The following is a 144179-nucleotide window of genomic DNA, read 5'->3' on the forward strand; positions in this document are numbered from 1 at the left end:
GTGGAGGCAGCCTGTCTGGAATCTTCTTGTCTTGAAGACCACCCCTCATTGAAGCCCCAGACTGCAGCTCATGTATGTTGACTGGAGCTGCTTGCCACCTGGGTGCATTGGCATGGCCACCTCCCCATCCAGCTGCTGGTGGGCAGGGAACAGTACACAGCTGCTCATGCCAAATGCAGCCCACCAGCCAACAGCTAGGGATGGTGTTATACGTTAAAGGTTGTAAAAAAAATAAAAGAAAGAAAAACAAGAACATGCAACAGACTGTATGTGGCCCACAAAGCCTAAAATATTCCTGACTGGCTCTTTACAGAAAAGCTTGCTAAGGGCTACCCTGGATCCTTCACAGCCAGGGGCAGCACTGGCGTTGCTTGGCAGTTTCTTAGAAAGGCAAGATCTCTGATGGATCCCAGAGCTCCTGCATGGGAACATGCATTTTGGCAAGAGCCCCTGCTGATCTGTGAACACAGAGAAGTTTGAGCAACCTCTGCCCAGCTCTTGCGTAGGCCTAGGTGTTTCCTGGGTCAGGCTGTTGAGAGGCAGTCCCTGGGGCTAGACTGCACGGAGTCAAATCCTCATTGCACCACATCCTTGCTGACTGACTGACTGAGGTAGATGTCTCATCTTTATCAAGCCCAGTTTCCTCATTTCTGAAATGGGATAATCAGTTTTCCACCTTAAGCTATTTTCACAGGCTTAACTTAGAGGAACAAGCCGAAGAGTAAAGAGCTCAATAAAAGTTAGATTTTTCTTTCTGCTACATTGTTTCTAATGGCAGCCCTCAGGTTCTCTTTGACTCAGAACAGTGAAACATATTTTGCATAGATTAGCCAGAACTTTTGCACAGATAGACTTGGGTGTTTCCTCAGAATCCCAGCTATGCAAATAGTCTGAGTCAGCAGGTGAGAAGGGCACAGGCAAGCCTCACCTTGTCAGGCTGTTTCTCTGCTACACAGCAGAGGGGAGTGATTGCTTTCTGAATGTGGACAAATTGGTTTGTATTGTGCCAGAGTTCTAGGCTCTTGTTCCCCTGAGAAACAGTCAGTGCCTGGATCAAACTAAAGCAGGGTTAAAATTGAAACAAATGCTGCCCTCCACCCGGAGCTGCTACAAGCAGGCTGCCTGCCTTCCATGTGACTGTCTCCCCTTTACCTTCTTGAGAACATAAAATGGCTATATCACTCTCTGATTTGCATTTAGGATCTGGTTTTCCTGCATAGGGTTCGAGATAAACTGGCTTGGCTGCATCCCAGGTGAGGGCAGGTGGAAGCAGAAGGTAGAGGGGGAAGTGGACAGCTATTTAAATGACAAGGGGCTTAGGGAAGCTGTGTGCTTCTAAGAGAGGGCATTGTTTCAATTTAAATTTGCCAACCGTTATTCCAGATGAGGAGCTAAGACAAAGCAGGAACGCTGTGCTCAGGGAGGCCCTGTGAAGGACAAGTGTTGTTTTACACAGCAACATGGGGCTTGCTTCCTGTTCGACTTCTTTTTGAGGGATGCTTGTTGGGATTAATAAACCCCATCCAGATATTTTCAAGGATACAGTTTCTAGAAAAGGCATTTGTCCCTAAGCACTGTTTACTTTAATAATACAAATGCAGTTCACACCAAGTCACCTCAGCACAAAGCAATTCCCTTACTATGTAGACTTCTCAAGTATGAGCTGGATGATTTTTAACTCAGGACCACTTCCCCATGATGGAAATTTCACATAAATTTTATAGGAGATACAACTTTAAAATATATATGTATATGTAGAGAGTTAGATAGCTAGATAAATACAGTGAAAAAAAATATATATATATATAGTGAAAAGCTAGCACAAAATTAGGCACATAGCCACTGAGCTTTAAGTCCATTTGGCAAACTGTAGGGAGACTTGGCACGGCAGAGCCCTCACTATGAACTTCTAGCACAGGCTCTCCCATTAACTAGAGGCTTGGCTCTACATAATCCCTTTTGTGCGTCCGTGGGCCCCATTCCCTCATCTGTAACAGTAAAATAGTGAGTATCACGTGTGGTGCACTGAGCTCCAAGACCCACTGCCTGAAGGGAGGGCTGCCACAGCATGTGGGTGGGACAGTGGTGAAGGGGTGACGTGTGTGTGTTGGCAAGGGGTGGGGTTTAACCACCATGGCTTCCTTCAGCCAGAACAGCTTCCTTTTTTTCTGTTTCATGCATCAAGCTTTGGGAGTATATATCTGAAGAGAAGGTTGCTCAGGCTAAGTGAAAGCTTGAAAACTACTTTCGATGATCACTAATGTTTGGTGATCATATACAATGTATCATCTGCACCAGGCATTTTGAGATCAGAGAGGAGGTGCTATTAATAATTACAGAGGGGCAAGAGAGTTAAGTGAGAGCATCCCAGGCAAACAGATACATGATCACGTGACCAGTGCATCCTATTCCAGCTCAGAGGGCCTTTGCTTCTCTCCCCTAGAATTCTATGGCTTGATGGCTTTGCTCTTTCTCAGCATCAGGCTCAGCTCTGGAAGCAGCCCCAGGGACAGAAGAGATCAGGGTCAGCCTCAGAGAATGAAGTCATTAGAGGACAGCCTCAGGGACAGCAGCCATCAGAGATAGTTCCAGGGACAGAAGCCTGCTAAAGACAGCACCATGCTTAATTACTGGGGCACGCAGATGGAGGAATGCACAAGGCCACCTGCAAATGGCAGATGACACGGGTTCAGCCTGATTCTTGTTCAGAATCATGTGAGAATCACAGGGTTCATGGGGAAAACATCAGTGAATCAACCAGCAATTACCCAGTAAGCAAGCACCCGCAAAGAATTCAGCCCAGGAGGCGAGTACTGGTGGTGAAAAATTAAGCAAACAGCCTGAATCATGGGGCCTCCATGGAGGAAACAGTCAAGGCAGGAGAAGGTCATAAGGCAGAAAGGAGGTTTCATTGCCCAGGCAGGTTATCAGATGGAGTATTGTGCCAAATTCAGAGAACTCCAGTAGGATTTCTGCAGAGGAAAAAAATGCAAAGGTGTAAAGATCTCTCCCCACACCTCAGCAACACATGCATAGCACAGGGTCCGTGAGGGCACCTGATCCTGCCGGGCTTAGTTTAGGCCTGATTGAGGCCGACTGCCCACTTGCCTCATGAGGTTTCCTGCCCTTCCTCGGCTCCCGCATCCAGCGTTTGCTGCCATGCTGTCCTAGCTAGCTTCTGCACTCGGCAACGTCCCTTGAATCAAAACGACTCTTCTCTCTCTTCTGCTCCCAGTTGCACTGATGGTGAAGTTTATAGCAGAACGGCACAGTTTAGGAGAAGGCTGGTGATGAAATGAGTTATAACAAAGTATATAAAAGGTGATCATTTCCCTTTGACTTTTTTTCTGGTTGCTTCTTAGCTGGCAAATAATGGTTGGTAACTTTGAATAATGGTTAAGATTAGAGCCTGGTTTTACATTCTGATCTAGACTTCCCTATCTGCTAAGCATGTGACATTGGGCAAGAACCTGTCTGCTTCATAGTTTTCTCATCTGTCCAATGGGGATATGCTACTGCTGCCCTGCCTTCCTCCCAGGGCTGAGGACTGTCTCCCAAGGGCGGCCATTGCTCTGCCTTTCCGTCCCATGCCAAGGAGAGCTCTGTGCTTCCTCTGGGATTATGTTTTCAAGGAAACTGTGGCTTCATTTAAACTCTGTCCCCTCACACCTTGTTCCTAGGGTTGCTTTCCTCTTTTGCTTCCAGTTGTGAAACTCCTCTTTTTCCTTAATTTTTGTACAAAACAACTCACTTCATGAATATGTTAATAAGTCAGACCTCACCGACTTTGGGTTGTCAGAAGGGCTTCACATTATAGCACTGCAGACAACTGAAAGTGAAATATTAGACTTCATTTCTGTGAACCACTTTGGCCATTTCTGCCAACTTGGGCATCTGCCTCCTACCATAATTCATGCTTCGTGTCCCCTCCCTCTTCTGGGCTCTTAGCAAAATAGAAAAATTCATCAGGAATCATTTTGCAGAGCAATTCAGTTCTTGCAGCCTCTATCTCCAAAGTAACTCTGGCTTCTCCTGCCTTCTCTAAAGCCTCATTAATATGCATGGCTAAATAATGTGCCACACTCTATGGGTGGTTTGGGATAAGAACAAGTTTCTCTTCTTTTATGTTAAGAATGAAACCTTATCCAGTTTAGGAACTGAGCTGAGATCCATGAGCTGGGAGGGTCCCATGTGCTGATCCCCAGGAGAGCCTCCTGGCCAATGGCAAGTCCCTCAGAGCTACCGGCAAACCGAGAAGGGTCCAGTGCAGGGGGAGAAAGACAGGACGTGAGGGCCAATAAGTCCCTGCTCTGTGCCCTCACGAGACAGGCTGCCGATCCCCAAAGAATAAATTTAAAGCCTCAACTACTGTGAAGCTATAGGACACCTCTTTGTAGGCACCCATTAGAAGCCACATCACCAGTGACACTGAGGCTCTTGCCTTCGGTTCTCCGATAAACTCTTTCCTGACACCAAAGGAGCTGGTAGTGAAGGGTTTTTCCCTCCTTCCACCATCACAACCCAGACCCAGGCCTGTCTGGAGTCTAGTCCAGTGCCCTGCTCTCCAGAAAAACGAGAGGAGCTCTGGATGTGCCGTGAGCAGGGATGTATTTGATGTATTTGATTTTTCACTGGTTTCCCATTGATTCATTATGCCACTGCAAACCCGGTAATGTTGTTTAAAAGCTCTTCAAAAACTGAAAAATGGGATAGAAAGAAAGGTTTAATCAATCATTATCGCTCAGGTGGGCTTGATCCCGGCTTGATGCTAGACTGCAGGAGGGTCCCAGGGAGCTCCTGGCATTCTATCAGGTGTGAAGGGGAGAAATGAAGGCAGTTATTACAGCTTCACTGTAACCAATCAAAATGAGAATACCAGGGCCATGAGGCGCTGTACATTGGTGCTCTAGCTGGAGGTCTTATATAAATGCTAACAAGGCAAGGATGGGATTTCAGCCGGCCAAGGCAGGAGCCGCAGCTCATTTCCTCAGACAGCAGTGAGGTCTCACTTTAATTTGCAGATGTGTTAAACTCTAGATGCGGATTCCTGGAGAGTAGGAGGGAAGCAGGTGCCTCCTAATGGATGTAACAGATTAGAGCTGAATCCACATGGATTCCTCCAGTTTCGGAAATACCATTGGCTGTTTTGTGCCCTCCTACTTGTTTCATTCACTCCTTATTTCTTCAGTCTTTGCTGGGAGAGTTTTTAGGTCAGGAATGACAAAAGACATCTCAGCCAAATGTAGTATATTCAGGGGTTAGTGAGAATGGGCTTCAGAGCCAGACAGATCAGGTTTGAGTCCCCAGCTGTGTTGTATAAATATAGTTAGTTTCTGTGAGCCTCAGTTTCCTCATCTGTAAAATGGGGCTAATGAGCGTGCCAAGGGTATCTTCCGAGATTAACTGAAATACATATGTAAATGTGCAGCTGAGGGCTCGGCATATAAAAGGGGCCCAACAAGTTGTAGCTATTACTATAATCACAACTATTTCTTGGTTATCTATTCACATGGTCACATGAATTAGTGCCCTTATACCAGCACTGAATTACCAGGGAACGTAAGTTATAGTTGGATGCACCATCATATGTTTTACTTTCTTCTCCTAGGAAACAAAGCATCCTTTGAAATAGGAATTGCTTTCATTTCCCATGGGAAGTCATTTCTACAACCCACGAGTAAATGCAGTCTAATGACTAGAATGTGACAGTAGCTATCAAGAATGAAATGTTCCATAAACAGTACTGCCTCCTAAAATCACTCAACCCCAGTGCTCTGTGTGAGTCCTCTGCTCATGCTTCTTTGCTGCTGCTTCTCATTCTCCCACTCACCCCCAAATCCCTAAGGAGTGTAGGGCTGTCCTGGGGTTCAAGATAAAGCTCAAAGGCCTAGTTGCCACTCTGCTTATTCCCAGTGGCCTGAGAGATGGGGAAGAGGGGGGTAGGCTTGATATAGCAAAAGGCGGTTTGCCAACAGGCAAGCAATAGACCATGCCTCATACATTTTCAGGGAGACATCATTTAATCTCAGAACATCTGCAACAGTCTGCAACATATTTTCCCCAGGGTTTTACTCTAAGCTGACAAAAGATACCGGGCACCCCCACAGATTCTGTGACATATCTTGGTATTATTGAGCAAACATCAGTTAGGTTCCCATCTCGGAGCAGTGTCAGTCTCAATAGGAAATATGCCAGCGCTCTTATCATCACTGACAGACTCTGTAACTCACCTGCTGATAGTGGCAGAAACACAGCTCCCTGTCATGGGCTCTTCTCCTGCTTATTTGAAAGCATTGTTCTCAGGCAGGTAAAATAATTAAGGGGCTTTTGGAGTTTATGTTTACTTTTTCAGAATAAGCAAGAATTCCATGATCAATGCCGTGCACCTTGCAGACACACAATAAATGTCAATGAATTCAATACTTTTTGAAAAACACCCAGGGCTTGTTTTTCCATTGTTTAAACTTTCTGCCCCTTTATAATGGGAACTACAATTCTAAAAGAGCATCAGATTTAATGCCTTCATTTTACAGATACAGAGACTAAGATCTGGAGATGGCAAATTATTGTGTTGGAGCCACAGAGACAATTAGTAGCAAAGCAGAACCTAGAGCGCTGAATTTAGGACTTAGGTCACAGCTTTGCCTACCATTTCTCACTTACTAATGACATTTATTTTAGTATTTTCTCTGAAAATGGATCTTATCTGTATTTCTCTGTTTTCTAAATTAGAAACCATATAGAGCATGAGACATCTTTTGTTTGATCCCTGAAATTTAAAAGTATTTTCTGAATTAGTTAACTTTTTCTTAAAAGGGAGATTTCTCTCAAACATATGCATCTCTAGCTCCTCTTAAAATGTGGGCTACCTGATAACACTGGGTTTGCATACTTCAAGGCACATATGGCCCGAGCTGGGTGGCAACTCTCCCATTGTGATGGAACCTGAGCTCTTGCCACAGTCCCCACCACTCCCTGCTGCTCACATCCAGCCTGCTGCACTCCTTAATCTGCCTGGCTGCTATATGTATTTCAACATGACCCTGAAGTGAAAACACGATGAACAGCTTTATAGACATTATTGCTCCAATTTAGATATCAGCTGGGGCCTCGCTGCGTCTCAAGAGTTGCCTGAAATTGCCTTGAATCCCCAATTTCATGTCTGAGAAAGCTAAGACTTTCCCAGTCATTGTGTGAATGCTCATAGATTAATATTCTCATGGTCTGCTTTGCCTCTAGCGCCTACGGTCTTGACTCATGACAACATAAAAGGATCTAGATTCTTCCTTGGTCTCCTCCCATTGCCCCAGGCAGTTCAGGAATATCAGCGGACTGTCATGATGAGTTTTTTTGGGGGGGTGGAGGGTTGTATTATGGAGTAAAGATTTTAATAGCACCCCTCACAGCAGATACAATTTTATAATTCATTTTCCATGGGGATTGTTCTTCATGGAGAGTTCTGTCATTCTGCCTCCTCCCCTAGTCCTCAGTGTCCCCAACCTGGTTTGTATGTTCCCTCTCTCAGCAGCAGAGCAATTCAGCCTTCTCCCAAATGTGCTGTAGCAAACCCATCAAGCTTCTCCCAAAGGCAAGGCCTTTTCCCCGCTGACTGCCATGTCTCTGAAAGAGAAGTCAGGATTCTAGACAGCAAATGTTTTCCAGTTACACTGCTAAGACCGTCCCCAACTGTGCCCTGGTCTCTGAGGAGGTAAATTCCTAGGCTATTATTCCCAGTAGGAATCAGCCTGATTCCCTGACTTTAGACACATATAAAGCATTCAGTCCTAAATACCAAAATCCCAGAGGTTTATCTGTTCGCATGTCTGCCTCCCCTACTGGACTGTAAGCTTTCTTGAAGTCAGGGGCACTGACTTATTTATCTTCAGATTTTCATTACCTGCATGGTAGGGAGGGTAGAGGGCAGGACCAGGGAGCAGGGAACACAGGAGGTATCAATAAATGACAAATGAAGAAAAAAAGGACTGAGAAAAGGAAGGTTGGTTGCCTGATATGGTTGTACCTGTTGTTCACTGCACAAGGGGTACCGACTGAATGGGACTAATGGGTGCTGAAAGCCAAGCCATGCTCCCACCAAGCCAGGGACCCTGTTCCTGGTGGTGGTCTTCCACTTGCCTATCTTGCCCCCATTCACTGCCCTGTTCCAGAAAAGGCACTTGCTCTAGTTCTCACAAAGGTGCCGTATGGGTTGGGGGCTAAATGTTAAAACATTTTATCTAGGATATTGTTTTCATTGTTACCTCAATTTGTTCTGAACCCCAAGAAAGCTCCCAAGACTTTGTCAGTATTTGCCACAGTGGATTCTGCTAACAAAGCCAAGAACCCCCCCAGAAGCTGCCAAATAAGAACTAAGTGGAAAATTTGGGCCTGAAAATGCATACAATCACTGCTCCTCCAGGGTGCATCAGTGGCCCCCTGTCCTGTGACTGCCCCCTCAAGAAGTGCAGGAGCACAACTCCACACCTTCACCGTCCTCGGGCCTGCTGGGGAGAAGCGTGTTCAGCTGGCAGACGCGCAGTCTCGTGCCCCGGGTACCGGCGCTCAGCCTGTCACCTCCCATTACTGGAGCTCCAGTTGGGAAGAGCATCTGGCCAGGAAATGTCTGCTGGCCCAAGGGGTGAATTTAGGTTGTATTTTAAGGGAAAGGCAGGCGCAGTGGCCATGTGTGAAATGAGCGCGCCGCTGAGTCAGGGAACACGGGGTGGTGGAGGTGGCGCATGGGGCTGTTTGCTGAGCCCTTGGCCCACTCGCCTGCCCTGGCTCCGAGGTGCGTGGGGGCATCGTCAGGAGCAACTGAGCACAGGCGGCTGATTGGCCCAGATTAGCCTCTTGGTGAGGTGGCATCATCTCCCACCATGGATGCGACGCAGTTTGAGCTTCTGTTTAAGACTCAAGTGCCTTTCCCTTTTCAGCAAGCTAAGGTCAAGGCAGAGGCCTTCCAGAAAACATTACCACAGGAAAGTGTGGCTCAAAGCTATGCTCTTCCATGGAGTGGTGGAGAACTCAGGACCAGGGCTCAGATGCACCTGGGTTGGAAGGCTGGGTTCACCACATGCTGGCTGGTTACTTCCCCTCTCTGGGCCTCAGTTCCCTCCTGCTGTAAAATGAGAATTATCTTCAGTAATAGCTATTTGGACGGCTCTTTGAAAATTGAAAAGCTCTAAGTGGTCACATGGTAATGGTGATGTATAATGTTGACTCTCAATCAATGACATACCTAATCTCTTTCTCTAAAGACTTAACTACTCAAAGTGTGGTCTGTGGATCAGCAGCACAGGCGTCATTTGGGAGCCTAAGAACAGAACCTTAGGCCTTAATCCAAAATTTCTGAGTCAGAATCTGCATTTTAACAGAACACCCAGGTATTTGTATGCACACTGAATTTTGAGAAGCACTACTCTAGAACATTCCAAGGGCTTCAACCCATTATAATCAACAATCAGCTGGTGTCTGATGAGTCAGAGTGTCACTTCCAGGTGCAGTCAGGCACTGCAGCTCTCCTGGCAATGGCTGTGATGTTTTCTCCCTGCCACCCTTTAGCAGTAAAGCTTTATTCTAGGGCTTTATCTCCTCCCTCTTCCTATGGATGCCCTAAGAAGTAAGTGTGGAGGAGCAGAGAAATGGCCATATGGGGCAGATGCGAGGAAGGAGAAGTGGAGAAGCTAGAAACCTGCATGATGCACAGTGTGGTTATCAGTCTCCCCGAAGCCTCCAGGTACTCCTTCTACCCCTGTGAAATTAATGGGAACCAACAGAGTAGGGCCCAGAGAGCCTGAGACCCAGAACCAACTTGATTTGTTTCTGCATTGCACGGAGACTCAACCTTAGGGATCCTGGACCCTGAACTACTTGACAGGCCCCTCAGGAGTCTCTGAGCCAGGCCCAAGGCTGACATTATTCATGCATTCATTCATTCATTCAACAAATAGTTACTGAAAGTTTACGGTGTACTAGGTACTGTGCTGGGTAAGACCCAGATCCCTGCTCCTTAGCCAACCTATCATTCCAGGGGAAGTGAGGGGTAGCAGGACCTCGGTAAAGGGCCCCTCATTGTCCAGCTGCTGGAAATGTGGCTGAGAGTTCTCAGCTCAGTCCCTCTCTGGGATGCCCTTGGCCAGTGCCACCCCCTACCCTGGGAGTCCCAGCTGATGTTTGTGGGTAGGGAGGGGGCACTTGCCTCAATTCAGAACAATTCTGAAGGGCAGGGTGACCAGTGTGATTGACTGAGCCTACGTTGTGACTGGATGACAGAATGGCATTATAACTCTGCCAAGTCTTGCTTCTGTCGCCCTCACCAGTATTATTCCTGGCTGAGCACACTCCCCATCAAACATGTGACAAAGAAACCTCAGAGTGTCAGAATTCGTTTCCAGTGAATAGACCTACAACAATGATTTATTTCTAAGTACCCTCTGTGCCTAAGAGACTCTGGTTATGGCAACAAACTACAGGTAATCAAATGGCTCAAACTGACATATTTGCATTTTAGGGAAAACATTTTCTCAAAGCCTTTTCAAAACTTCCTAGAGAAGAGAGGTTCTCAGATATGTTTACTTAACAATTTTAATCCATAATATATGAAAACTGTCTCACTTTAAAAGAGGTAAACAATGCAGAAAAATACACAGTGAAAGTTGAAAGACAATTTTGATCTATGTCCTTTCTCCAATCTGGCTCTGTCCCTCAAAACAAACCACCATTGTGAGTATATGCTTCTAGATATACTTCTTTAGCTATGCATATTTGCACACATGTAAATGCACACAGACATACTTATTTTTTCCACATAAGTGAGATCAAATTGTTTAAGGTATTTACAGAAGTTTGAATATCTTTTTTATTACTAAATATAAAATCCACCTAGTACTTTTAATGGCTGTATAGTATTCCACTGTGTGGATATGTCATTTAGCTACTCCCTAGGTCTAAGACTTTTAGGGATTACCCATATCCAGTTCTTTTCTCCTCTGGACATGTGAGAGGATTATATTTCCTGCTCCACTTCAGTGATTTAGAGCCACATGACTAGTTTTAGCCAGTGGGTTGAGTTATAAGTACCCTATGTCACTTCTGGGCTGAAGTATTTAATTGCAGTTGTGAGGTCCTCCAGCACTCTTTCCCCTGTCACAGTGCAGAGGGTGGCCTTCTGCTGAGATGGTGGAACCATGAAATCAAAAGAACCTGGATTGCTGAATTGCAACATGAAAAAAAATTGCCTTTAGAGTTGACTGCATCCAGAGCAAATCTCTGTTTGTTTTTTTAACCAGCACATAGCCTAGTATGCTCTGACTAATGCATTCCCCTATTGCACATTTAGGTTGCTCCCACTTTTTCACTACTAAATAAAATGCTACAGTGAGCATCGTTTATATACATCTCTGAGTACAGGTTGGGTATTTGTATAGAATAGGGGCCCAGAAGAACCAGTGATGGTATCTTAGTCCATTGGGTGTCTATAACAAAAATACCACAGAGAGGGTGGCTTAGAATAATAAATATTCCTTTCTCACAGTTCTAGAGGCTGAAAGTCCAGTATCATGGTGCCAGCAGATCCAGTGTCTGGGGAGAACGCACTTCCCCATAGAAAGCTGTCTTTGCTATAACCATATATGGTAGAAGCTAGATAGCTCTCTGGGATCTTCTTTTATGAGAGCATTAATCCCATTCATGAGGGTTAATCACTTCCTCCTAAAGTTAGGGGTTAACTTTCAACAGCTGAATTTTGGGAACACAACATCAGACTAGAGGAGATTGACAAATGGTATGAACATTCTTGAAAGAAACATCAAATTATCTTCTATAGTCTTCACCAATTTACATATTCATCAATAGCATCTCCCCATTTTTTTCTTTTTCTTGTTTTCCTAATTTGATAGAGAAAAATGGTATTCTATTGTCTTAACCTCCAGATCACTGGAGTTTAAACAAATTTTTATATTCTCATTGGCCATTTGTATTCTACAGGATCTCATTTATCCATATTTTTCCATTTACTTTCTTAAGTTTAAAATTTTTTTTAAAGGTATCTAGAATAGAATGTCTTCAAGAAGGCTTTGAATTCTTTATAATAAATAAAATCTCCCCTCTTGATTTTTTTTAAAGGTATCTAGAATAGAATGTCTTCAAGAAGGCTTTGAATTCTTTATAATAAATAAAATCTCCCCTCTTGATTTCCCAAAGTTGTCCCTGTACTCATTTGTTCTTTCAAAAATATTCATTCATTCTTTCTTTACAAGTATTTATGGAATATTTGTTAGGTGCTAAGCACTGGGGAAGTACTGGTGAGCAAAACAGACAGTTACTATCCTTATGAAGCTTTAGATCTATCAAAGAAGAATAACACTGAACAAGTCCATTTTCTTTGTCTCTGGCCTTATGAACAGACAGTGAGGCAGCAGAAGGCCCCGTGACATGCATGGGATGCTAGCAAGAGGGGTGCTATGAAAATGGGGCATTGCTCCTTCCCTTGATAGGTAGCAGTGGTAACAAACATTTCCTGAGCCCCAGATAGGCTCTTGGAACCATGGAATGAATAAGAGATTGTTGGAATCCCCATTTTAGGGAGGAAGAAACTGAGGCCTACAGAAACAAAGTGACTTGCCCCAAGTCTCCTGACTCCTAAAGGTCTGCCATTGTCTGAAGCTGCCTGTCTATTAGGCCTTTTCAGCTGTCCCAAAAGCTCATAAACCCTTCCAGGCACAGAGTGAGGGAAGGGTAAGTACCTGTCCTGAGAGGTATAAAAAACAGTCTCCACCCTTGAAGGGTTTACAGTCTACTGAACTGCAAATTTCTCTCTAAAATGCTATCTGTATCATTTGGTTAAGAGCCTATTTTCCAAAAGACTAAAGGAAACCAACTTATGCTAGACCTTGATTGAACTTTTCTAAAATTTGAAATTTTCATTAGGGAGATTATTTTCCAAAGGAAGTTGAAGCTCTCCAGACAGGAAGCAGTCAGTAGCCCACCTTACCTTACTTTCTGCCCCCCTCAACCTTCTCCTTGCTTCTCATTTATTTTAAACACTGAATTCATTTTTTAAATTTAGGCTGGCTCATCTGTTCTACTCTGTGAAGAAGCAAAGATTCACAAAATGAACCTTTTTCTCAAGTCTTTGTGTGTAGAAATATAACCCCCCCCCCACCCCTGGTGCTCAGGAAGTCAAGAAGGGAGGAATGGGCAGCTGGCTGGTGGGGGTTCAGAAGACTCAGGTTTATTTCTAGCTCTCTCATGGGCTCATACTGACCTTAATTTCTTTGGGCCAGTTTTCTCCTCTGGATACAGGACAGGTAGGGTTGACAAAGGATACCTGTTCCTGGATGACCTTGTAAGGCCGTTGGCAGAATGAATGAGATTATGTCTGGGAGGCCATTGGAGTTTCTCAGAGAAGGGCATGATTATGTGTCACAGGAACTAGGAGAGCAAAGTTGTTCCGGCTCTCCAGAGCGCATCTCCTGTCCCGTCACGGACACAGCGGAGATGCTTTGATAATGGAGGCAGAGCACTCACTGGTCTGGAGCTGCAGGTCACAGGCACGGGTTCTGTTTGAGGACCTGTGCAAGCTTTAATAACAGCCTGGGGGCAGGGAGAAAAGCAGAAGCCAGAAATCCTTCTCTCAGCTTTAAGGACTCTCTTCTCCAATCCCCAGCCCTCACCACCATCTGCCCCTAGGGGTGGTAATCCTGAACAGGCCATGGCAAGCCTTTACTGAATGCTCACAGTATTGAATGTAAGTGAAATATTGATGAAGTTACCTTCCTCAGAGGATCAGGGGCCATGCTTTTATCGGTGTCAAATATTTACTGGCACTTGAAGTGGTTGTAGATTAAGGGGCATCCCCTAACATATTGGGAAGAGGGAAGGGTGGCAGGTGTGAGGCTTCTTGGTCTATGCTTCTTTGCTGTCACTCCTGAGTGAGGTCGTAGGAGGAGAGGATGGACCATCAAGTGGGTGCAGTGTATGGCGTTGCTGGGAGACGGAATTGTGAAGAGTTGAAGGTGGGAGTGGGTACATCCTTAGAGTAACCTGCTTCTCTAGAGTAACCTGCTTCTCATGAGGGAGAGCAGCTGCGTTGTGGAGGCGTTGCTCACGAGAGGGGCCTGCAGCCAGTGGTTAGAGAATGAATGGATGAGAAGACAAGGATCTCTGGGTGGAGAACTGAGGAAGCTAAGCACTGCCTGATCGGCAGCCTCTTCAGCCCTTCTTTCTTGAAAATGGGCCATTTGACCTCCACCTGCACACAACGCTCCACCCGGGGACCCTCCCCCACAAAACCCTCATATCTTTGGAGTTGAAAAGAATTGGATTTAGATCTCAACTCTGCTTTTTGGATAAATATTTACATTCTCTAAGTCTCCATCTTCATCTGTCAAACGGGGTTAATAATGCCTCCCCTCCAGATCTGGGGAGGACGATGGCTGTCACAGTAAAATTTCCACAAATGAGGATTAACAGCAGTGGTCAGAGGAGAGTGGCAGAAGTTTTTGACATCTGGTCTTACATACAGGGTCACTATGTTATCTGAGGTATCATGTACCTGCCTTGGTAACCTGCCTGGTACTCCACAAAGGCAGCGGTTCCATCTCTGACCCCTACTCCTTGCATGCTTCTCTGTAGAGCCCACTTCTGTGCTTACTGGCATTCACCCATGCCAGTGAATAGTTTACATGCCAGTGGGAGGAGACAGACAATAAATAAAATAGATCTGTAGAGTACATAGTATGGTAGATTGTAATAAGTACTTATGGGGTGAGGAAATGTCAGGGTGGGTTGCAAATGTAGAGAAAATAGCCTGGAAAGGCCTCACCAAGAAGGGATATTTGGGTAGAGACCCTAGCCTAGGGTGACTTTTCTGACACTATGTGCCCCACCCAGGACCTCCTGCTTCCTGGGGTCGCACGTCTGGACACACCTCTCACTCTGGGTTCCCTCCTGCTTGTTCCCTGCTTTGGGGGCACTCCCTCTTCCAATGTCCATATCTCTTACACAGGGTGCATTGATCTCGTCCTAGTCGGGATTGGCGGGGTCCTGTTCCTCAAGGTGGCCTAGGGCCCTCCTTCACCCCGGCCAGGAATATCCTGGCCATCTCCTCCCTCTGCTTCTTGTTCTCTCTCTTCTGAAATTCTCTGTCTTCTTTCCTATTTTTCTCCTGCATTACCCATTTCTCTTTCCTCAGCCTTTCCTCTCTATCCTCCGGAGTTTCCCTAGCATTGAAGACCTTCTCCGCGTGCTGCAGCAGTTCCCTAATAGAGATCTCCCCCAGGTCCTCCCGCTTGTGGAGTTTTCTCTGGATATCGGGGGCTGCCTGGTTGATGAATGAGAGGACTACAGCTGATCTATGTTCCTCTGCTTCTGGGTTTATGGGGGTATACTGCCTGTAAGCGTCAAACAGCCTTTCCAGATATGCGGCTGGGCTTTCCATTTCCCCCTGAACAATAGTTTTTACTTTAGCCAGGTTAGTGGGCTGTCTGGTGGCCGCCTGGAGACCGGTCATCAGAGTCTGGCGGTAGACCCGGAGACGCTCCTTACCTTCTGCAGTCGCGAAGTCCCAATCCGGGTGCGTAAGTGGGAACGCCTCGTCAATGATGGTCTAGAGGGTAGTGGGTCTTCCATTCTCTCTGAGGACATTTCTCCTGGCCTGATTGAGGATACGCTTTTGCTCTTCCATCGTGAAGAGAGTGCGGAGCAATTGCTGGCAGTCGTCCCATGTGGGACGATGGGTAAACATAATGGACTCCACCAGACCTATAAGACACTTGGGGTCCTCTGAGAAGGGAGGGTTCTGAGTCCTCCAATTATAGAGGTCACTAGATGAAAAGGGCCAGTACTGATATTGTTGAGCGATGCCTGTACCGATAGCATGCAGTGGCAGAACTGGCACTGTTCCTTCTGAGGTGGAGGAGGGAGCCTCCCCTTCTTGTTCCCTGGCCTCCCGAGGCCTTAACTGCATTCCTCCTGCTCTACCTGGCGCCCAGCGTGGGGCCAGGGCCGGGGAGTGTGGGGAAGCTCTTTCCGGCCTCCTGCCTTCCTCTGCTGAAGAGTCTGGGGAAGCTGCGGCCGCCTGGTTCCCGCTGGGTTCCCCAGCCTCATTTTCTATCCTCCCGGCAGCTTCACCCCTCTCCTTCGCATACGGGGGTGGCTGCTCAATAGGCAGAAGGGGGTAAAGAGGAGAACTGTCAGGGAGGACAGGCGGCGCACTCGGGTTTTTGGTCCTGCGATTAGGGGACTTTAAATCTTCCTGGGTAACTAGGACAGAGGCTCTTGGTGGGTCGGTGTGAGGTTTCTCCACCAAAAAGGGCTTCAGCCAGGAAGGGGGATTCTTAGCCAAATTTTCCCAAACAAGGATATAGGGAAGTTGGTCAGGGTGGCCCTCAGGGTTTGGCCGGGAGATAATGGCTTTGACCTTGTCAATAAGGTCCATGGAAAGAGACCCCTGGGTCGGCCAGCCTACTCCAAAGGAAGGCCACTCGGCCGAGCAAAAAGCATCGAGCCTACCTTTCTCAACGTTAAAACCCATATTCAGGGCCTGTTTCCTAACCTTCGAAAAGTGGGAAAGGATCAGACCTTTAGGAGTAGTCTGAGTCTGGCCCATAGTGAAAAATATGAGGAAGACAAGGGTAAAAGGTAGAGACGCCACTCTAACAAGATGACTGGTGTATGTGCTTGTGAACGGGTGCCTGTTGCACAGTTTTTCTTCTGCGGGGGACGCGAATTTATCTGAGATTCGCGGCTGTGACCCCCTTATCCTGTCACGGGAGTCTTCTAGCGGCAGGGGCCCTAATGGCTCTTAATTGCCCGACCCGTGCCCGCGGGGAATGATTTAGTGGCAGAGAGGAGGAACGGAAAGAACAGGGAACCTTAGAACAGGGAGACTTAAAATAAAAAGTGCAGAAAGAAATATAAACCAAAACCAAAACACAATAAAACAATCAATGATAACACTAAGCACACACACCACATCTAATCGCACTCGTTCGGACCGGTCCTTCTTTCACTCTGGTGCGCACCACACTCACCACTTTCAGGATCCTCAAAAACTCTCGTGATTCTCCCGAAAGGCGTCCACTCGGACTACTGCAGGGTGATGAGCTCCATCCCTTCCTCCTTGGGCGCCAGGTTCCTGCCAATCGGACTTGCTTTCCTAAGGCCAAGTCACTCGGACCCTAGGGTGAGGATTAGTCACCTGGACTTCACCCAGGCTCACTAACCTGGGGGCTGGTACTACCAACCCGGACTTTCTCACTCGGGGTCACTAACCCGAGACCATACACGGGATGGCGGCTCCCACTTTATATTGGATTTATGCAGACACGAGGGGGCGACCCTCGAATTACACCGCCCCATCCGGACAATTAGACCTTGCCTCCAGCCGTCCTTTGTTCTCAGGGAAGCCGCACGGATCCCGGATGAGCCCCCAAATGTTAGGGTCCAGGACTCTGGGGTTTCCCAGAGAACAAGACACACGGACACGGAGATGAAAATCCAAGCAAAGTCTTTATTCAGCCAGCAAGCTGGGGTCGACAGCACCTCCCCTGACATGCAGGCCGAGTCCGAGCTGCCGACCCCCAAGCAACTTTAGGTATGGTTTATATGGGATTTCTACAGTCATTGCACCAGAGCCTGCACATTACCCTAACTAATGAATTTGAAACACATTCTATACTTTGGCCAATAAAATTGGAACAGGGATACACCAGGTGCCTGACCTTTGCACAAGCATTCCTATGTGACTTATCACGAGTTTTGACCCCAGGGGGGTCGTTTACTTCTAGTTATCTAATTTAGGGTAGGGTCTAGGAATGTTAGCCTCACGTAGTTTCTGGCTTCTAGTTATTTAACTTAGGGCAGGGTCCAGGAATGTTAGCCTCATGTAGTTTCTACGAAAACTGGGTGGCTCTGCCCTATTCCCTGCATTCCTCTACATTAATCTACAGACTTTCTTTTGTTACGGATTTTGTTCTCCTCAGTTATTGTCCCTACTGAAACAAAGAACTGAAAGGCAGAGACACAGGAACAAAGCAGAGCAAAAGTTTTATTTGAGTACATTTCAAGAAAGGAGTAGGTCAGAATCAAGGTAGACAAAAGCCAGGAACTTTTAGGGAAGTGTCTGTTTATCTTGTCCTAGCTTCAGGGGTGGGGTGCCTGTTTAATTGACAGGATTATGTCATTTGATTGGCAGTTCTGGTTATACACCCATTGTGCTTGGTGCATGCATCTTTTCCCAAAATGCACACAGAAAAGCCCTTGGGTGGGGAGGGGAGGGGGACAGGAGCAAAATCCCTTTTATTTTATTCTATTTTTAATTTTTTTGGCAATCCTTTCATCATTTATTACATTCTGCTTACACAGGGATGACCCCAATCCCCAGCCCTATTTTATTTTAATGAAATTATGATGAGGGGTGATTTGGGCAATTCTTAGTTTTGTTCAACTCTGCCAGTGTTGTGATCTGGTTGGGACCGGTTTGGCCTGGTCCTCCCAATAAACAAAGAAGTTATCTCCCTGCAAAGCCTTTGTTGTCTACAAGGGTGACCCCCTAACTGGATGTTTTTCCTTGAACCTTATCTTCTCCTCCACTGGCTGCTCATGTCTATCTTTCTACCTAACATTTTCCCCTCAAGCAGCTGGGACCCAGTTCTTCGGGCACTGCCCTGGCTCCTTCCTGCCAAGGGAGGGGTGGCGCACATGGACTGGGTCCCAGCGCTTGCTCTCTGTCAGCTAGGGTTGGGGTTTGTGACTGGTTGTTTAAGTCCTGTGGGGCTCAGAATCTGGGAGACCATGTCCACGTGGTTGATCCAGAGGTCCTGTATAGATGGAGGGCAAGGGTGTCTGAACTGGCTGTTAGCCATCTTGAATCACCATTTGTAGATGTAGAGCCTGAAGCTTGGAAGAGAGAAATCGAATAAAGAGGTTGAGTAAAGGGGGTCCAAGCAGCAAGGGCTACAACTAGTAAAATTAGGGGAAATGAAATGCAAGGGTAGAAGGAGGGACATCAGTCATGATTTCTGGCATGAGGCTGCCGTGCCCAAAATCTGAATTTTATCTGTGGAGTCTAGGATCTCACAGATGTCTTGGACTGACGATTCACTCAGAACAGCACTCCCCTCTTAAATACATCCAGGGTGCTCCCTCACTCTCAGTGAGGACGTCTGATGCTCTGCAGTTTTGAAGAGCCACCCCAACAAGTGAGTCTACTTGGTTCTGAAGCCCTGTCAAGGCAGCAGCCGCTCACCAGAAATTCTCAGCTGCTTCCTGGGATGATTGGGATTGAATCCCTAGGGAAGTACCTCCAGTGGCTGCCCCCACAGATCCCCGAGAGCCACAAGCCCCACTGCTAGTGGGAGAAGGGGTCCTGCCTGTTTGGTGAACTCTGATTGGTGATACACTGGATAAAGGAAAGACGTATTGGCCATAGCCAAGAACATGGCTGTTAGTGTAAAACCTAGGAGCAGCGTACAATCCACCTGGGAGGGAGCTTATAATAGGCTCTATGTCCACACACCCAGTATAATGCCAAAGAAGGAGACAGGTGGGAGGTGAAAGGTAATAAGCAGGGGAGTTATGGTACTGGCACTTCCCTATCCTTCTGGAAATTTCTGCCCTCCAAGTTGAGTAGTCTGGATGGCTAAATTGTCTGCTACGGGGGGAAGAAACAGTTGGGTAATGGGTATGGTTTGATTAGGTTGGCCCATGGGTCTGGAAAAGAGGGTGAGTCAGGCTGAGTTCCAGAGTATCTGGTGGCCTGCTCATGTGAACAAGATGGAATAGTTAGTGGATGACTGATTTAAGAGTGGACTGACACAACGTGTGGGTGGTGGGCTGGCCTCCCTTTACAAAAATCAGTCTGGTTGGTGGGAACTTAGTACGATCCTTTAGTTCAGTTTTCACAGGGGAGGCTGTAGTGGCTCTTCTGGGGATGCCTTGGGCTCAGATGTTAGGATTGATAGCATTCTCCCAAGTCTCTGGGCTCTCTGCTGGGTTCTTCTTATCAGTCAGCACAAGCATTTGTAAGGGAGTCTGATGGGAGGGCCATTCACCCAGAGTAACTCAAGTTCCCAGTTTTTGTAGAATATCCTAGCCTAACAGTGGGCTGGGACATACAGGTATGACCAGGAAGCGGTAGGAAAAGTTACAGCCTTCCCACAGAGGGCACAAAGGAGAGTAACTGACAGGGAAGTAGACCTACAAGGAAATCCTAAGACACTTCAGGCTCTTGAGGTGAGGGGTGTGGAGAAGGAAGTCAGAACAGAGTAGGTGACTCCAGTATCCATAAGGAAAGTTACTATCCTGCCTGCTATGTGCATTGGTACCCAGTTCAGTGACGGTGATATCCTGTGGTGGGGCCAACAGGAGGGGGCTGTATCAGTCCTGGTTGAGGAGTTGCAGGTCCTGAGCTGACTCAAACCCTAGATCTCTTCGGTTCAAGAGGCAGAGTGCAGCCCAATGCCCTGCTTTTCTGCATTTTAGGCAGGCAGTGACAGGTGGCCTGTCCCTTTGGGGAAATCCTTTGGCCCAATGTCCTGCTTGACAGCAGATATAGCACCTCACAGAACCATCCTTGGGTATGTTTTGGGTACCAATGGGCTGCCCTTGATCCTGTAGGGCCACCATCATTCGGGCATACATAGCCCCTCTTTCCTGTTCTTCCTCCTGGTGCCTCGCCTCCTTCCTTTCCTTCTCCTGAGCCCTGGCCTCCACGACCTGCTCTTGGTTGTAAAAAACCAAGGTTACTGCAGTAAGCATGTCATCTATCATGGCCTCTGAATCCTGGACTACCTTTTGGAGGTTTCTCCTAATGTCTTGTGCTGACTGGGTCAGAAATTTATCTTTCAGGATAACCCTGCCTTCATATGAGTCTAGGTCCGAATTGGTATGTTTAATGAGTGCCTCTTAAGCCTTTCTAGAAAGGTGGCTGGTTTCTCAGAGGGCTGTTGAGTCAAATCCAACTTTCCTATCGCTGATAACCCTCTGTCTGCCAGCCTTAAGCCCAGCCTTTATGCAAATCAAATAATGGTTCTGGAAACCAGCATTGGTCAGACTTATTATAGTTCCATCTGGGATCCAAGGAGGGGATAGCTGTGTCTCCTGTGGGATAATTAGGATCTGTTAGGTGTAGGCCATTTGCAAATTCCTTTGCCTCTCAAGTCACTCTCTAGTTTTGTGTCTATAAGACTCTGAGTCAGAATGACCCAGACATCTCTTCAAGGCAGATCATAGGCAACTGTTGCATGTTGGAAACTCCCTATATAACCATCCAGATTGTCAGTGTAGCTTACCAGGTCTGTTTTAAGTTCAGTTCAGTGAGACAGAAGGGCATATGCACAAGCTGGGGGTTGAATTCCCCTTCTGTCTCCACAAGGGCACAGCCCCTCTGGATTAGGGGGACATATGGGGGCATCAGGAGGACTTGGAAATGAGAAGATTCGGAAGTACCAGGGTGTTTGGAGCTGAAGGCCCCAGGTGGTTGCGGTCTGGTGGATGGGGCCCAGATATGGGGACAGAAGTTTCTTTGAAGGCTTGTTTGAACCCCTGCCCTCTGTAGAAGGCTTAGGTTCCAGGGTGTTGCCCCCCTGCCCCCCGTGGAGGGCACTGGCCTGTTTGAACCTATACCCTAGGTTCTGCAGTGTCTCGTGGGGTATCTCTGGTGTGTCTTTGGAGAATAGATCTCCACTCTCCCAGAGGAGAAAGAAGGCCTGGAAGTAGGGAATCTCCAGCCATTTACCCTGCTGTTTGCAGAATAGATCTAATTGCAGGATGGTGTTATAATTTAGGCTTCCTTCTGGGGGCCAAGTTTCCTCACTGGAGAGTTTGTCTTAGGGCCAGACTGTCATGAAGAAAAATTTGAGCCTTGGTCTCTTCAGGGTCTGGGGATTGGAGCATTCTCAGAGTCAGAGAATGCAACCCAAGGGGCTATTACAGGGTATCAAGTGTTGGTTCCTAGAACGAATGGGAAGGACTAGTGAGTAAAGAGAACCTGACCCTGAGGTGTCACCCAGGTGTCACTACTTGGTGGCCTAGTGTATGGTCTAGCACCAAACAGTGCTCTGGAAGGATGTCTCAGTCCAGTGTGGTCATGACAGCCAGTGATGCTATTGGTCCCCATGTGTCTAGATTCAGCCTGGTGGTGGGTGCCCTAGCACCGGGTTAGAACAAGACCCAGTGATCAAAGATCAAAGAAGTGCCTCTTGGACACCATGGGGATGCAGCTGTTAAAAGAATCTGGCATACCTTTCTCCTTGCAATCTGCTGGAGGGACAGCATCCTCAAGGGGCAACACTCTTGGCTCCAGGATTCCCTAGAGACCTCACACATTAAACAGTAGCATTGCATCGAGTGGGTGTTACCTGTGCTTGTTTGCTCTTGTTGGAAGGGGCAGGGGTGGAGCCATTCCAATCATGTGCAGAGGAAATGGGAGAATAGGATTCTAGGGGAGCAATCCTCAAGGTAACTTTGGTCTCAGTACCTACTGGGTCTCCACTGGTCAAGGTTTGACAGCAGCTACAGGTGTCAGGGTAAAGGAGAAAGGAGAGGAGGGAGGCAGCTCTTAGCTGAGCCCCTAGAGTCAGCAAAAGGTGTAAAAAGAGGGTTCTGGCCAGGTGAGCCTCCCAGAGATCCAAAAGCCTCATCGGGTCTAAGAGGTAGAGCCCTGACTCAAAGTCTGGACCCAGAGAGACTGCCAGATTTGTTGGAAAGGATCATCTTGGGCTAAGGCAGCCATGAAGAAGTTTCCGTGATGGGGAAGAGGTTTTGGCCATGGGCTATGTTGCTCCTGCAGATGCCTGCATAGGCAGGGGAAGTGAGTTCACGATGGGAGGTCGGGGTTAAGTCAGACCTGCAGATCCCATCAAGAGGAACATTGCCATTCCCTACTAAATGGAAAATAGAGCAGACTAGACAATAAAAAGAACTCTGAGTGCAAAAGAGACAACAGGTCACAGAATCAAGGAGAATCAGAAGGCTCTTAGCTCCTGTGGTCAAGAAAAGATTAAAGAGAGAAATCTTGGACTGCTCTGGGCAACATTCCCAAGGACCGTATCATGACCTGCCTCCTAGGGAGGGGTTCCCCACAAGATAAGCCCAAGTGAGTACTACGTCTGGTCATATCTGGTGGACATCTCACAGTCAAGGGGATCATGAGATGAGGGTCTCTGGGGTATCACCCCAGGACAGGTCAAACATGTCATGGAGTCTTAAGTTTGGAAGCCATCCTATGACCGAGCATTTGATAGTGATAATAAGGGTCTGATTAGCTGACCTACAGATAACAGGAAAAGTGAGGAGGAAGAGAAAAGTAGCCAGTAGGAGAAATTCAAGAACACAGAAAAGGAAGTCTCCTGTATGGACATATAAATACTGCTTGGGGATTTGCTGTGGGGTTGGAAGTGGGTGTTTTTACAGTGTACCTCTGTTGCATGGACATTGTCTTGCAGTTGGTGGGGTGCCTAATGCAATCTTCGCTGGATCAGTTAGTTTATCCTGTCACAGGAGTCTTCTTGTGGTGAGCACGCTATGAGCATTTAAGTGCTTGACCCATGCCTGCAGGATACAGTTCTTGGTCCACGAGAGACAGAGAAGGAGGGAAAAGGCCCTGAGAGGATCGGTAAGTAGTGCCTCCAGCCAGGCGGCAAGGCACATGAGGCTTACGGATGTGCGCAGGGGTAGCAAACCAAGTCAGGGCACCAAATATGTTATTGGTTGGTGGATTATAGATTTCCTCAGTTCTTGTCTTCTTGAAAGAAAAAAGTTCAGTCCAGAGACCCAACAGAGAGTTAAAGCTGCAGGGGGTTTTATTTAGCACACCTTAATGGTTGGAGTAGCAATCCAAGTCAGGGCACTAGATATCTTACGGGTAGAGTTTGTTCTTCTCAGTTCTTGCCACAGTGGAAACAAAGAATTGAAAGGCAGAGACGCAACAGCAAAGCAGAGTGAAAGTTTTATTTGAATACACTCCAAAGGAGGAGTGGGCCAGAGTCAAGGCAGAGGAAGGCAGTGAACTTTTAGGGGAGGGTCTATTTATCATGTCCTAGGTGGGGCAGGTGGCACCTGTTTGATTAACCAGGTGAGGTCATTTGATTGGCAGTTTTAGTTATACACCCATTCCCCTTGGGGTGCATGCCTTCTCCCAAAATGCACACAGAAAGCCCACAGGAGGCAGGGGAGAAGAGCAAAACCACCATTTTACTTTAATGAGGGGTGTTTGGGTGGTTCTTAGTTCTGTTGGATGGCACCTCATTGTGATCTGGTTGGACCAGTTTGGCCTGGTCCTCCCAGTAGGCAAGGAAGTTACCTCCCTGCAAAGCCTTTGTTGTCTACAAGTGGGACCTGCTAACTGGTTGTTTTTCCTTGGACTTTTTCTTCCCCCTCCTCAGCTGCTCATCTCTGTCTTTCTACCTAACACTTTCATTACTGTCTTTTCCTTATGAATTACCTGCTGAAGAACCTGGGATGTGTGGCCTGTCAAACCCCCAGTCTAGATTTTGCTGACTTCACACTCATGGTACAGCTCAGCCTCTTCTCTCCTCTGTTTCCTAAAAATTGGTAGCTGGTTTCAGAGACCTGAACAGACTTTCATTCGATCCCTCTGTGGAGACTACAAAAGTAGTATGTCAGATCAGTTTCATTGAAGTACAATATACATACAACAAATTTTACCCTTTAAAAAAGTGTTCAGTTCAATGTATACAGTATACATTACGTTTATATATACAGCACTGCAGCATATATTGTACACAAATATATACATGTACACAGCACCACGATCGAGTTAGAGAACATTTCTATCACCCCAAACCCCCTCGTGCCTCTTTGCAGTTACTAATTCCCTTCCTTTCTCTCCTGGGAAACACTGATCTGCTTTCTGTCACTATTGTTTTCCTCTTGTAGAATTTCATATAAATATCATCATATTCATAGTCTTTTGTGTTCTGGCTTCTTTCACTTAGCAGAATGCTCTGAGATTCAGTCATGTTGTTGTGTGTATCAAGTTTATACATTTTTATTTCCAAGCAGTTTGTCATACAGATATATCACAGTTTATTTTCTATTAATCTGATGATTGACATTTAGACGGTTTACAATGGGAGCCATTAAGAATAGTTACTCTGATGATTTGCATACAAATCTCTCTGTGACATGATGTGCTTTTTCATTTCTTTTGAGTAAATACCTCTGAGAGGAGCGGCTGGGTCCTTTGGTAGGTGTGTGTTTGACTTTATAAGAAAAGGCCCATTTACTTCATGAAGTAGTTGTATTGTTTTGCATTCTGAGCAGCAATGTATGAGAGTTCCCACTGCTCCCCATCCTTGCCAAACTCAGTATTGCTCATCTTTTTAATTTTAGCCATTCTCTGGATGTGCAGTGTCATCGCATTGTGATTTTAAGTTTCACTTCCAAAAAATGAATGATGTTGAGCATTTTTATGTGTTTATTATATATGTATCTTCTCTAGTGAGGTGTCCAAGGTTTGTCCATTTTTAATTGTTTATTGTTGAGTTGTAAGAGTTCTTTATATATTTTAGATACATCCCTTTATCAGATATATATTTTGCAAATAATTTCTCTCAGTCTATGGCTTGCATTTCCATCAGCAAATGTTTTAACTGATTGATTTTTTTCTTTTATGCTTTGCAATTTTTGTCTATTCTATAAGAACTCTGCATGACCTGAGGTGATTTTCTAATTCTATCATTCCATCTGTATTTATTAGTAAGAATGTTTCTAGGAAATAAAATTTTCCCTCATTATCTATTTGTTTATATTAAAATACAGTTTGTATGGGAAAGGCAGTCCCATAGAAATTAGGATTCTTTTATGTCATCAGTGTTCAGTATATTAACTCTGTTTTCAGATCAGTATATTTCGAGTGATCACCATCTTCTACACAAACACAAGGGAACTAAACTGTGAGGAACTACAGTGAAATACTGAAGTTTCTTTCTTTCGATATTGGAATTTTTGAGAGATATTCTTTTTCTCTACTTCCCTGAAGGACATCTGTCGGGCTGTTAACTATAGTTACATGTGGCTGGTGGCACTGTGTCACATTTGCTTCTCTTCCCATTTTTTCTGTGTGTTCTCAACTTTCTACAATAAATCCCATTATTAACAAAATGAGAAAACACATCTATATCATATACAGTACACATCTATCTATCTGCCTGTCTGTCCATCAATCAAGTCTTGGGTACTCCCTGTCATTAAATTACTCCTTTCATAACTAAGAAGTCTATATTATCAGAATGAAGTATTTCCTCTGAACAATTTCACTCTCACAAAGTCGTATTGGTAAATTGTGGCTTTTGTCACCAGAAGTGGGGAGCAAGTCTCTTGTCTGGATGCCTCTGAGATCCCTCTTCTCTGGGCTGCTCCTGAGTTGTAGCATTAGTGTCACTGGGTGGACGGGGTACATACATGTCCAAGTCAGTAACTGCTAATATTAGTTTGCTGGGCTGCATGACAAAGTACCACAGACTGGGTGGCTTCAACAACAGAAATGTATTTTCTCACAGTCCTGGATTTTCTCTAGTTTCCACACCGCGAAGTTGGTGAGAATGTGTCTGTCTTTGCCTGATGATGTCTGCAGCCAGACTGGTGGTTCTGCTGTGCTCTCCCAGGACATCCCTCCAGCCCTTACCCATCGTCAGCCCAGCCTCCTCACCTGGCCCTGATCCTGCGGCCTTCTTTGCACTTCCTCACAGCTGCACTTTACCCGAAGAACCCCCTCAGGTCCTGATTTGCTGGCCTCAGAGCAGCTCTGATACTGTTTTAATGGTCCTTTTCTTTTCTCCCCTGTTTTCTCTCTGTGTCAAGGAAGATGTTCTGTTCACAATGGATTGCTCTCATGGTTACTTTTAAATTCTACTTTCAAATGATGGAGTCATTCCTCTGCCATCCTAGGTTGAATGTGATCCCCTTTTATTGCATGTAAGAAAACCTGAAGCAATTGTGAAAGAAAATAGGCAAATGAGAAAAGGTTTGTTTCCAATTGCCGCATGTCTCAATTTATTTTCCACAAAAGGCCAGCCATAATGCAGTTTTTGCTTTTGTGTGTGGATGGTAATCAATGCACAGTTTCTTACATGGTAATTGAAAGGAAAGGAGTGACACACAACAGCAATTCACCGGAGAGTTCCGCTTTATTAGGGAAAGGTGCTGGGTTATATAGGAAGGGGCATAGGGTGATTGTGGTGTTACTTCTACGTGGCTGGTGGCTGTTGGCTAGGTGCTGGGATTGGGAGGGGGGCGAGAGGTGATTGGGCTTTAGGTGGCGCCGGCGGGAACCGAGGACCCCGAAAAGAAGCCGGAAGTTTGCCATCTTACTGGTGGGGACCCTTCATTCCCCCCTTTCTCCTCTATGGGTTTGTGGACGTTGCTTTCTCTCTGACTGCTTCCTGCTGAACAGGGGCGGAGAAGGGAGTGAGGGTTTGAGGATTGGGAGGAAAGGGTTGATAGGACTCCCCACAGTAAGGATGAGTAGATGTGGACTTCTTCAGGTTGGAAATCAATGAAGGTTCCCTGTAACCATAGGTTGAGCACCTGTTGATTCCAATGGTGCCAAGAGGATATGGGTGTCAGGAGCCAGGCGTCTGCGGCCATTGTTTCCAGGAACAGTTTCCAGCGGAGAGAGGGGTCCATCTCAGCATGTGGTGAGGAGGTCACGTGAGGGTGAGGAGTCTTCTGTGGCCAGAAGCTGGTAGTTCCTGAGTAAAAGCTGGTTGAAAGCTTGATTAGAGATTTTTCCGACTTGGGATTTGATGAACTTTATTATACAGGGTAAGAAGAGACAGACGAGAAGAATGACTATTATGGGGCCTGCAATGGGCCAGAGCCATGTGAGGAGGGGGTTTGTTAGTATTGAAGAGAATGGGTTGGAATTGGAAGCAGAGTGGAGGCTGGAGGCAAGGTCGGTGAGTTTGGTGATGTCAGTTTCTACAATGCCGGATTCGTTGATGTAATAGCAGCACTCTTCCTGGAGGAAGACGCAGGTGCCGCCCTTCTTGGCTGTAAGCAGATCTAGGGCCCGCCGGTTTTGAAGGGTGACTTTAGCTAGCGAAGTGACCTGTCTTTGGAGAGAGGCTAGGGAATCAGCAGTGGATGTCAGGGCTCCCTCAAGTTTGGCGTCGAGATCTCTAACTGCCCATAGAGAGTGACCCAAGGCTCCTCCCGAAAACCCCACCCCAATGGCTGAGGTGATTAAAGAGATACCGACCATGATGGGAAGGAAAGCAGCCCTTTTTGTGCGCGAGTGCAAGGGAGGTTGGAGCTCAAGGAATTCTGCCATGCTGTAAAGTGTAAGCTGTGGGATTAGGATGACGAGAATGCAGGGTGTATCGGAGTTGAGAGGTAGTGAGTTGAAAAGGCTGCCATTACACCAAAAGAAGTGTCCCAGTTGTGTAAAAGTCTTAGAGCCAGAGGTAGGGGTGTAGATAGAGAGGCAGTGAAGTGCACTGGAGGGGGTTGGAGTTGGGCCTACACAGTGGTGGATGGTGAGATTATCTGGGTATTCTGGTTCCCATAGGGGTATGTCTGCCAGGGGACGGAGGGGTTGTCTTTCTGCATGGAAGGAGGAGTTGGAAATATTGAGGGGCATGGCGGCCAGCAGTGGGCGCTGTAGTGATGCGCACAAGAAACAATTGGCGGTGTTGAGGGTGTGGTTGAGAAAGATGGTGGTGTCTTGAATGAGCTGTAACCAAGAGTAGGAGGAATAAGAAGATGAAGAGGTGCCATCAAGAGTTTGGATAATGACTTTCTCGGAATGTCTGATATCTGATGCAACTTGAGAGATCTGGGAGCGAGAGGGAACATACTCTTGAGAGATATGAAGGGTACCGTGGGGGGTTGAGGACCCCTTGTAGTAAACTGAGGCTGTTACTCCAGCAGCCCATCGAGAGTCCCAGGGATCTGGGATTGATAAGGAGAATGAGCTGTTGGGATATTTCATGAAACGGTTGGAGGAGTAATACTGTGGGTACTGGAAGTCACCCATGTAGTGAATGGTGCAAGACCAGTAGGGGCATCCCCCGTAGGTGTCTTGCCATCACCTGCAATAGGCTTGTCTTTGGTCATAGAGGAAGCAGAGGTATGGAGAATAAAGGTAGCTGTAAATGAATACTTCGGTGGAGGGAGGAAAGTGGAGGTACAAAGGCTCAGAGCAGCCTTTCAGAGGGCAGTCTGATGTGGCAATGAGGGCAGTAACTTTTGTTTGATGCTGTGTGTAAGTCTGCTTGACTTTGACTCGCCATACAAAGGAGGGTGGGGCAGCAGGGAAGACAATAGGAATGAGGGAAAAAAGCAAGAGAGCAGTAAAGGAGGAAAAAGTCATGATTCGGGTATGGATGGCAAAGGGGGTGCACGGGAGATGCGGAGCTTCAAGGGATCAGAGGGATGAGGCGTGGTAGAGTAGACAGCGTCTTCGGCTGTATCTGAAGGACTCTGGATTGTGACTGATGGGTCTTGGGTGTCCAGAGAAGGTGGGTCTTGGGTATTTGGTTTCAACCTGGAGATATGAATCTAAGGGGTGACAGAGTTATCAGGCAGTGAGAGCTTGGCGGCCGAGGGGGTGCAGAGAATAACTGGGTGTGGACCTTCCCATTTCGGGGTGAGAGAGGGCTGATCCTCTGGTGGCTTATAAAACACTAGTTGGCCGGGCTGTAAGACAGGAGGATTTTGGGAGGTGGATGGATCAGGAAGGAGCCAATCCTGATATTTCCACAATTCAGTGTGGAGGAGAGAGAGTAGTGGAAGGGCTATATTGGGAGGAATTGATCCTTTGTGGGAAGGGAGCCCCGGGGGTAGAATCAGGCGGCCGTACATGATCTCAAAGGGCGACAAGAAGGAAGGTTTCTTTGGGAGGGCTCGAATGCGGAGTAGAGCTAAGGGAAGTAAGCGAACCCAGTCAAGGTGTAGTTCTAGAGATAGTTTGGTCAGGATGTCTTTTAGAGTCCTATTGGCTCTTTCTACTTTTCCTGAAGCTTGTGGTCGATAAGGACAATGTAAATGCTAGGGGAGCGAGAGCGACTTGGAGAGGTTCTGGATAATTTGGGCAGTGAACTCAGGGCCGTTATCTGATTGGAGGGAAGTGGGCATCCCGAACCTAGGAAAGATCTGGGTGAGGAGGATAGAGGCAACTACGGATGCTCGTTTGTTAGTGGTGGGGAAAGCTTCGACCCATCCTGAAAATGTATCTACTAGCACGAGTAGGTATCTGGTACGTCGTACAGGGGGCATGTTAGTGAAGTCTATTTGCCAATCTGCAGCGGGGACATTACCCCTTGCTTGATGAGCCGGGAAGGGTCGGGCTTTGAGGGGGGTATTAGGGTTAGTGCGTTGGCAGATGGTGCACTTGCAGGTGATTTGGTTAAGTAGGGTTTTGTCTTCAGGAGAGAGAGGAAAAAAAGATTGTAAAAAATGGATCAAGGATTGGGGGCTGGGATGGAACAGGTCATGTAAGAGGCGGAAGAGAGACTCTTTGTCCTGAGAGCAGAGGGCGTCTTGTGAGAAGGCTAAAACTGCAAGGGCAGATGGATTGTTGTCTGGTGCATTTTCTGATAGGGCAACTGACCGGGCTACCCTGTCGGCCTTGTTGTTACCTCTTGCAATGGGGGAGTCATCTTTTTGATGTAATTTGCAGTGGACTATGCCTAGTCGGTGTGGGAGTTGTGAAGCCTCTAGAAGTTTAGTAATTAAGGCTGAATTAGTTATGGAATTCCCTTTTGTGGTGAGGAGGCCTCGTTCTTTCCATACTGCCGCGTGGGACAAGAGAATGTGGAATACGTACTTGGAGTCAGTGTACAATGTGAGAGACGTGTCCCGGGCCTGAGTGCAAGCTCTGGTGGCTGCAATGAGTTCAGCCTGCTGATTGGTTGTACCAGGGGGTAGGGCTCGTGCTTCAATGACATCTTCGAGGGAGACTACTGCATATCCTGAGTAGTGGATGCCCTCATGTTTAAGGAGGACCCATCAGTAAACCAGATGAGGTCGGAGTGTGAGAGGGCTCCTTTGGAGATCGTGGAGTGGCACGGAAGGAAGTTGTGAAGGGCTTCCAGGCAATCATGCGAGGGAGTATGAGGAGAGTAGGGCAGAGGAAGAAGAGTGGCTGGATTCAGGGGCAGGCAGGGGAGGAAAGAAATGTTTGGATTTTGGAGGAAAGAGGACAGTAAGGTCAGGAATCTGGAGGGAGGGAGAGTCTGTAAACTTTTGTAGGTTAAGAGATCTTTTAGGTGATGTGGGGACAGAATGGTAAGGGGCGCTCCGAATGTTAGTTTATGAGCTTCTTTCTACAAGAGCTGTCTAGCGGCTAATGCCCGTAGGCAGGGGGCCCATCCCCGAACTGTGGGGTCTAATTGCTTGGAGAGATAAGCTACCGGGGCAAAGGATGGGCCATAATATTGGCCTAGGACTCCTAGAGCTTGACTGGACCTCTCATGAATGTATAATGAGAAGGGTTTTGACAAATCAGGGAGATAGAGAGCTGGAGCTTCTACAAGGGCTTGACGGAGCTTAATGAAGGAGTGTCGGGGTGAGGATGATAATGGTTCTTCAGGGGGGCCCTTGCTGAGGTTGTATAGGGGTCTTGCCAACAGGGAGAAGTTAGGGATCCACGCTCTAAAATACCCAGCCAAGCCTAGAAAGGAAAGGATTTCTGTCTTGGTTTTGGGAACGGGCAGGTCAGAGAGGAGTCGTTTTCTGTCTAAGGTAATGGACTCTCTTTGTTGAGACAGAAGGAATCTAAGGTAAGTGACAGAAGGGGAAGAGATTTGAGCTTTGACAGGGGATACTCGGTAACCTCTGGAAGCTAGAAGGTTAAGTAGAGACGCAGTGTCAAGTTGAGACTGTTCCCATGAGGGACTGCAGAGCAGAAGATCATCTACATATTGTAATAAAGTGGACTCGGGGTGATCATGGTGAAACTGTTTGAGGTCTTGAGCTAGGACTTGTCCAAAAATATGGGGACTATCTCGGAAGCCTTGTGGTAAAACTCCAAGTAAGTTGTACAGAATGTCTGGTGTATGGGTCCGTCCAGGTGAAGGCAAAAAAATCTTGGGAGGAGGGGTCTAGAGGGATAGAAAAAAATGCGTCCTTGAGATCTAGGACTGAGAAGTGGGATGCGGAAGCAGGGATCTGCGATAAAAGGATTTGGAACTAAGGGATGGATAGGGACAACGGCTATGTTGATGAGGCGAAGGTCTTGGACAAGGCGGAAAGATCCGTTGTTTTTTTTAACAGCTAATATGGGGGTATTAAATGGGGAGTGAGTGGGTCTGAGATAGTTTTTGATTAAGAGATCTTGAATGATGGGTTGGAGGCCTATGAGGGCTGAAGTGGTTAGGGGGTATTGGGCCTGACAGATATACTGAGAGGGGTCACGTAATTTGATAGAGGCAGGGGGACATAGGGCCATGGAGGGGCTTGTAATGTCCCAAACTTTGGGATTTACAGGGTGTATAAGGGCAGAACCGGAGCTTTCATTGGGTAGAGGGGGGTTGTCGGCTATGAGGGCCATCAGAAAGGGAGTACTGGGGGCTGTGGGATTGGATATAGTTATGGAAACGTGGAGGAGAGAAAGGATGTCCCGTCCTAGTAAAGGGATGGGACACTGGGGCATAACTAGGAAGGAGTGGGAGAAAGGTATGGGACTGTCTAGGATTGTGCATAAAAGGGGGGGGTTTTAATGGGAAAATCTGTTTACCTCCTACCCCAACTATAGGAGTAATGGCTGGCGTGGTAGGGCCCCAGTATTCTCACAAGACTGAGAAGGTGGCTCCTGTATCTAGGAGGAAGGAGATGGGGCGACCGTCTACTGTTAAAGTAACCCTGGGCTCCTGTTTGGTGATGGAAATGGTCAGGCGAGAAGCCCCCGGGCCCCATCAATCTTCTTCTGCCAGCCCCACTACGGCGGGCTTAGGATCAGGGTTGTTCATCCAGCCTCCCCTTCGGGTGGTTGGGCAATCAGACCCCCAGTGGCCCTTTTTGTGGCATCTGGGGCATGGGGTGGTAGGAGATCTGGGGGAGGCGCACACCCTTGACCAATGTCCCTCTTTTCCGCACTTGAAACAAGCTCCTGGGGGGTGCTTGTCTGTAGAGGGGCGCCCAGGTTATGGTTTTATCAGCTGGGCCAACATCTGGAAATTGGCCTGATCAGCTTTTTGTTTACGGTGTTCTTTCTCCTCCTCCCGGTTATGGAAGACTTTAAAGGCCACTGTTAGGATCTCAGTCTGTGGGGTAGCGGGGCCCCGTTCTAACTTTTTGAGTTTAGCTTTAATGTCGGGGTAGCTTTGAGCTAGGAAGTATGTCATAAGGACCTGTCTTCCTTCAGGTGTTTCTGGGTCCAGGCTGGTATACTGTAATAGGGCTTGAGTGAGTCTATCTAAGAACTTGGAGGGGGTTTCGTCTCTCTTTTGAATTATGTCTTGGAGCTTTTGAAAATTGACTACTTTACGAGCTGCCTTTTTTAGACCTGCTATTAAGCAGGAGGCAAAAATATCTCGAGAGTGGAGACCCATGGCGGTGTTGTTCGGGGTCTTGTTCGGGGACAGCAGTGGGACCAGGGGGACAGGTGGGGTCAGTCCTGTGGGTTTCAGTAGCATGCGTTTGGGCAAAGTCCCAAGCTCGTCTACGCTCTTCAGGGAGGAGAGTATTGGCCAGGTGCATGAAAATGTCATGATGCATGAGGCTGTAAGACTGGAGGGTCCATTGAAACTCCCTGATGTATGTCGTGGGATAAGTGGAAAAGGAACCTAGGCGTTTCTCTAGTTGGGCTAAATCTCCTAAGGAGAAAGGGACGTCAACGCGCACGATGCCTTTGGATCCTGCTACTTCCTGGAGCGGGGCGATAATTTTGGGAGGCCCTCGGGACCGAGTCTGAGGGGGACTGAAGGGTTCTGGCTCAGTCTGTGTGGGGGAAACAGGTGATGGGAGCAAAGCCGCGATAATTTTGGGAGGCCCTCGGGACCGAATCTGAGGGGGCAAAGACGGACGAGGCTCTTGGAACTTAGTTAGAGGTGGGCTGAAAGGCTCAGGCTCGATTTGCGGGAGGGGGGAAGGTGAGGGGGACGGAGGAAGAGGTGGTGAGGTGCAGGAGGAGATGGTGGAGGAGGGGGAAGGGAGAGGATGTGAGGCTTCTGCGGGGGTGGAGGTGGTGGCGGCGATAGGGGAAGGGGGAGGGGCTGTTGTAGGAGAAGAAGGGGAAGGGAGAGGATGGGAAGCTTCTGCCGGGGGAAAGAGGCAGCGGTGGCGGCGGTAGAGGAAGGGGGAGGGGCTGTTGTAGGAGAAGAAGAGGAAGGGAGAGGACGGGAGGCTTCTGCCGTGGGGAAAGAGGCGGCAGCGGCGGTGGAGGGTGGAGGGGTTGTAGGAGGGGGAGGGGCCGAAGGGGGACGTCTGTATGGCAGAGGCTCGTTGGCCGGGTCAAAGGTAATTGAAGAGGGACTGGGAGTGTGTGGAGGGGAGGGAGACGGCTTGCAGGCTAGGAGAACTTGGGGCGGGGAGCAGGTGGTGCAGAGGCTGGGATTTTGAGCTAGGAGGCAAAAAGCTTCGATATAGGGAATCTCCTTCCATTTTTTCAGGCGCTGGCAGTAGTTAAAGAGATTGTGAGTGATGTTAGGATCAAGAGTTCCCCCTGCGGGCCATTGGTTGTTATTGTCTAGGGGGTATGTTGGCCAATCTTGGGAGCAATATTTACGGAGAAGTTTTGGTTTTATATCAGGCGTCAGGGAGAGGGTAGCCAGATGCTTAAGCAGGCATTCAAGAGGTGAACTTTCAGGAAGGGATGAGGAGGCTCCCATGGCTAAAGGACAGAGAAGGAGACAAACAGGGGAAGACAAACGGAGATCCTCGGACTGGAGGCAGACCACAAGGAGACAAAGGGCGTCCCCGATGATCCTTGGTGGTCTGTGGAAACTCGTATACAAGTCGGAATTTTTTGGGAAGTGTGGGTCGTCACCCAGACTTCCCTAAGAAGGCAGAGTGCCGGAGTCACGAGGTACCTAGCGCTAGGCGTTTTCGGCAGACCGAACAGGTTTCGGCGGACGGAACAGAAGGAGGAGGGGGTGGGAAAGGGAGCATTCTCATCCACAAAGGAGTCACCTCGCTTATGGCTGTTGTGGGGGGGGCTGAGAGTCTGCTGCAGCTGTGAAGGCCTGAGGCGGGGGTTTATGGCTTTTGGAGGAGGGGCCTGAGGGTCCGCTGCAGCCGTGAAGGCCTGAGGCGGGGATTTATGGCTGTCCGGGGAGGGGCCTGAGGGTCCGCCGCAGCCGTGAAGGCCTGAGGTGGGGAGCATTCCCTCCTCATCCCCGAGCGTCAGGGCCTTGCCGGACGATCACGGTCAATGGCACTGCGATAGCTCAGGGAAGAGTGGCCCACCCCGGGGGGGAAAACTTACCTAAAGGCCAGAGAGGAGTGGTGAGTGTGATGAGCCAGCGCCGGAAAAAGAGGATGAGGGCAAGCTGCTGCTGGTGTCGGGGGAAGACGGGGCCCAGTTGGGGTGTCCCGTCTCCCAGGTTTCGGCACCAATGAAAGGAAAGGAGCGACACACAACAGCAATTCACTGGAGAGTTCCGCTTTATTAGGGAAAGGTGCTGGGTTATATAGGAAGGGGCATAGGGTGATTGTGGTGTTACTTCTACGGGGCTGTTGGCTGTTGGCTAGGTGCTGGGGTTGGGAGGGGGGCAAGAGGTGATTGGGCTTCAGGTGGCGCCGGCGGGAACCGAGGACCCCGAAGAGAAGCCGGAAGTTTGCCATCTTACTGGTGGGGACCCTTCAGTAATCAGGAGGAAGGTTACACATTTAGGGTATCTTCTTTAAGAAAGAGATGTCAAAATATATTACTTCTGTGAACTTTACAAAAATGTGTGAGTTTATGCATAAATTCTAGCCACCCCACATGCATAGCCCCTCCAGGATTTAGAAGGGGCCTCTGCAAACCAAAGACTCTGAAGCTTATGTTTCATTAACTTCCTAGTAAATATGCTTCTAATTACAATGAACCACTTAGGAGTTTACTTGTTTATTGTTTTTCTCCCCCAGCTAGGGCTGGAACCACTGTACTGCATGCTCACATGTATCTCACATTCCTAGCACGCTTTTCACTGGAGACCGTCAACAAATGTTTGCTAAATGAGATTGATAGCTGGAAGGTAGGAAAGAAGAATGAATGAATGAATATGTGACAGGCTTAATTACAATTATGCTCTTACTACATAAAGAAAACTAAGCAGGATTGAGACGGTGAACAAATATCCTTGGACATTACATTTCACGAGAACAAAGGTCATCTTGCCCGTGGGACTTGGCTCCTCCCCACCCTCCCTCCCAGGACCTTATTCCTTCTGAGACCCCTCCCTTTACCGAGAGCTGCAGATGGCCTCCAGGGCACCAGGAGTCCTTGGCCCAAGGCCTACAGCTGTAGGAGCATCAGCTAGATCCAGGGTTAAGTGACCTTTGGAAAGAATTTCAAGGCTTATTCTCTCCTGGAAACTTGTCTGCAGAAGCCATGATAACAAGTGATCTTTTCTTGGACACTATGGAGCTGCCACTGGGAGAAAGTCTACAGTATTGTGGAGAAAAACCTAATTTCTATCTGAGCTTAAAAGGCCTCCTGACAGCCCCAACAGAGATGCTTGCAGGCAAGAGCAATGCAGGAATTTCACAGCAGTGATCTCTGCATAAATTCACAGTGAGAACACAGCATTCCATTTCCAAAGAAGGGTCATCAGCAGACCCCATTAGAGAACAGGGTGATGTCTTTGTATGCACCAAACAGCATTTAGTTCTTTGTGGGGGCTCCAAATATATTGCTGGAATGCTAATATTGCGCTTTCATTTCTTTCTCTCTGCCTCGGGCAACTTTGTTTGATGCTTCCAGGATTTGAGCATGTGAGCTAGGGTTAGGACCTTAATCATGACATGATACTAGGCATATTTAGAAAAACCAGAGTTGTATGCAGAAGGAATGCAATAATAGAGATCTGGAGATTAAAACAATTTAAGAGGGAATGCAAAAAAGTAAGAGAAATAAAACTTGACAAGGATATTAATGAAATACTGCAGAGCAAAACTACAAGAATACAAGAAGGAGCTCCTCCACTGACCTGATAGGGCCGGGTTGGAATAACCCAGAGTTTAGAACAGGGCTTTTACAGTCTGAATCTCTGGTTTTGAACCCCATCTCTGGCTCTTACTAGTTGTGCCCTCTTGGGTCAGTTCTTTTCTTATCTGAGCCTTATTTTATATATTTGAAAAGAAGGGACTAATAAGAGTACCCACCTCACAGGGTCAGTGAGGTTTCAATAAGGTAATGCATGCACATTATGTAACAGCTCCTGGTCCTTAGCACTCAGCAAAGAGTAGCAGCTAACCATCACCAGGGAACCACGGCCTACTTAGAAGAATCACTCGGTATTACCCATTGAAAAGCAATGTGCTTTATATAGATGATTCTGATCAGTCTGACTTCAATGTATGCTGCAGGCAGGGGTTAAGTGTGAGTGCCAAGTGCTAAATGTGCTTTTCAGATGCAGAGAAAAAGGCACTAGGTAACTGGTGACTTGAGGAAACAGCAAAGAAACCAGTTGTAGTATGGTTAGTAAGAAGAAAAAGGAAGGAAGGAAGGAAGGAAGGAAGGAAGGAAGGAAGGAAGGAAGGAAGGAAGGAAGGAAGGAAGGGAGGGAGGGAGGGAGGGAGGGAGGGAGGAAGGAAGGGAGGAAGGAAGGAAGGGAGGAAGGAAGGAAGGGAGGGAAAGAAAGAAAGAGGGAGGGAGGGAGGAAGGGAAGGAGGGAGCAGTAAACTTGAAAATACCTGCTTACAGCAGCATGGTAAAACAAGAGTCGACTGCTGGCAAGGGGCATGATGGAGATGAAGAGGAAGGTTCTGAGTGGACTAAGGCTAGAGGGCTCAGCCCCCTCAGTGCCGGGGCCCCTGACTGGCTGTTCGGCCATAAGGCGAGTCCCCCTGGGGCGCGGAGGAGCGACGTCAGTGTGTCCAGCTGGGCACCGCCGTCCTGGTGCCTGTCTGAAACGAACTGTGACTCAAGAGGAGTTGCCGAATTTGGTGACTAAAAATACAGGAAGCTGAGTTAGATTTGAATTTCAGATAAACAGGTAATTTTTTTAGCATAAGTATGTCCTGTGAAATATTACTTACACCAAAAAGTATTAATCATTTCCTTGAAATTCAAGTTTAACTGGCTATCCTGCATATGTTCTGTCACTCTTAATCTCAGGAACTCAATTAATATCACTGAGAGTGTGATGTAAAATCAGTGTGATGCAAAAAGACAGTAAGAATTCCCTCTTCTTAAAGTCAATAGTAAGCAATGTTCTTGAGCTCCTGCTCTAGGCTGGTGTCTCCCATGGCCCCTCTCATTTGATTCTCATGAGACCCCTGGGGGCAGGTGCTATGGTTACCTCAGTGAAAGGGGAGGAGACCTCGGCTCAGAAAGTACTTTGCAAAAGACTAAGAGCTCTGTAATGGCAGAGCAGGGGTCTGGACCAGAGGAGACAGATCCTGGAGTCCATGCCCTCAACAACATTTGGGCTTGCCGTGTCAAGTACACCCAGGTTTCTGAGAGGCCCTCCCCCTTCCTGCTCTGTGGGGCCCTGGACGACAGACTCACTGGCCACCTCAGCCTTGGCCAGAACCACTCAGGCAGCAGACAGCAAGGACACATGTATGGCACAGGTGACTCTTGCCCTCCCCATAGGGATGTCCTGCTTCCCTCTGGGTCTCCTGTCCTGGCGTGTAGGTCTCTCCACTGGCTGGTGGAGGCAGAGGGCTGCATCCATCAAACTCCAGTCCAACTTCTGCTCACTTAGTGCCCTTGGAAGTGAGTTCTCTCCCTTCCCACTGCCATCTTCTCCAGAGGGAAGGCACAATGGCTTTGATGAAGTTTGAGCTGCTCTTGCTATTGAACAGCCTGTCCCACATTATTTCTCTTACGGTACAGCCACCCTCCCCGAAGCTTCCCTCTCACTCTCCTTTGGGACCTCCTACCCCTTTGTCCGGTCCTCTGCTTCTTCCACCTTGCAAATTCTGGTGCTTCTGCCTGCAGCCAGATATTAATGGATGTTTTCTACTGCCTAAACTTCTGCAGGCTCCCCACAGGAGAGCACTAGATTCTAGCACCATGACTGAGGGCAAGTGTGGGTAAAATTGTAACATTTTCAGAATATCTCGCCTAGCTTTAGTCATCTGCATATCAATAGGTGTTCAGTGGTGGAAAGAGGTTTGGCTTTAGTGCATTTGCATCATTCCTCAGGGGTGGAGAGAAGTTCATCCCCATATCAGTGGGTAAATTACCTGAGCAATGGAGGGTTTTTCTGTACCTGAGAGGTGAAGTAGGGGCCAGTTTTGCTTCTGCTGGAGCAGAAAAGAGAGAAGGGCCCGGACTGTAGTTTGTGAGCAATAAGCGGATTTTAAACTTTATTTCTCCCTTTGACTGATTTCAGTTTTTAGAGGTATTTTGCTCCGAGTTATCCTCTCTCTGGACTAACAAGATAGGGATGATCTAATTCCACTCAACTCTACACCCATGAAGGCTGTGGCCCTCATCCCCTTCAGTTCCTTAAGGGCACATATTATTTGTTATAAACAGAGCATAGTTAGATCTCATACAAGGCAAGAATATTACTATCATGGTTTAGGCCCTACTTGTTGAGAGATAGTAACCATGACATTATTTTGCTAAAGCAGCATTTGTCTCCTTTCCACTTCTGCTTCCTTTACAGGGGACACTACACTGTTTATGGCTAGATCCTTCTTGCATGCATCTTAGCTCAACTCTTAAAATCTCGGAAAATCTTTCTCTGGTCATCCAATCTATGATAATATTGGACATCAGCAAGATAGGAGGTCCTGCACTCATATACTCCTTGACAACAATAATTTGATGCATGTGCCTTTGTGGGGGTTTCAGGGTACAGATCAGACCACAGATCCTGAAATAGGCTGTAATTTGGCTGCAGCACCTCCTAACAACAGCCTGGGAACATTCCCACTACCCAGGGACCCACTGGGAGACATGCTCCCCTGTGTCCCTGAGAGCACTCTGAACTCAGTTCAGCTGAAGATCCTGAAATGGCCCAGTAACTCAGCTGCAGCTCTTCTCAGCTGTAGGCTGGGAACACCCTTTCTACCCAAGGACCTGGAGGGAATTCATGCCTGTCTATGTCCATAGAGGCAGGCCTGCTGATCTCAGTCCAATTTTAAATATTAAAACAGCCCTACAACTTGGCTCCAGACCCTCTCAGTCATGGTCCAGGAGTGGTCCTGTCCATCCAGGGATCTGGCAGAAGGCACACCTGTCTGTAGCTCTGGAGGCAGGCCTGCAGACCTCTGACCCAGCTGTGGGCCCTGAAGCAGCCCTGTGATTGATTCTAGCCCCCACAACCATGCTCTGGAGCTGATCCTGCCTGCCCAGGGACCTGCCCAGGAATCTGTTAGGAGCCCTCACAGAGACCCAAAAGGAACCATACCCACTTGTATGGTCTTCTGTCTTCTGTCTGTGGATCCTGAAACTGACCCTTGTCCCAGTGCCAGCCCTACTGACCAGGGTCTTTGAGGCAATCTCATCCACCCAGATGACAGAATCCATACTGAAAGGACAAGCTCCTGGATTCTACCTCAGCCAATCAGGACCCGGGGTCTACCTCAGCCAATCGGGACCCGGATCCTATTTCAGCCAATTGGAGCTTAGTCTCTCTCTCCCTTCCAGTCAGCAAGAAGTACACCCACCACCCCTGGACCCTGCCAACTGACCAGAGCCACAACTCATCACCCCCCAACTACCCCCAGGCCCAGCCAATCAGCCAGGGCCACGGCCATCACTCCCCCAAACCACCCTAGAAACCTATAAAACCTTTGTTCTGGGGAAAATGCGGGCTCTCTCTCTCTAGCATTTGGCCACTGCATTGGCACGGGTGTGAGATTGAGCTCGGGCTAGCTCAAATAAAGGCTCTTTGCTTTTGCATCCGTGTTGGCTCCTTGGTGGTCTCCTTGGGATTCGCGACTTCGGGCACAACACATACCTGCCTGAGACCCTGACAGACTCACCAGCTACAGAGCCCACTGTGGACACAGAAGCAGCCACAGGACCCAGCTCCAATCCTGCTCAACAGCAACCCCAGAGACAATCCCATTAGCCCAGGGATCTCACAGGAGAAGTACTTCACTTGTCTAAAAGACTAAAAGAGGTGTTTGTCCCTTTAAATGCATAGACACCAATGCAAGGCTACATGGATTATGAAGAATCTGGCAAATCTGACACTTTCAAGGGACACTAAGAAAACTATAATCATTGACCCCAAAGGAATGGACATCTATGAGTTGCCTGATAAAGAGTTCAAAATAACCATCTTAAAGAAGTTCAATAAGATGGAAGAGAACACAGAAAGATAACTAAACAAAATAAGGAAAACTATGCAAGAACAAAATAATAAATTTACTTGAAGAAATAGAAACAATAGAAAAGAACCAAACAAATATTTTGGAGTTAAAGACAGAACTGAAAAATTCAATAGAAAGCTTTAAAATCAGACTCAGTCATACAGAAGGACAAACTCAAAGACAGGTCATTTAAAACAATTGCTAGAGGAATACTAGATCTGACTGTCTACATACCCTCCAAATTCATATGTTGAAATCCTAATGCCCAGTGTAATGGTATTATCAGGTGGGGCCTCCCAGAGGTGATTAGTTCATGAGGGTAGAGCCTTCATGAATGGGATTAGAGCACTTAGAGACCCCACAGAACTCCCAGGCACATTCTATCATGTGAGGTCACAAGGAGAAGAGTTCTGTGACCCAGAAGAGGACCCTCATCTGACCATGCTGGCTGGGACCCTGATCTCAGACTTCCAGGCTCCACAACTGTGAGAAAAAAAATTTTTGTTGTGAATAAGCCACCCAATCTTTGCTGTTTTGTTATAGCAGCCTGAGGGGACTAAGACAAAGAACAAAAAGAAAAAAGAATGAATAGAGTTATGGGATACCAACAAGTGAACAAACATACATATTATGTGAGTCAGGAAGGAAAGGAGACAGAAAAGATGCTGAAAGCTTATTTTAAAGGAATAATAGCTGAAAACTTCCCAAATCCTTGGAGGGTTATAGCAAGCCATATACATGAAACTCAAAGGACCCCAAGCAAGATCAACACAAAGACCACACCAAAACACAATATACTCCAGATGTCTAAAATCAAAAACAAAGGGAAAAATTTTGAAAGTAGCAGGTGGAAAGAGACTAGTTGCTTGCAAGAGAATTCCCATAAGATTATCAGAGAATTTCTCAGCAGAAACCTTGCAGGCCAAGAGGGAGTGGCATGGTATAGTCAAAGTGCTGAAAGAAAAAAAAAACTGACAAACAAGAATACTATGTGCAGGAAAGCTGTCCTTCAAAGGTGAAGAATAGACAAAGATATTCCTGGACAAATAAAAGCTGAGGAAGTTCATCACCAGTAGACATGCCTTACAAGATATACTAGAGGGAGTTCTTCAATTTGAAATGAAAGAATACTAAGTAATGACATGAAAATATTTGAGTATAAAACTCACCATTAAAGGTATATGTATAGTTGTGAAATTTAGAATAATACTGTAATAGTGGTGTATAAATCACTATTAAGTCCAGTAGGAAAGCTAAAAGACACAAGTTTTAAAAATAATTATAGCTACAATAATTTGTTAATGAATACACAATAAAAAAGATGTTAAATGTGACATCAATAGCATAAAATGTGGCCAGGGAAAAGTAAAAGTACACAGGGTTTATATGAGATTGCAGTCGAGTTGTTATTAACTTAAAATAGATTAATATAACTATAAGATATTTTATTTAGATCTCATGGTAACCACAAAAAAAGAGACCTCTAGTAGACACAAAAAGATAAACAGAAAGGATCAAAGCATACCACTAAAAAAAAAATCAACAAATCACAAAGGAAGACAACAAAGAGAAAGGAACAAAGGTACTACAAAATGGTAAGAAAACAACAAAATGGTGAAAGTATTTGCCTATCAATACTTTAAATGTAAATGGATTAAATTCTCTAATCAAAAGACATAGAGTAGCTAAATGGATAAAAAAAAATATGATCCAACAATATGCTGCCTACAAGAGACTTGCTATATAACTTTAAGGACCCAAATAGGTTAAAAGTGAGGGGTTGAAAAAGATATTCCATGTAAATGGTAACTAAAAGAAAGTAGGGAGGCTATACTTATTTCAGATAAAATAGATTTGAAGCCAAAATCTGTAACAAGAGACAAGGGTCATTGTACAACGATAGAGGTTCAATTCATCAAGAAGATACAACAATTGTAAATATATATGCACCCAAGATCAGACCACCTAAATGTATAAAGCAAATATTAACAGAACTGAAAAGAGAAAAGAATGGCACTACAATAACAGTAAGCAACTTCAGTACCCCACTTTCAACAATGGATATATCATCCAGAAAAAATAAATGTAGAAAAATTGGATTTGGATAGACCAAAGGAATCTAACAGACATATACAGAACATGCTATCCAACAGTGGCAAGATCCATTCTTCTCAAGCACCCACAGAACATTCTCCATGATAGATCATATATGTTGGGCCATAAAACAAGTCTTTACCAATTTAAGAAGATTGAAATCATATCAAGTATCTCCTTCAGCCATGATAGTATGAAATCAGAAATCAGTAACAGAAGGAAAATGGAAAATTCACAAATATGTAGAAACCAAACAACACATTCCTGAGCTATCAATGGGTCAAAGAAGTCACAAGGAAAATAAAAAAGTATCTTCGGATAAACAAAAATGAAAACACAATATACTAAAACTTAGTATGAAAAGACTAAGGAATTAGTAGAAGTTAAGTTGGGAGACAGGAAAAGTAGTTCTAAGAGTGAAGTTTATAGTGAGAATGCCTACATTAAGAAAAGTGAAGGATCTTAAATAAACTATTTAACTTCATACCTGAAGGAACTAGAAAAAGATGAACAAACTAAGACAAAGTTACGAGAAGGAAGGAAATGATAAAGATTGGAGGACAAATGAATAGAGACTAGAAAGACAATAGAAAAGATCAATGAAATTAGGAGTTACTTTTTTTGAAAAGATAAATCAAAATGAGTAAACCTTTAACTAGACTAAGAAAAAGAGTGAAGACTCCAAATCAGAAACGAAAGGGAAGACATTACAACTGATACCAAAGAAATGCAAAGAATCATAAGAGACTACTATGCACGTGCCAAGAAATCTAGAAGACATATGTGAATTCCTAGAAACATGCAGGCTACCAAGACTGAATTATGAAGAAATAGCAGATCTGAAAAGACCAATAATGAATAAGATGATTGAATCAGTAATTGGAAACTTCCCAAAAGAGAAAGTGTCAATACCAGTTGCCTTCACAGGTAAATTCTACCAAACATTTAAACAAGAGTTAAATCCAATTCTCAAATTCCTTAGAAATATTGAAGAGAGGGAACACATTCACTTATAGGGCCAGCATTGTCCTTATACCAAAGACAGAAAAGAACACTACAAGAAAAGAAAAATATAGGCTAATATCCCTCATGAATAGAGAAGCAAACTCCTCAACAAAATACTAGCAAACTGAATTCAGCAGCATATTAAAAGGATCACACACCAGAATCAGGTGGTATTTATGCCTGTGAAGCAAAGATGATTCTTCATACACAATTCAATATATATGATATATCACATGAACAGAATGAAGGATAAAAATCATATGACCATCTCAATAGATGCAGAAAATGCACTTGACAAAAGTCAACATTGTTTCATGTTAAAAAAATGTCAGCAAATTTGGTATAAGAGAATATACCTCAATATAATAAAGCCCATATATGACAAACCCACTGCTAACATCAGACTTAATGATGAAAAGCTGAAAGCTTTTCCTTTAAGACCAAGAATAAGACAAGAGTGCTCACTCTCACCACTTCTATTCAACATAATATATCAGATCTTAGCCAGTGCAATTAGGCAAAAAAGAAATAAAAATCAAACATAACAGAAAAGAAGAATTAAAACAGTTCCTGTTTGCAGATGACATGATCTTATACATAGAAACTCTAAAGACTATGCCATAAAATTGTAGAGGTAATAAAAGAAATCAGTAAGGATTCAAAATCATTATACAAAAATCAGTTGCATTTCTATAAACTGACAACAAACTTTCCAAAAAAAAGAAATTAAGAAAACAATCACGTTTACAATAGCATCAAAAAGAATAAGACATTTAGGAATAAATTTAACCAAGGAGGTTAAAGACCTGTACAATGAAAACTATAAGGCAGTGATGAAAGAAATCAAAGAAGACACAAATAAATGGGAAGATATCCTGCTTTCATGATTGGAAGAATTAGTATTGTTAAAATGTCCATACTAGGCAAGAAGACCTACAGATTCCAATGTAGTTCCCTATCAAAATCCCACTGGCATTTTTCAGATAAATAGAGGAAAAAAATCCTAAAATTTCTAGGGAATCACAAGAACTCAAATAGTCAAAGCAATCTTGAGGAAGATAAAGAAAGCTGGAGGCATCATACTTCTTGATTTCAAATTATATTACAAAGCCATTGGAAAGAAACAGAACGGTCCTGGAATAAAAACAGACCAGTGGAACAGATTAGAGAGCCCAGAATTATGTCATACACATATGGTCAATTAATCTTCAATAAAGGCACCAAAAATACACAGTTAGGAACAAGATAGTGTCTTCAATAAATCATGCTGGGAAAATCAGATATCTACATACAAAAGAATGAAATTGGACCCTTGTCTTACACCACTCACAAAAATTAACCAAAAATTGGTTTAAAGATTTGAATGTAAGATATGAAACCATAAAACTCCTATAAGAAAACAAGGGAAGTTTCTTGACTGGACTTAGCAAGGATTTTTTGGATATGATACAAAAAGCAGACACAACAAAAGGAAACACAAACAAGTAAGACTGCATCAAACTAAAAATATTCTACACGGCACAGGAAACAATCAACAAGTGAAAAGGCAAGCCACCAAATGGGAGAAAATATTTGCAAGTCATGTATCTGATAAGGAGTCAATATCTAAAATACATAAGAAACTCATACAACTCAATAGCCAAAAAACAGATAACCCAATTAAAAGCAGGAAAAAAATCTCAATAGACATTTTTCCAGGGAAGACATACAAGTGGTCAAAAGGTAGATGAAAACATGCTCAACATCACTAATCATCAAATCGAATGCAAATCAAAACCACAATGAGAAATCACCTCATACCTGTTAGGGCAATTATTTTGTCTTTGTTATCAAAAAGACAAGAGATAACAAGTGTGAGGGTTATGGAGAGAAGAAATCCTTGTACACTACTGATGAGAATGCAAATTGGTATCACCATTATGGAAAATAGTATGAAGTTTTCAAAAAGTTAAAAATAGAACTCCATATTATCCAGCAATTCCACTTCTGGGCATATATCCAAAAGGAATGAAAACAAGATATAGAAGAGGCATCTGCATCCCCATTGTTTACTGTAGCATTTTTCACAATAGACAAGATATGGAAACAAGCTAAGCGTCCATCAATGGGTGAATGGATAAAGAAAATGTGTAGTATACATCAGTGAAATATCATTGAGCCATAAAAAAGAAGGAAATCCTGCCTTTTGCAATAATATAGATGAACTTTGAGGACATGATGTTAAGTGGAATAAGCCAGACACAGAAAGACAAATAGTGTTAGATCTCACTTACATGTGGAATCTACAAAATTGCAGTCATATTCAAAGAGTAGAACAGTGGTTGCCAGGGGCCTGGGACAGTGAAGGGGTAGAAATGGGAAGACATTGGTCAAAGGCTACAAACTTCCTGTAAACGGTGAATAATTTTTGGGATCTATTGTACAGCATGGTGATTATACTTAGTAATACTATATTATATACTTGAAGTTTACAAAGAGAGTAGATCCTAAGTGTTGTCACTACACACAAAAGAAATAGATACAAATTTTTTTTTTTACTAATGTTCATTTAAGAGAAGAAGAAAACAGTAATCCCCACTCCCTTCTTATTATATTGATCTGTTTGGTTTTATTCATAGTGGTAATCATAATTAATCCTGAAATGTCTTTGTTCCCTTGTGTCCTTGTTCTTGACTGACCCCTCAACATGACCGACCTTTATGACCTTGACCACTTGATTCTCTATTGTATTACATGGCTGGAACAATGTCTGGCACACAGCAGGCTCTCAATAAATATTTGATAGATGAATGAATGAATGAGTTAGCCATGAACCACCTAAGCCAGATGTCACATCTCCTAATGTATCTTTCTGATACACAATTTTATGCCATGTTACAAAGAGGGGGAGGGTTTCACAAACTGCCATGTGAATTTTGTTGAGCAAAACACAGGCAAAATAAAGAAGCAATATCTCCAGGAGCAGGCTGGCAATTATCTCCAGGAGCAGAGGCTTGGGGGTTGGTGTTTTGGGAAGAAATGATCAGCTGTGGATTAGGGAATTAAGTGATGGGACATTTAACCAAGAATAATTGTGCTTGGTGTGATTTGGCATGTGTGTGTGTATAAGGTGAAAAGATCGTTCAGTAGATTCTAGGTAGGTAGAGTCTTCATAGATTGGCTGTCCTCAGAATGAACACCAATAGGGAGGGGAGGCTGATCCCCAGATTACAAACAAGAGGAATGTCTGTATATGGTGTTAAATGTTACACACCCTCCATTACTTAGTGTTCATGATGAGGTCCATACCTGGTTTTCCTCCCAGGCACCAATTTCATCATTCAGGAGTTGCTAAGCAGAGTCATAACACTTGGACTTTGCACTTCCAGTAGTCAGGTTCACTTTATGAGCCTTTGTGCAATCTGGAGACAGCAAAGAATCATTGTAAACACAAATACCATATGGCTCATTTTCTTGGAATGAAGTAGAAGAATAACTAAATACAAGTGGGGAGCCAGGTCTGTTTCAGAGAGCAATTTCACCAGTAGCAAAGACTTACAACAGGAACTACCTGCTCAGAGAGTGGCAGGGAGAGGAATACATGGCGTGGCCGATGGCCCTCACCTCCACCCTGCACGCTCTCATCACTTCATGCTAGTCACAAGGCCAGAAACCTGGATCCAAGCACCTTGCCCTGAGGTCAGGGGTTCCACAAAAGGCAGAAAATGAAAAAGTGAAAGCAAGGCCATTTCATTTAGCCAAAGAGTGACTTATTTCCAAGAGACTATTTTTGTTTTGATTTTTAATCAAAATTATTTTCAGTTTTTACATGTATTTTTTAAGTACCCAGAGGGCAGAAAGTAACGTAAATCTTCTGGAACTCCATACTTTCTCATTATGAGTTGCTTTTCTGACAGCAGTTGTTAACCTTAGTTATATACGTCACATTTTCCAAAAAGACCCAAACGAAAGAAATGTGTGCAGTTGGATTGGACATATTATGAAAGACAGGATGACTTGGATTTAAATTTAAGATCTGCAATTAAAATTTTGCATTTATACAAAAATGTATTTTCTTCTATGGATTGTGGTTATTTAAATATTACTGAGAAATCAAATATTTAGTTACCCATGTATCCTTCTCTTTTGATTTTGGTGAAATGAGTAGGTCTATAAGCCCCAAAGTGAGATGAACACGACAGAGGAATTGAATCTGAAGTGACTACAGGAGGAGTCAGGTCAAAGTCAAAAGATATTGTTAGACTAAGGGTAACACAGACCAGCATGCTCTAGTCATCCTGTTCTACATTGTCTCAGCCAACCCCTTCCCATCTCATGAAAACAAGATTCAATTCAGTTAACATTAAATTAATGGAAAATAGTACAGCCATATTCACTTACTTAAGATTAAACACACTGGAAAGAAATCACTGTAATCTGGAAATTGTAACAGTGGAAAGAAACAGAGTGGACGTTTAGGTGCGATTTGGATGGAAAATTCAGTAATCATATAAACAGAAGGCCCGAGTGGAATACTGAGGAAGAAAACATGGAGTGGTTTTAAAGTGATGTATGATCACATTCACCCAGCACTGAGAAAGTGAAATACCCAGCTTATCTTGCTTCGCCAAGCAATGTGTACTGCAAGGGAGGTACAAGGCAAGGTGGAGCGGCTGGCCTGCTCACAAACTGCTTTAGGTTTGTGAACGTCTGACTGATGGCTTTGGCTGGCTGATGCACCTTGCATCACAAAGGAACCCCAAGACTAGGAAGGGAATAGTCTTTCATGGACACAAATACATCAGTTTATGGGACCAGACTCTGTGTAAAGTTTACACTCAAGTGTAAAGTTGAGTCTGTTCTCCTTGGCAGGTGATGGTTGGACGCCACAAGAAGCTTACAGGAGAAGGACTGCTTTAACTGGGAGATAACCTGGTGGCATTTTCGGTAGGGGGGAGAGCTGAGCTAGACTGGAGCGTGAGCATAATAGAGTTCCAAGAGCAAAGGAGAGGACACAGGACCAGGGTAGACCTGTGACCTGCTCGCAGATGCCTGAAAGGTTGAATACTGAAGGGAAAATGAGAGTGAAACTGGCCTTTATCGAATGTCAGGGACCTTGCCTATCTGGTCCCATCTGCTCCTGACAGCAACTCCATGATGTGATATGACTACCATCCCCTTTCACAAAAAGGAAAGTGAGACCCAGACAGAGTGTGATGGTTAATTTTATGCATCAGCTTCACTGGACCAAGCACCTAGATATTTGTTAAAACATTATTCTGGCTGTTTCTGTGCTTTTGGATGAGATTAACATTTAAATTGGTAAACTGAGTAAAGCAAGATTGCCCTCTCTAACGTGGGTGGGCCTCATCCAATCAGTTACAGGCCTGAATAAAGCAAAAAGGCTGACCCTTCCCCAAGTAAGAGAGAATTTTCTTGCCTGACTGCCTTTGAACATGAGATAGACTTTTTCTCCATTTGGACTCGAACTGAAACATTGGCTCTTTCTGGGTCTCGAGCCTGCTGACCTTGGACTGGAACCATGCCGTGGGCTGTCCTGAGTGTGCAGCCTGCAGACTCATCCTGGTAGGTAGTCTCCACAGTCACGTGAGCCAATTGCTTGTAATAAGTATCTACAGCTATGTCTATACCCCCACACACACCCAAGGGGCTCCCTTCCTCGGTCTCCCTGACTAATACACAGCGTAAGCACATGCCTGAGTGACACAGGTGGTGAGCAGCAGGGTCAGAATTCCAACCCAGGTCTGTCGGCTCACCTTAAATTCATGTTGAAATGTAAATTCATGACAGATACCCAGAGCAATTCTAAACTTGCATGATCCTAGGTAGTGGCAGGGCAAAGGTGGAATTATCAGAACCCTGAGATCTTAAGTGAACAAACGAGAACAGTGGAGGAGGCTAAAAGGTGCAACACCTCCCCAGATTTCACCCTTTCTTATACGAGATCTTGAACAATATTGCTAACCACCATGTCTCAAGCCCCTCCTAAACTCAAACACTTTACACACACCCAATGTTTACACTAACCTTGCGGGATAGATATTTGTGTTGAATTTGTTTACAAGTTCACACAGGTGAAAGTGGCTGAGACGGGATTAAAACTCAGGTCTTTCTGGCACCAGAGCCCACACCCTTCCCACAGAGTCTGGCCTTTATTTTTGGGGTCTGGTCCTGAAGGAAGGTGTTCGCCAACATTGGCCCACCACCCTTAACATTTCATGGGCACTGATAACTCCTTGTAGAATAATGAGCTACCAGACATACATAGAATGTGACATAAATATTATATAATTCCTAAGCCAAATCCTGGATTAAATTAGATTTATTATCTAAGCAATCAATGGGTGAGGATTCTGGCTACAGAAAGGAAAGAAAACCAAGAAAGGGGTGAACTTCTGTCAAGGCTGAGACATTCACAGAAACTCATGCTAACCAGGTGCTTGCTAATAATAACTTTTCATGTGAGCTATAAAGTAAAGGGTCTGAAAATATAAGATGAAACTTATCTATTTAGAAGTACTGAGACTTAATAATCACAAAAGAACCACTGTCATGGAGCCAGTGAGTCAACAGTGTAAAATCTTTCTTTTTTATTGGGCTTTACTGTATGCTTCATAAAGAACTGAGGGGCAGGGGAGAATGATCCCTGATGGGGAAGAGAATAAAAAGTAAAACAATAAAATATATCTCATGTATACCTTATTTCACAGAATCTAAGATAATATTAGCTGTGAGATTCAATATTTTTATGTACTATAAACAAAGAAAAATGCTGACTAGTAGAGATGCCATTCGTTATGTAAGACATCTTGATTTCAGAAATGTTGAAATGCAAAAAAAGTGTGTCTTAGAATCAATTAAAAATCACACACAGCAGAGACAGTGAGGGGGAGAGAAAGTGAGAGAGAGAGAGAGAGAGAGAGAGAGAGAGAGAGAGAGAGAGAGAGAGAGAGAGAAGGGGAAATTCATTTACATTCTCCTTCAAGGCCAAGAGTCAGAACAAGTATATGGACAACAGTCTCTGATATTCAAACTTAGTCATGCTCTAATTTTTACACAATTCTTATTTCTTAGGAAAATATGGGCTATATTTTCCCCAGGAAGATATTTTCAACTGTGTGGCAAAAAGGAAGATGTTTCAAACACAAATTTGTTCAAAGTTTGTGTTTGTAGTTTGTATAAGATTTTATAAAGAATTAAAACCAATTTGTGTGTTTCTTTTATCTGTCTTCTCTTTTTTAATTCATGATAAATGCATAGTTTAAAAGAAAAAGTCTTTATCCATTAAAAAAATTATTTTTACTGCTTCAGAAAACTTCTTTCTCTAGGTCATTCATGTTCACAACCATCATTGTAATCTTTCATTACAGAACTGAGAGTCTGGAAATGTCGACATACGTCAGGAACTTCGAAGGCATAGTTTTATTTATTTGACACTGCAGTTCTGTGACAGCAAAATGTGCTTTATGAAGAAATATACTGTATTATAACTCTTGTGCTATGAACACCTGTAACATTGAACTGCCTTCTGGGAATCTAACATACTATTCCTCACTCAAACCTCTTCCATGAAACCTGGGAAATGCCCTACTATTAAATAACCTGCCCTCCTTATTTACAAGCATTTTAACAAGAAAATGTTAGAAAGAAGTTTAGTTAAGTTAGGCGGAGGGACAGGAAAATAAATGGCCATTACTTTTTCAGCAGAAGATATGGTTACTGAATGTTCTCCAGTATGGCAGTTGCTCAAGACCTTGTCAGGTGTGTTTCCCAAAGGCAACATCTTTCCACTGGGGATCCTCAGGGGTCTGCAGAGCCACACTCTCTCAGTGTGATGTGCTCACCTTCCTTACTGGCAGGGTCATCTGGCCGGCCTGAAGAGATGATTGCTCCCACCATCCTCCATGTCCACTGGTTCTCAGCATAATTTTTAGCTCACTACAGGGCAATTGTTGGATGATGTTCCCATGAAAGATGTACCCTTCTGTGCATTCATTCAGCACATCACATTCGAGCACCTACTAAAGATAAGAGGGCCTGTTTGTCAGGCACTCTTCCAGGCACTGCGCTTACAGTGCAGCATGGGAAAATCCAAAGTCTCTGCCTTCAGGGAGCTTATTCTAGTAAGAAGAGACAGAAAAGAAGCAAATAAACATAGAGAAATAAGGCAGACAGTAATAAGTGCTACGGAAAAAAGGAAAGCTGGGAAAAAGGGCAGGGTAAGCTAGGAGAGTGGCTTACTGTTGGAGGCTTTATGAGGAAGAGGATTTTTGAGCAGAGACCTGAGGAAGTGCTATTATGTAGGGGAAGAACATTCCAGAGGCTATAGCAAGTACAAAGACACTATCATAACTTCAAGAGTTAGAATTTAAGGGAGAGGGGAGAGAATAGAGGCTGAAGTGTATGGTTTGGACACAGTATTTATTAAAGCTTTTAGAAATAATTTAAAGGTATTAAAAATGTCTTCTTACAAGGGAAGATGAATCCAGATGTATGTCCTAAGCTTGGAAAGTTGTACTTTATTCAATAAAATAAGTCTTGATTTTTTAGGTCCACTCCTCCAAAAGTAGTATTAATATGGCAAACAGATACGTACTATTGAAGAATAAGTAAAAATAAAGCTTATTTCTAGTCCGTGCAGGTCTCTAACATGTAAACAGGGATGGAATATTAGGAATTTCACCTGCATCACCTCTTTGATATAGTCATGATAATTGTATTTTACTAACACATGTTTACAGAAGAAATTGACAAATACAGCTTGTGGGCCAAATCTGGTCTGCCATTTGTTTTTGTATGGCCTGCTAGCTAAGAATCGTTTTTACATTTTTAAATGGTTAGGGGGGAAAAAAAATCAGAAGAAGAATAGTATTTCATAGCATGTGGAAATTATGTGAAATTTAAATTTTAGTGTCCATAAGTAAAGTTTTATTGGAATCCAGCCATACCCATTCATTTACCTATTAACTATACCTGCTTTAGTGCTACTAAGGCAGAGTTGAGTAGTTGTGATAGAAACCGTATGGCTTGTGAAGCTATTTTTGATTTGGTTCTTTACGGAAAACATTTGCTGACCCCTAGTTCATAACATCCTTCTTCTGTTCAAACAGTACAAATGGAGATGTCTTGTGTTTTGGAGACAGCTTATTGAGATAGAATTACATATGATAAAATGTACCTGTTACAGATCTACAATTTGATGTTTTGACAAATGTGACAGTCTTGTAACTACCAATAAAACAGACACAGAATGTTTCCATGACTCCAAGCATTGACTTGTGGCAAATTTCTTCCCAACCCACTGATTCCTAGCAACAATTGATCTCCTTCTATTACTAGGACTTTGCTTTTCTAGAACACTATATAAATAGAATCATACAACTGTAGTCTTTTGTGCCTCTTTAATTTAGCATAATGCAATATTAGACAAAGTATCATTTGTTCAATCCTTTTTACTGTGGAATACTGTTTCCTTGCGTGGGTACACCCAATTTATTTATCCATTCACCTGTTGGTGGACATTTAGGTTATTTCCTTTTCAGGGATCTTGATAAAGCCGAAAAGAACATCCACACATAAGTCTTTGTGTGGATATGTGTTTTCATTTCTCTTGGGCAAATATCCAGGAAGGCACTTGTTAGGTCAGATGGTAATGATATAGTTTTGAGAAGCTGCCAACCTCTTTTTCCAAATGGCTCTATGTTTTACAGCAACTAATGAGAGTTACAATTATTTTATACCCTTGTCAACACTTGGTATTATCAGCCTTTTGAATTTTAGCCATTCTAGTGAGTATATAGATCATTTGGTTTGAGTTTGATTTCCCTAACAACTGATGATTTTGTGCATCTTTTCATGTATTGTTTGCCATCAATATATCTTCTTTGAAGAAGTGTCTCTTCACATATTTTTGCCAGTTTTTCACTGGGTTGTCTTAAGCTTGTTGAGCTGAATGAATTTTTTCAGATATTCTGAATACAAGTCCCAGATGTGATTTTGCAAATATTTTCTCCCAAGCTGTCTTGCCTTTTCATTTCTTGTGGTGTTTTTTAAAGAGTAAACACCTTTAATTTAGTGAAATGCAGCTTAGTACTTTTCTATTTATGCTTTGTGCTTTTCAAGTCTTATTTTTAAAATTATTTACCTTGCCTCAGATCACTAAACTTTTTCTCCTATGTTATCTTTCTGGAATTTTATATTGTATGATTTACATGGAGATTTGTGATCTATTTGAGTTAATTTCTGTATATAATGTTAGATAACTACTAAGATTCCAGTTTTCTTTCTCACATATGGATATCCTAAATTCCAGCACTATTTGTTGAAGAGATTATTCTTTGTCCCTGAATTGTTTTGACACCTTTGTAAACAAATTAATTAGCCATATAGATTCAGGTATATTAACAGAATGTTTACTTTGTACCTTTGATCTATATTTCTCTCTTTATGTTAATACTACACAATCTTTGTTAATGTAGGTTTATAACAGATCTTGAGTCAGGTGGTATAAGCACTCCAATTATGTTCTTTTTTTGCAAAATTGTTTTGGCTACTATAGGTCTTTTGTGTGTCCATATAAATTTTAGAACTGGCTTGTCAAGTTCTATTTTCAGAAGCCTGTTGGACTTTTGATTAGGATGCCCAGCTTGGAGAGATTTGACATCTTGACAAATTTTAGTCTTCTGATCATTAATCTGGTATATTTCTCCTTTTATTTAGGTCTTTTCCAGATATAGGTCTTACTTAGATCTTGTTAAATTTATCCCTAAGAATTTCATATTTTTTATGCTATGTTAAATAGTACTATTTTTAAATTACCATTTATGATGATTATTCATTGCTAGTATATAGACACATACCAAAATCTGTGTATTGATTTTATCCTGTTACCCTACTAAACTTACTTATTAGTTCTAACAGGTTTTTTTCTTTGGTGGGTTTCTTTTAATTTTCTACCTAGAAGATTATATTGTCTGTCTTTATATACAGGCAATATAATCTTTATATAGAGAGAGTATAATCTTCTAGGCAGAAAACTAAAAGAAACCCACCAAAGAAAAATTTTTGTTTCCATGCTTTTTACCTGTAGTTTTTCCAACATGGCCCTGGTTAGGACCTACATAGTATAGTATTTAATAGAAGTGATAGTGGACATTTCGTCTTTTTCCCAGCCCCAGAAGGAGTAGGACTGGCTTAATGCCCAGGAAAACAAAAAATTTAGGAACATAAAGAATGTCATTTGGTCTGAGGCTTGTCTTCTCTTGGCTTTGCCTCCCTGTGTACTGGCATCACCACTAGGCAAATTCTCTAGGCTAACGAAATTCCCTGGCGGTTCCAGGTATACAGCTTACAGTTTCAGTCTCATGCAGAGGTTCTCAGTCATGGGCAATTTTGCTTCCTCTTGGCCCCAGAGACACGTGGTAGTGTTAGGGGAACATTTTGGGTTGTCACAACTATAGGTGGGGGAGTTGCTACCAGAACTAGTGCACTAAGGCCAAGGATGCTGTTAGACATCTTATAATGTACAGGACATCCCCCCACAAGAAAAAATTGTCTGTACTTGGATGTCAGTGATGTCATGCTTGAGCAATGGTGTAGAGGAGAATGAGAAATGGAAAGAGCTGCTACTAACCAGCAGTTTTAACTTAAGTCCCAAGATCGATTCTCATGGGATCAGCTTTTGTCACGTGCTCATCTCTGAGCCAATTACCATGACCAAAGCATAAAATACAGCAATCAGCCAAAGCTGAGCCATGTGTTAACTGCTCGGGCTGGGGATGACCTAAACCACGTGAAGGAAGAACATGGCATTTTGCTTTCCAGAATTTAAATTAATGTCTGACACCACAGGAAGGAGCAGAGGATGCTGGGAAGGCAAGAAAATCAGATGTTCAAGAGATCACCCTTACCAGTGGGAGAGGACACTGATAAGAACCTGAGTCAGGTGGATAGGGGTTAAGGTTCTACCAGGGACTGGAGTACCTGACAGGCCAGTGGGGGGGGGCCTCTGGGGCATTCAGATATTCAGGGGGCACATAGAAGTACTCCAGCCACTGAACCTGTTCACAGCAGGAACTCATTACCAGCCTCACTGCCAGAATTTGGAACTCTGGGAATTACTTCAGAAATTAGAATAGGTTGGGGTGGCCTGTGGAGGGCTTCGGGGACTCCATGTGTAAACATACAGGGAGAGAGAAGGAGGATACTGTAGGGATCTGACCCACACCAACGGTCCTGGAGCATTTCTTGCTCATATTCTAAGGGAGGGAGAATGTTTACTGACGAACCAGATTATAACGGTTATCGTTCAGATAACTGCAAAAATGGTGGTGCTGCAATATGTGGTATGTTCCAAACTTCTTTTCTCTTTCTCTAGAAAGAAAGCAGCAGAATTGTGATTCCCGACAGGCTCAATTTAAGCAGAACACTTCTTTAACGATGGCTCCATGGAAGGCTGCACTTTTCTCTCATTTGGTATTTTCCAACAAAGACATTCGTTGGGGGAAAGCTTGTCTCAAAGGCCCATAAGGTAATAATATCACCTCCATTCAACATGTCTCCATGCAAAAAATTAATAAACCTTTAGAAAACACTATAAAGAAGTGTCACCACAGGGGGGAAAAGGTAATAAAATTCTTGGGTGCAGGAGGAGAAAGTGCTTTTTTCTTTTTTGTCATTAAGGGTTAGATAACTCCATGACTTTGGGATCTATCTAGATGAAAAATATGGCAGAAATGTGAGATTAACACCGATTCAGAATGAATATTTCTGATTTAAAAGGCACCAAAGGACAAATATATTTGTGTAATGAAGGTTTTGATCTTAATACTAGTAAAATTGGCTTTTACCACTATTAATTTCCTTTCCAGTTTCCAAGGGGATTGGGTTTTTGAATAAGGGAGCAGTTTGTAATCAATTTACAAGGTTCACACGAGGACACAGCAAGGTGGGTACTGCCCAAGACTGTTATTGTACAAAACAAATCTCAAAAGCAATTTTCCATTTACCTTTCTCTGTGATAGAAAATCAAAGGCTTGGGGAACATTCAAAGAGTTAAAATAGGGTAAGTGAAGTAGTATTAATGCCCTGATGGTTTTTAAAGTTTTATGCAGAAAAGTTTTTGAAAAGTATCTATTAGCAAACCTCAGAAACCTGGAAGCATCACAGTCTGAAGGCAGCTTTAGGTTCTATTGGGCTTTGTTTACTCACATTTTTATTTCTACAGCTCCCAAGAAGTGTGTCCTTACTTTTCAACCCATACTCACCCCACTCCACCCCCAGCAGCCAGGTTGTGAAAAAAGGGTCAGATTTGCATTATCAACAGAATGGAAGTCAGGCGAGAAAATCACACTGTTCTTTTCTGCCTTTTCTTTGGGTCTGCTTGCTCTTCTCTATAACCTCTCCCCACCAGACCCCATCACCACCAGAGGTGTTTCAGTTTTCTTTTTCTTTAAGAAATTGGTTTCACTGTTAAAAAATAGCACAACTCTATGTCCTTGGTAAAGCAACAGGCAAGCAAGCAGGATTCACATGTCCTTGGTAGTAGAAGACAGTGGCTGCAAGTGGGGGCACCCGTCACTCCTGTGTACCGTCTTTGTATCACAGTGGGCTCAGAGGGAGTAAACCTAGAGCAGAGGGAGAGATTCTGCCTGGGTACTTGCTCTCCTGGCATCTTTGAAAAGAAGATTCCTGCAGCAAGGAACGAAAACCCACCCTAGGTTTAGCTTAGCAAAGGGGGGATTTACTGCACCCGGTCTCTGGGACAAATGCATTCAAAGAGCTTAACTCTGCTGACACCTCTTCCACCTCTGTCTCAGCTGCTTTTCCTAAGAGCGGCTTATTTGCTCCAACCAGATTTCTCTACCAGGCTGGCACGTTGGTGGCCCAGTGCCCTAGGACTCTCTGGCATGTAAGCTCCCAGCGCAGTCCACTGCTCTCCCCAGCTAGTTTTCACGCTCAAGTTCTATGGCCATAGGAGCACAAAACATGACTGGCAACTCAGTGTAGGACCAGAAGGTTGGAGGGAAGAAAGCAACACATCCTCAAACCTGTTTCTTGAAGAAAAGAAGGAGTTCTGAATCTGGGCGGACAAATAATACACCATATTTTAGGGATTGTAAAATTTTTTCTTCACATTTAACATCTCTGGAGTCATGATCAATGTCGTGTCCTATTTAATTATCAGTATTTCTTCTTTTTTAGCACTACATATGACAGTAGTTCATCTTATAACTGATGGGGTCTTAGGTTCAGTGAAACATGGTATGTCTGAAGGCATGTGACGGTCACGAGGAAGAGCCATAATAGCAGATGAAGGTAACAGTAGATGTGACTGCCTGCATCAAGGAAGAAAATACCAAGGATCTAAATCTCTATACTCAGGGCAGGATACAGAGGTTAAGACTGCGCAGCACTGTCATGTTTTTGTAGGTGAAGAACCTGAGCTTCTGTCACTAACTCAGACAGGTAGCCTGAGGGAGATTGTTCAACTCCCGGAGCCTTTGTTTCTGGCTTAGGAACTGACAGTTCAGTAGCTTGCCTCCTTCACGGACTGCTGTCAGGTAGACGGCTGACAAGCTGCTGACAACCTCTTACTCACCCTTCGGTAGTATTCAGCCCAGCTACTGAGGCAATGGAGATCTTTTCAATGCCCGTGGGTGCCCAAAGAAGCCCTTCTCAGGAGTGAAGGATTCCACATACAGAGGCTCTATAATGTTCAGGGGTTGCGTTAGGAATACTTTATCTCCTGGCATCCATTTTAATTGATCAGAAAAGAGCAAAGGGGCACTGTGGAAGCTCTGGCTCTCGAATGACTCAGCAGGGCCTCCTGCTATGCCTTCCTAGTCTGTTTTCAAGATTTATCTCCACTCAGAATTAACTATAAGGAGAAGGAGGGGAAGGAAATTCTAAATAGATGCATCACGTCACAACAAAATTAAGCTCAGTTTCTACAGTGGCAAAATACACCGGGTGCATATTAACCAGGCAGTTTATTGCAGCCTCTCTTCTGAGGATTGTTTTTGTCTCTCAGAATGTTTCCACATTCAATGTCCTTACAGTCTTAGTTGGAGAAATCCAAGTTTGGCTAGACAAGTTGAGCACATTATCCTTCTTATTAATGCAAAAAGTCCTGTTGTCCCAATGTGCCAGGGAAAATCAAATGGTGCTCATGAAAGTGGGAGTTAATTTTGGAAGGTTGAGGTACATGTTCTCTCCAAAATACACTTTGGGGCATTGGCTAGCATGTTGGTGAGAGAGGATGTGAGACCTAATTAACAGCAGTTGAGGAATTAATTACTCTGGAACAGCACCTCCCAGGCTCCCACCACACCAGGGCCATGAATTGCAAGTGAGTGGGTATCACCACGCTGGTTTTCCACTTTGCAGTGGAGATGTGGCCAAGGCAGAATGCATGGGGCACATCTATCTTGTAGACTCAGGGGCACATTACCTTTCATTCCAGGAGGATTGTGAACAATCCTTCCTGAGGGCTGGCATTGCAGGGCTCTATTTAACTCTGACTGGTGGGCAGTGAAAGGCCCCATTGCAATCATTCAATAACACATGACTCATCTAAAGGACAAGAGGATCTGCTCCCTACACTCTGCCCTAAGTCCCATGAGCCCCTCCTCCCTTTCATGGCATCAGGGCCTCTAAGGGTATTCATTCATTCACTAAGTATTTATTGAGTGGGCCTACGGTGTGGTCAGCCCTGCTGGAAGCCCAGGGGTTACAGTGATAAATAAAGCAAATTAAAAATGAAATATAAATCAATCCCCTTGTCCTCATGATCTACATTCTGGGGACTATCAGTGGATCTGCCTCTCTACCATCCCTTCCTATGGTGCCAGCACCTCAGTGCTCCTCTGGGGGGCCATTCTCAGGCTCTGTGACAGAGATGAGGCTGACCAAATCCTGGGGGGCAGAGGCAGGCATGAGCTCAGTGCCTCCACAAGCTGTAGCCCTTTGGTTGCAAGGTTCGTTCAGCATCACAGCCATTGATGAAAAGGCCTGCTGTCCCCACTGGCAGGGTGGGACCATTCGCTGGGGAGGTGTTAGTCTAGAACAGCCACGGGCCCCCTCTGCCAGCACGTGGGATGGGCTGTGGGGGAAGGAACCAAGCTGAGAGGCGGAGAGAGAGACTCAGAGCACTCCTGGCATGGTTTCCAGGCCCATGAACCAACATTCGCTATTTCCAGTTAGGCCAGTTTGTGTTGGGTTTCCATTATTTGCACAAAACATGCCTGACAAATCCAGGGTGCTAGCTGAAGTCATAAAACAGAAGCTGGTTTTCGGTGGCTTCGTCTCTACCTCATTACCGCACACCCTCTCCCATGGACACCCAGCACGTTTATGCCAAAGCAATCGTGGGACTTCAACAAAAAGTATGCCATTCCTCAAACCCATTAGACTAAAAGTGCAATTTTCCCTACCTTGTGGCACTCAAGGCCTCTCCTTTCATGGAGAGACAGCAGAGTGTAGGGGCAGCTGTTAGGCTGCAGAGGCTACTACAGGCAATTCTAAAACCTGTCTTTGCAGCAGACCAGCTGTGTGGGGCCTTGGGCAAGTCACACCACCCCAAGCTTCAGTTGTGGCATCTGTTAAATGGGAATTTGAGCCCCATCTGCATGGTGTCACACAAAGGAGGAGCAACACACACAAAAAATCTTTTCTTTCTGTTCTATCATTTCTCTCCCACCAAAACACTTACCATGTCAGACATGTGACAAATTGATCAGGCCACTGAGAATACATGTGTAAAAAAATCTGAGCAGACTGGCTACACATCTTCACAAGGGATTTATATTTGGCCAGGCCCCTGCTATACTTCTGAGCCAGCTTCTAATGCCCATCCCTGAAAATTAATAAATGAAAGGTAATAGTGATAGCAAAATGAAGTGTGTTTCTTTCCAGGGACATTTACATTTTTAGCTGAAATAGTCTCTTAAGGTAAACAGATGACTCTTAATTACAGGAATTAAATTGGGTTTAATTGGAGGAGACAGTCTGCAGGTAGTGAAGGCTCTCTCAGTGGTGAAGCCAGCCCTGTGGGTCAACTCTGGGCACTGCCCGCTCTGACTTCATCACTCTGCTCTCTGAAATAAACATGTGTGGCTTGAACCACCTTCCCTACTGTAGTCTTCTTGTGAGAAGCAAAGCCCCTCCCTGCTATAGAGGTTCCAAAACTCCTCTCTTGCTGCTCAGTAGGTAATGATCTATGTCCTGTTCATTAGACCCAGCACCTGGAGCTCTGTGACACAGAAATCAGGGAGAGTGGAGGATTACACCTGGTGGGAGAGGAGGTGACAGTGTCAGCCCATGCACAGGGGCAGCAGTGCCAGGGTGCTGATGCAGATGCCGAATACCCCATACCCACAAGATTAGGGATCTCAGTGGTAGCTGTCAGCATCGGACACAGAGGGCTTCCTGCTGGCTGGTTCAGGGGAGTGCATAACCTCTGCCTGGTGATCCAAACTCCCCTGTGACTCTTGAATTAGGAACTAACATTTCAGTTAATTAATTTCTAGATAAATCAGCTAGAGTAAGTTTGTGTTGCCTGCCAATCAAAATTCTGACTGATACCTACCTGTCCCCAAAAGCCTTCCAACTCTGCCTCCCAGTCCCATCATCACCTATCCTCTGAACCCCACTTCTCCACAGGTATCTGTCACTTCCAAATTTACCCAAGATAATTCATTTCTTTCCTGGATGTCCACTCTTCAGTTTCACATAATCATCGATGGTTTCTCTGGTGTCCTGGTCCCTCTGTTGTAATTAGTGACCTGTGAATCTACTCCTTGACCCCTTTTCCTTTAACATCCTGTATTCATTCTGTCCCTCAATAAGCGTGGCTAGGCCACAGATATTTATGCTCTGCTCACTGAGCGGGGGCCCTGGGAGTGCTGTGGAGAGCCTGACAGACACCACCCAGCCTTCCTGGGCCCTGATCCAGGGGAGGTTCTTCCTCTTGATCAGGCCCCCAAACCATCACAGATTGTTCCTCTCCAGGAGCAGGTCCCTCTTCCCCTGAACTATCAGCCACACATTCCTTGCCCTGGGGTGTTTTCTTTACAGTCCTTGCTAGTGTGTCCTCCATGTATTTTGAATCACATTGTGACTCTTGTCAGACACCCACAGTGCTTCATTATAGGGTTGCAAAACCCAATTAAGCCCTTGGATAATATGTCCTCATATGTTCCTGGCAAGTTCCTTTCTCACCTCTTGCCTTTTACTAAGTACCAGCCCTGATGCGTGTTCTTACATAGGCAACCTGCCCTCTCAGCTCCAACCCCGGGTCCCCCTGAAATGCAGCAGGCTGCATCCCATTGGAATGCTTCTCACCCTCATCAGACAGCAGAATATACTCCTCAGAGGGTTTTTTTTTCTTTAATTCTGGGCTCTGCTCAGAGACAGTCCTGGCTCAATCCACTGGGTAATTTCCATGGAGCCCACTCCATCCCGGTGATTTCCTGGGAAGGGGCTGTGTCAGGTTGGGGGTAAAGAATCTCTGCTCAGCCACTGACAGCTTCCTGTGACCCTAGGGGCCTCCTAGTCTGAGTACCTTCCCAGCTTCTGAACACCTAAACCCTGAAGAATGGAACTTATTGAAATTTACTTTCCTTTAAAATCTGACATATAACTTTCATATGTAAAGGATAGAAATCTTAAATGTACAACTCAATGAGTTTTTAGCACTTGTACACCCTTGTTGTCATGACCCAGCCACCACAGAACATCCCCACCACCACCCTAGAAGGCCTCCCCCTTCCCACCGCAGACAGTACTACTCCCCTCCCAGAGAGAAACACTCTTTGGTTTCTGTCACCTCAGATTTAGTTTGCTTATTCTCCAAGAACTTGTTTTCAAAAGATAGAGAAATAAAAACACTTCATGTTTTCAAATGACCTGCCACCATTACCAGGAGCAATTTCATTTTAGCCCTTAGGTTCTTCCGAGACTGGAGAAAGAAGTGGGAAGGAAATAAACCAGACTGCTGAGGAAAGTAGGGGTCAACAGAGGCAGGGCCATGGGAAGGGGTCCTGTAACCTGAGGAAGAGTCCTGGGACCAGAGGGAAAACCGCTCCTGTAACAGAGGGGGTGTTCACAGACTGGAGGGCTCATAAACGCCTCTAAGTCCTGAGTTCTTGGGCTCTCTGTTCAGTAGCTGCACGGAGACACTCAAATATCATCTAAACTGACAGAAGGGATAGATTAAAGAGCCTTCTCAGGAGAAGGTCGGTTTTGCCAATTGCCTGTAGAGATGAGCACCTGCTGTCATCAGACCTGAAAATAAGACTCTTGTGGGGACGGACCTGACTCCTGGGAAGGTGAGGTGCTCACACTCCACAGGGACAGAGGGGAAAGAGGAGGGAAAAAAATAATAATTCCAGACAGCGTGCCTGTAGCTGTCCTTGAGCTTCCAGGTAATCTTCCCTTATTAAACTGAGGGAATTACATCAACGATTCATGTGTCCTCTGTTGACACCTGGAGTGTTTGTACTGACAGAAGGGAAAGACAGGACAGCTTCTTAGCCTATGCGACAGGAGGAGAATTATGGCCAGGGACCATACTGAGCTGGGCTAGGACAATGGAGGGTTAGGGTCACCCCAGTCAGCTCAGAGAGCCATTGTGGGAGCCCATCAGGAAACAGCTTCTCTCTCCTTTTGAAGCCCAGCCTCCACTGAGAAGCAGCCGGGCAGAATCAATCCATGGGATTGCCCCCGGTCAAACTTTAGGAGCTCTGGCCACTGGAGAGGGAGCTAAGGTCTTGGGTTCTAATCTGATGGCTAAACACAATTAGATTCAATGTATAAAGTGGCCTTAGCCTTAATGTAATAAAGATATAAGACCACTGGGTTGACTGAGGCTCTTCCATGCTTTCACTTTCTTTCCACTGACTGCAGTTCTCAAAGCTGTAGGGCATATCACAGCAGGCTCCAAATGACAGTTTTTGGCTGTGTATCTCTAAGGAAAGAAATTTTAAGCATGTCCCAATATATGCATATCAGTTTATAAATTACATAATTGTCAAATCACTGTGCTGTGCATCTGAAACTAATGTAATACTGTATATCAACTATACTTCAATTTAAAAAAAAGTTCCCTCATGAAAGGAAGGACTCAAGACCACAGAAGAAATGCACCCTTGGCTGGAATTAATAAGTCATGATAATTTGTTTTTCAGTTTGATTTGTAAGTTACGCAAATTTAGTTGAAATAATAAGTCATATTTCATAAAAATTCTTATTCTCATTGATGTCTGTCTGTTGTTCTTACAAAATAATATTGCACTCTTCTTATACTATCAGTAACAAATGGGTTCAAAACCCACTGAAACTCTGAAAGATCTTTAAACAGATTAGAAAATTTCCAACTTTTAAAGAGTGCTGACATATGGCACATTTATACTGTTTATACCAACAGATAAATGCCAACAGTTTATACCATTTCCAAAATGCTCTTTTCATATATGTTTCTTTAGAAAGACTTTCTTACTTGTTAAAATGCTACCTTTACCTTGAGGGGACATATCAAGTGTGTTTATTGTTGCAGAAATATCTGCTTGGTAACATTTGTCATGAGAGTAAATGTCTGCAAACACAAAACACTACTTACTTCCTTGTAAAAGAAAAGTGTGGAATTCATCTTTAAGTTTGACAAATCTATTCAGCACTTTTCCAAAAGATAGCCAGTGAAACTCTGGGTAGTTCAAAATATTTCCATGAGCCCTTTCCATCTGAACAGAAAGTACTACTAATTCTGCTCAGATACCATAGCAACTAGGCAGCTCTCAATATCTGAAGAGAATGGAGGGTGAAGGCCCTGTGGGCAACCCTCTGCCTTGAAGCTCTACTCTCTACCCACAGGGTGTCTCCCATGCTGGGTGTGACGAGTAATCATTTGACATTCAGACTAAAAGTGCCAGTGCCGATCCACATAATATATTTTTTATTTGGATGAAAAATAAATGTTTAGAGAAGCTTCTTCCACTTTGGAAATTCGTGCTGCTCTTGAGTTAGCCTGACTTTGACTCCACATGCTTCATCACTCCGGGTGTGAGACTCTGGTTACGTTATATAACCTCAGCACAGGTTTCTTCTTCCTCAAACTCAGGATGATGGCAGTACTGACATCATAGGACTGTTAGGAGAATTAGATGAGGTACTGCATGAAATCCTTAGCATGGAGCCTGGTATGATGAAAATACTATAATAATGCTTACTTCTGTTTCCATTAGTCAAGAAGCTCACTTTTATCAGATTGTATCAAAAATGGTCTACTGGGATCAGCTGCCATCCCTCCCTACCCCATTCCCACCCTCTGTCCTGCTCTGACTTTGCCATGGCAAATACATTTCACTGATCTCACAGAGAGGGGAGAGTAGCTGCTTAGAGCACTGGGTTGAAATGGACTGTGATGTTAGGTGTAAGTTCAATGGGCAAAAAAGTGCTGTGATTGATTATCAATGTCTGCCATGGGCAGGAGGAGGAAATAGCACTCCTGATCCTTATTTAATCTCTGAGCACCTTCAGGACCAGGAGAGTGCTTTGATCATCCTTATATAACCAGTCCCTCGCACAGTTTCTATAATATATCAGGGAGTCAGATAAGGTTTGTTGAATAAAATGAACACATAAACAAATGGTTCTATCTTGTTCGTCACTCTCATCACCTCCATTAGCTTGAAGGAAAGTGTTGCTTTTCTAAAAAAAAGTTTGGTCATAGAGAGCTGCCTGGAGGGTTGCAGAGATTGACCAGTGGTCTGACCAGGTACCTCAGGTTGAAGGAGATACTGAAGGAGGGCTGTGGAGAAGGGCGAGCCCAAGGAGGGCACAGGAGGAGGACATGGGGAATATTCATGAAAATCTGTGGACATGAATTGAAGTCTGGCAAACTGTAAGTCACATTATAACCAAACTGATGGTATTTAATTTTTTGAATTCAATAAAGGATATTGCATATGCTCTTAAAACAACATTAAAAAAAAGTTGTTGGGTAACAGATATAAAAATGTTTCCACAACTGAAAAGGGTTTAAAAATTATAAAGGTAGCTGTTGAGTGTTCACTTTTGCTACCTAAAAAGGTGTGAGTCTGTGCTATATGAAAGTGGCTGCTTTGGCCAAAGAGACAACTGTGAAGTTTAGGGATTTGTAGAAATATGGAAGGAAGGGATCTTGAAAATCAGATCAAGGAGTCATATTTTGAAGTTAGAAAATACTTCCTTTTGGTTTTTGGAACAATCTCCATTTTTCTAGTCATCTCACCCTCCCATCATCAACGTGACATGTAGACTATCTTGTCTTTTTCAAATTGAAATGAACTGACATTAACTGAGCTTTAGAAATTAGAACATTGGTCATGGCCTCTTGAGCTAGGCCAAGATTCCTTGGGTGTTATAAAACTTGAGTTACAAATGACTGTAAGCTCTGTGTACACATATAAAACAAATATGTATTTATACATGTACATTATAATTAATGTATAATTACAATTTAATGTTCTCCATTAACTGTTGAGCAATGTTCACCACTCAGTGAAAAAGGCAACAGAAAATACCCATTCAAGTTTTTAAGTATGCCTTTGATTCCCTGACTCTTTTATGCTCAGTAAATTAAATCATTTAGTGTTATTCTCCAGAGGAAAGAGATTTTCTTACCATTTGTTTTATAATGAACATTTGTCAACTCTTAACTAATGTGGATATGAAGTTACACAGCAGCCATGTATTAAATACCATCTTCTGTGTGTACAGAATGTAGTTGTACAAAGTAAGCTTCATTTGGCATTCAGGAGAGACCAGTAAACAGCACTATTCTTCCAGGATCAAGTTCTGAGCCAATTGAGAAATCAGACAAAAGAATAAGGCAGCCAGGAAACTAAATCACCTTTTTTTCACTGATAAAGCTGATTTTGGAGAATGTGGTTTATATGGTGAGTATGGATTTTTTGAGACTAGACTCCAGAATCAGGCAACCCAGCCTACCCAGTCATAGACAGGCCTGGATGACCACAAATGCAGCCCCCCCAAAAAATGACAGCATGAGGAACACAGAAGCATGTATGCACCTCCAGAAGAGAAGAGCTGGGACCCCAGCAGCAGCATCGCCTTCCAGTCTAACCGATCGGATAGAGTTGCTCCCTGTATCTCTTTTCCAGTGTATCTTGGGTGTTTGTGAAGTTGTGACAAGGGACAGTGCCCAGATCCAGAGATACAGGAGAATGACAGAGGAAGGTCATCAAAACACTGAATAAGATCAGAACATACAGGAAATATGATGTCATTCATTTCATATATGCCCCATGAGGACAGGAATCTTTCTTGTTCACTGCTATAGTCCCAGCGCTTAGGGAAATTGCTTAGCTCATCTAAGGTATTCAACAAACACTGAGTGAACAAATAAGGAGGAGTAAATGAGCAGGCAGAGAGAGGCAACAGGAATATCACACACGCGGCACTTCCTCCTCATGGAGAGAGATGTCCTGCCCATGTGTCCAGGAGATATTTCTAAAATAATAATAAAAATAATAGCTGTCCTGGAAACAATTTATTGATTTGACAACTTTGCCATCACATGATATCCCTGAGTTATTTGTAGTTATGGAAAAAGAATGGTATTAATTAACTAATATTTATTGAACATATATTAGGTCCCAGGCACTGTCCTAAGCTCCTGACAAGTAGTAAGTCCTTTAAACTTCATAATAATAGAGGTAGTTACCCTCATTGGGCCAGTTTATGGATGTGCAAAAGGATAGCACCAAGTGTAACAAATTCAAATGCAGGCAATTCAGTTCATGAACTCATATTAACACCTACATTGTACTTTACTTTTGGATTACATAGATTTCTCTCTCTCTCTCTCTTGTCTCTTGGTCAAGTTTTCTTCATCTCTGTGTGATTTAGTTTCCACATATATAAAATGGTGATAACAATACTTATCTGATGCAATGGGGCTAAATAAGATAATAAATATTAAGCACTTAGCACAATGCTTAGTATCCAATAAATGGTTCATACATGGCAGGTATTGTCTACATCTTTAATACTGACATTGTCCCCACTGCAAAGTCCTTGTGCCAGACCTCATATATGTCTACAGATTGGCTACTCTTGGGTCAGGCTTGCTCCAGATCCAAGCAGCCATTTCAGGAGTGATGCCTTCCCACGTCCATTGTCTGCCCAACACACCTGTGGGTTCAGTGGGTTCTGAGCTCTGCTTCTTCCTGAATGCAGGGTCTAGACTTTCATCTCGTGGTGAACTCTGACAGTTGGTGTGCTTTACTATAAGAGAGGCCAATACCTGCTGAGCCTCTATTTTCAACGAGGTCGTAAAGGTGCGCACAATGTTTTCTATGATGGAGAAAACAGTGCCGCAAACCTACAGGGCTGTGGTGGGTACAGAATGCAGCTGTATAAAATAAACTCCCTTTGGGGTCTGGGGGTGCCCAACAACCAACACTTCTCTTCTCTGACCAAGTTTCGAACCAATTGAGATATAAGACAAAAAGAGCAAGGCAGCCTGTAAACCAAAATATCACCTTCATTTACTGAGAAAGCTGATATGGATAATGTGACTTACCTATGCAGGCATCTTGAGACTGAATTCCAGAATTAGGTAAACTAGCCTACCCAGTCAAAGAGAGTGCTGGAACTGTGAGTCCCCATGGAGATCAAGGGTTTTTTTTTTTCAAGTTAAAAGAGATGATGCTTGTAAGGGCATAGATCTGAGCCTCAACTAATCTGAGCTACTATTGTTATTAAGAAATTTAACTTTCCAAATTAAAATGAGGGAACTTGGTGTCATGGGTGACATGCAATCTGTATGGCCTGCCGTTATTTTCCAGGCTAAGGAATAGTTTCTTTGAGGCTGAGAGGCCTCGAAGACCTTGAACCTCCGTGTCCATTAATCTTGGAGGAAGCGGGAAAAATTACAGGTTATAATGGTGAAGAAAGCTTAAACCTCTTCTCTAATATGCCAGTGACCCAAGCACTTCCTCTGAATCTCTACAGAAAGCAAAAGTCCCAGAAAACGTACTGGAAGCCTCTGGGGACTTGTGATCCTAAAGAACCCACTTATAGTCCGTCCTTCAGGCTGGTGTAGTCCGTTTCGTAGCAAGCTTTTGAGGTAGCGTTTTAATATTTTTCCTTCCTTCCTCGCTTTTTCCTCCCCTCCCTCCCCCCTTCTTTCTCTCCCCCCTTTCTTCCTTTCCTTCTTTAGCTAAGGAGCTGTGAGCAGGAGTAGGTGGCTTGGAGCCAGATAGATATCAAGGTAAGTTAACACTGATTCCCCTGACGGAAAATGTAAAACTGCTAATAACTTGTTTGCAAAGGTCGGAGGGTGGAAGCGTAAGCCTAACGTTTCCTGCAGGCTGCAGCTTGCTCTTCCAGGAGGAGAGGTTCTCAAGAGCCTCCAAATACGCTGCACCTGCTGACTGCCCGCTGGCTGAGTTCACTGGTTCTCACTGTCATTACCACACTTTGGAAAGAAACCGCAAGGCTGCGGCTGGCCTCCTGCAAGGGGCGGCTGGCACTTGTTAGCACCTGAATATCTTCTCTAGCTGTAGGGACCCCACAGTCTGAAGGGACAGAACCTGCCTGGAGGAGATGTCACAGGCAGGTGGGTAGCAGAATGGGGAATACAGGACATTAAGAACCTTGGCTACCCTAATTTCAAAAAATTACTTGCCACCTATAGTCATTTTATTATTCAATTCATGTCACAGCTCTTGTGTCTATCACATATGATCTTGCTTAGTTACTCGATGATTGATTATCTGTCTTCAATGCAAGAATATAAGGTTCATAAAGGACAGGGGTCTCATCTCTCATGTTCCCCCCTGCAGCATCCATGTTTAGGGCTGGTCCTGGCTCATAGCATTCAGGATATTTGCTGAATGAACGATTGAAGAAGTGAATCCTATCCCTAGGGGGGGCAGGTGATGGAGGTGTCTGGGGCCCACAGAGCCTGAGGGAGGTGTCTTGTACCCCGTGTTGTGCCTCCACAGGCAGCAGCTCTCTTCCTGTGGCTCAGCTGACTCACAGAGGAATCGAATGAGGTTGCAACCCAGCACTGGTGGGCAGAGCCCTGGGTATCATGCAGCGTACAGGCCCACGAAGCTCCCCCAGCTTGCCCTTTTGGTGGGCATTTCACCTGGTCACATGACAGGATAGACCTCCCAACTGCAAGACAGGAGGCAGCCTGTCCTCCACTTGGAATAAGTGCAGAGAGGTTCTTGTGTCCTCACTCACTTTCTCAGAAGACCTCCTGCTGACCTACATGCTTTTGCAAATGCTCCCGAACAGAGTGGGAAGATTCCAACGAGGTGCACTTTTCCTCTCACCATGATTAACACGTTGACTTCTGCCCTCAGAGTAAAGTGTGTGTCATGCGTCCCAGCCCAGGCAGAGTGAAGGGGCAGCAGATGCCTTTTCACTGGTGCCCCACCAGGCTATCCATGGCTCATCATTTCTACCTGCTCAGCACTCATCTCAAGGGGCTTCCACATGTTCCTTGAGTCTGAGATCAGGAGACCCTATCTGGATCTTCACGAGACAGATTAAGACAAAGGATAAATCATGTTTACTGAGAACCTACTGTGTGCCAGACACATGCTAAGGGGTCTATAGAAATTACATCATTTGATTGTTGTGTAATCCCATTACCTATATGGGAGACCTGAGACTCAGGAGAACACAAATTTAGTGTTAACTTCTACCTGCCATTCACTGGACTTGCAACCATCATGTGGAAGCTGTGTCCTATTGCATACCTAAATACTGAGGACCATAATCCTGCTCATTCATTCCTCAGCAGCAAATATTTATTCTTTACTCTGTGTTGGGTATTGTGCTCAGTGCTGGAGTTACAACAATGAACACAACAGGCAAAATTCCTGCTCTCTTGCAGCCTATGTTCTGCAGAGAGCAACACACAATGAACAGGGTAAGACATGTAGAGTCATGGTAGCATTCAGGCTGGGGGAGTGGAGACAGAGCTGGGTAGGGAATGTGAAACGCTGGCTGGGTGGAGGGTGTGCTGTTTCCCTCGGGGTGGCCAGGACAGGGCTCCTGAGATGGCAGATTTCATTAAAGGCCTGAGGAAGGTAAAGAAGGAGAAGGTGCTGGGATCAGAAGTGGGTTCTAGGGCAGGTCCAGCCTCACCTGTGCAACAGCAGGCAAGTCACCCTGCTGCTTTGTGTGCTCTTCTGTAAAATGAGCACAGAGGACAGGACTCTTTTCTTCAATTGTTTATTTAACAAATATCTATTTCCTGGTTACTGTGAGCCAAGCACTGTCCTCAACATTGCAGAGGTGAACACGACAGAGGAGCACCCTGTCCTGAAGGGACTTTATGATCTTGTGGGAAAGACAGACGATCAATCAATGAGGAGGCAAGATCATCTTTGACAGACCTAAGAGCTGTGACGTGAATCAAATACATAAATGACTATAGGTGGTAAGGTAAGGTACTTCTCATGGGATAGTCAGGGATCCTAATGTTCTGCACTCAGGTCCTATGTCCACCTGCCTGTGACAGTCTCCCAGTGGACCAGGACCATAAAGGAGCCATACTGAACTAGACCTGGGCCAGTCTCCAGCTGAGAAACCCCCAGCGCCAAGGAGTGGAGAGAACTATGAAGGTGTAACAGTGAGCAGAGCCTACCTCCTTCCTGGGGTCTCAGGACTTCCCTGGTCCTTTCATATCTCAATGGCATTTATAGCCTGCAGTGTCAGAAGAGGTACGAAGTCATCAGTGAATGCTTTCTTTCTGCCTTACATTTATTTCCAGGTTCTTTCCAGGCATTTGTTTCTTTTCTTGTTTTCTCTACTCCCTACCATCAGAAAGCTGCACTTCTGATCATTTTTCCTTTGACAGTTACAATATTCCTTCCCTGCTGACTCTCATTCCTTTGATTTTTCTTCCTAGTGTCCTAACCTTGTTATATTAGCTCAGTTTGCATTCTCCTCTTTCCAGCCACAGTGCCTCCCACTGCAGGCCTGCCTGCCACTTCATTAGCAAGCTGTTTACACCACTTCCCGGTCATTAATAAAGATAATAAATGAGAAAAGGCCCAACACCAGCCCCTTATACCCCTGCAGACACCTCCCTAGTGGGTAATTGCTATTTATTGTGCTGCTCTGTTTATTGTCTTTTAGCCGGTTGTGACTCTGTTATTCTCTAAACTGCCTTTAACAGATTTTTCAAGGGGATTTCTTATGAGGCAAATATTTACTCTGAAGCTTAATAATGCCAAGGTCTAGGGAAACTCTCTTTGTCAGTGGAATCATGTCCAGAGCTGCACAAGTTAAAACCCTCCCAGATAATACCTGACCCTGTGGCTGTGACCACCCTGAGCCTGCCTCTAGTGACTTCCTGTCTCATGCTAACTTGAGCCACCTAGGAACCTACTTTTTCTATTCTTCAAGTTCTCTGCAATTTTATGCCCTTGGAAGTCTAATTATTATTTAAAAAATCAACATGAACTAATGAGAACAAACTTCCTGCCTCCCTTCCCTTTAACATATTTGATCATTTTAGTGATGCCCCTCTGTGTCATTTGCCCAACACAAAAAGTTCCCTGAGGGCCCACACAATATGTCAGATGTTGTTTATTGTTTACACACAGAAGTACAAACACCACGCAGTACTTCTGCTTCTGGTGGGATGTGTAATCTGTATTCTCTCACAGATAGCAACTATAAACTCTGGATAATATACAAAAAAAAACACACAACTGGAAGGAACTGGAGAGTGAACAAGAGCAGGAAGATTCTGGAAAGGAATTAACACTTGGAAAAAAGAGGAGGAAGATTCTGTTCTTTGAATTTTTCCTTTTGGAAAAGAGGAAACAGCATTAGATGTTTCCTATTTTTATAGCTTTTGAACTTAGGGTGTTATCTTTTTAGGGTGTTATGAGGAGCAGAGTGGATAAAATCCTATAAAAAATTTCACTGGTGAGTGAGAGGGGAATCACAGAAAAGAAAGAGTCAGAGGAGAGAACCCAGATTCTGTGTATAAACTCTGTCTGGGTCTCTATCTTCCTCTCAAACAATGAACATTTCAGGTAGATTGCAGGCAGACCAGCTGAGGATGAACCAAGATTTGAGTTGCTGCCTAAAAGACAGAGTTTGCATTTTGAATCCAGATAAGAAAATTAACTGCTAAAACAAATAAAGTAAATGATCTTCAGAGGAATATAACACAATCCAAAGTCATCACATTACATTCACAATATCCAGGACATGATCCAGTGAAATTACTCAGCATATGAAGAAACAGGAAAATGTGACCCATTCTCAAGAGAAAGGGACAATCAATAGAGAATAACCTCAAAGGTTCCCAAAGACAATGAAATGAGCTAAATAAATTATTAGAATACAACACAAACTGGCTTTCTTTTCCTCCCTGCCTGTTTGAAGATCCACTGCCATCATGAATAACACAGTAACTACCCAGAATGGGAAGTTCATGACCAACAGACCACTTTAGTGGAAACAAATGGTCACTGACATCCTTCACCCTGGGAAAGCAATGGTACCTAAGACAGAAATTCAGGAAAAACTAGCCAGAATGTCCAAGGCTACACCAGATGTCATCTTTGTATTTGGGTTCAGAACCCATTTTGATGGTGGCAGGATAACTGGCTTTGGCATGATTTACAATTCTTTGGATTATGCAAAGAAAAATGAATGCAAACATAGACTTGCAAGACATAGATTGTATGAGAAGAAAAGACCTCAAAAAAAAAAACAGCAAAAGAACCACAAGAACAGAATGAAGAAAGGCAGGGGGACTGCAAACACCCACATTGGTGCTGGCAAAAAGTGAGCTGGAGGCTGGGCAACAGAAGGAGTAAAGATTCTGCAGTGACTTTATCTGTGGTGATTGTGCAGAGTTTTTATGAGAGGATTAATAAACTAAGAACTTTAAAAATAAAAGAATACAACACAAACTATGCTTTAAGTACAGTCCAAATATGATGCACCCAGCACAGAGGTGGCACACTAGACCGAACAATCTGAAAAAAAAAATGATGGATTTTTAAAGATCAAAGCAATTTTGAAAATCTCTTGTGGTCCAAGAATAAAAACATTCAGTTTGTAATTTTACTACACTTAGATTTTCTGCAGACTCTATGTAAATAGAACATAGTGACTGTTTGCACTACTAGGAACACTTTACATTCCTTTTTGGAATGGAAAGGATCTATCTGAGCAATTCAAATAAAGGCAATACTTAGAGATTGAAATAAAGTAAAATTTTAAATCTAAAAAAAGGGACAAGAAAGGCTCCTCACAGAATTTAGCATTGGAGTGGGAGTCTAAGGACTTGAAGAATGAAAAGAGAGGGAGAGAGGAAAAAGAACTGGGGCAAATACATGTCAGGAGTGAGGGAGGGTATTTAAGACAGAGGGAACAGAGGCAGTGCCTTGGGAAAATCACAAGAACAGTTGAAGTCCTCCCGTTCTACATTAGTTGGTTCATCAAAAATATTAGTTAAAGATCTATAGAAAGTTATTTTTATATGCCTTAGACATTTTTCTTGAATTTAAAGCATATGAATGGATAGTCTTTCACCAACCTTATGATTTCAGCCCCAGATCTCTTAAGATTAGTGTTCCATGTTTAATTTCTAGTATAAACAAATCTGTATTGCACTGTATATTACTTCCAGTTTCAATTTTTAAGTAAAACATGAACTTAAAAACTCTTACAAAGTCACCTTAGACAGAAGCTATACTTTTGTAACATCTTTGCACCCAGTCTTTATAGTTGTTTTATTCACACCCAGTCCAATAGTATTTTGGAGCAACTCATCTTAGTGAGTTTTTCAAAAGCATTCAGCCTAGTTTTCATAGAAACACTGTTTTCTCCCTGATATGGTATCTCATTGTCAAACATTTATATATAAATTAAATTACATAATGGTAATTAACAAGCACAAGGACAATGGATGCTTGGTAAACATACAACCTTACTTGTGGAAAGAGAAGTGTATGGGCCCATGAGAGAGCCATCAAATATCTCAAATGCTTACTGTTCTGTGAGCATCAGTGTGTTCACAGAGGTAATGGAGAGTTTAAGTCAATAGGGTGAAGAGGGAATGTCCTAATTTTGTATGCCTGCTGCATAGCCCAGAACACCTCTCCAGTATTGTCTAATCCAGAACAACTTTTCTAACATTGTGAATTTCCAGCTAGGAAAAAGAAGTATCAATAGGGAAGACATATAAAAGTAGTCAGATCTAAAAGAACACCACAGTCACTTCACACAGATTGATGCTTACCTAAAATTCTGTCCAAACTCATCACTTCCAGGTCATCTCTGTCCTCTCTGACTTCTTCCATCAGAGACATCTCCAAAAACTGCAGTTCTGCTCCCTGATTTCCTGTCCTTAGAGAATAACATTGTGTTGCTATTGCAAGTATAAGATGAGTTCGAGAACTTTAGTAAACATCAAATGACCTGAGTTAAGCATTTCCTAAACACCAATTTGGAAAAGTCATTTAAATTCAGCTGGAATGGTTCATTAAAAATTTGGATTGGCAATCATATATTAACAGTCTTCAACAGCTACCTAAATTAAGAAACTCAGCTGAAAATAATCTTTGTACATGTTTTCTTGAGTGAGGCCTAATTTAGAAGTCAGAGGTATTTATTGGTTAGGACAGGGAATAAAATGGGAAAAAATATCATTTTTAAATTAAAGATCCAAATAAAACATATAAGAAATAAGATAACATTTATAGCAAAAATAAGTTCTGAAAGATGGCTAAGGTAAAGGAAGAATTTATTTATGGCTGACTAGTTGAAATTAATTTGGGTAATCAAATGAAAAATGAGTAAGAACTAATGAAGAATTAGTGGACTCCTAAATGGGCAAATGTGTCATCAACAAATATTCATTGAACACCTACTCTGTGTCACATGCTGGATGAGGATGTTAATGAAGATTATTATTACACACATAATTCTTTTGTAATCATTAGATCATTTAAAGAAAAATGAAGAGTTCTACAATGTTCTCAGTGTCTCACGTAAACATATTCTAAATATATTGTTTGATCACAAATGGAGGCTAATGCTGACCCGCACATCAACAAGACTTCCAGTTGTAATAGAATTGCCCTGCCAGATTCCATTTCCTAGCTGCCATGTCATGCAGAGGACCTGACAAACACTTTATTTAGGCTCTCCTTACTTGAGAACAAGGAAGAAGCAAGTCATGTGGATCTTCTCACGATTATGAAGATATTTCAAAATACAGGTCAATATTTTTCAGCATTATATTATCCAGTATTTGGACTTATTTTTGCATTACATATCTGCTTAAACTTCTCAATTTGTTAGTGACCATCAGTCCTTATTTTTCTGAATTTACCAACATTCAGTACACATGACTATTTCTTCCTTCTTGGAAGAGTTTCACCTTTCCCTCCATGCCACACTCTCATGGGTTTTGTTGTTGTTTAACAGTGCTTTTAAACACTGCTAAAAATAAAATCCACCTATTTCAAGTGTCCAATTTAATGCTTTTTAGTAACTTTACCAAATGGTGGAGCCATCACCAAAAATCAGTTTTAGAACATTTTCATCTCCCCAATAAGATCCCTCCAGCCCATTTACAATTAATCCCCTATCTCACCCCCCGCCTCATCTTTCTTGGTTTTCCTCCTATCTCCCTGACTACTCCCTCAATCTTGCAGGCTGATTCTCCTTTCCTGAATCTTTAAATATTAAATTTCTCAATGCAGTGCTTGGGCCCTCTCCTTTCTCACTCTGCACTCCACCTGAGGAGGACCTCATAGGACCACAGCCTCAGTTACCACCTAGAGGCAGGGAGCTCTAGACCTCTCCAGGTTGCTCCAAAGCTGTATGTCCAAAGGCTCTAGTAGACACCACCAGTACAGATGCTCAAAAGGTACTTTAACTCCACATACCTGAATCCAAACTCATGGCTCTGTCGTTTTGGTTCTCAATCTTAGTAAACTGAACACTTATCAATCTCTGAAGCCAAAAACCTTGGAGCCATCCTTGACAAGACCCCCTTCCTTGCCATTCCTATATTTAACACATCACCAAGTCTCTTCAATTTTATATACTAAACATCTCTTAAATGCATTTTTTTCTCATCCTCATCACTTCTGCCATTAGCCTCATCCAGGATTCTACTTTCTCTCATCTGAAATATGCAATAATAGCTTCTAACTTGTGTCCTTATCTTCTCTCTTCCCCTTCCAATCAGTTCTTTATACTATAGCCAAAGTGAAATTTTTTTAAAAAATTTACACCTGATCTAATAGCTCTCTGTTCCTTTTAGACTAATATAAATTTATTAGTACAACTCTCACAGTGCCACTGCCTCTGTACCTCATTCTCCAGCCTGACAGCCCATCTTTAATCTTTTTTTAGTACACATGTTCCTATACTTCAAGGGCTTTTGCACATTTGTTCTCTCTGATTAAATCTCCTTCATCACTCACTTCCATTCACCCAGTTAAACTGCTACCAATCTGTCAGATCTCAGTTCAATCCACACTTTCTCAAAAACCTCCCACACCCATTCTCAGTCTAAATCAAGTCATCAGGTTATATATTTTCTTAGCATTTTATACCTTCTCTTTATAAAACCTACTGTTGTTTGTAATTATACGCTTATTTATGGCTGTTTGATTAATATCTGTCTTTTCTACTAGCCTGTAAGTGCCATGAGGACAGTAGCCATGTCTGTCTGTGTTCCTCCAAGAACTAACACAGCACACAGGAGGAACTCAATAAATACTGTGAAACAATAAGTAAGTGAATAAAATGAATGCAACCAATAAAACTGAGCAGAACACCTTGAATAAGCTGGCAATTGCTTACATTGTACACTCCCCACCAGATATCTAGTGTGGCCTTATTTTACATACCCAGAGGGAAGAGCTCAGTTTAAATGCAGAGGCTATTTCTTGACTCAGGCATGTAATGGAGTCAAACTCTTATTACTTTTCTGTGAACATGTCTCCAACTGTGATAGGCCTTTATAGCTGACATGATATAACCTCCCCAACTCCTTGGGAATGAAATTAAGAATGAGTCTTCCTCATCCAGCAGTGTGCTGGTAAACATTTAACACTTGGCTCTCTAAGAGGAAAAGCCCTGATTGGTAATACAGTAAGCATTCTGACCATAGTCAATTTAAAGCCACCAACCTGATTTCCCTGAAAACAGAGTTGGGAAGAGAGACACAAACTACTCTTAAGAGCCAGGCCAGCCAGCTCCAGCCCACCACTAGGTGTGAGGGACACTTGCCTCCAAAGTTTTCTTTTCCTTCAATAACTCAAAATATGGACTGCCTTTGCCTCAGTCCACCTTTCTGCAACTTCATGTCTTCCTATTTTTAAGTCTTTCAACTAATATGATTGCCATGTAGAATACAGAGACTTTAGGAGAAGTTTTTTATATCTATTGCCAAGGCTAAATGTCTGTCATGAACTCTAATCTGCCACAAGAATCAGTCAGAGGGGTTCAATTTGTACCTGCAGTTGCACAAAGATTTGCACCAGTGAACCCCCATCAAAAAGATCAGGCTCAAGCATCTGACCATGAGTAAATGTTATTCACAAGGACTATTTACCAACAGTTCCACATGCCTTTTCACATACTTCATAAATAGGTTTAAGGCCGTGTTTATGCAAAGGATTAGTGGAAGGGCAAAAGTCTCAAAGGAGAGGCCTCAGCAAAGCACCTCTCCCTCCAAGCATTAAATTGTCAACAGAATTAAACCTGTGCTCCTCTCTAAAGTCCAACTTCTCAGACAGCGTTAGGCACCCACGTGTGTTGGTGAAAATAAAGTCAACAGAAGCACACTTGTCACACCCCTCACAGAACAGCATGACCACTGCTGCTCAGACGTGGCAACCCATGCCTGCTGGAAATCCTCCCAGTAAACACACCGCCGAGTCCATCTCTTGCTGTGTGGCTGACAGCAGGGTACAGAATATTGCTTCTGAGAGCAATGATAGCAAAGCTAGCATGGGCCCCAACTGCCTGTTAAATGCCTAATGATTAACAGAAGTCCCAGCCCCAGGCTTTGGGCTGCCACTCAGGATAGTCTGTTTAGTAAACAGTCAAGTACCAATATCTTGAGCAAGTTGAACAGATGGCTCCAGGGTTCAGGCCAACTGTGTTTCCCTCAATTTCACACAGCTTTGAGTAATGAAGGCCATAAAATTCAAGAAAAGTATAAATATAAACACTCTTTCTTCCTCCTCCCTCTCTCACAAATGCTCAGGGGCTCCAATCTCTAGGTGATGAAATCTGACAAAGATGGAAGATTGGAGGAAGGGGGAGGGTCTGAATGGAATGGATTTGAAGTCATTAGAAACCATCTGTATGTGATTGAAGACTGAAGAGAGACAAATGAAATCTACATAGTTTTTCTGTACAGAGCATATGAAGGAACCCATACCATGAGACAGTGCTATGAAGCTCAGCCAGTGGCTCAGAGAGTTGCTGGCAGAAACCACTGACTCTAAAGTAGAAACGCTCTTGGATTCAGTTGTTAAAAGAAACATTGGGCCTACCTACCACAGAACTTCTCCATCATATCCCAGATTCCAAATGTTGTAAGCAAGAAAATGTTAGAGACTGAGATATGAACATCACAGGTTTGATATTCTTATGAATATCATGTGCTTACAACAGATTCAGGAAGCCTGCTTACCAATGTGAGCCCTGGCTGATCACCTGTTATGCTATCTTTGCATTTGTAAAATTGGTACATAAAGCCTGATTTTGTGTGTCTCATAGAGATATTGCTAAGATAAATATGTCTTCTGGGCCAAAGGGGATTATAAATTCATGCTTTTAGGCCCTGTTTTACCCCAAATAAATGTTTAGCAAAGCTTTAAAAGAGAAAAATTAAACAGACACAACCCTCATTCCAAAACAAAATAAACTTCTGCATGACTCAGCAGCAAAAAGCAGGAAACAAAGGAGAGGTACACTTCCCTTGACCTGGAAAATATATATGGAACTAATATAAAGCTATATACCTAGGGCAGAGGGAGAGGTCAGTCTGAGTACCTGCTGCTGCCTGCTAAAGTAGGTGACTGGATGGATGTACACTATCCTCAACCTCATCAGAATACAGGGGTACTGAGTTTCCAACAGATGTCAGAGTTCTGGTTTAAATTCCAGAGGGTCTAATGGAGATATCCACAAAATACAGGTAAGGATGATATTACAGAGACAAAGAAAACAAAACAGAACAAAACAAAACCTTTCTGCTCAAGATGCATCTATAAATCAAATTCTAAATTACAGAAGGAACTTAATCAAAGGAAGTTAGCCAACAATTTGAAAATATAGAGATCAATTCACTCCTGAAAATTAGGCTATTATTTCACAGGCAGCCTATTATTCAAATGGGCCTATCTGGCATATTTAAACTACAGAAAACCAAAGACATAGAGAAAACCTTGAATGAAGTCAGAAGAAAATGCCACATACCAACAAAGGAAGAAGGATAGAAATTACAGCAAATTTCTCATTATAAGCCATGTAAAGAAAAAAGAGCAGAGTGAACAATTTAAAGCATTTGAAAGAAGGCAAAAACTCACCAACTTACAATTTTATATCCAGTGAAATTATCCTTCAAAACTGAAGAGAAAAGAGTTTCTCAGCTGAAAAAAAAAAACAGAACTGAGGGAATTCATCACCAGCAGACCTACCCTGTAAGAAATATTAGAAGTTCTTTGGGAAGAAGGAAAATTATATAGATTAGAAACTTAACATCTGCATGAAGAAATGAAAATACCAGAGAAAGGAAAAATGAAAATAAAACAAAATATTTGATTTTTCCTATACTTAATTAACCTAAAGGATAATTTTATTGAAAGTAATAGTAAACATGTACTGGATGACTATGGCATATGAATTAAGTGAAATGAATTACAGGAATATGCTAAAGACTGGGAAGGAAGAATTGGAAGTACTGTATTATGAGGCACATATACTACACAGTGTTATTTGAAGATAGACATATTAAGAATTTTATTGCAAACTCTAGAGCAACCACTAAAAAATGTTTTTAAAAGAAATATAATTGACATGCTAACAGAGGAGATAAAAATTGAATCATACAACTGTTCAATTAAAATCAGAGAGGGCATAAAAAGAGGAGAAGAAAAACAAAGAACAAATGCAAAAAATAGAAAACAGTTACAAACATGATTGGTATTAATCTAAATGTATCAATAATCACTTTTAATTTGAATGCACTAATTACAAGACAGATTATCTGAGTGGATAAAAACACCACCATCAACAAAACAAAACAAAACAAACAAGAAGAGCAAGACTTAACTACCTGTCCACAGAAACCCTAGAGCAAAAAAATGCAGTGAAAAAATTCAAAGGATGGAATAAACTTCAGCTTGTTCACAATCTAAGAGGGTATTTAAAAGATAAAGAACAGTATGCAATGCAGATGGTTAAAAGTGTAGTTGAGACATATGACGTCTTGATTAAGAGGCTCCAACATATATATATATATATTGGTGTTAGAAATCAGAATGGTGGTTAATCTTTTTTTTTCATTTTATTATCATTATTCTGCAATTACATGAAGAACATTATGGTTACTAGACTCTCCCCTTCATCAAGTCCCACCCCACAAACCCCATTACAGTCACTGTCCATCAGCGTAGTAAGATGCTGTAGACTCACTACTTGTCTTCTCTGTGCTGCACAGCCCTCCCTGTGCCCCCCCCCCCCATATTATACATGCTAATCATAAGGTCCCCTTTCTTTTTCCCTGCCCTTATACCTCCCTTCCCACCCTTCCTGCCCAGTCCCTTTCCCTTTGGTAACCGTTAGTCCATTCTTGGGTTCTGTGATTCTGCTGCTGTTTTGTTCCTTCAGTTTTTCTTTGTTCTTATACTCCACATATGAGTGAAATTATTTGGTACTTGTCTTTCTCCGCCTGGCTTATTTCACTGAGCATAATACACTGTAGCTCCATCCATGTTGTTGCAAATGGTAGAATTTGTTTTCTTCTTATGGCTGAATAATATTCCTTTGTGTATATGTACCACTTCTTTATCCATTCATCTATTGATGGACACTTAGGTTGCTTCCATTTCTTGGCTATTGTAAATAGTGCTGCGATAAACATAGGGGTGCATCTGTCTTTTTCAAACTGGAGTGCTGCATTCTTAGGGTAAATTCCTAGAAGTGGAATTCCTGGGTCAAATGGTATTTCTATTTTGAGCTTTTTGAGGAAACTCCATACTGCTTTCCACAATGGTTGAACTAATTTGCATTCCCACCAGCAGTGTAGGAGGGATCCCCTTTCTCCGCAACCTCGCCAACATTTGTTGTTGTTTGTCTTTTGGATGGTGGCAATCGTTACTGGTGTGAGGTGATATCTCATTGTGGTTTTAATTTGCATTTGTCTGATGACAAGCGATGTGGAGCATCTTTTCAGGTGTCTGTTGGCCATCTAAATTTCTTCTTTGGAGAACTGCCTGTTCAGCTCCTCTGCCCATTTTTTAATTGGATTATTTGCTTTTTGTGTGTTGAGGTGCATGAGCTCTTTATATATTTTGGATGTCAACCCTTTATCAGATCTGTCATTTATGAATATATTCTCCCATACTGTAGGGTACCTTTTTGTTCTATTGATGGTGCCCTTTGCTGTACAGAAGCTTTTTAGCTTGATATAGTCCCACTTGTTCATTTTTGTTTTTGTTTCCCTTGCCTGGGGAGATACGTTCATGAAGAAGTCACTCATGTTTATGTCCAAGAGATTTTTGCCTATGTTTTTTTCTAGGACTTTTATGGTTTCATGACTTACATTCAAGTCTTTGATCCATTTTGAATTTACTTTTGTATATGGGGTTAGACAGTGATCCAGTTTCATTCTCTTACATGTAGCTGTCCAGTTTTGCCAGCACCATCTCTTGAAGAGACTGTCATTTCCCCATTGTATGTCCATGGCTCCTTTGTCATATATTAATTGACCATATATGTTTGGGTTAATGTCTGGAGTCTCTATTCTGTTCCACTGGTCTGTGGCTCTGTTCTTGTGCCAGTACCAAACTGTCTTGATTACTGTGGCTTTGTAGTAGAGTTTGAAGTTGGGAAGCAAGATCCCCCCTGCTTTATTCTTCCTTCTCAGGATTGCTTTGGCTATTCGGGGTCTTTGGTGTTTCCATATGAATTTTTGAACTATTTGTTCTAGTTCATTGAAGAATGTTGTTGGTAATTTGATAGGGATTGCATCAAATCTGTATATTGCTTTGGGTAGGATGGCCATTTTGACAATATTAATTCTTCCTACTCAGGAGCATGGGATGAGTTTCCATTTGTTAGTGTCCTCTTTAATTTCTCTCAAGAGTGTCTTATAGTTTTCAGGGTATAGGTCTTTCACGTCCTTGGTAAGGTTTATTCCTAAGTATTTTATTCTTTGTGATGCAATTGTAAATGGAATTGTTTTCCTGATTTCTCTTTCTATTAGTTCATTGTTAGTGTATAGGAAAGCCACAGATTTCTGTGTGTTAATTTTGCATCCTGCAACTTTGCTGTATTCCGATATCAGTTCTAGTAGTTTTGGAGTGGAGTCTTTAGGGTTTTTTTTATGTACAATATCATGTCATCTGCAAATAGTGACAGTTTGACTTCTTCTTTACCGATTTGGATTCCTTGTATTTCTTTGTTTTGTCTAATTGCTGTGGCTAGGACCTCCAGTACTATGTTGAATAACAGTGGGGAGAGTGGGCATCTCTGTCTTGTTCCTGATCTCAGAGGAAAAGCTTTCAGCTTTTCACTGTTCAGTATGATGTTGGCTGTGGGTTTATCATATATGGCCTTTATTATGTTGAGGTATTTGCCCTCTATACCCATTTTGTTGAGAGTTTTTATCATGAATGGATGTTGAATTTTGTCAAATGTTTTTTCAGCATCTATGGAGATGATCATGTGGTTTTTGTCTTTCTTTTTGTTGATGTGGTGGATGATGTTGATGGATTTTCGGATGTTGTACCATCCTTGCATCCCTGGGATGAATCCCACTTGGTCATGGTGTATGATCCTTTTGATGTATTTTTGAATTTGGTTTGCTTATATTTTGTTGAGTATTTTTGCATCTACATTCATTAGGGATATTGGTCTGTAATTTTCTTTTTTGGTGGGGTCTTTGCCTGGTTTTGGTATTAGGGTGATGTTGTCTTCATAGAATGAGTTTGGGAGTATTCCCTCCTCTTCTATTTTTTGGAAAACTTTAAGGAGAATAAGAATTATATCTTCTCTGTATGTCTGATAAAATTCTGAGGTAAATCCATCTGGCCCAGGGATTTTGTTCTTGGGTAGCTTTTTGATTACCACTTCAATTTCTTTGCTGATAATTGGTTTGTTTAGATTTTGTGTTTCTTCCTTGGTCAGTCTTGAAAGGTTGCATTTTTCTAGGAGGTTGCCCATTTCTTCTAGGTTTTCCAGCTTCTTAGCATATAGATTTTCATAGTACTCTCTAATAATTCTTTGTATTTCTGTGGGGTCCATCATGATGTTTCCTTTCTTGTTTCTGATTCTGTTGATGTGTGTTGATTCTCTTTTTCTCTTAATAAGTCTGGCTAGAGGCTTGTCTATTTTGTTTATTTTCTCAAAGAACCAGCTCTTGGTTTCATTGATTTTTTCTATTGTTTTATTCTTCTCAATTTTATTTATTTCATCTCTGATCTTTATTATGTCCCTCCTTCTGCTGACTTTGGGCCTCATTTGTTCTTCTTTTTCCAGTTTTGATAATTGTGACATTAGACTATTCATTTGAGTTTGTTCTTCCTTCTTTAAATATGCCTGGATTGCTATATACTTTCCTCTTAAGACTGCTTTTGCTGCGTTCCAAGGAAGCTGGGGCTTTGTGTTGTTGTCATTTGTTTCCATATATTGCTGGATCTGCATTTTAATTTGGTCATTGATCCATTGACTATTTAGGAGCATGTTTTTAAGCCTCCATGTGTTTGTGAGCCTTTTTGCTTTCTTTGTACAATTTATTTCTAGTTTTACACCTTCGTGGTCTGAAAAGTTGGTTGGTAGAATTTCAATCTTTTTGAATTTACTGAGGCTCTTTTTGTGGCCTAGTATGTGGTCTATTCTGGAGAATGTTCCATGTGCACTTGAGAAGAATGTGTACCCTGTTGCTTTTGGGTGTAGAGTTCTGTAGATGTCTATTAGGTCCATCTGTTCTACTGTGTTGTTCAGTGCCTCTGAGTCCTTATTTATTTTCTGTCTGGTGGATCTGTCCTTTGGAGTGAATGGTGTGCTGAATTATCCTAAAATGAATGCATTGCATTCTATTTCCTCCTTTAGTACTGTTAATATTTGTTTCACATATGCTGGTGCTCCTGTGTTGGGTGCATATATATTTATAATGGTTATATCCTCTTGTTGGACTGATGGAATGAGCCCTTTATCATTATGTAATGTCCTTCTTTATCTCTTGTTACTTTCTTTATTTTGAAGTCTATTTTGTCTGATACTACTACTGCAACAGCTGCTTTTTTCTCCCTATTGTTCGCATGAAATATCTTTTTCCATCCCTTGACTTTTAGTCTGTGCATGTCTTTGTGTTTGAGGTGGGTCTCTTGTAAGCAGCATATAGATGAGTCTTGTTTTTTTATCCATTCAGTGACTCTATGTCTTTTGATTGGTACATTCAGTCCATTTACATTTAGTGTGATTTTTGATAGGTATGTACCTATTGCCATTTCAGGCTTTAAATTCATGGTTACCAACGGTTCCAGGTTACTTTCCTTACTATCTAAGAGTCTAACTTAACTCACTTAGTATGCTGTTACAAACACAATCTAAAGGTTCTTTTCTATTACTCCTCCTGTTTCTTCTTCCTCCTTCATTCTTTATATATTAGGTATCAAATTCTGTACTTTTTGTCTATCCCTTGATTGACTTTGGGGATAGTTAATTTAATTTTGCATTTGCTTCATAATTAGCTGTTCTACTTTCTTTACTGTTGTTTTATTACCTCTGGTGACAGCTTTTCAATCTTAGGAACACTTCCATCTATAGCAGTCCCTCCAATATAGACTGTAGAGATGGTTTGTGGGAGGTAAATTCTCTCAGCTTTTGCTTATCTGGAAGTTGTTCAATCCTTCAAATTTAAATAATAATCTTGCCAGATAAAGTAATCTTGGTTCCAGGCCCTTCTGCTTCATGGCATTAAATACATCATGCCACTCCCTTCTGGCCTGTAAGGTTTCTGCTGAGAAGTCTGATGTTAGCCTGATGGGCTTTCCTTTGTATGTGATCATATTTCTGTCTCTGGCTGCTTTTAACAGTCTGTCCTTATCCTTGATCTTTCTCATTTTAATTACTACATGTCTTGGTGTTGTCTTTCTTGGGTCCCTTGTGTTGGGAGATCTGTGGATCTCCATGGCCTGAGAGACTATGTCCTTCCCCAGATTGGGGAAGTTTTCAGCAACTACCTCCTCAAAGACACTTTCTATCCCTCTCTCTCTCTCTTCATCTTCTGGTATCCCTATAATGCAAACATTGTTCTGCTTGGATTGGTCACACAGTTCTCTCAATATTCTTTTATTCTTAGAGATCCTTTGTTCTCTCTGTGCCTCAGCTTCTTTGTATTCCTCTTCTCTAGTTTCTGTTTCATTTATTGTCTCCTCCACCATATCCAACCTGCTTTTAATACCCTCCATCATGCTCTTCAATGACTAGATCTCTGACCTGAATTCATTCCTGAGTTCTGGGATGTCTTTCTGTACCTCCATTAGAATGTTGATGATTTTTATTTTGAACTCCCTTTCGGGAAGAGTCACGAGGTCCATATCATTTAAGTCTTTCTCGGGAGTTGTATTAATAATTTTACTCTGGACAAGGTTCCTTTGGCCTTTCATGTTTGTATATGGCGCCCTCTAGTGTCCAGAAGCTCTATTCTGGAGCTGCTCAGCCCCTGAAGCAACGTTGGGGGTCACAGGGAAGCAATACTGGTGCCCCGTTCCGTGAGGTCTGCTCTTTTCTCCAGGTGTGTGCAGTCTGATGCTGTCCTCTTTCCTGTTGCTCTCTCAGGATTAGTTGTGCCAATTAAATTTTCTAATTGTATCCAGTTTTAGGAGGAAGCCTCTGTCTCTCCTCTCACGCCACCATCTTTAATCCATCTCCAGAATGGTGGTTATTCTTAAGTGAATAGTGACTGGGAGGAGACATGAAGGATCATTTCTGGGGTGTTAGTAATGTGGTTTTTTAATTTTTAATTTTATTTTTTCCAGCTTTGTTGAGGTAGTTGGCAATTAATGTTAACAGTGTTTCTTTTCTTATTATTAATGTATCAATTATATACAATCTTATGAAGGTTTCACATGAGCAACATTGTGGTTACTATATTCACCCATGTTATTGAGTTCCCCCCCGAGACTCCAACATATTTTGAATAGGAGTTTCAGGAGAGGTTAGAGGAAATGTGGAGGCACAATATTCAAGGTGGTAATGGTTGAGATTATCTCAGAACTGAAATAGGATATGAGACCTAAGGCACACCATGGGCATAACAGGATAGATGAAAATAAATTCATACCTATACACACTGAAAAGAAACTGCACAACAGAAAGAGGTCATCTTAAAAGCTACTGAAAGAAGAAGACAGATTATTCTTCTCATTAGTGGGGGGACACCAGGAGGCCAGAGAATAACAGCTTCAAAATTCTAGGGATTGTATCTGTAAATGAGAATTCGGGTTAGCTACAAGTAATAGAAAAACCCCAAATAGCAACCACTTAAACAAAGGGAAACTTTATTTCTCTCTTATGTCCAAGTCCATTCAGGACTACTATGATGGCTATCCTGTCTGTGCATTCCATCTTTCAAATCTGTGGTCCCCAGGATATGTCATGAGTCTCATAGACCAAGAGGGCATTTCACCATCAGGCCATGTTCCTCACAGCTGGATGGAAGAAGAGGTAAAAGAGAAGTAAAGGGCACACTTGAGTTGTCTACTTAGGAGGGATCTGGAAGTGGATTTACAAGTCCATCTACATCCATTAGCTAGAACTTAGTGACATGGCAACATTTAGAGAGGATGGAAAAATGTGTCTTCATTTTGTTGTGCCCAGTTACAAATTCTATTTCTGTATAAAAAGCAGACAATAGGTATTGGAGGACAAGTAGTTAGGAAAGGAGTTTGAGGTATTTTTTAAAGGTATTATTGATATACATTCTTACAAAGGTTTCACAAGAAAAACAATATGGTTAGTACAATCACCCATATTATCAAGTCCCCCCCATACCCCATTGTAGTCACTGTTCATCAGTGTAGTAAGATGCCACAGATTCACTATTTGCCTTCTCTGTGCTATACTTGCTTCCCCATGACCCCCATGTTATGTGTGCTAATCATAATATCCCTCAATCCCCTTCTCCCTCCCACCAACCCTCTCCCACCCCTCCCCTTTGGTAACCGCTAGTCCCTTCTTGGAGTCTCTGAGTCTGCTCCTGTTTTTTTTCTTCAGTTTGGCTTCGTTGTTATACTCCAAAAATGAGGGAAATCATTTGGTACTTGTCCTTCTCCACCTTACTTATTTCACTGAGCATAATATCCTCCAGCTCCATTCATGTTGTAGCAAATGGTAGGATTTGTTTCTTTCTTAAGGCTGAATAGTATCCCACTGTGTATATGTACCACATCTTCTTTATCCATTCATCTACTGATGGACACTAGGTTGCTCCCATATCTTGGCTATTATAAAAAGTGCTGCGATAAACATAGGGGTGCATATGTCTTTTTTGAATCTGAGAACTTGTATTCTTAAGGTAAATTCCTAGGAGTGGAATTCCTGGGTCAAATGGTATATTTAGTATTAGTTTTTTTGAGGAACCTCCATATTGTTTTCCACAATGCTTGAACTAGCTTACATTCCCACCAGCAGTGTAGGAGGGTTCCCCTTTCTCCACATCCTCACCAGCATTTGTTGTGATTAGTCTTTTCGATGCTGGCCATCCTTACCAGTGTGAGGTGATATCTCATTGTGGTTTTAATTTGCATTTTCCTGATGATTAGTGATGTGGAGCATCTTTTCATCTGCCTGTTGGCCATCTGAATTTCTTCTTTGGAGAACTGTCTGTTCATATTGTCTGCCCATTTTTTAATCTGATTATTTGCTTTTTGGTTGTTGAGGCATATGAGTTCATTATATATTTTGGATGTTAACCCCTTGTCAGATATGTCTTTTACAAATATATTCTCCCATACTCTCGGATGCCTTTTTGTTCTGCTGATGGTGCCCTTTGCTGTACAGAATCTTTTCACTTTGATGCACTCCCACTTGTTCATTTCTGCTTTTGTTTCCCTTGCCCGGGGAGATGCATTTAGGAAAAAGTTGCTCATGTTTATATTCAAGATATTTTTGCCTGTGTTTTCTTCTAAGAGTTTTATGATTTCATAACTTAGATTCAGGTCTTTGATCCATTTCAAGTATACTTTTGTGTATGGGGTTAGACAATAATCCAGTTTCATTCTCTTGCATGTAGCTGTCCAGTTTACCAACACCAGTTGTTGAAGAGACTGTTATTTCCCCATCATATGTCCATGGCTCCTTTACCATATGTTAATTGACCATATATGCTTGGGTTTATATCTGGGCTCTCTAGTCTGTTCCATTGATCTATGGGTCTGTTCTTGTGCATGTACCAAATTGTCTTGATTACTGTGACTTTTTGGTAGAGCTTCAAGTCGGGGAGCATAATCCCCCCAGTTATATTCTTCTTTCTCAGGATTGCTTTGGCTATTTGGGGTCTTTTGTGGTTCCAAATGAATTTTAGAACTATTTTTTCTTGTTCATTGAAAAATGCTGTTGGTATTTTAATAAGAATTGCATTGAATCTGTAGATTGCTTTAGGCAGGATGGCCACTTAAAAAATATTAATTCTTCCTTTCCATGAGCACAGCATGGGTTTCCATTTACTGGTATCTTCTTTAATTTCTCTCATGATTATCTTGTAGTTTTCAGAGTATAGGTCTTTCACTTCCTTGGTTAGGTTTATTCCTGGGCATTTTATTCTTTTTGATGCAATTGTGAATGGAATTGTTTTCCTGATTTCTCTTTCTGCTACTTCATTGTTAGTGTATAGGAATGCAACAGATTTCTGTGTATTAATTTTGTATCCTGAAACTTTGTGCTGAATTCAGATATTAGATATAGTACTTTTGAAGTGGATTCTTTAGGGTTTTTATGTACAATGTCATGTCATCTGCAAACAGAGACAGTTTAACTTCTTCTTTACCAATATGATGCCTTTTATTTCTTTGTGTTATCTGAGTGCCATGGTGAGGACCTCCAGAACTATGCTGAATAAACATGGAGAGAGTGGGCATCCTTGACTTGTTCCTGATCTTAAAGGAAAGGCTTTCAGCTTCTCACTGTTAAGTCTGATGTTGGCTGTGGGTTTGTCATATATGGCCTTTCTTATGTTGAGGTACTTGCCCTCTATACCCATTTTGTTGAGAGTTTTTATCATGAATGGATGTTGAATTTTGTCAAATGCTTTTTCGGCATCCATGGAGATGATCTTGTCATTTCTGTCCTTTTTGTTGATATTGTGGATGATCTCGATGGATTTTCCAATATTGCACCATCCTTGCATCCCTAGAATAAATCCTACTTGATCACAGTGAATGATATTTTTTATATATTTTTGAAGTTGGTTTGCTAATATTTTGTTGAGTATTTTTGTATATACATTCCTCAGGGATATTGGTCTGTAATTTTCTTTTTCTTTTTTTTGTGATGTCTTTGCCTGGTTTTGGTATTAAAGTGATGCTGGCCTCATAGAATGAGTTTGGAAGTAGTCCCTCTTCTTCCACTTTTTGGAAAACTTTGAGGATGGGTATTAGTTCTTCACTAAATATTTGATAAAATTGCACTGTTGCATGGCAGTGTAGCCATGTGGTCCAGGAGTTTTGTTCTTAGATAGCTTTTTGATTACCAATTCAACTTTGTTGCTGGTAATTGGTCTGTTCAGATTTTCTGTTTCCTTCTGGGTCAGCCTTGGAAGGTTCTATTTTTCCAGAAAGTTGTCCATTTCTTTTAGGTTATCCAGTTTGTTACCATATAATTTTTCATATTATTCTCTCATGATTCTTTGTATTTCTGTGGTGTCCATAGTGATTTTTCCCCTCTCATTTCTGATTCTCTTTATGTGTGTAGATTCTCTTTTTTTCTTGATAGGTCTGGCTAGGGGTTTATCTATTTTGTTTATTTTCTCGAAGAACCAGCTCTTGCTTTCCTTGATTCTTTCTATTGTTTATTCTTCTCGATTTTATTTATTTATGCTCTAATCTTTATTATGTCCCTCCTTCTACTGACTTTGGGCCTCATTTGTTGTTCTTTTTGTAGTTTCATTAATTGTGAGCTTAGACTGTTCATTTGGGGTTGTTCTTCCTTCCTGAGGTAGGCCTGTATTGCAATATACTTCCCTTTTAGCACGGCCTTCACTGTGTCCCACAGATTTTTGCAGGGTTGAATTATTGTGGTCATTTGTCTCCATGTATTGCTTGAGCTCTGTTTTTATTTTGTCATTGATCTATTGGTTATTTAGGAGCATGTTGCGAAGCCTCCATGTATTTGTTGGATTTTTTTGTTTTCTTTGCATAATTTATTTCTATTTTCACACCTTTGTGGTCTGAGAAGCTGGTTGGTACAATTTCAGTCTTGTTGAATTTACTGAGGCTCTTTTTCTGGCCTAGTATGTGATCTATTCTTGAAAATGTTCCATGTGCACTTGAGAAGAACGTGTGTTCTGCTGCTTTTGTGGGTAGAGATCTGTAGATATCTGTTAGGTCCATCTGTTCTAATGTGTTGTTCAGTGCCTCTCTCTCCTTACTTATTTTCTGTCTGGTTGATCTGTCCTTCAGAGTGAGTGGAGTGTTGAAGTCTCCTAGAATGAATGCATTGCATTCTATTTGCCCTTTAATTCAGTTAGTATTTGTTTCACATATGTAGGTGCTCCTGTGTGTTGGGAGCATAGATATTTATAATGGTTATATCCTCTTGTTGGATTGATCCCTTTATCACTATGTAATGTCCTTCTTTGTCTCTTGTGACTTTCTTTGTTTTGAAGTCTATTTTGTCTGAAACCAGTACTGCAACTCCTGCTTTTTTCTCCCTATTAGCTGCATGAAATATCTTTTTCCACCCCTTCATTTTTAGCCTGTGTATGTCTTTTGGTTTGAAGTGAGTCTCTTGTAGGCAGTATATAGACAGGTATTCTTTTTTTTTTTTTATCTATTCAGTGACTCTATGTCTTTTCATTGTGCATTCAGACCATTTACATTTAGGGTGATTATCGATAGGTATGTACTTATTGCCATTGCAGGCTTTAGATTTGTGGTTACCAAAGGTTCAAGGATAACTTCCTTACTATCTAAGAGTCTTACCTAACTCACTTAGTATGCTATTACAAACACGATCTGAGGGCTCTTTTTTTCTCCTTCTTTTTCTTCCTCTTCCATTCTTTATATATTAGGTATCATATTCTGTACTCTTTGTCTATCCCTTGACTGACTTTGGTGGTAGCTGATTTAATTTTGCTTTTGCTTAGTAATTAACTGGTCTACTTTCTTTCCTGTGCTTTTATTACTTCTGATGACAGCTAGTAAACCTTAGGAACACTTCCATCTATAGCAATCCCTCCAAAATACACTGTAGAATTGGTTTGTGGGAGGTAAATTCTCTCAGCTTTTGCTTATCTGGAAATTGTTTAATCCCTCCTTCAAATTTAAATGATAATCTTGCTGAGTAGAGTATTCTTCATTCCTGGCCCTTCTGCTTCATTGCATTAAATATGTCATGCTGCTCCCTTCTGGCCTGTAAGGTTTCTGCTGAGAAGTCTGATTCTAGCCTGGTGGGTTTTCCTTTATATGTGATCTTTTTTCTCTCTCTGGCTACTTTTAATAGTTGGCCCTTATCCTTGATCTTAGCCATTTTAATTATTATATGTCTTGGTGTTGTCTTCCTTGGGTCCCTTGTGTTGGGAGATCTGTGCACCTCCATGGCCTGAGAGACCATCTCCTTCCCCAGACTGGGGAGGTTTTCAGCAATTACCTCCTCAATGACACTTTCTATCCCTTTTTCTCTCTCTTCTTCTTCTCATACCCCTATAATAAGAATATTGTTCCATTTGGATTGGTCACACAGTTCTCTCAATATTCTTTCACTCTTAGAGTTCCTTTTTTCTCTCTGTGCCTCAGCTTTTTTGTATTACCCTTCTCTAATTTCTATTTCATTTATTGTCTCCCCCACTGTATCTAATCTGCTTTTAAAACCTTCTATTGTATGTTTCATTTCTGATACTGTGTTCCATAATGATTGCATCTCTGACCAGATTCATTCCTGAGTTATTGAATATTTTTCTGTACATCCATGAGCATGTTTATGATTTTTATTTTGAAATCTCTTTCAGGAAGATTCATAAGATCTGTTTCATTTCACTCTTTCTCTGGTGTATGTAGGATTTTGCTTTGTGTCAGTTTCCTTTGATGTTTCATATTTGTATGTGGTGCCCTCTAGTGCCCAGAAGGTCTACTCTCTGGATCTGCTCAGCCCCTGGGGCAATGTTGGGGGTGGCAGGGGAGTGATGTTGGTGCCTGTGGCAAGGATAGAGCTGTTTCCTGCTTCCCAGCTGCTATGCCTGTCTCCACTGCCAGAACCAGTGGGCTGAGTACACAGGTATCAGCCTCTATGCTTTGCATTTGTAGCTGCTGTAGGTGGGGCTTCCCTCTGGCTGGTCTGATGCCAGGGCAGGGTTTTCCGGTATGTGAGCCAGATGCAGGCTGGCCAGGAGGAAGGTGCAGCAGGCTGCCTATCATGGTGTGGAGCCTTGGAGCCAAGTAGACAGCCAAGGGGCTGGAGCACTTGAAGATCATGAAAGTTCCCAACCTGTTGGGCAGAGTGCACCCAGACAATTTTGTCTACCTGTCCTTTCTCCTGAGCAGTAAGTTCTGTGCAATCCTTGCCCCTTTAGCAGTCCTCTCACTGTTAGGAAGTCTCTCTGACTGCCTGCCTTTCTTTTGTCCCAGAGCAGCTGGATATGAATCCCTGTTTTCCACAGGTGAATGGAGTCTCAGTCTCTCCAGGTATTCTGCCTGTCTTAGCTTTACAAGCCACCTAATTACCAGAGCACCATGCAATGTAGGTTTGTGTTCCCAGAGCAGATATCCAGAGCTAGGTGTTCAGCCATTGAAAATGTTCAGATCTAATTCTGATGTGGCTCAAAATATTCCATGAAAAAACCTGAGTGCAGGGAGAAGAAAATGACCTACACAGGTGACTGCCTGTGCCATATGAAGGAGGGGAAGAGGGAAAGTTCAGATTGCTTGTCTCAAACGAATAGGGAGGGAGGTAGATCAGTAATCATGACTATTGTCTAATTTACTGGGACAACAAAGCTCAAACCCAGTAAAGAATATTTAGGAGTGGAAAATGAAATGAAACTTTGCATATTAGATCTCATTAGTGACACTTAAGACAAACTTAAGAAGATGCAAGTGTCAAAGGTTAAATATTTCCTAATAATAAATGTGTTGATTGTAGAATACAAAACAATTCAAGGAGAGCATTCCAGATAAGACATAGTAGTTTCAGACATATTTTAGAAATATGTCCCAGGCCTCCACTCCCTCCCCGTTCCATTTCTCTTCCTTCCCCCAGTGAGTTGGGGAAGGGCTCGGTTTTCGCCAGGTCACAGCTTTTTTATGTTACCCTGTTCCGTGAGGGCTGTTCTTTTCTTCAGGCATATGCAGTCTGGCACAGCCTTCTTTCCTGTTGCTCTTTCAGGATTACTTGTATTAATTATATTTTTGTATTATATGTGGTTTTGGGAGGAGGCCTCTGTTTCACCTCTTACACCACCATCTTTAATCTAGGTGTAATGATTTAAAGCTCACATTCTGGAGTCAGGCAAAGCTGCATAAAATGTCAGATCTACAAGTATGAACTCAGTGAGATTATTTAAACATGATTGAGTGAATCATTTAAGCCCTCTGAGCTACCCCTCATCTGCAAAGCCTCTCCATCCAGGCACCTCTCTTGCAGGATGGTTGTGTGGATTGTGAGTAGCTTCACACAATGCCTGGCACAAAGCACATCCTCAAATCACACAAAGAGAGACACGGAGATGTAATGAAAATGTGGCTAGAGAGAATTGCTGAGTCAAAAGACTTTTGTCATAAGGGGAGACAGGGAGTAGGAAAATGCTGGATTCTATAATCCAGCTTTGGCACATGGGACTTCCTGTTTAATACCCTCACACCGTGCATGAGAACAAGCTGCACTGAGCTCTAAGCAGCCTTCCAAATGCAGTCAGCCATTGAAAATGTTCAGATCTAATTCTGATGTGGCTCAAAATATTCCATGAAAAAACCTGAGTGCAGGGAGAAGAAAATGACCTACACAGGTGACTGCCTGTGCCATATGAAGGAGGGGAAGAGGGAAAGTTCAGATTGCTTGTCTCAAACGAATAGGGAGGGAGGTAGATCAGTAATCATGACTATTGTCTAATTTACTGGGACAACAAAGCTCAAACCCAGTAAAGAATATTTAGGAGTGGAAAATGAAATGAAACTTTGCACATTAGATCTCATTAGTGACACTTAAGACAAACTTAAGAAGATGCAAGTGTCAAAGGTTAAATATTTCCTAATAATAAATGTGTTGATTGTAGAATACAAAACAATTCAAGGAGAGCATTCCAGATAAGACATAGTAGTTTCAGACATATTTTAGAAAGAAGGTGTTAAAAATTTGCAGGAAGTAAAAGAGTACAATAAATATGAGATCACTCCAGAGGTCTTTGTTCATCATTTTAGAGAAAGAAAATAGGCCTGGTAGTGGAAAATTCCACTGGGTGCTTTCAAATTGCCATTCTGCCTTCTTCCCTAGAGCCTAGAAAGGTTCATGCATTCATCCACTAGGTTTGGATTGTTAAAGGTTCACTGAAAAACAGCATGGAGTAATTAATATGGCAGAAACTCATCAAGTTGTCTCTGGAAGGTCAAATGCATGATGCACAGAATACAATTAGGAGGTTAAACTGGCCTGTCAACTTTTACATTATTAGCTGTTTGTAGGGGTCAATACCTTTCAAGGATATCGGCTGAGGAGTGAAATTTCTAGGGAGCTGGCAGAACTGGTCAACCTTTTGCATTTGCTTTAATCATTTAAGACAGACTCATTTTTAAATCCCTTAAAAATAATAAAAATACATGACATCTTTAAACAGTCATGAATAGACTAAGGAGAGTTCTCTAGTCAGTAATAAGTGAAACAGGCAAATACAGCCTCTAAACTTAAATCTTCAGTTCAATTCTAGCCAAATTAAAGTGCAATAAACAAAATTTTCTGGCCTCTGTACTCCTGTCCCATCAGGCCTTTGGAAAAAAACTGTCACTTCCACAGTAAACTGATTTTGGAGATGAGAAGAGGGTATAGAAGGGAAATGGGACATCTGAGACTTTGTTCTGACACCCCAAGTTCTGAAAGTGTTTCAATGAAATTAGTAACTCTGTATTAATTTTTCAATCAGAATTTTCTAAAGAAAACAATTTTGAAGTGGAAAAATGGGTATATGTGCATCAGGATACAGGATCAGGAAGAATGAGGACATAGCTGAAAAGAGAGAGCTAGTTTAAATGTATGTTTTTGGAGGGGTTGGACAGAAAGAAGGAGAAGCCGCCAGTCACACTGCTTTCTCATGGCCAAAGGACCCAGTGACTGACTGTCACCAGTTCCACCCATCATTAAGACTAGGTTTCTAGTTAGAAATAGATATGCATATATGTACTTATATATATGAAAAAGTTTATAGATACATATACACTATTTACTGAATATCAATTATGTGCTACATACTGTTTCAAGCATTTTAAATATATGATCTCATTTAATTCACAAAACTCTAACAGAGGTAGGTGGTGTCCCTTTTCACTAAGTGGGAAACTGAGGCATCTACAGGTATCTAGCTTGCTCAAGGGAACCCAGCTAAGAGCTGGACTCCAAAGCCTTTGCTTCTAACGCCGCATCATGCTCTTACCCAAGCAGCACGTGGCCCTCTGTCTGAAAAGAGGGGCCTTCACCGAGTGATGGGTAACCAAGTTCACCATGATTTCTTTATATCCTAACTGACTTTGGGAATCCTTGACACCTCTAAAGGGTCCCAGGATACCTCCTCAGATTTACCCATCTCTCCTCTTTCTAGTTGGCCTTTTGCCAAGACTGCTAAAGAAAACCAGACAAAACAATGTAGGAAGAAAACAAAAAACAGGCTTTATTCATTCCATTAAAATATAGGCCTCTCAATGCAATGGGTGCCTCCAGAGATTTCATGCCAAAAACTTGAAGGCCCCATGACCCTCTTTCTTAAACCTATGTTCCTGTTCAATTTTGACTGTGACCCTTTTCCTGGCAGGAACAAATCTCCACTGGTTCTCCTTTGCTGGTTATGAGAAGGCCTGTTTTAAAGTTCATATTCCTGAGACCCTTGGGTGTATCCAGTTCTGACTCATAAAACACAATGAGGAATTTACAGCACTGATTTCTGCCATAGGCATAAAATTAGCCTCCTAATTCCATGTATACAAGGGTTTTTTTTTTTCCTCGTTACTTCTTTATTAAGCCCCTCATGTCACAGCAGGAGGGCATGCTGATGTTTTTGTACCTCAGAAACTTAATGAGATGGTGAGCTGGTAGCTTCCATCTGCCCCTCTCCCTGAACTGGGCCCCGACAGGTGCCACCCTGCGCCCTGCCCTCTGGTTGAGTTTGGCTGCCAGATGGGAGGAGAGCTGCAACGGGAGCGCGTCGGCTCCTGTCCTCCAGTGCGGGCTTCTGCTTCCCTCTGAGAACCCGCGGCCCCTGGCGGCAGCTCTCTCCAGTTCCCTTCGCTCTCCTCTCTAAGCCCTGTCTAACCCCTCTAAGGGCTGATGGTTCCCTGCCAGCACTAGGCACTAGTCCCACCTCTTGCGTGTCTCCCTAAATCCTGTCCCCAGCTTTGTGCATCATCCTTTATTAACCCTCCTAAATGCCCATGTGGTGGGGACCATCTCTCCTGCACTCTGATGGGTTGTGATGGTCATTCATGTGATTCAAGATAGACAGATTAATAATAAATACTGGGAAGCACTTCCATCTTTAGGGTGTATATGAGGGACTGAGCACACAATTTGAGAAGCCAGAGACCCTGGATGAACTCCAGAAGAATGTTCTGGTTTCCTCCAAGACTCCTGGTAGGATGATCATATTTACTTCTCTAGTGTCACTGTTACATTTCTGCTTGCTTCATTTTGGTTTTTTAATGGAGTTATACTGAGGGCACAGGTAGTTCTTGTGACACTCAGATCAACTTTGTTCTGAAGATATCTAGACATCATTGTGCCTGTATGACAGCCTCATTCACTTCATGGAGTGTTTTCTCCCCACATGAGGGGAACAGTCACTTGCGGTGAAACCACGGGCAGTCCAGGGCTGAGGTCGGGCTCCAACTCTAATAGCGTCACTGGATTAAGTGGGCAGTCATCTTCACACCAGGGATCTAAAGATGAAATTAAACCACCTCAAAACCTTCAGTGCAGGCGGGAGGCCAATCAAACCATGTATTTGCCTTCCAGGAAAAAAGCCACAACTGCTTCAGAAAGAACCTGAACCTGGAATGGGATTTGTTCTGCTCAGTGTTCCAGGCCAACCAAGCCTTCTGCCCCTTCCTGTGACCCAGGAGGACAACTCATAGAAAGAAGGAAAGCATCACGTTTGGGATTTTTACATGAAGAGAAAGAAGAAGAGGATACACTGGAAAGAAGGATACAGCTGGAAAGAAGGGAAAGTTGGACTAAAGGTGAAGGGAACTCTCTTGTATATGACCCTCAGCATCCATGTGACTTTGCTTCCTCTTCTGTAGAACTGGATGGCTGAATGGCCCTGCCACATGCCAGCGCAAATGAGATGGAGACAACTGAACAGGTGCATCCCTCCGGCGGCACAGCACAGTGACTAGGAGGCTGACTCAGCCAGGCCACCTGGGTTTGGCTCTGGCCTCACCCCCTTGGGAAGTCGGCCAGTTGCAAGTCCTCCAACCATGTCAATTTCCTGACCTGGAAATTGAGGGTAATATCAGCATCTCTCCTCAGAGTCACTGAAAGAATTAAGTGAGTCAATGTGTGTGAAATGCTTAGGAGGACGCCTGGTACAGGGAAATGCTAATGGTATCTGGTATTGCTAATGCCAAGGTAGTGGGGGCTGCAGGGGTGGGGTGGGACTCCCTCACATTACTTCTACCAGGAATTCCTGTTCCATCCAGGTGTAAAACTGTGGGAACCCAGCCTTGCAAAGTTAGTCTAGTTTTTTGCACACCAAGTTGTCTGTGGGGTCCATTAACAGCTCTGACACAGGACAGTTTGGTGAGAGTGAAACTGTCTGCTGTTGATTTTTTCCCCCCTCATTATCTGAAACGAACAGTTTGCAATACATGATAATACCACCAGAGTCTGTCTCTGGACGTTTCCACTCACAGGAACCAAAAAACACCCATGAACAACAGGCTTTTCTTTCCGCTGTACTGGAGTCTTTCTAAACAGATTCTACTGGGAGATTAATTATAGAAGCCACAGTATTTCCTGAAAATGGTAAAACATTTTAAAGGAATACTAAGACACTGCTTGATAAATGACTTGACTCTTTATGGCCTAACAATCCCAAAGAAAAATGCATGTTTGAAACAGAACAGGATGTAATGGAAATCTAAGTAGATGGACTATAAAAGGGATTTTATTAACTATTTACAGTGGCTATGTACATTGTTTTCATCTATGCTTGAGAAAGTTCTCTGTCAGGGTTACTGGGCTTTTCCTGGTGCTTTTCTTTTTGATTCGTAATATAAAGGGGAGTGGTTCTGACTGTGAGGCTTGTTAGCTTACCTCCAGATAAGCCTCACTGGGGGCTGCGAACCCTGCCTTAGAGCTGGACTGCATCCTTCAGACGGAACAGCCTCCATTAAAGGAAGGGTAGAGCCACCAGAACAAGTGCCTTTGCATGCTGGTGAATGTCTCCTGGCACCACGGTGGCTGGCGATCCGTCTCTCCTGCAGTAGAGTCAGAGGGGACAGTTCAGTACTGAAGTCATCTCTAAGGACAAGGCATATAACTGACTCTGCTACTTGCTAATCTAAATAGCTCCTCTCCTTTGTCCAACCTGTGAAAAGTCCACCCCAGAGAAAGACATTCCATATGTTTGGAAAGCATTTCAATTTGCTTTTTGAAAAGGTGATTGACCTTGTCTCAAATTGTACAGTGACCCTTCCCTTCCTGGTGGGACCTGTCAAATCATTTCTGAAGTAGCCAGACCCTTGGCCTCTCTGCTCGGGGCCTGCCTTTGGATCCACCCACTGGACATTAGGAGAGCCTTGGGGGAGTGCTGTGTTACGCTATAAATAGGCTGATTACCTACAAAATGAGGACACCCAGAAACATCTTTTTGAAAAGAATCAGAAAACTGATGTTTCAAAAGGCTCTAAGACTGCCATCACAGTGGGGAAAATATCAGAACATTGTTCTGCCTCTTTACCCTTAATTATGGTTGAGTAGAGTTTTTATTTTTAATTATATGAAGAACACCATAGTCTTCGTAGTGCTGAGGTCCTCTAAAAGCTGAATCCAGTGCTGTTATGACTCTGAGCTTAGATGTTCGGGAAGGGCCTCCCGCGTGCCAGCCGCTGTTGCCGCTTCAGTGCTGTGAGCTCCGTGAGACCAGGGGCCATGCACCTTCCTGCCCTTCCATCCTGGGACCTACCCAGCGCCAGGCACATGGCAAGTACACAACAGAGATCTCTGTCATTAGAGGTGCTGGCTAGTTCTGCGGCCCAGGGAGGTGAGAGATGGGTTTGAAGCAGTCAGCATGTGCCAGGCAGTGTGCTGGGTCCTTCACATGGGTTAGTGCTCTCTTTGATCCTTGCATCAAATCCTGCAGTTGGGATTCATTCCATTTTACACATATGGAACCTGAAGTTTAGAGGTTAAACGACTTGACAAATGTCGTTCCACAGTAAATGAAATAGCGGAATGTCAGACCAAGGTCAGCCTGACTCTCCAATGAGTGCTCTTTTCATTACACATGTTGTCAGACCTCCTAAAGTTTCATGGACTGACTGCTGGTGTACAAAATTAACACAGATGCATGCCGAAAATAGCTCAGCAAGTCACTACCTATCAAGTCATGCTCAGCATTAGAAAAAAGTTTACTAATGACCTACATGTGAGATTGCAGGTGGGAGTGAGGCAGGAGGAATTAATTCCTGCAAGTGTTAGGTCTCCAGGCAACCATCCCTGGGTCTGAATAAATACTAGACCAGACTCAGGACCCAGACCTTCCCTTAGAGTATTGAGGACAGCTGGATTTGTCGTGGAGCCAGGCACAAAGCTGAGGCAGTTGGACAGGTCTTCCGTTTTGTCCCACCTTCTCTGAGCTGTGAAGTCAGGACCAGGTGAAGATGCTGGCAAACAAGGCAAGAGAACAAGAAGGAAACTTTCCTCATCTTTCTCAAACACTGGTTCAGTTCAAGACTATTTTCAGGATATCTTGGCATTTCCCCGATTACTCACACTGCGGCAGTGTGCAAGAAGCTGGAGAGCAAACGCCACAGGTCGCGGGCCCAAGAGGAAGCTGGGAGTGAAGCAGCTCGCCTTTCCACCTGTGGGACATTTGTATTTCTAGGTGACAGGAAACCCATCTACTCTACTTCCTAAAGTGGAAAGAAAAGAGGCTGAACTGCAAGCGGGAAAGGTATTAAGCTGCGTAAATGAAGAACTTTCTTAAATGGAGGGCAGAGGCATGGTATCCTGTGGATTCTTTTGAAATAGGAGCCAAAGTACCTGCTGGATAGGTGTGGGGCAGGGCTCGAGTGCAGGGAGGTGGACAGCCCTTCAAAGTTCTTCCAGCCAGAAATTTTTATAATTGCATGGCCCCTTTGGATAATTCCCCATTCCATCTCACTTTCTTTTTGTCTGGCTTTTCATTGGCTCCATTTATGAAAGAAAAGAGAAAGTTATTCCCCAGTTGCATGAGGCCAAGTCCAGGTCATATAGAATAATGAAGTGGGAAAGCTCACAGACCCCAATGTTAGACAATGAAAGAGAAATTAAAGACCTCGGCTCATAAAATGAAATGGGAAGATGTGCATTTCACATCATCAGTGGCACATGGGCTTTTGAAGATGAAGGAGAGAGAGGATGATGGGTTATCATCAGTAATACTCCATATCTGGTTTACCTTTTGTCTAATTTGCTCTTTGTTTTCTATGATATTTGGATACAACCTGAATTGTAAAATATAACACCGAAGTTAATAGTGTGACTTGAGTGTTAGGCATGGTTAGTCATGAAAAGGAGATGGTTCATGAGTACACTGGAAGGAAACTGAAGAACCCTGACAAAGCAATAATGAATCATGTCAACTAAGAGACATAGGGAAGAAAGGAGAAGCAGATTTGAAAAACAGATAATCCATGTGGCAGGGAGCTAATTATCTTGACATCTAATCTTGCAGGAGGCTAACATCTAGTTCACTTGCTAAAAGCCATCTAGTAGTGAGTCTCAGAGATATTTTTAAACATACTATTTTATAGTCCAGAATATGATAGACAAACCCTTAAGGACCAACTGTTAGAGCAGAGTATGAGATACTCTGTTCAGCTCTGTGCTTTAACACTGAAAAGTTATTAGCCATAATAAGTCCTTTACCACCATTCCAACAATTTTCTGAAACTTGCTGCTAGTACTTGGATGGCCTGCAGGGCGTCTAAGTGAACTGCCAATACTTTATACTGTGGTGCTGTTTTTGCCTGATTATATTTAATGGTTTTGGAATGGCTTTGCTCTAGGAAGAGAGGCTGAGGGATATTGTAGGAATAAAAATAAAAAGCAAGACCTAAATAGGATTCTAGTTCCAGAACTCTCCTAATTGGCTTTGTTATCTTGGTCATTTAGATAAATTAATAGTTACATTGTTTGGGGCACTTTACATGAATTAGTTCATTAATCTCTACAACAATCCTACTGCAACAACCCTATGAAATAGATTCTATCCTTCTACCTCACAGATTAGGAAACAGAGGATCAGAGAGGCTAGCTGACCTATCCAGGTCACACAGGAAGTGAACCAGAGAGGTCAAGTTTGTACCCAGCTTTTCCTCCCTGCAGAGTGCATGCTTTCACCTTCTTTGCTATATGGCATCTCTGAGCTTGTCAGCAATGACCATGTGTAGATAATGTACTAGACACTGTGCTGGATGCTGAGCCATACTGGCTGAGGGTACTGAATGGACCAAACAGACATGGCCTCTGTCCTCACGGGCCTTACGGTCCAGAAACAAAGGTAGAAACTAAACAAATCATTTAAAATTCTTAAATAATCTGAAGTCTACAAAGATCTCTGAAAAAAGGAGCATTAGGTTTTTTCCTCAATAAAATGAGGAAACTAAATTATATGATTTCCCTTCCAACTCTATCATTCCATTCTCTTTGGAAATTTACAACCCCAATTAGAATGTAAACCAATGGTACAAAGCATTAGACCTACAAAAACTCTGTTGAGCCCTTAAAGCTTATACTGATTCATAAAAGCCCCATGCTATCTAATTACAGCTGCCTTCTTTCTTCCCTTTAGGCCTAAAAGAGGGTTCTGCTAGGGTTGTTATAATCCATACAGTTACAGGATGTCTTAGAGTTGACCAACATTTTCTCATATGTCATCTCATTGAGACCTCCCAACAGTCTTGAGAGGTGGATGCAGGTCCCTCCATTTTGTAAGTAATAATATATTTACTGAACACTTTGTTGCATGCTAGCTCAGCACTTTACATACTTCATTCAATTTTCATAACAATTCCATGAAGTAAATATGATATACATTAAGGAAGTTGAAGCTTGGAGAAGTATTTTGTCTAAAGTCCAACAGCTGGGAGGTGGAGGAACAGGGATTGTCTGCCTCATAGCCTAAGCTCATGGTACCTTAATGGTATGACTTTCCCAAGACCACACAGCCAGTGAAGGGCAATGTTAAGACTTGAACTTGAGTCCTTTCCTCTGTTCTTTCCTTCTTAACCCAGAAAACTCCTATACTTAGGCCTGCTTCTGGTATTTGGGCACATAGGCTAGTAGAAAGATACAGAAAATAGAGGAGTATGTTTTACTTCATTTTAAAATGGCACATGGCTATTATCAACTTGTTTTCTCTAGGAACCAAGAAGGGTTGCATTTATAGGGCAGAATCATTAGGGAAAGCATTTCCCGTGTGTATGTGACGGGAGTTGATCCTTGCTGTAGCCTCATTCAGTTTTGACATGTTTATTATTGTGATAGTAAAAGTCAAGAACTACAGAAGCTTGGAATGCAGACATGCCAAAATTAACTTCTAAGGTAGTCAGCTAAAAGAAACAGACTTCCAAGCCCCAATTGTCAAATGTGGATATTGCCCAGGAAAGTAGACTTTGAAACCTTTAATGCTCTTACATGTCTCAATGGCTTTTCCTATGACCCAGTCTTGCTTCTTTAAAGGTCTTATGAGTGGAAAACCTTTGGAGTCCTTTGATAACATAAAATTGATCAGTGAGTAACTTTATTTACATCAAACACAGTTCAATCTATAAATGTCATGTAATGTTTATTCAAGAGAGATGGTTGCCCTCATATTAAAATTCAAGCTTAAGTGGGGAAATCTGGCTAATTTTAAGCAATATTAATTTTTTAAAGACTGGATTTAAGTTATTAAGAAAAAAATTGCTTGGTATGTAAACTCATCTACTCTTAGAAATAAAAGTAGAGGGAAATTTAACAAAGAGAAACCAAAACATAAGGGCTTCTCTAAGCTTCAACTTCCTCCATGTATATAGAAGAATTTTCAAAAATCAGATTAAAGATACGGGATAATTACAGAGCAGGTTTTTGGACAGCAATTTACTTCCCTGTCACTAGATGGGGCTCACTAGTTGAGGTTATTTCCCTTCCAAAATTGCATTTTGTAGTAGACAACATAAAGAAGTCAACGAGGATTTGGGTTCAGCATTTTAAAAGATAAATTATTGGAAGGTATTCAATGGGAATCCTAATAAGATTGACTTTTTTGTTGACCACAGTAGTCTTATTGAGCAGAGCTAGCTTTATCCCAATTTAACATGAAATAGGTCACTATTAGAAAAGACAGCTTTATTGTGTTTGTATTTGGGATTAACGGATAAAATAAATAGTTCTTTTCTTCCCACAGGGGTTGATGAGCCAGCTTTATTCTAAATGACTGAAGACTTCTGTTCTTTTCAACAAACACAGTCCTCCAATTAGGAGCCGCAAATAAGATTATTTGCCCTGAATAAGTCTGAAAAGGTCCTTTTATAATTAGAAAGTTTGTGTGTGGGAAGTGGAAGCGGCATTAAGTGCTCACTGTGGCTTTATTAGGAGAGGGACATGAAGAGTCCCCAGATCCTCATTTGAGAGCTCTAAAATGAAAAAATAAAAATTGTAGAAAACAGTAAGCTTACGCCATTTCTTCTTTTTTTTTTTCTGGGAAGTCTTCATATTTAAGCTGTAGAAAACAGTTTGGTGTTTTTATTTTATCAGGCGTATTTTAGAAACAGTGTCATTTAATAGCACAAAGATTGTTAAAATACAAGTGAAAAAATAATTTCAGTGAAGGGATACAGTTAAAATAGCCTTGTTAATACAGGACATTCTATATATTTTCACTCAAACACTTTTATGATTGTCACTCTATCACTACTGTCACATAATATTTTTAAAAATACGGCTGAGTTTGACATATTAAGCTTCCTGACCTGTGGATACACAGTTAGTAATTGTACTCATCTAACCTTCCAGATCAACCAGATTTTAGTATGTAAATGAGTATTTCCTGAAAGGATAAATGCCCTCCCCACAAGGCACTCAAGGACTCAGCTGATGTGGCGCCTCAGAATGCGATGTAGCCCCGCCAGCCTGCCCTGGAACCTGCCTTGCTTGGGGGTAGGGGACACAGTTTCCTCTGAACTAAGAGGAGGAAGGCAAAGTTGGTAAGGAAGAGGGAGTGCTCAGCATCTCTAGGTAGGCGGGGAAACAGCAGTTCCAGGCATGGCTGACAGAACCACATCCAATCTCCAACACAGCCTCTTCCACAAATACATTCAGGTGCTTCCAATATGCCTGACACTGTCCTGGGGCTGGAGGTAGAGCAGTGGGCAGCAAAGATCCCTGCCCTGATGGAAGTGACATCCTAGCCACTTCTTAACTGTGTGGCCCTTTTGTACCTTTCTTTGCCACACTTCATCTATAAAATGGGTATAATAATACCTCCCTTTCAGGGATATTATAGTGGAAACAATATTGCTAGAGGGTCCAGCAAAGACAATGACACCTAGGAGACGCTCAATAACTATTTCATAAATGAATGAATATGCCCACCAATTAAAAAACTAGCTCCCACATCCAGTTTCCTATACTTTTAAACCCACCTAAAAAAAAAGATGAAATTGCAGATACCATCTCCTAAGATTTTAATTTTGTGTGCATATAATATACACACACACACACACACACACACACAAGCACCCATTAGAATCATTGAATATTTCAGGAGTAAAAATTTTGTTGAGCTTTACTTTTTCTAGTTTAAATTATGAAAAAAACTTACTTTCCCAAAATAAAATTCATTAAAATATTGCATGAGATCTTCAAACTTTCCCTACTTCACCCTTCTGCAATCCAGAAATTTAGACATACTCTTCCCTCTAGGGGTCGCCAGACCAAATAGACAATAAATGTGGTTAACTGCTGGACTGTTTGACCCAAACTTATATGTCCAAGTGGAACCATTGGCTTTATGTCATAGCAAGGTATAATTTAAACTAGTGGTTCTTCTGGCTGTACATTAGTCACCTGGAGGAGCTTTAGAAAAACACCTAATGCCTATGATTTCTTGGCTTTGACACCAAAAGCACAGGCAACAAGAGCAAAATAAATAATAGGACTATGTGAAACTAAAAAGCTTCTGTACAGCAAAGGAAACAATCAACAAAATAAAAAGGAAACCAACAGAATGGGAGGAAATATTTGCAACTCATATATCTGATAAGAGGATAATATCCAAGATATATAAGAACCCCTACAAGTTAATAGGAAAAAAAACAAGTAACTCAAAAAGACTTGAATAGGTAGTTCTCCAAAGCAAACAACAAATGGCCAATAGTTACATGGAAACATGCTCTACATTGCTAATCATCAGGAAAATGCAAGTCAAAACCACAGTGAGATATCACCTCACACCTATTAGGATGGCCATTATAAAAAAATAAAATAAAAAACCAAAGCCAGAAAATAACAAGTATTGGAAAGGATCTGGAAGAATTGGAAATGTGTACATTGCTGGTGGGAATGTGAACGGCAGCAGCCACTGTGGAAAGCAGTATGAAGGTTCCTCAAAAAGTTAACAATAGAACTACCAAAAAAGGATCCGGCAATTCCACTTCTGGGTATTTATTCAAAAGACATAAGGATCTCAAAGATGTATTTGCACTCCAAAGTTCACTGTAGCATCATTCACAAATGGCCAAGATATGGGAACAACCTAAATGCTCATTAAAGGAAGAATGGATACAGAAGATGTGGCATATACATACTACAGAATATTATTCAGCTTTGAAAAAGAAAGAAATCCTGTCTTATGCTACAACATAGTTGAAACTTGAGAATATTATGCTAAGTAAAATAAGCCAGTCACAGAAGGACAGATACTGCATGATTCCATTTATCTGAGGTATTAGAGTAGTCAAACTAATAGGAGCAGAAAGTAGAACAGTGGTTACCAGGGGCAGTGGGAGGGGCAAAGAGAAGTAGCTATTCAATGAGATTAGACTTTCAGTCATGCAAGATGAGAAGTCCTAGAGAGCTGCAGTACAACAAAAATATCCATATGGTTAAGAACATTGGACTGTGCCCTTAAAAATCTGTCTAGAGGATAGACTTCTTCTTGTGTTTTTTAAGTCACAATAAATGTAAAAAACAGCAATGCCTGGTCCCATCCTAATCAATTGAATTGGAATCTCTGGAGGCATGGGAGGTAGACATCCTTTGTCATATTTGAGATGATGCTGTTTTTTCTTTTTCAGCTGCAAACATTAAACAGTTACATGCTTCAGGAAAATATAAAGTTACGTCTTCTTTCATATCTTCTTCTTTTAAGACTCCATCTCCTCACCTATATTTTTTCCCTAATAATAACTATAATACTTAATAATACTTTTTCTGATCAGTGTCACTATCATCCTTCAAATCACCTGCCCTAGAAACATGGGCATCAGCCTAAACTCACCTCTTTTGCCAGGTCCTCAAAGACTGTTACTTCTCTGTCTTAAAGGTCTATCTATCCCTTCTCTTCTCTCTTTCTCCACTACCACATCTTTAGGGTAGTTTTTGCCTTTTCTAAAATTAAATCATTTTAATTCTGTTTAATTAAGTACTTAATTATGTTGCTCTCATTTTTGCAAAAAATTCAACAAATAGCCTTGCCCTTCAGAATACAGTTTAAAGCAAAGCCAATATAGCTCTTCTGCCTATTCTACCTAGGGGGAGGGACAGATGAGAAGTGGTAAGCTTCACATGGCATGGTGTATAACCCCATACTTAACATTTCTTTCTGAGTACTATTTGAATTGGGGTTTGGGTTTTGAGTGAGCCTTGGACCTGGCAGCCTATGCCATGCCCAGCTTTCACCCTGGCCTGGGGTTCCAGCCTCATCTTCACATACAAGCAACGATCCATCCTTTCCAACCTCCTCTCAGCTCCCCAAACATGCCATCTCGCTCTGCCCTTTGAACACTGCACAGGTTGTTCACGCTCTCTGGAACACCTTCCCCATCCCTGCCCTTCTCCATCAGACTAAATTCTCTTCAGACTTTAAGATCAACTCACCTTCCATTAGCTTAGGGATGGGAGAGGGATGGTCACAGCAGTAGATAAAATAGCAAATATGGCAGGCAGCCCCCAACGACTTTTGAACCTGTGTACCTTCACTTCCAAAGCTGCCATTTGAAGCCAACCTGCCTAGCTTAACAGAGTTTATGAGGATCCACTCATTCCCCTCATCTTTGCAGGTTACTCGAAAGGGAATGCTCTAGAGGAAATGGCACAAAGCCACAGAATTTTAATTGCAGTTTAGATTTATAACTGTATGCCAAAGTTTGCAAAATTTGCAAAACTGAGAAATCACTATGAATTTTGCCATGATGCCAGGAATGGTTGTGAGTAGGTCCACAAAACACATACACACAAGTTACATAAATATAGAAAGCTTTTTTCACCCATCCTCAACCACTAAAATCAAAGCCAATATGCTGTTTTTGCCTACTACCCACTAAAATGGAAGGGGAAGGGGTCAACTGAGAAGAGGTCAGCTTTATGTAGCAAAGTTTATATCCCTATAATTAATATTTCTTTCTAAGTATTAATGAAATTGTGGTTTGGGTTTTGAGTGAGCCTTGTATTCTAAATGTTGCAACTGATTTGGATATGGCTATTGATTTGTTTTTGAAACTATTACACATTTGACAACCAGGGAAAACGATCTTCTCTGGATCCGACCTGCCAGATTTGATTCCCAAGAAACAATAAATACCCATCAGAGGGTCCATATATATTAATGAGCAAGAGAGTTTTGAACTGCGTACTCTGTAATTATATTCCACAATTGCTTCTACATTTAAAACAAATTCTGATATTGTATTTGCATGCATCATTGAAAACCAATTATTTATACATGTTGCAATTTTAACTCACAAAAAATGAACATTTGCTTTATACTCTTTGAGGAGGAATAAATGCAATGAATAGAATATAATGGGCTCTCTGATTATCAGTTACCAAAAATACTTCTTTTTCATCCAAAAAGGCCTGTTAAATGCAAATGTTTGCATTTTTTTATTTAGTTTATTTACTTGCTTGTAGTTATTCTTGTTAAAATTTACAAGTCCAGTTATTTGACTGTGACATTGGAATCATGTCCAAATAATTAGAGAAACATTTACCCATTGGCAATTAAAATTTCTGGGGTGAAAAGAATTTAAAATGTTACATAAGAAATAAATAATATTATCTTCTATTGCATAACTGTTCCTTTAGTTCTTTGGGAAAGGAATGGATTAACGGTTTTTTATTACTATGCAAGTAAGACTTGGAGGGTCTAACAAACACCAGCTACATGTCAGACACCATCCTGGGATCTGAGAGCACAATGACAAATACCAAAATACCCTCTCTTAAGAAATTTATACTTTAAAGGGTCACAGTGTTGGGAAGTTATTTACTACCCGATATCCTCTCCATCAACACTGAGGGAAGCAAAGGCACTCCAAACTTTTGCATTAAGTGTAGTAAGAATCATGAATATTTCAAAAGCTACAAAAATGTCTGCAGACTTATAAAGTTTTGGAACTTATACGAGGCAACTTTAAATTTAATGACTTAACATTGATGAAACTATGCTTGCTCACTTCTGCACCCCCTTCACAGGTGGGGAGACAGTGTAGCATAGAGGTTGCTGGCTCTGGAGTTAGGCTGTAAGTAGTCTTTGCTGTTTATTAGCCCATGATTTGAAGTAACTGATGCATCAACACCTTGCCTCAGTATACACTTCTATGAAATGGAACAACCGTATTCACCTGTAGGCCTATTGTGAGGATTAAGTGAATCAATGCTTACAACAGGGTGAAGCCATGGAAGAAGGGCTTAATAAATATTACTTGTTTCCATAAGGATCTCATGCCCTTCTCTCTCAGCCCAAATCCCCCTATGTCTTTAGAATTCTGCTCTAAACCCATTTCCAATAGGTCTTTTTAAGATTAACTCGAGATATATCCTGGAACTGACTTGACAAGGAGAAGGGCAAGGAGCACAACTGTCCTCCCTGTCTGCCATTAGGTTTGAAATGACCTCATTAGTGCCTCACTTTGGGGACATACTGCAGGCTTCAGGAGCTTTGAAGAATTTCATCTTAAAATGCAGATTCCCCTGGGAGAGGCCTTTTCCAGTCTCAAGGAGAACAGAGGAGGCAAGTGTACAGCTCCGTGTGGAGGGGAAGGGAGCACTTCACAGCTGCATTTGTAAATACTGCGTTTGGAAGGAAAAAATCCTGGCCTGATGCCGCCTTTTTCCCTGATGCTCCGTGAACTGTTGCAGGTCCTTCCCCAAAGCTACATCTGTGAGGCAGAACTGGCAGAAACAATTCTTGAGGCGCATGTGTCTGAATGCCGGGCAGATGCAGAGCTCAGGGGAGCCAAGAGGAGTGCAGCAAATTCTGCCCCCACCAGCAGGAGCGTCACAGGAGCAGATATTGAAGCCTGAGTTTGTGACGGGCCACACGTATTTTTTCACTCTGTCTTCGATTGTTGAGGTGAGGAGAATGCAGCACATTAAAATAAATACAGAGTCAGGTGGTACTTCTCTTTCACAGCTGATCTTCTAAATGATGCTGATGTGGCACATAAAGTTGTGATTTATGAGAGAAGAGATGAAATGCAGAAGCTGATGTTCTGACTAGACCAGTGCAGTCCAGCAGGAACCCAGTGTGAGGAGCAAATGTGAACGAGTAATTTTAAACTTTCTAGTAACCACATTTAAGAAAAGGAAAGAGGAGAAACTAATTTTAATAAGTTTAGTATATCTAAGCCAGTATATCTAAGACATCATCATTTCATCAAGTAATCAGTAAAAGAATTGTTGATGTTTTACATGCTTTTTTTCATACTAAGTCTTGCAATCCAGTGTGTATTTTATACCTCTAGCACATCACAATTTGGACTGGCCACACTTTAAATGCCCAGTAGCCACTTGTACCTGGTGGCTGCCATTTTGGACAGAGCAGGACTCACTTCTTTGAAAAGTAAGATAAAGCAAAAGACTTCCCGTTGCCAGACCAATGAAATGTCTTCCGCCTCAGTGCACTGGGACAATCTGAGATTCATCTTTATAAGTTATAGGCTTTTCAGCCCCAAACTCTGAATGGTCACCTGCTCTTTTCTGGCAGCAGAAGGCAGTAGCCACTCTCTCCAAAACCTGTGTCCCCAGCATCGCAGAGAGTCATCTTTTTTATTTCTTCTGTGGATAAAGTGAAGGTTCCTGTGGCTGGGATTCTCACCTGGCCTTGGTCATTTGGCTCACTACACACGTGTGGGCAATGCATCATTACTGACTCTATATAAAGAGCCCTGCCCAGTGCTCTGGACAACATGGTGGCACAGCTGCAGGAGAGCAGAGCACAGAGACTGAGACGGCTGTACGGGCAGCAAGGACCAGAGGACAGCTACACGAGTAGAAAGGCCCAGAGGCAGAGACCAGCTTGCTGCATGCAGACTCGCTCTGAGTGGATGGGATTCTAGTGACTGACCTGCCACCATGGAAATAAAGTTGGGTATAACCCTTTCACCCCAAGAACATTCTACTGTCATTTCTTTGGTCACATTGAATCCATAATGAACTTGCCCAGGGCTGAAACCCATTAGCAAAGCACTTCCCATTTGCAAAGTTCCCAAGGAGTTCAATATTAAGGCTCCTCCGATCTTTCAGAGCTACTTTTGAGGGTTTCTACTTCTTCCTGACAAAAGGTCAGGATGACTAAGGTTCAAGAGCTGAAAATCCCAGCCCAACTTTGGAACAACTCAGCGAGTATAGAGAATGGTTGCTTGCCCATTGCTTGTAAGGGAAGGGGGCAGGGAAAGAATGGAGGCCTTGATCCAGCCTCCCCTGATTTCCTTCCCTTCCAAAAGTTCCCACCCAGTCCTTGGGAAGCCACCACCCATGACAAAACCTTCTGTCGTCACTCTCGTCACAGATCATCTGTCTCCAGCTGTCTCCCGAGGGCTCTGCTACCTCTAGAGCTCAGAGACATTTCTCATTCTGCCGTATCTCGGGAGATGCACCTGGTCTCGGCCCAGAGGTCTCCATCTTAAGGAAATATTTCACTGGCCCACAGCTACAACAGTGGTGCATGAGATACATGCACATTCTTTTGGCTCCCTGCAGTTTTCTCTCACTCATGGTGCTTCTCCTATTTTATAATTATTATCAATTCTGGGTGATTGTAAGATTAGTATCTATTCCCCCCATATGTTTCATGTGGGCAGAAATGGATCTGTTTTGTCCCCACTTTTAATGGAGAAAATATGGAGTGTTAACCCCCACTGCCAGCAACCCAACAACTAACTGTACGGGGTCATTAAGAATTTAATACTGCCGCAAGGGTGGGTTAACTCAGTCTTACCCCTCCACAAATCTTCATTCAGTGTTTTGCTTCTCCTTGCTTCATTTTGTCTTTAAACACAGACTGTTCTTGGGCTCCTGTTTACAAACCCTGCCTGAATGTGCCCAGCCCCCTACATTGCTCCCTCTGCACCCGGTTCCCTTCTCCTCCCCCAGCAATCAGGCCCTCTGCTGCTAAATGCCTGCCTCCCAGCTCTTCCCAGAGGCCTTTAGAATGTGTCCTCTGTGCTGTGGATAGACTGAGAACTCTCTGTGTTTCTGTTCTGAATCCTGGAAGGGAAAGAAGCCATACTCTGAAATTCCTACCTTTTATTGTGAACAACAACTGTAAAATCACATCAAAATGCTTACGGGAAAATACTGGCAAATCAAAAAGACAGACTTTAGGGAAGCTTGATGCCAAGGCAACTGCAGGCTCACATATTTCCTAAATCAGCTTGGGGTTCATTTTCCACTCACTCTGCCCTTAGCTATGACTTGGAGATCCTGCCAGGTGAATTAAGAATTTACAAAGCTTTGTGCAGGCTTCCCATTTTCCACAGTTGACAATAAACTAAAGGTTCTTCAGAGACATTTTGGTAGATGGAATATTATTGCTAGAGAGTGATTCAGCCCAGGGCAACAAAGAGCTCTTGTTGGAAAGACTTAGTGCCTAAGACCATAGCTTTGGATGGTCTCTCTGGCTTCAGTGAGCATTATGATTCACTGAAAATAATTCTCTCGGCAGCTTAGAGTCTCTGGTTGCATGTAGGTCTGCATCTGTGAATGCCACAAAGGTAGGGTGAGCCATTTTGTTTTCTAGGTTATATGTGCTAGAGTGAGTTATGGTGAGCAGGACCTGTTCTTGGAAAAAAGAGCTGAAAATTCTTCTTGGTGGTTTGTGGGGGGACAAAAGCAAATAAACAACCCTGCATAAAACTATGGATACAGCCAGTCTTTGTAGAGCATTCTCACATCAGTCCTCTGAGACAGACAAGGTAAAAACATTTTGGCCATTGCACAGGTGGGAAAATTGGGTCTAAAACCTATTGGAGACTAAAGTAAAGTCAGACCATGAATTCATATTTCCCTACTTCATTCCCTATTCAATACTATCTTCTCTCTCAATTTTATCTTTCAATTTAAGGTCTTAACTTATTGTCTTAGAGTGACTATCTATAGAGGACTGATTCTACAAACACAAAGTGCTATCTTTTTATTGCATTTTGCAAGTGATTGGGAAATTATCTTAACCTACCAATATGCTTTAGAATGTTTGCTGAAAGAGGGCACAATCATGTATTTCTGAAGAATATAGTGCTTTTTTTACAAATGACATAGAACAGGAAATATAATTACTTGTAACCAAGGGTATTTTTTATTGACTAGAGATTTTTTTCAGCAGGTTGTCCTAGAGAGTATCAAAGGAAAGAAAAAGAACATGTACAAAGAAAGTATCTTCTTCCATGGAGCAAAAAAGCACAACATTGTAAGAAAGAACTATACACACACATCCCCTCCTTTCCTCTGGGTCTTAATAAAAACCCAAAAACAGCTTCTACAAAAAAGATATGCCAAGAGCACTTTGACTCAATCAATCAAACCCTGGACCTAAGAGCACAACTGAGCCATTTTCTTTTTATTACAACAATTCATAAAATTGGGGGAAATAAAAGGAAATAAAACCCATCCATAATCCTATCAGCCCAACATGACTATTTCCATGTTTGTAAATTCTCCTTTATTTTTTCTTAACATGCATATTTTCCCTAAATTCCCTAGATGTAGTTATTTTCTTTGAATTCCATCAAATATTCCAGAAGAAAAGTTTACATTTAAATATCATCACATTCTTGTTTCTGTGATGGTCAGTTTATAATTACTTTTGAAATTATCTCCTGGGCAAAATTTTTTTGCTTTACAAGTTGTAGTCAAGTTAAAGAGAACCTATTAATATTGTCCTTGGCTGCCGCACAGAAACCAGTGTTTGGTCAAATGCAAATTTATGTGACAACATATGTTTCATAATAATTTCCTTCTCTCACTCCCAAATTACTTTAACAAATAAGGCCCATCATTTGTATTAACTAATTGAAATTTATTATCATTACTTCAGGGCAAAGCATCATCCAGGCGACATTAATAGATGCAGTGTGGTCCATGACTGACAGTTTGTACCACTGGATCATTCTGTCTGGTGTTTAAATAATGCCAGGGTTCAAGTGATTAAATTCCACTACAGAATTGGTCATTTTAAACAAAGTAATTTACATCATCTGATTTGCATAATTACTCAGGCCCTCTCAGGTAGTATTATTGAGAGAGAGATGAGGGAATTGATCCTGTTTTCCTAGATATAAGGTTTCCGAGTAGATTTTTGATACTTTGATCTCACAGGTGGATTTTTTTTTTTAATATTTGTCAATTGGATTTTTTGCTCCCTAAAATATATTTCTATTCTAGTGGAGTTTCCCATCAGAGTAACAGTCATGGACAGGAGGAAAGATACTTGCATCCATCCTTGAAAAAAGGGAAAAGTATAGCAACTCTACTTAAAAAATACAACCAAGATCCAACTCAGCTGTTGCCAGCAAACTAAATTCTCTGTTATCAATGTGCAGGTCACATCTGGGATGTTCTTGGAAAATCAAGAGAGAATTACTTTTCTAATGACTTCGAGGATCATCTTGCTCAGCAAATAGCATAGGAGGCAGATGTACAACTCATATATTCCAAACATGTTTGGGAGGTAGACTAGTTTTCACAACTGAAAACTTCGGAAAGAAGCAATATATGGTGTTAGTCCTATAACTTAAAAAAGAAAGTGTTGGGAACATTTAATGGTTTGTTATGTCTTCACTTTCCTAAGGAATCTGCATACATTCTGTCTCAGCTGCTGTTTTAATCCATAGTGATTATCTTTGAGGTCCCTCATGCTCCTTTGAGCTTCTTAAATTTTTGAGCTTTTTATATATGTCAAGTTTAACTCTCATGCATCCTTCTCACCCATCCCTGGTTCTATCCACTTACCCATTTACTCACTCAGTTGTCCTCAACTCATAACACCTTAAGGACTAGAAATATAATGTCATGTAAGACACAGACCTTGGCCTCAAGAAACTTAGAATCAATCCTTAAATAAAATTTATATGCCAGGAATTACATATTGCTAGACAGACAGGTTCTCCCAGGATAAGTCACTTGCTGTGTATATAAGTTGAGAGGTATATAATTTCAAGGACACTTAGAAATTATATAGGGGGAAAAGGAGAACTAGGTAATAATGAAAAAGTAAAGAGTGGAGAACTGAAGAAGCTACTGATCTGACAAATACATATTATACAGTTGATTTAACATTATAGAAGAGTCATTGAAATAGCAGTATTCAATTCCATTATTAACTGGTTAATTAATAGTGATTAAATCCTGGTTCTGGTTGGCTTGAGATTAAATCCACTCCTAATGTGCAGGTCTATTAGCTGTACTGGAGGAAAACTTGAAAGCCTGGAGGATGAAAGGAGTTTGGGGTGGGATGGAGGTGAATTTACCATTTTTTACCAATATTTTAACTTGTTATCTTTTATTGTGGAGATACTTAACTGAACTTCCAGTGACCCTCTTGCTCATAATACTCTCAGGTAGGTGAGAGAACAACAAATGCCCTGAGAAGATCCTGGTGTATACTTACACTAGTCCAAACCCTGCAGGCCCAGGGAAATCAGGCTTACAAAGAAAACTGACAACAGTCTGGGGGCACAGAGGCTTTCCTTGGACTTCTGGCACTTTTGTTTGTTTGTTTTTGTTTTATTGAATGGGCATAGGTATTTAGAAGAAACGCCTAAGGGTAGGCATTATAAACAGATCCTTCTGTTCTTAGTTTCATGCGTGGACACATAAGAATGTGGGGATGGCCATGGAAATGTGAGCTGTTTCTTGAAATTCTAGATGAGCATGTAGATTTTATGTTTTCCTCTACATAATTTTGGAAATTATTTATCAAAGCTAGAGCAGAGGATGTTGGCTGCCCTTATGAACTATCCCAATGGGGTGGTCACAGGAGGGGGTTTTTCTGAGGAGGTGCACAGAGGAAGAGTCCGACCTCATGTTCCATTTCATCTCAGAGTCCTCTGGCCAGTCCTTGCATGAACTGGTCACAGGATAACTTAGAAACAATAAAGAGGATCTCAAGAAGCCATGTCAGAGTCTGGGTGCTGTGCTTCCTCCACCTTTAATGCTCTCTTTTTTTCTCTCTGCAATCCTTTTCTTTTGCTTTTGCTTTTGTTACTGTTGATCTCATATTACTGCAGGTGTCATTCCTTGTCAGAAAATTCAATAAATTCATAGTTAGTTTGCAAATTTACAGCATTGATAGAGTAGGAAACATTCATTTCTCATAATATGAAGCCTTAAATTTCATCTGTTAACACTGGATTGTATCATGTCACCAATTTGCTGTACAAAATGGGAATGTGAATCAGGAAAGAAGATGCACTTTTCATTATTTACTCTTTTGCTCCGTTTGAAAACTTTACCATAAACATGTATTACCTATTTTTAAAATTCTATATGATAATTAATTAATAAAAGTCTACTCTGAAGTGTTTTTTCACTAAAGGTTCATTGTGATGTCTCCATGAAAGGGTGTCTGAGGTCCAGGGCTGCTCTCATTCAGATTTAGAACAATCAACAGTAGTAAGGAATACATACTACTCAATCTTACTCTCCTTAACTTTTCTCTCTAACACTTACCCCTGTTGACCGTATTCTTCTTAAAATTCCCTCCCGTGTCACTGAGGCTTCTCAGAGGGCAAGGCTATATCTAATAATAGTAATAATATTAATAATTACTGTCAATTATGAAACACCTTCCATGTACCTAGAAAAACATAAGAGTTGAAATATTCAGGAGAAGGAAGATTTTGTTTATGGAATTTAAATTCACCTCAAAATAACAAAGAACAAAACAAGTACTGAGATTTGCTGGAGCAATTGTCTCTGCAAAATGGAGCAGCATTTTATTGTCTATTTACTGTTAACAAGCTAAAAAATGAAGCTAATGACAACTACAGTTGATCAAGTGACAGAGGAGACGGTTCTCATCAGTTCAGTCACTTTGTACAGCCTTCAGGACACCTTAACTTTTTAGTGTCTTCTACTCACTCTTGAATCCCAAGGCTACAGTTGGAGACAGATTTCCTGGGAACAGAATCAGCTTCCCTGGGCAGAAGAGAGCGTGACGGGCAGCTTCCACAGAACCACATGAAGGGAACAATGGATCCGGGTCTGCCCCAGCAACACACAAGTAGCCACAGGACCACAGGGAAGTAGACACAGGGAGGTGAAGCTTGGGAAATCAGTGTTAGCGTGGTCCCAAGGTCAAACTGGTGAAAAACAGGATACGGTGCAAGATCTTGGCTAGTGCACTGCATGCCAGGGCAGAAGTGTATGAATTTCCAGTTAGTTCCTCACATCCAGCCTTATGACCTACTTGAGATCCTTTTCCAGTAACTCCGTGGTAGCAAAGGAATACATACTACTCAGTCTTACTCTCCTTAACTTCTCTCTCTGGCACTTACCCCTGTTGACTGTATTCTTCTTAAAATTCCCTCCCGTGTCACTGAGACTTCTCAGAGGGCAAGGCTATGTCTAATAATAGTAATAATATTAATAATTACTGCCAATTATGAAACACCTTCCATGTACCTGGTACTTTGCATAAGCCTCTTATAACTACCCTTTGATACCTCATAAATATGATTACTCCCAGGAAAATGAAGCTTGGAGAAATGAAGGGATTAACTTACATACCTGACATCACGTTTCTAGTGTTCCTGACCCCGTTACTTCCTAGCAATGGGACATGAAAGTGAACCACGCACAGAACATCTACCGTGCTGCAGCACTGTGGCAGTTACAAGGAAGTGGGGGCACGTCAGAGAGAGTGGGGGATTTATAAACAGATCCTTGGTTCTCATAAATAAAAGATGCTCAGTAGCTGATAGCACCACCATCTCCGTTATCACTACTCCATTCCTGCCATCATCACCATCCCCGTCGTCATGAAACTGGAGCATTCTTCTCAAGGAACTCTCTCACATTCCAGTACGTTGCACCTGCCTGGGGTCAGGAGCACGGCAGGTCCCCTCTCACTGCTCCTCAAATACTTACTGATGGATTAATGGATTATTTGTCTTTCCAGATACAGTAATATTGACCAAAGGACAAACTGGCATTCTGTTCTACAAGTTAGGTTATAACATTTTGGCCATAAAACTTGCCATTTCCCAAGTTTTAACATCCCAGGACCCCCAGAATCCCAGCCTTTACGGAGAGCCTTTAGGCCGCCCTTCAGCCACCATTTCCAGCTACAAGTCCCCCACAGAGAGTCACTAGACAGCCTGAACCAAGGAGATCAGAACAGTCTTTAAGAAGCAAGAAAAACCCCAAGGCAGTTAAGTGTAATCCCAGCTAAATGGCTTGTTAGACTGAAAGGAACATGGCCTTGAATGTTTTAATCTTTTGACATTGTTAATGGCAGGCATGGAGTCAAATTGTGTTTACCTGAATTTTACTACAGCAGAGTTAGAGGAAATCAGCTCACATCGGAAGTTAGCATAAATGTCTTTAAAACTTCATCTTGTGAAGCCAGCTGTAACATTGCCATTCAAATGAAAATGCCAAAAAAATAAAAGTTACTTTCAAGAGCTAAAAGAGATTTCTATCTCCCCATTATTTCAATGGCAACCACTATAAAATATGTTCTAAAACAAACACAGAGCACTAAAAATTCCACTGTGTAAGCTAAAAGTCAAACATTTGTGCCCCTGTCTTCTAGTTTCACCTTGATTCCTGACAGTTGCAACTAAAACTGCAGAAATTTGGAGCTTTTCATCCTTGCATGCATTTTGAAGAGTTAGTTCTGAGATCTTCAATCATCCTCATTAGTTAATCGTGACTTCTCTTTCAGCTTAAATAGACCTGGAAAGAAGGACTATCTATGGAGTGGAATCAGCCTCCTGATTCCAAAGGATGTAGGGAGAGAGTGTCGGGTGGTGGTGAGAAGCTGGACACAGTTGGGTTCGAGCCTGCCTCTGCATCTCACTTCCCAAAGGACCTTGGTATGTCACTTAACCTTACCAAGCCTGTTTCTGTTTATGAGAAATGGTATCAGTAATACCTGGATTATAGGGGTTTTATGAAGATATTTTAAAAAGTGTTCATAAAGTTTTTGCCTGGTACCTAATAAGGAATAGAAACCATATTATGCCATTATTGTCCTTCACATGTATGAAAACTATTAACAACTACCACTCATTGAGCACCAATTCAATTCTTTTTTATAGTCATCTAATTCTTAAAACCATGTTGCAAAAGCAGTTTCATTACCCTCATTTTACAGATGAGCCCCACAGCTACCACACGGGGGAGGTTTCAAATCCAGGTTTGTTTCCCTTTAAAGCCTGGGTCCTTTCTGCTATCCTCCACTGCCTCCTCAAACCCAAGAAACAGATTCAACTAGTTACTGAAACATTGGTAATTTTTAATAGGGAATTTCCTCTTCAAGAGCTTTTCCTAGCTTCCAACCCCTTGAAAGAAAAAACTGCAATGTTATCATAACTGATTGTGAGCCAGGGACCCTATCTGCCCATGTGTCAACATCTTCGTAATGAGACCCGCAAGCCTAAGACTTGTTAGGGTCATTCTATACATCTGGTCTTGGGTGGCACAGGTTGTGAAGCCCTTTGGGTCTGAGTAACCATCACCTGTCAATTCTAGCAAAAAGTTGCTTCATAAGTATCTTAGTCTGCTAGGGCTGCTATAACAAAAGTAACACAGACTGTGACTTAAATAACAAATATTTATTTCTCATTGTTCTGGAGAATGAAAGTCCAAGATTAAAGGACCAGCAGATTCAGTGTCTGGTGAGGGCCTGCTTCCTAGTTCAGATGATCTCTTCTTGCTGTGTCCTCACAGGGCAGAAGAAGAGAAGGATCTCTTTGGGGTCACTAATCCCATTCATGAGGGCTCCACCCTCATGACCTAATCACCCCTCAAAGCCCCACCTCCACACATACCATCACTTTTGAGATTAGGATTCAACATATGAATTTTACTAAGGTTGTGCATTTTATGTACCTGAATAAAAAATATGAATTTCATGGGGACACAAACATTCGGTTCATAGCACTAAGTCAATGTTTGCAATAAAATCAGCATGTTATCTACCTGTGGAGTTGTTCATTATTCCCCTCTGCCCATCTCCTTCCCATTGGTTTGGTTTCTGGTGAAGCTCTCAGCATCACATGTTACATGAACAGTGGAGAATACACCACAGCTTCACATCACCCATACTACCCATCCATAGCTCCTGTAGGCACCCTGATATTTTGCCTTTATACTGTATTCTGGAAAGAGGATAAGGGACTAGGAAAAGACTCACTGGGGATAATTATGTATAAGATATGCCAATGGCCATCTAAGGCTTAACAATTCTGAAATTTTCTTTGTATATAAGGTTAGAAAGGTGAACAAATCACTTAACTTTTATGAGCCAAGTCATAACCTGTGTAAAATGAAGGACTTGGATTATGTTGAATTCTTTCCAGATCTACAATAACTATACTTGTATAATTCTACATCACCACCCAACCCACTGGTCTTCCCAAAAGTAGAAGACAGTCTTAGAATACATGATGACATTATGTCTGTTTTTAGGGCATATTGATACAAATTATCTTTAAAAAGCCTTTATGAATTCTTTTAGATTGAACAGATTATAGTCACTTAGATTATAAAAAGAATCTAATCCTAAACAAAATTTGAATGATGCATGTGTATGTCATTCTGTGATTATAAATATTGGTGATAATGTAACTATGTATCACTAAATAGTGAGCTTTCTTGTAATAGGTATTCACTTTTTTCATATAAATAAATTAATAATACATAAAGACATGTGATAACATGTGAAAGAAAAAAAAGACAATTAAATGCACCAGTAGAGCAAAACTACTTTTTAAAAGATTTCATCGCTCTACAATTTACATGATTTCAGATTAATGAAAAATACCCTTAATGATTCAAATCTTATTTTAAATGCATTCAGAAATGTTTTGTTTTTTTAGCTAAAACAGATGATCTTAAACTTACCTACTAACCATTTCTCAAGAAAGGGCTTATGCATTCATTAAAATACCTTTGCAGGACCATTTTGTGAGGCAAAGGATTGGAGTAAGCATATTCAATCTACTATTTTAATGGAATCTGAAGGATTTTCATTAAAAGCTCAAATACTTTGAACCCAAGTATTTAAGCTTCAAATCAAACTTTAAGCACTAGAGAAAATGTAAGTCAAATTTTGATTCAAGTCAACCTAAGATCCTTAGCTGAAAAAGTAGTTATGGTCTTAAAAATACATACTAGATTAGATTCTAGTAAGCATTTTGGTATGCATACAGACAAACACACGTACATCTTTCCTGTGAATTCTAATAAACCAACTGACCACTCATTCTGAGGCATTTAAAAAAATATGATTGTTTCTACAGTCTTTTAGTGATATTTCTTATTGGATACCTATCTGTAACAAATGCAAATCCCAAGGCAACTCAAAGTAAAGCATCAGGAGACACAAATGAAAACCAAGCTATTAAGGAATCGGAGAGAGAAATCTGTAAGAAGCGGGTAAAGCCCGATTGTGCTACTGCAAATAAGTCATCAAAGAGTCAAAATATTGAATCCTTCCCCTGGGGTACAGAGAAACACATCAAACAATTGCAGAATAGGTCCTCCTTGATAACAGGGAGTGGGACTTACTTGTCTATGGCTCTCCAGCACTCAGCATCCTGCCCAGCACACAGAAGTACCCAGATTAATTTGCCTTCTTTCAGGGTCATAAGCCACAGTAGAACAATTAAATATATTTGAGACATATGTGAAATCACTGCTTACCAACGCTGTTATCAATAGGACACAGGATATTTGGGGTTGTTTTAATTCAAAATTATCAGTCTGTCTAACTGATAGAGATTTGCTGGTGCCAAGGGGTGGCTCTGAAGAACTTTGCCCTGTTTTCCATTCTCTTCCCTTCAACATAGATACACACAATTCTTGAACATGGACAATCAATATTTTATCTACTTATTGATAGAGCCTCTGTAAAAGAACAAGGCTCACACTGCCACCCTCAGTACCACTTTGTCACTCTCTCTCTCTTCACTACTGGCTGGGGTGAGCACTCATTTTTAGGGATGGTCTCTTGTTAAATAACTGGGAGCCCCTGGAAATGGAATGATCAATGAGCACATGGCCCCAGGATCTTGCTGTGATAACCAACAGAACAAACTAGGCTAGTCAAGACAATCACAAATTTCCTGTTACAAAAACAAACTCACCTTTAATGATCAAATGAAAATGCAAATTTTGGGAAAACAAATCGGGTTATTTGGAGGACAATATGCACTCAGAGGATGTTCATGTCAGTGTGGTTTCCTGAGGACAGGGCCTCTACTTTGCTTGCAAGCAGAATGTCAATTCTAATTATTCAAGCTGACATCCCACAGGACCTTTTATGAAAATTAAGGTAGATCCAGAAGAATGGGCAGGAACCAGGGTTTTCATTTTGGAAAATTGAAGAGGTCAGCAACCTGTACATTGTTCTGATAAAGACAATTTTTGAGTGGCTGAATCAAACTCTCCTGGTAACAGAACCTGGCTGAGTAATCTTGGTCAGGATTATTTCCACGGCCATCTCATCTTCTACTAAAGCAATAAGCCCTTTCATAAGTAAAATGCCTTTTGTGGCACCCAGAGCAGTGTGAAACATACAGATGAAAAGCGTTTCTAGAGATTACTAAGTGAGATGGCGTTTGAAAATTTGGTATATATTTTATTGTAACAATTATTATTAGTAGATGTAGTATTCATGACTATGCTTTCCTAATAGGTATCGATTATCTGCTGCTACTATAATATTCCAAAACAAACAACTACAAAACCCCCATTGAATACAAAAATAAACAGGTATTTAATTCACCTTAGATGTGTTGACCAATTTGGGCTGAGATTGGCTGGGCAGATCTGGTCCTCTCCAGGCTCACTCATAGTGTAGTGGTTGGTTGGCTGTCACCAGGTCTTGGTGGCCTTGGCTGGGTGACTGGGGCAATCCTACTGTTCTCCAAGTGATTCTCATCCTCCAACTGATTAGTATGGACCTGTTCTCATGGTGACAGTAAACTGCAAGAGCAGGAGAAAGCCTAGTTTCCCAAGCTCTTTTCATGCCTCTGCTTGCATTTTCTAATCTTGCTGATTTTATATGCTAATATCTCCCTGGCCAAATCAAGTCACGTGACTAAGTGCAGGGTCAGAATGGGCATGCATAGCAAGTTTCATGGCAAAGAATGTAGATACAGAAGAATGAAGAATTGGGGCCAATAAAACAATCTACTACATAAGATACGCTCTATTTGTCTACTCGGTAGTAATCATCTATGTTACTTTCTTTTTAAAGACTTAAAAAGGAATTTTGACTATATGACAACCTTTTAAGCCGTATGTCTCAAGCTTTTTTGACTGCAACTCACAGTAAGGAATACATTGTACACACAATGTGACTCATTCATACAAAAGTTTCACAAAATATTGTTTCCTCTTACCATAAACATTCTTTCTATTATACTATTTAATTTTTCAAACTGTTACTTATCCACCAAGTTAATTTCAAGATTCTCTAATGAGTCACAAACAGCAGTTTGAAAAATACTGATGTATAGGCCTTTCACCTTCCTTGATCCCATTCATGTTTTCTGGAAGAGCCCAGAAATGTCTAGAAGGGCCAGAGAAGCCAAATAGAATATCTGAATTAGGAATGTTACAATACAACTACAAATGGCTGTGAAACTCAAGTGTGGGCATGAGTACTCTGGCATCTAGCTTCACCTGGCCATCCCCAGAGCCAGGTGACCTCCAGCATCTAGAGGCTGAAAGATGGCAGAAGGAAAGAAAGGAGAGTCTTAACATCCATTGAGACACTTGGTAATTTCTTTACTACAACAACATTTTCACAAGGAAATTGAAGCTTCAAGAAAGGAAGTTAGCCAAGGCCACACAATAGTTCGCAGAGCAGGAATTTAAACATCTCAAGTGTCTATATTCCACCAAGTCTCCATTTCCATGGTGCAACACGAAGAGAGAAATTTGAGTCAAATTATTTGCACTAGCAATAATTCACACTAATGTGTGACACAAACATACATTTAATAAGGACCCACTAAGAGTATAAGACATTGCTTTGTAGCATATTAAGAAAGACATATAAGGAGATATCCTAGATGAAACACTGATTCTTAGTAGAAAATGTCTGGGTGCAGCAGATAGAAAAGCTGCAATTTAAAAAGTAGCAGCTTTTACATGTTAAGTGTGTGTATGGGGGAAGGAGGACCCAGGTGGAAATTTGAATTTTCTTTTTAGACAGAATGTTTTTGTTCATTTACTTGTTTGCTGTTTTTTTTCTGGAGTAACCACCACTTTGGGGAATAGTAGTTATGCAAAATAGGGCATATTCCACCCATTGTTCCCCAAATGCAGGGGAGTATAACCTGAATTTTAAAATGTAATTTTCCCTTCAGTCAGGTAAGTTCGGAAGTTATTGTAAAGAAAGCCCCATCTCGGCAGACTGTTTATCCCTTAGAGAGCAGTTACTCTTCCAAATACAACTTTAGACTGCTTGGAACCTCTTTAGTATTATGTGTCTTTGGAGAAGTTTGCATATGTCTCATCTAAGTCATTGTCCACAGGGCATCAGAAAAAGAAATGGACTACACTCACTCAATGCAGTCTAAACTAAAGAGGGCTGCTGAAGTCCTATACATGGTGTTTTATGAGACTACAAGATCCAGATGTTAAAAAATGCATTAATATCAGATTTGTGTGGCAGTGTCTTGGAAGTGGGGAGATCATAAAATAAGGCCCTATCTCCCTAGGATTTTCTGGGGGGGGTGGGGAATTTCCTCCTTCCAATGACTATGGGAGGCAGTCATTCCTGGGAAAGAAAATAGAGCCTGGGAAGATGGGGTCTGGCCTAGGAAGAAGAGAATAAAAATTCCTCTCTCCAGGCCTCTGTAGATTTTAGCCTGGAATCCAAACCCCATCCAGGACCCTGGGTGTTGTAAGGTAAATTAGTTATTGTCACCTGGCAACAAGGAAGGAGAGATGGAGAGGTAGGTGAACTAGAGATCCCGAGGACGGGTCTGGCACTGGGCAGTTCTTATAAGTAGATCTACTGTCTCTCATATCTTCTGTGCTCTAGAGAATTGAGAACAAGATGTCAATCCAGTGTTTGGAATAAAATAAGAAAGGGAAAAGGTCTCATGCCAAGACCAAAATAGTAGTAACAATGGTGGTCAGCAGTGAAGAACAGCTTCACTGAGAAGATTGAGGAACTCATGAGCATTGTCCACAGCAGAAATGTGATGTTCAGATGAGGAGAGTGTAGAGTGTAAAGGACCTAACGTAGGAGCCCCTCAAACAGCCCCTTTAATAGGAAGGTCTCAGGGGCAGCTGGGAAACACTTTGAAGAAGGCTACTTTCTAGCAGGCAACCGGATGGGCTTAAGGCTTAATTTGGATGCCTCTTTCTGGAAGTATGGTGATGTATTAGATATCCTGAGAAATCATCTAGTATAGAATACCTTAACATGGTGGATAAAATAGTTAACGAGATCCTTTTAATGCAGCTGAGTTAAGAAAGGGAAGAAATACTTTTAGGATAAAAAAATAGCAAAAATGCATGAATCCAAAGCAGTAATTGGGCATTAACACTAGGTCTTATCTTCAGGAAATCTGCCAATACATAGATGTGAAGACTTTTTTCATTTTAAGAGGGTGTGAGCATGTTCTGGGGACAGAAGATAATGCCTGAGGCTTATGCAAGCTAGGAAGGCAAAGTGAGACCCTTCCACAGAGTCCTACGAAAGTCAACAGCCTCAGTGAAGGAAAACTGGAGAGGCGGTGTCACAGCAAGGGCACAGTAAGAACTTGAGCCTCTGTATGCAGTAGCTCTGGGTGAAGAATGAAAATAAACCATCCTCTGAGAATTACTAACTACATGGTGACCATCACATAGGTTTAGCATCAACATTCACATAACCTGAGTGGCCCAAAACACCCAACCTGAGAACCAAATGTAATGATTACAGGTTGGTGATGACCCAGGGTACCTGGAAGAAGCAATCATAAATCTCTGGGAAATGAACCTTCACCCAAGTCTCAAAGAATTCCCACAGAAGTTTCAATGACCATAAAGTCAAAATAAAATAAAATAAATAAACAAAAAACAAACACAGACGCTTGAGGAAGCTAACCACCATGAGCAAAAGGGAGCAGAAATAACACTATCAGACCTACAGGAATACACAGACTGGAAAAATTAGTTGTAAAATTTAAATGTATTTAATACATTCAAAGAAATTACAGAGGATATTTAAAGTATGGCCAAGGAGCCAGAAACTAGTTTTTAAAAGACTAGGAATGTTTTATATTAAGGAATTCAATGGGTTTTTAAGGGGGTAAGAAAATGTCATTGTTTGTTTTTAAAAGATAATCCTTGTCTATTAGAGATACCTATTGAATTATACACGTAAAATGGTATAATGTCTGGGATTTGCTTCAGAATTATCTGGAGTGGGAGAGGAAGTAGACAAGATCTAGAGGAAACAAAATTAGCCATGAATTGCTCATTGTTGAAGTCAGATAATTGGTACCCAGAGGCTTGCTATACTATTCTTTTTACTTTGATATATTTGCAGTTTTTCATATGAAAACATTTTTTAATGAGGAGGCAAGTATGAAGGAAAGCCAAATAGAACTTCTAAAATAAAAAAGTATAGTAAATAAAACTATAGACTCAGTAGACATATCATAGATTATGTTAGATACAGCTGACAAGAGAATTAGTGAACAAGAAGGTAGATCTGATGTACTTGCCAAGAATGCAGTGGAGAGACTATATGAACTACATGATGGTTTGAAATACTTGGAAAGTAGACTCAGAAGGTTAAAATACATCTAGTAAGATATCAGAGGGAAATAATAAAGAAAACGAGGAGGATGTAATATTAAAGAGATGGTAACCAGGAATTCTTCAAAATTAAAAGACACAAAAGCTCACATTCAGGAAGCACAGCAAATCACAAGCAAAGTAAACCAAGCCTGATACACTGTCATGAAACTACAGATCATAACAACAAAGAAGAGATCCTTTAAGAGAGAAAAGATACATTGTGTTGAAAAGAATGGTTAGACTGAAAATTGACTTCTCAACAGCAGCACTGAAAATTGTAAGAAAACAGAGAAATATTTTTTAAAAATGGGGTAGGACTATTTGATTCTCTGTGAATCAAAAAATTTTTAAACTTTTAAAAGAAAATAATAGAGACTATCATAAGGACTTCAAAATAGGGAAGACTTTCTTAAGACACCAGAAGCACAAACTATAAGAAAATTTCTGATATATTTAACAAAATTACAGCTAAAATCTCTTTATTCAAAAGACCACAAAGAGGGTTTAAACATAAGTTACAAACTAGGACAAAATCCTTGCCATATATATAATCAACAAGTGATTACTATCCAGAATTTGAATATTTTAAAACTCCTAAAATTTGATAGGAAAATGATAGGCAACCCAACAGAAAAATAGATATGCTATGCAAAAGTATTTTACAGAAGAAGAAACATAAGCAACAAATAAACATTACCAAAAATGTCTATACAGTTGAGTGAAAGAAAGTCACAGAAGTATTCACTCAATCTAATTACATTTATATAAATTCAAAAAATATGCAAAACTAAAAAGATATTTTTCAGAAATATGTTTTTGGTAATAAGGAAAAGAGAATAATAAATATAAAATTCTGGACAGTGGTTATGTCCAGGGAAAGGTGAGTGATGTGATTAGGAAGGAAAATTGAAATATTAAAACATTCTCTATCTCAAATTGTGCAATGAGTGAGGCAGTGTTTTTTTAATGGGTATTTGTTTTATGCTTGGGAGAGAGAAAAAGAGAGATCTAACACATAATATGACCTAAATGTAATACATACTGTATGCAAATATGTTCTATATACATGCTATACCTTAGATCATATTATGTGTTAGATCTTGCTATATTATATATATTACACTTATAAAATATATATAATGTTTACATATAGAATAAATATAATATACAGGCATTATTTATTATATCTTGCTGGGGTGGATTGGCTGCAAAATGGATCCAATTTTTTACCCTTCTGCCCTTTTTAGAGGAGGAAATAAGGGAAAAATATCCTTCTTTTCATAGGCTATATAAAAAGATTTTCTTAAAACAAGGAAATTCCATGCAGACAGTTCTCTGAACAGGGCTGCTAACTTCCAAGTCTTGCCTGATTGCTCACTTCCATGTAAATCATTTTTGTTAGACATGAAATTTTATAAAAATTGATGTGTTTTTCCATGCTTTCCTTTTCCTGTAAAGGCCAAGGATCTTAAAATAACACAACTGAGCTCCAAGCTGAAACCTAAACATAGCAAAATATGTAAATCCTTGGGCTATATCTGATAGAGGGCTAATCAGGGCTTTCCTGCACCAGAGCACTGGGCTCTGTCTACCTGCCCCAGCGATTGGGAAGGGGGTGGCAATGATGCTGAATTGCAATGAAAAATTCTATTAAATGTGAGATATCTCCTGAAGCAATCCTTTTTCCTTTCCTTATGTAGAGCACTCATGTATTTGAGGTTCAGTGTTTCAAGTGCCACTTTTTCAATTAGCTTTTAATTTTAGAAGTATTACATTTATAGAAAGATGGTGAGTAGAGAGAGAATTCCCGTATATAACCCCCCCACACACACACATCTCTTTCACATTCACACATACACAGATTACCTTATTATTTACATCTTATATTTCTATGGTACATTTGCCACAATTAATGAACTAATATTAATACATTATTATTAACAATTCATGTTTTATTCAGATTTTTTTCAGTTTTCCCATGATGTCCTTTTTTCTGTTGAAGGATCCCATCCAGGTTCCCCCATATCATTAAGTTATCATGTCTCCTTAGCCCTTAGCTGTTATCGCTTGTGATACTTTATCAAACTTTCCTTCTTTTTCATGATCTTGAAAGTTTTCAGGATTATTAATCAGGTATTTTGTAGACTGTCACTCAAAAATAAATAAATAAACCTGATGATTCTATCATGATTAGACTAACGTTATACTCTTTTGGAAGTCAAGCCACAGACATAAAATACCATTCTCATAAAATGCTGTTTTTTGAGATCCCATTTTTATTTTTTAAGGTACATGTGAACAGTGAATATGTGCAGAAAAATAAATTGCAAAGGAGTAAATCAAAATATTTTCAGAAGTTATCTCCAGATAAAGTTACGGGATTGTCTAGTTTTTGCTTATCTGTGTTTTCTAACTGTTCTGCAGTGGACATGTACTTTTAACTTAGGGAAAAACCATGTAACATCTGTTTTTGGAGCTGTCTACACCTATCTGAAAAAGTGTTTAACTTCTGGAGATGTACAAGTTATTCCCAGAGTTGGTAAAAGTAAGTGCATATTTGTAGATATCCCACGTCACAGGGCTGTGGTCCTTCCTGAGTGGTCGGAATAAGCCTCCCTCTGCATCTGCTTCTCAGTCAATCCCCCTACTGGAAAGAGAGCCGGGGAGGAAGTCTGTGGGGGAAGGAGAAGGGTGGGCCATTAGTCCAAAAGAACCACTCTTCAGGCATGGTGGCTCCAACACAGACTGGGGTTCTCTCTCCTCCCTTCTCTGTCTGCGTATCTCCGTCTCTCTCTTTCTTCTTCCTGTTTCTTTCATTCATTTATTGGTTTATTCTCTCAACCAGTATTTATTTATTTACTTACTTATTTACTTACCTATTTATTTTTAAAAACTTTACTGAGATATAACACATACAATAATCAACAAACATTCAAAGAATACAATTTGATAAGTTTTGTCATATATATACAACTATGAACCATCATCCACAATCAAAATAGTGAGTACATCCAGCAACCCCAAGAGTTTCTTCCTCCCTCTTCACCCACAGCCCCCAAACACTGTTCTGCTTTCTGTTACTACAAATTTTCATTTTCTAGAGATTTATTTATTTATTTATTTTTGGTATCATTAACATAGACTTACATGAACAACATTGTGGGTACTAGAATCCCCCCATTATCAAGTCTCCCCGACATACCCCATTACAGTTCCTGTCCATCAGCATAGTAAGATGCTGTAGAATCACTACTTGTCTTCTCTGTGCGGTACTGCCTTATCCATGCCCGCCCCCTACATTATGTGTGCTAATCATAATGCCCATTTTTCTCCTTATCCCTCCCTTCCCACCCATCCACCCCAGTCCCTTTCCCTTTGGTAACTGTTAGTCCATTCTTGGGTTCTGTGAATCTGCTGCTCTTCTGTTCCTGCAGTTTTTTCTTTGTTCTTATACTCCACAGATGAGTGAAATCATTTGATATTTGTCTTTCTCCACTGGGCTTATTTCACTGAGCAAAATACCCTCTAGCTATATCCATGTTGTTGCAAATGGTAGGATTTGTTTTCTTCTTATGGCTGAATAATATTCTATTGTGTATATGTACCACATCTTCTTTACCCATTCATTTACTGATGGACACTTAGGTTGCTTCCATTTCTTGGCTATTGTAAATAGTGCTATAATAAACCTAGGGGTGCATATGTCTTTTTCAAACTGGGCTCCTGCATTCTTAGGGCAAATTCCTAGTAGTGGAATTTCTGGATCAAATGGTATTTCTATTTTTAGTTTTTTGAGGAACCTTCATACTGCTTTTCACAAAGGTTGAACTAATTTACATTCCCACCAGTAGTGTAGGAGAATTCCCCTTTCTCCACATCTTCACCAACATTTGTTGTTGTCTATCTTTTGGATGTTGGCCATACTGACTGGTGTGAAGTGATATCTCATTGTGGTTTTAACTTGCATTTCTCTGATGATTAGCAACATGGAGCATCTTTTAATACGCCTGTTGAATTTCTTCATGTGAATTTCTTCTTTGGAAAAGTGTCTGTTCAGATCCTCTGCCCATTTTTTAATTGGATTATTTGCTTTTTGTTTGTTGAAGTGCATGAGCTCTTTGTATATTTTGGATGTCAATCATTTATCGGATCTGTCATTTATGAATATATTCTCCCATACTGTAGGCTGTCTTTTTGTTCTATTGATGGTGTCCTTTGCTGTACAGAAGGTTTTTAGTTTGATATAGTCCCAGTTGTTCATTTTTGCTTTTGTTTCCCTTGCCTGGGGAGATATGTTCATGAAGAAGTTTCTTATGTTTATATTCAAGAGAATTTTGCCTGTATTTTCTTCTAAGAGTTTTATGGTTTCATGACTTACATTCATATCTTTGATTCATTTCTATTTTACTTTCATGTATGGAGTTAGACAGTAATCCAGTTTCATTCTCTTACATGTAGCTGTCCAGTTTTGCCAACACCAGCTGTTGAAGAGGCTGTCATTTCCCCATTGTATATTCATGGCTCCTTTATTGTATATTATTTGACCATATATGCTTGGGTTAATATCTGGACTCTATTCTGTTCCACTGGTTTATGTGTCTGTTCTTGTGCCAGTACCAAATTGTCTTGATTACTGTGGCTTTGTAGCAGAGCTTGAAGTTGGGAAGCAAGATCCCCCTGCTTTATTCTTCCTCCTCAGGATTGCTTTGGCTATTCGGGGTCTTTTGTGGTTCCATATGAATTTTAGAACTATTTGTTCTAGTTCGTTGAAGAATGCTGTCAGTATTTTGATAGGGATTGCATCGAATCTGTAGATTGCTTTAGGTAGGATGTCCATTTTAACAATATTAATTCTTCCTACCCAAGAAAGAGCATGGGATGAATTTCCATTTATTAGTATCCTCTTTAATTTCTCTTAGGAGTGTCTTGTACTTTTTAGGGTTCAACCAGTATTATTAAGTGCACTGAAAATGGAGGACATCAAATGACATTCCTATCCTCAAGGCACTTATTTTCTGGTGGGTTAGGGGCATCTGGCAACAAATAAATTCTGTTGAGTGGTGATAAATGCCATAAAGAAAAATAAAACAGGGGCAAAACTGGAAGGAAGAAAGGGTAATTACTATTTTAGTGAGGATGGCGAGGGAAGGCCTCTTAGATGCCCTTGAGCAGTTAGTGTTCCAGGCCAAGTAAGTGGCAAGGGTAAAGGCTCTAAGATAAGACTGGAGGTCATAGGTGTGCTGATGGGGAGGCAGCAGTACCAAGTCACGTACAGCCCTGCTGATGTATACAGGCCTTTATCCTATTAGGTGAGAAACCATTGCCAGGTTTGCAGGTGAACAGTGATAGGATCTGAACAAGGCATTTAAAAGATCACCCTGGAGGATGGCGGCATGAGTAGAAGGGTGGAAATCTCCTCCCCAAAACACATAGAGCTATGAAAATATACCAAAGAAAAATCTTCCTAAAATAGAGACCACAGGACACAGGACAACATCCAGACCACATCCACACCTGCAAGAACCCAGCACCTTGCGAAGCGGGTAAGATACAAGCCCCGGCCCGGCGGGACCCGAGCTCCCCTCCCCCCAGCTCCCGGTGGGTGGAAAGAAACCGGTGCGGTTTTTTTTTGGCGAGTGCTTTTTGGAAGCCTTAAAGGGACGGGCCCCCGTTGCTAGGGAGGCAGGGTGGCAGGACCGGTGAGCAGGTGCCTGGGACCAGCGCCTGAGGACAAAGAATATCCCGCATTTCTCCCTGTGGGACCGGCGGGCAGGTGCCTGAGACCGGCGCCTGAGGATGGAGGAAATCGAGCGTTTTTCCACTTTTTTTATTCTCTTTTTTGCGAGTGCTTTTTGGAAGCCTAAAAGGGACAGGGACCCCGGTGCTAGGGAGGCAGGGCGGTGGGACTGGTGAGCGGGTGCCTGGGAACAGCGCCTGAGGACAAAGAATATCGAGCGTTCCTTCCCTGTGGGACCAGTGGGTGGGTGCTTTTTGGAAGCCTTGAAAGGACAGGGACCCTGGTGCTAGGGAGACAGGGCAAAAGGATCAGTGAGCGGGTGCCTGGGACCGGCACCTGAGGACAAAAAAAAAAAAAATCGCATGTTTTTTCCTTTTTTTTTTCCTTTCTGTTCCCTCTCTCATTGTTGCTGTTGTTGTTTTGGTTTGGAGAGTGCTTTTTGGAAGTCTTAAAGGGGCAGGACAGGTCACTTAGACCAGAGGCAGGGAATCTGGGGATCTCTGGGCACTCTAACCCCCTGGGAAGCAGGGAGCACAGAGGCCCCTTACGGAGATAAATAGCCTCCCGGCCGCTCCCCCTCCAACGGGGCTCCACCATTTTGGAGGAACAGCCCCAGCCAGGCCAAGCCCACAGCAACAGCGGAGATAAACCCCAAAGCAACTGGGCAGGAAGCAGAAGCCCTGTCTGCGCACAGCTGCCCAGCACAAGCCACTAGAGGTCGCTATTCTCCCAGGAAAAGGCCACAAATCAACAAGAAGGGAAGCTCTTCCAGCTGTCACTCGTACCAGCTCTGCAAACTATCTCTATCACCATGAAAAGGCAAAACTACAGGCAGACAAAGATCACAGAGACAACACCTGAGAGGGAGACAGACCTAACTAGTCCTCCTGAAAAAGAATTCAAAATAAAAATCATGAACATGCTGACAGAGATGCAGAGAAAAATGCAAGAGCAATGGGATGAGATGCAGAGAAAAATGCAAGAGCAGTGGGATGAAGTCCGGAAGGAGATCACAGATGTCAGGAAGGAGATCACAGAAGTGAAACAATCCCTGGAAGGATTTATAAGCAGAATGGATAAGATGCAAGAGGCCATTGAAGGAATAGAAGCCAGAGAACAGGAACGTATAGAAGCTGACATAGAGAGAGATAAAAGGATCTCCAGGAATGAAACAACACTAAGAGAAATATGTGACCAATACAAAAGGAATAATATTCATATTATAGGGATACCAGAAGAGGAAGAAAGAGGAAAAGGGATAGAAAGTCTCTTTGAAGAAATAATTGCTGAAAACTTCCCCAAACTGGGGGAGGAAATAATCGAACAGACCATGGAATTACACAGAACTCCCAACAGAAAGGATCCAAGGAGGACAACACCAAGACACATAGTAATTAAAATGGCAAGGATCAAGGACAAGGAAAGAGTTTTAAAGGCAGCTAGAGAGAAAAAGTTCACCTATAAAGGAAAACCCATCAGGCTAACATCAGACTTCTCGACAGAAACCCTACAGGCCAGAAGAGAATGGCATGATATACTTAATGCAATGAAACAGAAGGGCCTTGAACCAAGGATACTGTATCCAGCACGACTATCATTTAAATATGATGGCAGGATTAAACAATTCCCAGACAAGCAAAAGCTGAGGGAATTTGCTTCCCACAAACCACCTCTACAGGGCATCCTACAGGGACTGCTCTAGATGGGAGCACCCCTTAAAAGAGCACAGAACAAAACACACAACATATGAAGAATGGAGGAGGAGGAATAAGAAGGGAGAGAAGAAAAGAATCTCCAGACAGTGTATATAACAGCTCAATAAGTGAGCTAAGTTAGGCAGTAAGATACTAAAGAAGCTAACCTTGAACCTTTGGTAACCACGAATCTAAAGCCTGCAGTGGCAATAAGTACATATTTCTCAATAGTCACCCTAAATGTAAATGGACTTAATGCACCAATCAAAAGACATAGAGTAATAGAATGGATAAAAAAGCAAGACCCATCTATATGCTGCTTACAAGAAACTCACCTTAAACCCAAAGATAAGCATAGACTAAAAGTCAAGGGATGGAAAAACATATTTCAGGCAAACAACAGTGAGAAGAAAGCAGGGGTTGCAGTACTAATATCAGACAAAACACACTTCAAAACAAAGAAAGTAACAAGAGATAAAGAAGGATACTACATAATGATAAAGGGCTCAGTCCAACAAGAGGATATAACCATTCTAAATATATATGCACCCAATACAGGAGCACCAGCATATGTGAAGCAAATACTAACAGAACTAAAGAGGGAAATAGACTGCAATGCATTCATTGTAGGAGACTTCAACACACCACTCACCCCAAAAGATAGATCCACAGGGCAGAAAATAACTAAAGACACACAGGCACTGAACAACACACTAGAACAGATGGACCTAATAGACATCTATAGAACTCTACATCCAAAAGCAACAGGATATACATTCTTCTCAAGTGCACATGGAACATTCTCCAGAATAGACCACATACTAGCTCACAAAAAGAGCCTCAGTAAATTCCAAAATATTGAAATTCTACCAACCAATTTTTCAGACCACAAAGGTATGAAAGTAGAAATAAATTCCACAAAGAAAACAAAAAGGCTCACAAACACATGGAGGCTTAACAACATGCTACTAAATAATCAATGGATCAATGAACAAATCAAAATAGAGATCAAGGAATATATAGAAACAAATGACAACAACAACACTAAGCCCCAACTTCTGTGGGATGCAGCGAAAGCAGTCTTAAGAGGAAAGTATATAGCAATACAGGCACACTTGAAGAAGGAAGAACAATCCCAAATGAATAGTCTAACATCACAATTATCAAAACTGGAAAAAGAAGAACAAATGAGGCCTAAAGTCAGCAGAAGGAGGGACATAATAAAGATCAGAGAAGAAATAAACAAAATTGAGAAGAATAAAACAATAGCAAAAATCAACGAAACCAAGAGCTGGTTCTTTGAGAAAATAAACAAAATAGATAAGCCTCTAGCCCAACTTATTAAGAGAAAAAGAGAGTCAACACAAATCAACATAATCAGAAATGAGAATGGAAAAATCACGACAGACTCCACAGAAATACAAAGAATTATTAAAGACTACTATGAAAACCTATATGCCAACAAGCTGGAAAACCTAGAAGAAATGGACAACTTCCTAGAAAAATACAACCTCCCAAGACTGACCAAGGAAGAAACACAAAAGTTAAACAAACCAATTACAAGCAAAGAAATTGAAACAGTAATCAAAAAACTACCCAAGAACAAAACCCCGGGGCTGGACGGATCTACCTCGGAATTTTATCAGACACACAGAGAAGACATAATACCCATTCTCCTTAAAGTGTTCCACAAAATAGAAGAAGAGGGAATACTCCCAAACTCATTCTATGAGGCCAATATCACCCTAATACCAAAACCAGGCAAAGACCCCACCAAAAAAGAAAATTACAGACCAATATCCCTGATGAATGTAGATGCAAAAATACTCAATAAAATATTAGCAAACAGAATTCAACAGTATATCAAAAGGATCATACACCATGACCAAGTGGGGTTCATCCCAGGGATGCAAGGATGGTACAACATTCGAAAATCCATCAACATCATCCACCACATCAACAAAAAGAAAGACAAAAACCACATGATCATCTCCATAGATGCTGAAAAAGCATTTGACAAAATTCAACATCCATTCATGATAAAAACTCTCAGCAAAATGGGAATACAGAGCAAGTACCTCAACATAATAAAGGCCATATATGATAAACCCACAGCCAGCATTATACTGAACAGCGAGAAGCTGAAAGCATTTCCTCTGAGATCGGGAACCAGACAGGGATGCCCACTCTCCCCACTGTTATTTAACATAGTACTGGAGGTCCTAGCCATGGCAATCAGAAAAAACAAAGAAATACAAGGAATCCAGATTGGTAAAGAAGTTAAACTGTCACTATTTGCAGATGATATGATACTGTACATAAAAAACCCTAAAGACTCCACTCTAAAACTACGAGAACTGATATCGGAATACAGCAAAGTTGCAGGATACAAAATTAACACACAGAAATCTGTAGCTTTCCTATACACTAACAACAAATCAATAGAAAGAGAAATCAGGAAAACAATTCCATTCACCATTGCATCAAAAAGAATAAAATACCTAGGAATAAACCTAACCAAAGAAGTGAAAGACTTATACTCTGAAAACTACAAGTCACTCTTAAGAGAAATTAAAGGGGACACTAATAAATGGAAACTCATCCCATGCTCATGGCTAGGAAGAATTAATATCGTCAAAATGGCCATCCTGCCCAAAGCAATATACAGATTTGATGCAATCCCTCTCAAATTACCAGCAACATTCTTCAATGAATTGGAACAAATAATTCAAAAATTCATATGGAAACACCAAAGACCCCGAATAGCCAAAGCAATCCTGAAAAAGAAGAATAAAGTAGGGGGGATCTCACTCCCCAACTTCAAGCTCTACTACAAAGCCATAGTAATCAAGACAATTTGGTACTGGCACAAGAACAGAGCCACAGACCAGTGGAACAGATTAGAGACCCCAGAAATTAACCCAAACATATATGGTCAATTAATATTTGATAAAGGAGCCATGGACATACAATGGCAAAATGACAGTCTCTTCAACAGATGGTGCTGGCAAAACTGGACAGCTACATGTAGGAGAATGAAACTGGACCATTGTCTAACCCCATATACAAAGGTAAACTCAAAATGGATCAAAGACCTGAATGTAAGTCAGGAAACCATTAAACTCTTGGAAAAAAACATAGGCAAAAACCTCTTAGACATAAACATGAGTGATCTCTTCTTGAACATATCTCCCCGGGCAAGGAAAACAACAGCAAAAATGAGCAAGTGGGACTACATTAAGCTGAAAAGCTTCTGTACAGCGAAAGACACCATCAATAGAACAAAAAGGAACCCTACAGTATGGGAGAATATATTTGAAAATGACAGATCCGATAAAGGCTTGACGTCCAGAATATATAAAGAGCTCACACGCCTCAACAAACAAAAAACAAATAACCCAATTAAAAAATGGGCAGAGGAACTGAACAGACAGTTCTCCAAAAAAGAAATACAGATGGCCAAGAGACACATGAAAAGATGCTCCACATCGCTAATTATCAGAGAAATGCAAATTAAAACTACAATGAGGTATCACCTCACACCAGTAAGGATGGCTGCCATCCAAAAGACAAACAACAACAAATGTTGGCGAGGCTGTGGAGAAAGGGGAACCCTCCTACACTGCTGGTGGGAATGTAAATTAGTTCAACCATTGTGGAAAGCAGTATGGAGGTGCATCAAAATGCTCAAAACAGACCTACCATTTGACCCAGGAATTCCACTCCTAGGAATTTACCCTAAGAACGCAGCAATCAAGTTTGAGAAAGACAGATGCACTCCTATGTTTATCGCAGCACTATTTACAATAGCCAAGAATTGGAAGCAACCTAAATGTCCATCGGTAGATGAATGGATAAAGAAGATGTGGTACATATACACAATGGAATACTACTCAGCCATAAGAAGTGGAAAAATCCAACCATTTGCAGCAACATGGATGGAGCTGGAGAGTATTATGCTCAGTGAAATAAGCCAAGCGGAGAAAGAGAAATACCAAATGATTTCACTCATCTGAGGAGTATAGGAACAAAGGAAAAACTGAAGGAACAAAACAGCAGTGGAATTACAGAACCCAAAAATGGACTAACAGGTACCAAAGGGAAAGGAACTGGGGAGGATGGGTGGGCAGGGAGGGATAAGGGGGGGGAAGAAGAAGGGGGGTATTAAGATTAGCATGCATGGGGGGGAGGGAGAAAGGGGAGGGTGGGCTGCACAACACAGAGAGGACAAGTAGTGACTCTACAACATTTTGCTAAGCTGATGGACAGTAACCGTAATGTGGTTGTTAGGGGGGACCTGATATAGGGGAGAGCATAGTAAACATAGTATTCTTCAGGTAAGTGTAGATTAAAAATTTAAAAAAAAAAAAAAAAAGAAAGAAAGAAAGAAAAGGGGGATTACTCCTTAACAGGATAAAACTATTGGTAAATCAAAGATCAACGCATGCTTTAAATATCCTTAATGTTGATCACTTAAAGGGTGTCAGATGATCAGCTATGGAGGTACTCTTTTCTGATAATATTCCTTTCTCTTAATTAAAAAAAAAAAAAAAAAAAAAAGCAGTTACTGTGTGCTGACCTCCAATGAGTTCTGCACAGTGGTATAGAGGGCATGTCAAAGTGTGGGCAAAGGGTCTGTTTGTTTCTACGCAGAAGATCAAGGCCTAGCTTGGATACCCAGAAAATGAACTAAGATACGATATGAGGAGGAGCTTCCGGCATCAGCACTCTCTGGAGGACTCGTGCCGGGGGATGATCATCAAAAAGCCTCCACAGGGATCCGGACGATGCTGCGGTTGTGGCTGCATCCAGCCCACCGTCTCCTGGACTTGCCATAAGAAGGAGGAGGGAGATGTCTAGGCTGGCATGTGCATACAGTGAGACAACGAATTTGACTGGATCTGTACTGTTGGAACTCAACCAGGAGTTGGGAGGGGTGCAAGTTGTAGCACCCCAAAATCTCATGACTATAGACTATCTATGGTTAAAAGAACATATGGGATGTGAACAGATCCCAGAAATGGGCTGCTTTAATTTGTCTGATGGTTCAAGTACAGTTGGAAAATATCCATCATATCATAGATAAATTTTCACAAATGCCTAGGGTGCCTAAATGGTTTTCTTGGCTTCACTGGAGATGGCTGGTAATTATAGATTTGCTTTGTTTATGTCACCGTATTCCTATTATGTTAATATGTGTGTGCAAATTAGTTAGTAGTTTACCTATACATACTTAAGGTACTATACAAGAAGATATGTCAAAGAAATAATCAATCCTCCCAAGTTTCCTTCATATGCTACATCTATAGCTTTTCTTCTTCCTTCCTAATTACAAACCTTAAATAGAATTCGTGCCTAATATCGAATTTACCGAGTATCATAATTCCTCCAGGTGGTAAAGATACCTTGAGACAAGTGCTGGGCATAGAAGCCACAGGGCATAAATCTGCAAAGAAGTAAAAAGCTAACCTTTGCAAACAATATGGCTTCTCTCTCACTTACCAACTTTACATTTCCCTGTATGGCCCCGGAAGATGACTGGTTAGCCAGAGACGGGTAAGATTCCTCAAGGGAGGAACAACCTAAGACAGGCACAGTCGCAGGGGGGCCATCAGGTGAGAATTTGGGGATCAACAGAGGTGAGGCTCAGAACCTCACCCCCCCTGCTTTGAGAGAAATCTTCTGCATTTGTGGATGTCTTGCTGCCCTTGTCTAGCCTGGATTAATACTTAGTCCATAGGCACACACCTGATCATCTGATCATCTACATTTGCCTTCTTACAGCACTAAACTATGTTTTCTACCTTTATCTTGCATCTACCTACCACTTCAGCATTTTATTAAAAATAAAAATAATAATAATAATAGGAGAAATGTGGGATCAACATATAAATCAAGTACAAAAATCAAATGAATATTCATATTTGACCTGATGGTTTATAGGTCATATTGCATGATCAAAACCGAAAGTTTCTGTGATGAATGCCCTTGTACTGTTCACCATGTAAGAATTTATTCACTCTGTAAGAATTCGTTCACCATGTAAGAACTTGTTCGTTATGCTTCAGAAGATTGGAGACTGACGAGAATTAGGCTTGAGATGGATTAATGATTGTACATTGAGCATTGACCCCCCTATACTGAATTTTATTGTTGTTAACAACCATTTGATCAATAAATATGAGAGATGCCCTCTCAAAAAAAAAAAAAAAAAAAAAAAGAAAAAAGAAATACAGATGGCCAAGAGACACATGAAAAGATGCTCCACATCGCTAATTATCAGAGAAATGCAAATTAAAACTACAATGAGGTATCACCTCACACCAGTAAGGATGGCTGCCATCCAAAAGACAAACAACAACAAATGTTGGCGAGGCTGTGGAGAAAGGGGAACCCTCCTACACTGCTGGTGGGAATGTAAATTAGTTCAACCATTGTGGAAAGCAGTATGGAGGTGCATCAAAATGCTCAAAACAGACCTACCATTTGACCCAGGAATTCCACTCCTAGGAATTTACCCTGAGAAGGCAGCAATCAAGTTTGAGAAAGACAGATGCACTCCTATGTTTATCGCAGCACTATTTACAATAGCCAAGAATTGGAAGCAACCTAAATGTACATCTGTAGATGAATGGATAAAGAAGATGTGGTACGTATACACAATGGAATACTACTCAGCCATAAGAAGTGGAAAAATCCAACCATTTGCAGCAACATGGATGGAGCTGGAGAGTATTATGCTCAGTGAAATAAGCCAAGCGGAGAAAGAGAAATACCAAATGAGTTCACTCATCTGAGGAGTATAGGAACAAAGGAAAAACTGAAGGAACAAAACAGCAGTGGAATTACAGAACCCAAAAATGGACTAACAGGTATCAAAGGGAAAGGAACTGGGGAGGATGGGTGGGCAGGGAGGGATAAGGGGGGGGAAGAAGAAGGGGCGTATTAAGATTAGCATGCATGGAGGGGAGGGAGAAAGGGGAGGGTGGGCTGCACAACACAGAGAGGACAAGTAGTGACTCTACAACATTTTGCTAAGCTGATGGACAGTAACCGTAATGTGGTTGTTAGGGGGGACCTGATATAGGGGAGAGCATAGTAAACATAGTATTCTTCATGTAAGTGTAGATTAAAAATTAAAAAAAAAAAAAAAAAAAAAAGAAAGAAAGAAAGAAAAGGGGGATTACTCCTTAACAGGATAAAACTATTGGTAAATCAAAGATCAACGCATGCTTTAAATATCCTTAATGTTGATCACTTAAAGGGTGTAAGATGATCAGCTATGGAGGTACTCTTTTCTGATAATATTCCTTTCTCTTAATTAAAAAAAAAAAAAAAAAAAAAGCAGTTTCTGTGTGCTGACCTCCAATGAGTTCTGCACAGTGGTATAAAGGGCATGTCAAAGTGTGGGCAAAGGGTCTGTTTGTTTCTATGCAGAAGATCAAGGCCTAGCTTGGATACCCAGAAAATGAACTAAGATACGATATGAGGAGGAGCTTCCGGCATTAGCACTCTCTGGAGGACTTGTGCCGGGGGATGATCATCAAAAAGCCTCCACAGGGATCCGGACGATGCTGCGGTTGTGGCTGCATCCAGCCCACCGTCTCCTGGACTTGCCATTGGAATGAGGAGGGAGATGTCTAGGCTGGCATGTGCATACAGTGAGACAACGAATTTGACCGGATCTGTACTGTTGGAACTCAACCAGGAGTTGGGAGGGGTGCAAGTTGTAGCACTCCAAAATCTCATGACTATAGACTATCTATGGTTAAAAGAACATATGGGATGTGAAGAGATCCCAGAAATGGGCTGCTTTAATTTGTCTGATGGTTCAAGTACAGTTGGACAATATCCATCATATCATAGATAAATTTTCACAA

At 41.9% G+C, this 144179-nt stretch overlaps 1 long non-coding RNA gene and 1 pseudogene across 1 annotated transcript; both read left to right on the forward strand.

The window, feature by feature from the left end:
- The first annotated feature begins 23423 nt into the window (after nucleotides 1–23423).
- Nucleotides 23424–99735, forward strand: LOC140849403 (uncharacterized). The gene is made up of 3 exons (XR_012131151.1): nucleotides 23424–23614; nucleotides 56864–57016; nucleotides 99160–99735. It is a non-coding gene; the product is annotated as an uncharacterized lncRNA (long non-coding RNA).
- Nucleotides 73925–74431, forward strand: LOC108391897 (small ribosomal subunit protein eS24 pseudogene; annotated as a pseudogene).
- Nucleotides 99736–144179: the final 44444 nt, after the last annotated feature.

The sequence above is a fragment of the Manis javanica genome, chromosome 5 (genome assembly GCF_040802235.1).
Source record: "Manis javanica isolate MJ-LG chromosome 5, MJ_LKY, whole genome shotgun sequence".
Lineage (NCBI taxonomy): Eukaryota > Metazoa > Chordata > Mammalia > Pholidota > Manidae > Manis > Manis javanica.